Source organism: Helianthus annuus, chromosome 1 (genome assembly GCF_002127325.2).
Source record: "Helianthus annuus cultivar XRQ/B chromosome 1, HanXRQr2.0-SUNRISE, whole genome shotgun sequence".
NCBI classification, from domain to species: Eukaryota; Viridiplantae; Streptophyta; class Magnoliopsida; order Asterales; family Asteraceae; genus Helianthus; species Helianthus annuus.
Genome location: NC_035433.2, coordinates 110,377,262 through 110,521,440, shown reverse-complemented (window position 1 = coordinate 110,521,440; position 144,179 = coordinate 110,377,262). Strand labels below are relative to the sequence as shown.

Genomic DNA, 144,179 nt, shown 5'->3' with positions numbered 1-144,179 from the left:
ATTTGAGTGGTTCCTTCAGATAAGGTTATGGAAGCTATTGTGTTTCTCTTTTCTCTTTATTGAACCATCCTTTCTTCTTCGGTGGTATAGGTTCAGTAGATTTAGCTTTAAAAATGAAAGATCCTTCTGCATCCTCTTCATATCCTGATATGGCTCCGGATGGCCCTTCGTTCATCTCTGAATCAGACATTTGTTGGAAAGCATCGGACACACTTTTGTCACTCATAGTGTGGACCTAGAAATTGTTGAAATAATATAAAATATTCCACGCATATATGATTTTTATATTTACAGAATAACACATAAATTATTCTATATTAATTTCCTAACATTAATGTTTAAGTTTAGGTATTAAAGGAACACCTAAATAGCTTAAACATGTGGCTCTGATACCACTTTCTGTCACAACCCCCGACGCCACCTGGGAGCGGGAGCCGTGAACCATTCAGGTGATACCGATGTTTATTAAATTTGCAGCGGAAAAATTTCATCAGGATCGTAGTTAGAAAATAATTTCAGAGTTTGTAAAATACCAAACTTTTAATATTAAACAAATGGGCTAAAACCCATATTCCATTCAAATGTTTTTATAGGGATAAACCCTAATTGATAAAATACAAATTTCTTCTTTTATTCAGGTAATCATAGCCACTTTATCAAGCCATCAGTGCTCCATAGTGGACTTCTATTACATTCACAGTAAGCTACCTGAAACGCGTTTGAAAACATTTTATCAGTGAAAATACTGGTGAGTTCATTCCATAAACTCAACTGCACATTTTATAAAAAGACACATTGTTATATTTTACAGTATCAAGGGCGATTACATTGTTTATTGATGTATTGCAAAATACATACTTTTATCGTGTATAGTTTGTATATTTTATCGTTATTTTTAGTTTAGTTTAGGTTAGAATTGCGTGCTATTGATCTTTATTGCTTTTTCCAGGTCGTGATACATAAAAATGCTGGAATTGGAGCAAAACCGAGCTGAAATGTCGAATGTCAAGTCCTGGAATCAATACACAAAGTGTTAGAATAATTTTCAAGGATTTTGGAGAGTTGAACCAGCTTTTGGAAGCAACATTCTGTGAAAAAGTCCCACTCGCGTAGCGCGAGGGTGAAACATCAGGCAGTAGCGCTACACCACTGCATCCAAGTGATTTTTCGTTGACCTGGGAAGCCTCGCGTAGCGCGAGCGTATATGCCCAACCAGTCGCGCTACGCGACTGGTGTAACTGACGCGTCTTATCTGCTGATTGATTAGGGTTTCGTATAAAAGCTTATTTTATCATCATTAAACAGAAGGAAGACGAACCAAGAACCCTAGGGAGATTTTAAGAGCAGATTTTGAAGGTTTTCGAGGCGTTCGAGCATACAAGAATCATAGGATCGAAGCACGGAGCGTAGGAAAGAAGATAACTCGGGTCTTACCTCCCGTTTTTCACTATTTTCACGTTTTGTCACTTTAATCATGAATTCTTGTTTTGAAACTGATTTGTTTTCGTTAGACATGATGTTTCTTGGCTAGATCTTCGTAACTACCTAGACTAGATGATGGTTTAATTATTGTTTGGATCTTAACGGTTTTTATTGTTTAAGTATGGATTGATTTTGAAAGTAACGTGTTCTAGATATTCTGATTTGGTGCTTATGCATACTTGACAATTGTTTTATAACTGCTTGTTACTTTATATGATCCTTGGTGACGGTCTTTATCACGTAATAGGGTTATATTAGGGTTCTTGATTTAGGTGAGTGTCTATATCACGTTATAGATCATTAATCCTTTAGGGTGAAAACGCGTAAGTAACCTTAGAAGTAATATTTGGTAATTTAACAAAATCAAGTGTTCTGCTTAACTTGTCGCTGAGAGGCTCGAGTTAGTTATTAGGTCGCAGTGTAATATATATCTAAGATAGGTTTTGAGAGAAGTCGATCTTATTTCCCTAATTGCATTTGTGTCTAGTAAACCAAGTCAGAACCTAGAATTGCCTTAGATTATCGCGCTGAGAGGTAGATAGTCATATTAGGGCACTTTTAGAATCGTTAGAGGACTGAGAGGAAATCTAACAGTCGGTAATCATAACAGCCTTGTAGGGTTTCCTAGGTTTCTTCCTGAGAAGGGTCGGGAAGTCTTAGCATTGAAATACCTTAAGGTTTAGTATTCAACGATCCCGGCTCCATACAACAATAAAACCGTTAGAAGTCCATTCATTGTCAAACCGGATTCATGTCTAGGTAGCCCTTAATCTCATCTGAATTAAAACCTTAGTTCTTCGTGCGTGCTTTAGCTAATTTTAATTTAATCACAATTTTAGGATTTTAGCAAAACCCCCCCCCCAAACACAATATTTGTTAGTCGTGTCAGTATTTAGTCTAAATTGAGTAGTTAACGTAATTCGTAGAGTCCTTGTGGGTTCGACATCCGGACTTACTTTTCTGTGCTAGAGTCGACCGGTACACTTGCCGGTGAGTAGTTTAGTCAGGTTTAGGAGTCTAGAATTTTATTACTTGAGTCTTAATTTAGGGTAATTTTAGTTTAATTAGTTGAACTACTTTTTCCACATCAAGTTTTTGGCGCCGTTGCCGGGGATTCTTGGCAATTGCGTTAACTGCTTTGTTTGGATTTCAACTGATATCGTTACGTGCTTTTTGTGTGTTTGTGAGTCGTAGGAGTCCAAGTACTTTTAGTATCTTTTTCGTATTTCTTTGAGTCTTTTATTGGAGTCGTTTTACTTGTTTGTTCTTGGTTTTGCAGTTCATGCCCCACACGCGTTCGCAGGGACCAGTGAAGCCACCAATTGACAAGTCTTCCGTCTCCACACCAATCCCTCAGGTTCGAAAACCCCCAACTTCATCTTCAGCCCTTTCTGACTCTACACTTCCATCTAAACCACCGAACTTCGACTTTACCCCTAAGTCATCACCCCACAATTCCCCACCACCCTCCCGTCACCCTAGTCCACCCCTAGTTCACCAAATGGCCGAAAACCAAACTGTCCACCAGCGTTCCACCGCGGGTTTTACCGCAAACTCACCCATCACCCTCCCTGAAATCACCAATGATAAGTCTTGGCAAATTCCTTCATACATCATGACTGCCATTAACAACTCTTGTCAGTTTCACGGTCGTGATGATGAAGACGCGCCAGCACATATCAACCGTCTCACCCGTCTGTGTAGCACCTTCGGTATCGAAGGTGTGAATCTTGATGCCCGCTATCTCCAAGTCTTCCCCTTTTCGCTTGCTGGCCGCGCAGCCACCTGGCTTGATTCGCAGCCGGCAGGTACTTACACCACTTGGGCTGGACTTAGAGATGCCTTCCTTGCTAAGTATTTCCCACCTGCGAAGGCATCCCGCCTTCGAGATCAGATCCATTCCTTCAGAATGGAGCCTGACGAACCTTATCACTTAGCATGGGAGAGGTTTCAAACATTGCTCTCGCGTTGCTCCCAACATGGACTGTCGGATTGGGCCTTAGTAGAAAAATTTTATAATGGTCTTACCCCTGAGTGCAAGGCCCGATTCGACACATCCGCAGGAGGCCACCTAATGGGAAAGAAAACTGTAGCTGACTGCAACGACCTCTTTGAGAGTTTCGCTCATGCTGATATAGATCATAGTGCTACCGGCAGGAATTCCAATCCTGTGGTTACCTCCTCATCCTCTCGAGGAGTGAATCAAGTCGTTTCAGACTCAAAGGTAATATCTCAGCTTGACTATATCACCAAAGAGTTGCTAGAAATTAAGAAGAAGGTAGATAGATGCGAGGTTTGTAGAGGGGGACATGACACCATAGATTGCCCAACCATCACACTAGAGCAGGTCGAGTATTTAGCAGGTCAAAATAGGGGTCCAACTAACCCGTTCAACAATAGTAACTCTAATTGGCGTGCTAATAATTATCGCTCCTCAGGTAACCCCCCTGGTTTTCCGTCAGGTCAATACCAAAGTAGGGGGCCAGGTTTTTATTCTAGTGGGGGGTCGGGTCAAACAGGTCAATTTGCTAGTTCAGGTTCAGGGGGGCAGTTTAGAGGTGAGGGGTCAAACCAAGAGGTTCAACCTAGGAATGAGGGGTCAAATGGTAGTTTGTCTAGGATAGAGGACCTTCTTTCCCAATTATTGGTTAGAGATCAGGCTACCCAACGTACCTTAGAGGACCATGCTACGCTCTTAAAGAATAATCATTCGAATTTCTTAGACCTTCAAAGGCAAGTTGGGGATATTGCACGCCAGTTGCAAGAACGACCTCCTGGCCAATTTTCGGGCAACACAAAGCCAAACCCATCTGGTAGTGTGAAGGCAATTTCGACCCGTAGTGGTAGGACTTTAGGAGAGGTAGTGAGACCCGAGAGTGTCGAGGAAGAAGATGAGGACCCCGTAGATGAGGAGATTGAAATGGAGACGCCCGGTAAAGTGCAACCTAGGTTAATCCCAGCAAGTACCGCACACACCGGGGGTCCTTCGAGTGAGAAGAGTGTAGGAAAGAAACCCATTCAAGTCGTTCCATCACCCACTGTTAATATTTCCCGTGCTCCGTTTCCTTCCCGCCTTAAAAATCAAACTTATTCCAAAGAGTACGGGAAATTTTTAGAGATCTTTAAGCAGCTTAGGATCAACCTTCCTTTTATAGAAGCTCTTCAATCAATGCCGAAATATGCAAAATTCCTAAAAGACCTTCTGAAGCGTAAGGATAGGTTAGGAGAGGTTTCCAACATCCCCCTTAGTGGAGGATGTTCAGCCGTAGTGTTGAACAAGGTTCCGGAGAAATTGACGGATCCGGGCCTTTTTACCATCCCGTGCTTGTTTGGGAGTGATACCGAGTGTAGGGCCCTAGCCGACCTAGGAGCGAGTATAAACCTAATGCCATATTCTTTGTATGAGAGGTTAGGTCTAGGAGAGTTGTCACCTACACGCATGTCTTTGTCGCTAGCCGATAGGTCCGTTAAGTATCCACGAGGCATTATTGAAAACCTTCTAGTCAAAGTGGATAAATTTGTCTTCCCCGTAGACTTTGTCGTTCTTGATATGGAAGCCGACGAAAAGGTTCCCATCATTTTAGGGCGCCCATTCTTGAACACGGCTAAAGCATTGATAGATGTCTTCTTAGGCACAATTACACTTAGAGCGGGTGAGGAGTCGGTAGTCTTTGACGTGAATACTACGAGAGGGTCGGGTGAGAGAGTTGAGGCGATAGCATCGGTAGAGGAGAGTGAGAAGCAGGAGAGAGGTGAGAATAAGGTGGTAAGTGAGCCGAGCTTAGAAAAGGTGTTAAAACCCAAGTGTGGGGATCCACCTGATAGGAGAATCGAAGAGTTGGAAGAGAGAATGAGTACGTTAGAATTTAAGATAGAGAAACTGAGCAAGGCTCAGTGTGGGGATAGGTATAGAGATGATATGTTTAGATTCACACCGTTTGATGACAAGTTGAAGGAAGTTGAGAGATCTAGGAGAGATACGGGTGATATGGGAGATGGTAGTGCTACGGCCCATACGAGTTGGTTTGGAGGTGAGCTCCACTTAAATGATCCTCCGTAATTTTGTGAACAGTTGTGATTATTTGTAGAGTTTGTATTTTGAGTCGTACTTTGTGTCGTGTCGTTAGTTAGGTTGGTTTAGCGTCGTTTGCGTCTTTTTCGTGTTTTGTGTTTTCGTGTTTAATTGTTTATTGAGTCTTTTATTTTGTACCATGAGTCTAAATTAGTGGTTCTTGAGTCGTTTTTTTTTTAGAGTCGGTATTGCTTTGGTTTGTGCTTGTTTTTGGTTATGCAGATTAGAATATGTACCACCCGTACGCAATCTTCATCCGGGTGAGTTTGGAGCTGCTATTCGAATATAAGGCATTTATCAAGCGTACCAGTGTCAGAGTCAAAGCCGATCGCGACCAAAATGCTATACGATCGTGCAGGATGGGACGAGAGATTTGGAGCATACGCGTTGTTATTAATCAGCTAAGTCATTTCCCGTGTATTTTTGTATTTATTTATTTATTTCGTCTTTCGTTTTTAGTAGTTGTTAGGTAGTGTCGAGTCGTGTTTTTGTTCTTGCATTAGGGACAATGCAATCTCTAAGTGTGGGGATGGGAATACATGTAAATAATCGAGTCTTAATTATAAAAAAAAAAAAAAAAATTAAAAAATTGAAAAAGAAAAAAAAAATCGAAAAATCAGAAAATGTCTTTCGAAATAAAAAGAAGTTTGCAAAATAAAACGGAAAATGATAGAAAAAACAAATGATTGCTCGGGTTTGAATAATAATAATATGAGATCATAATAAATCAAGCTTGCGTCTAGTTTGGGATATGTGGATAGGCCCGGGTTTTGGTTTTAAATCCCTTTGAGTTAATATACCTTAATTGTCGGTCTGCTAGTGGGTTCTCGCCTGGGAAATATGGGAAACTAAAACTGGCAAAAATAGTATAAGGGGTGCCGTTATAAGCTAAGATGGTTAGAGTTTTTTGTCATATCTCGCTGAAAAAAATAAATAAAAGTGAGCTAGAAACTAAATGAAAGTAACACAGGCCTATGTAATCTGTGGTTGGGGATAGCGACTCTACAGCCGGAATGCCTCTGGGATGTGTGAAATCGACTTGCCGAATAAAAGTACCGAAACCTAAGTAATCTGTGATTGGGGATAGCGACTCTACAGTCGGAATACCGCTGGGTTAGGGAAAGCATCGTCTAGTCTCACGAAAATGAACTTGAAAAAAAAAAGAAGCAAGCTAGAATTAGAAAAAAAAAAGAAGAAAAAAATTAGATTTGATGTCAAACTCTCTTTATCTTGGTATAAAACGGTTAGGAATTGGTCAAATGATCGTTCTTTTAGTCCTATAAGCTTGAGTTGGGAGTAGGTGGACTGTTGATTCTAGTGTGAGACCCTAGGTAGACTGACCGCACTTGAACTAAATCTACATGATAAGGGTTTAGGATTAGATTCGGGTTTAGAGTGGATCAATATATCCGCAATCGCAGCTAACGCAAGTTTTGGTTTTAATTAAGTATATCTATGATTTTCGGCCCGAGTGTTTGTTTGTTTATGATTCCGTTGCATAATTCTTTTTCGGGGACGAAAAAAAGAGTAAGTGTGGGGATATTTGATGTATTGCAAAATACATACTTTTATCGTGTATAGTTTGTATATTTTATCGTTATTTTTAGTTTAGTTTAGGTTAGAATTGCGTGCTATTGATCTTTATTGCTTTTTCCAGGTCGTGATACATAAAAATGCTGGAATTGGAGCAAAACCGAGCTGAAATGTCGAATGTCAAGTCCTGGAATCAATACACAAAGTGTTAGAATAATTTTCAAGGATTTTGGAGAGTTGAACCAGCTTTTGGAAGCAACATTCTGTGAAAAAGTCCCACTCGCGTAGCGCGAGGGTGAAACATCAGGCAGTAGCGCTACACCACTGCATCCAAGTGATTTTTCGTTGACCTGGGAAGCCTCGCGTAGCGCGAGCGTATATGCCCAACCAGTCGCGCTACGCGACTGGTGTAACTGACGCGTCTTATCTGCTGATTGATTAGGGTTTCGTATAAAAGCTTATTTTATCATCATTAAACAGAAGGAAGACGAACCAAGAACCCTAGGGCGATTTTAAGAGCAGATTTTGAAGGTTTTCGAGGCGTTCGAGCATACAAGAATCATAGGATCGAAGCACGGAGCGTAGGAAAGAAGATAACTCGGGTCTTACCTCCCGTTTTTCACTATTTTCACGTTTTGTCACTTTAATCATGAATTCTTGTTTTGAAACTGATTTGTTTTCGTTAGACATGATGTTTCTTGGCTAGATCTTCGTAACTACCTAGACTAGATGATGGTTTAATTATTGTTTGGATCTTAACGGTTTTTATTGTTTAAGTATGGATTGAATTTGAAAGTAACGTGTTCTAGATATTCTGATTTGGTGCTTATGCATACTTGACAATTGTTTTATAACTGCTTGTTACTTTATATGATCCTTGGTGACGGTCTTTATCACGTAATAGGGTTATATTAGGGTTCTTGATTTAGGTGAGTGTCTATATCACGTTATAGATCATTAATCCTTTAGGGTGAAAACGCGTAAGTAACCTTAGAAGTAATATTTGGTAATTTAACAAAATCAAGTGTTCTGCTTAACTTGTCGCTGAGAGGCTCGAGTTAGTTATTAGGTCGCAGTGTAATATATATCTAAGATAGGTTTTGAGAGAAGTCGATCTTATTTCCCTAATTGCATTTGTGTCTAGTAAACCAAGTCAGAACCTAGAATTGCCTTAGATTATCGCGCTGAGAGGTAGATAGTCATATTAGGGCACTTTTAGAATCGTTAGAGGACTGAGAGGAAATCTAACAGTCGGTAATCATAACAGCCTTGTAGGGTTTCCTAGGTTTCTTCCTGAGAAGGGTCGGGAAGTCTTAGCATTGAAATACCTTAAGGTTTAGTATTCAACGATCCCGGCTCCATACAACAATAAAACCGTTAGAAGTCCATTCATTGTCAAACCGGATTCATGTCTAGGTAGCCCTTAATCTCATCTGAATTAAAACCTTAGTTCTTCGTGCGTGCTTTAGCTAATTTTAATTTAATCACAATTTTAGGATTTTAGCAAACCCCCCCCCCCCAAACACAATATTTGTTAGTCGTGTCAGTATTTAGTCTAAATTGAGTAGTTAACGTAATTCGTAGAGTCCTTGTGGGTTCGACATCCGGACTTACTTTTCTGTGCTAGAGTCGACCGGTACACTTGCCGGTGAGTAGTTTAGTCAGGTTTAGGAGTTTAGAATTTTATTACTTGAGTCTTAATTTAGGGTAATTTTAGTTTAATTAGTTGAACTACTTTTTCCACATCATTTATATCTACAAAAAAACTCAATCAGTATTTGTCACACGGTGGCAGTTTCGATGTGACGATGGTCATATCACTTATTGTCTAACTTTTGTCCAGTAGTGAAGGTTATCAAGTAATGTATACAAAACCCCACATACCGACAATAATTGCATAATACAAAGACTTAATCATTGTAAGTATAACCGAAAACATTTTAGGGTTTTGCAAAGCATTTTGATAAAAAGAAAGAATGATTCACTTTGTAAACTTTAGGGTTTACTAAAAGCTTCCTGGTAATATTTCCTGGTATTATTTCTGAGTTCCTAATTGATGTGCATAAAATGCAACATATAAATTACATCAATTGTGGCACAAAACTAACCCTTTTTTAGTACTAATGTTGGAAAAAGTGTGCTTTTGTCTTCCTTTTGTATTTTCGGGATTAAATGAGCTCAAATAAACAAAAGAAGCAAAAAGACAGCTAAATCTAACATAAATACAGGAAAAGGAACAAAAGTAGCATGCCCGACCTCCCGACAGCATCTCCCCAAGCAAAACAAAAAAGACAGAAGACTGAACACGCCCCGTGCTCAGCGAGCACGGGGCCGTGCCCAAGTGACAGCAGAAAAGACAAAGTCATAGAAGCTTCTGTTGCCCACCACGGGGCCGTGCCCAGCGGACACGGGGGCGTGGTCAACTTCCTGCAGGCGCATTTATTGCAATTGCGAATTGCAATTAATGAAGAGAGAGACGCGGATGGACACGGGGCCGTGCCCAGCGGACACGGGGCCGTGCCTGAGCTTCTGTTCAGCCTATAAATATGAGTGTTTGGAGCTCTTGCAACTCATCCCTTGGCACACCACCTCTCTCACACTTCACCCACCACCCACCACCACCATAACACCATCATCCACCACCATCATCCATTATCCATCATAGAGTGTGTGAGTCGTCTCGGGATCCAAGATTGATCGTAAGAGTTCTTGACAATCAAAGGCCATGTTTGCCTAAGTCTCTTACATCACTTGGTGAAGACAAGTGCTTAGTGTAATACTTTTTATTTTTAATCTTTTGCACTTTTTAATTGGTTTTGTATTAATGACTTTAATTACTAGTTTCTTATGTTGAAGGTGATTCTTCCTTATCGTTTGTCCGTGGTGTCTTGGCATTATTTTACTGTCTATATAAAATAAAAGATTTTCACCATTCATATCTCCACGGTCTATATGGAGGTATGTTCGCTACCTGGTCGGGGGTTAAGGGAACGGTTTGGTAAGAGTCTTGCCATTCTTCAGTGTATAGATCCTGCAAAGGACCTGGGTCAAATTTAGTAGGACCTCCTTCAATACCCAAAGGTATTGGATGGCGGGGGTCCAAACTCTTTGATCCCCTCATAAGTTAAACTACTATTAAAACTTTAACCCAGCTACTTAGGACTGTATCCCTGCTGACTCAGACTACTTAGCTGAGGGTAACGTCGCCTTCAAAAGAGGGGCCTACCACATTATGCATTAATAACTTAATTAATTATCTTTCAATAATCTGACCCTTTAGGATTGTATCCTTGCTGACTCAAACTACTGGGTTGAGGGTAACGTCGCCTTCAAAAGAGGGGCCTACTACAATAACTAAGATAATCTCTTAAACAAGTGTAAAAGTGCGAAAATAATCAAAGGTTACACTACACGCGAGTCGGATCCAAGTGATTCATCTTGTCTATCTGTTTTTATTTTTATTTTATCTTTCAGCATTTTAGTTAGTTTTATTTTCTTAGTTTAAAAAACCTTTTTCTAACATTTTGATTTTATTAGACGTTGAGGATAAACCGGTACTAAAAGCTCTTGTGTCCTTGGACGACCTCGGTATCTTACCAACACTATACTACGTCCACGATGGGTGCACTTACCCATATGTGTGTTTAGTGTTAGTAAATATCGTGTTTTATAAATTTAAAACTTGGCTAAAAAGTGTAAAAAGGGCTTAAAATATATACCTAAAATATTACACACTTCACGCACATCAAGTTTTTGGAACCGTTGCCGGGGACACAAGGATTTTAAGAAAGTTAGGAATCAACGGCCTAATCATTTTTTTTATTTTCTTTTTATTTTTTTTAGGATTTTCTTAATTTTTCAGCTTCTGCAGAACTCAGCACGGGCCGCGCCCGCTGAACACGCCCCGTGCCCAATCTTTGGAACTGACAATCTTGTTTTAAGTCAGACAGTAAGCTGAACACGGGGCCGTGCCCGCTCAACACGCCCCCGTGCCCAAGATTCAGTTACTGAAAACAGAATCGTACGATCCCGACGGTTGGTAATTTCTGACACAAAAATGAGTGATAATGATCTTTTTTACTTTCGGCACTCTTATGGTACGTGGTGTCAATTATGTGGAGGCAATCATAAAGAATTAGAATGCTACTTTCTAAATTATAAGCCCCACTATATAGACCCATCATTTTCCTGTAGCCTTAAGAGGGGCGAAAGTAAAAATAATCCTTATCTCTCCCTCGAAGGCGCCCAACCAGATATTTTAGGAGAAATGCTTCTTGATGAACTATTTCAACTAGAAGATCTGATTCTTAATTGGTTAGAAGAACTTAAGATGGATTTCTTTAATTCATCTCAAGACGACGACCAAGAAGAAGTGTTGGGGTCGCATTCAAACAACCTCGTTGCTCCCGATAATACCTTCAACTCTAGCAAAGACTTGGACGATAGTCATCCCTGTGCCGATTGTGCCGTGAAGGACTCCCCATCGACTTCGTTCGATGCATACATAGACCCGAGCGATTCGGCATACACCTTCTTTAACGAGAGCCCGAAAAAGGGTTGGACTTGTCCACCTACATTTAGCATAGGAATCACCCTCACCGATAACCTCTTGCGTTCTCGTCTTAATCTAGATCAATTAAGGTATCTTAGGCACTTCGGGGTTGTTCCATCCAGTAAGGAACCGCCCGATCCAGATAAGTTCCTTGAAAATAGACAAACTTCATAAATCAACCTTTCGACATGGGGTCGTGCCCAGCCAACACGCCCACGTGTCCACCAAAAGATTCCTTTCTGACTTTACGTCAGAATACGGACAAACTGTGTCAGGATTCTATCTGCACACGGGGCCGTGTCCAGCCAACACGGGGTCGTGTCCAGCATGCTGTCGTTTTCTATAAATGCAGCCAAGAATCCTGCACATTTGGACCATCCAGGGACATAGATTTGAAGGGATCTTCTCTCCTACCATCCTAGGTATGTTCTAAAAGAAGGTTCCAACAACCATCTTGTCCTTTCCTCTTTTATCCATTTCCTTCTTCTTCATCTTTCTCCAAAAACCTCCATTAAAGCTTGAGATCTCAAGCTTTATGGCAAGGATTATTGAATTTTGTTCAAAGAATCTTGTTAAAAATAAGTTGTATAACATTGTTTTAAGTTACTATTGTTCAAAAAGGCTTCACAAGTTAGAGAAATAACTTAAAACTTCAAGATTCTTTGTTTCAAAATTCTGCAGAAAGATGAACACGGGGCCATGCTCATTGAGCACAGGGCCGTGTCCAAGGTACTGTTTCATTAAAAATGAGATGTTTTCGGTTTATTTTCGTAGAATGTCAAGTGAAAACAGTGGAACATCGTCCGTGCATTCAAGAAACAGTAGAAGAGGAAGGAGGCCTTCCATTGAAGCTACCCTTGTATACTACGTCATGGTGCTACGGGAAGCTCTCGATGAAATGACTTTGGTAGAGGAGGTCCTAATAGACCGTATAAACTATCTTACGGTGGGGCTGGAAAATAGTTTTCAAGAAATTAACCTCTTGCACCAGAGGTTAAATATTCTTGTAACACCTCCCATGGAACCCGTCCTCCCTCAAGAGGATTGGAACCTAGCACTTGGAGTCAACAACCCTACCGGATGGGATGACATTCCAGCGGAGCCTCCCCTTGAAAATTTACAAGAAGTCCCGGTGGAAGTTGTACCTCCTCAAACCGACGCCAACGAGCCCTCCTTCCTCCTCCCAAGGGAGATAGAGGAGTAGCTCGCCGACATATGAGGAGTCCATGCCCAGAGGAAGGAGTTCTATGAGGCTGCATCAAACCAGAAATATTACGTTCTTGGAAATTTTGCTAATTAAAATAACTTGTAGGCTAGAACTCCTTGGTTTAAGCTTCTTGTGCTTACTTATCTAACTTACTAGGATTTTAGGATAATGTAATTCTCTCTATGATGGTTTTTAATGAAATGATGATTTTAAGGTTTGGATGATGTTGTAATGAATAAAACACAATCGTGATGGTGAAGGATAACAAGGGAAATGAGAAACATCGCCCCATGCACAAAAACAGGGCCATCCGACAACAATTTCTTCATTACAGTAAGTTCAGCACGGGCTGTGTCCGCCCAACACGGCCCCGTGCTGCACACTCTGCAGGAAATTGCCCAGTTCAGGTAACTGGACACGGGCCGTGTTCGCTGAACACGCCTCCGTGTCCAGGCTTCTGTTTCTTTTCCTTAATTTTTGTCACTGGCACCTGAACACGGGGCCGTGCCCGGTCACCACGGGGCCGTGTCCAGGATGCCAGTAACATAAAACTTTGCTTTTAACACCATTTTACACATTCAATCAACCTAAAAACTTATTTTTGGGACAAATTGAGGACAATGTGTAATTTAAGTGTGGGTTGGATGCTAAAACCTTGAATCTTGCAAGTCCTAATAACAAGCCTTACACAAAACTCTATTGGAACCGCTAATCACCCCAAATTTTTTCAAAAAATTTTCATTTTTTTAACTTGTCTAAGTTTAAGTTGGGAATTCAAGTTCTAACAACGTTATATTTTTACAAGTTTACAACAGATAGCGTCGTGATAAAAAGAACCAACATAAGAAAATTATGAAAAGGCATGACAAACTTAGTTAAAGTTTGATTATATATACTTGATCACATAAAAAAAATCCTTTCCCACAAAAGTGAGTTTTGAGCCTTTATCGAGCATACAAATACATATCTTTACACTAAATGCTCATTTTTCGTTTCTTGTGTGAATAGCCGCTTGGTTCGTACGACTCTAGAACTTGCCACAACAATACATTCCCGGTCCTTACCAACTTAAACCCGAGTAAGTAAATGATGGAGGCATTAGGACTAACCCTTTTTCTTTCTACACCATTATTTTTCATCTTTTTTACCACCTACCCAAAATCCCCCGAGTTAACCCCTTTGAGCCTAAACCTTTTCATTTCTTAACCCAAAATAATCACCCTTTTTACCCACCTAAACCTTTTCATTTTTACCCTTTTCTTTTAGTAACAACGTTCGGTTTTCTAATGACTCTTTCAAAATATATATATATATATATATATATATATATATATATATATATATATATATATATATATATATATATATATATATATATATATATATATACATATTTTGATGAAACCAAATAAACAAACAAGTTCATCAAAAATAACTTTATTTGAAACAAATGGTTCATCAAAATAAATAAAAATGTGAAAAAAATAAAAAGTCTTTCAAAAACCGGCGTTTGTTACGTTTTTCGCCCTTTTACTAACCACTAACCCAACCACCCACCTTTAGCCCAAGCCTAACCCTTGACCCAAAAGTCCTCTTGATATTTACAAAGGTACATAGTTAAAAAGGAGGAGGATTGATTGCTTGACAAGCTTATGGTAGGAGTAAGTTCCATGCCGCTCTCGAGTGATTCACTAAAGTTACACCTTCGGCCGAGTGTTGAGTGATTCCCCGTGAGGTATGTGAACTTGTATATAAATGGAATTTTAAAAAGGTATGTTATGCCCTAATAAGTAATTTATCTTATAAAACGTTTTTAATAAATCATGACGAATAGGATTGTAAATAAATAAAAATAAAACCTAAAGAATCTTGGAAATCCCGACACTCTATGACAAGCCCAAAATTTCTCTTCTACCCATTCCATTTAGGTGTGTAAGCCACATTATAAAGAGTTTTGCTTGAGGACAAGCAAAGATTCAAGTGTGGGGGTATTTGATGTGCATAAAATGCAACATATAAATTACATCAATTGTGGCACAAAACTAACCCTTTTTAGTACTAATGTTGTAAAAAGTGTGCTTTTGTCTTCCTTTTGTATTTTCAGGATTAAATGAGCTCAAATAAACAAAAGAAGTAAAAAGACAGCTAAATCTAACATAAATACAAGAAAAGGAACAAAAGTGGCATGCCCGACCTCCCGACAGCATCTTCCCAAGCAAAACAAAGAAGACAGAAGACTGAACACGCCCCGTGCTCAGCGAGCACGGGGCCGTGCCCAAGTGACAGCAGAAAAGACAAAGTCATAGAAGCTTCTGTTGCCCACCACGGGGCCGTGCCCAGCGGACATGGGGGCGTGGTCAACTTCCTGCAAGCGCATTTATTGCAATTGCGAATTGTAATTAATGAAGAGAGAGACGCGGATGGACACGGGGCCGTGCCCAGCGAACACGGGGCCGTGCCTGAGCTTCTGTTCAGCCTATAAATAGGAGTGTTTGGAGCTCTTGCAACTCATCCCTTGGCACACCACCTCTCTCACACTTCACCCACCACCCACTACCACCATAACACCATCATCCACCACCATCATCCATTATCCATCATAGAGTGTGTGAGTCGTCTCGGGATCCAAGATTGATCGTAAGAGTTCTTGACAATCAAAGGCCATGTTTGCCTAAGTCTCTTACATCACTTGGTGAAGACAAGTGTTTAGTGTAATACTTTTTATTTTTAATCTTTTGCACTTTTTAATTGGTTTTGTATTAATGACTTTAATTACTAGTTTCTTATGTTGAAGGTGATTCTTCCTTATCATTTGTCCGTGGTGTCTTGGCATTATTTTACTGTCTATATAAAAGAAAAGATTTTCACCATTCATATCTCCACGGTCTATATGGAGGTATGTTCGCTACCTGGTCGGGGGTTAAGGGAACGGTTTGGTAAGAGTCTTGCCATTGTTCAGCGTATAGATCCTGCAAAGGACCTGGGTCAAATTTAGTAGGACCTCCTTCAATACCCAAAGGTATTGGATGGCGGGGGTCCAAACTCTTTGATCCCCTCATAAGTTAAACTACTATTAAAACTTTAACCCAGCTACTTAGGACTGTATCCCTGCTGACTCAGACTACTTAGCTGAGGGTAACGTCGCCTTCAAAAGAGGGGCCTATCACATTATGCATTAATAACTTAATTAATTATCTTTCAATAATCCGACCCTTTATGATTGTATCCTTGCTGACTCAAACTACTGGGTTGAGGGTAACGTCGCCTTCAAAAGAGGGGCCTACTACAATAACTAAGATAATCTCTTAAACAAGTGCAAAAGTGCCAAAATAATCAAAGGTTACACTACACGCGAGTCGGATCTAAGTGATTCATCTTGTCTATCTGTTTTTATTTTTATTTTATCTTTCAACATTTTAGTTTGTTTTATTTTCTTAGTTTAAAAAACTTTTTTCTAACATTTTGATTTTATTAGACGTTGAGGATAAACTGGTACTAAAAGCTCTTGTGTCCTTGGACGACCTCGGTATCTTACCAACACTATACTACGTCCACGATGGGTGCACTTGCCCATATGTGTGTTTAGTGTTAGTAAATATCGTGTTTTATAAATTTAAATCTTGGCTAAAAAGTGTAAAATGGGCTTAAAATATATACCTAAAATATAACACACTTCACGCACATCACTAATAAAATATACAATGCACATGTGTTAATATAATAACCTAATTAAAACTTTATCGATACATCACGAGATCAAAACCCAACGTAGTTAACAAAGTATAGCCTTATTCAGGCAGCACCTTGACATCCGTTACTGGGTTTAGGATCGATCGGACAGGGTATCGAGTTAGTGATTAGGGGTTAAAACACTTACAACGGGCAAAGCTTCGTGAAATTAGGGGTATTGGCTATAATATTTTCGAGCAGAAAATTGAGAGAGAAAGAAAGTTTTGAACAGTTTGAAACTGCAGACTGAAAGCTCTATTTATAGCAATTCTGATACTCCATCGCAGCCCGCAGCAGCCTAGGCTTATCCTATCGCCCCCCGCGATAGCCCCTAGCTAGGGCATATGTGGCATTAGTCACCGGTATAGACTTGACATGTGGACGACACGTGTCCCTAGGCGTGTACGGAAAGTTATTAGGGTTTCGCCACCGCGATAGATCTTTATTAGTCTGTCGCGGCCCGCGACAGACATAGAATTATTATATTTTTCTATTTTTCATACTAGGTTCCATTTTGCAAGTTCGGGGTTTCGATTACGGAATGTTTTGGGACAATTTTGAGGGTTGTTACACGGGGGACCATGATCCGTAACCAGCTTGATCTTGTACGCGGATTGACCATCTTTTTCACCTAATCTTCTCACCTAGTTGTCTTTAAACCACATTTAACACTAAACCTAACCCACCCACTATATAAACAACCTTCCTAACCCACATTTTCACTTTCTAAACACTTCTAAACTATAAAAACACACTCAAAAAAAATTGGAATTTCAAGTTCAAGGCAAAAACTTTCTAGTGCAAAAAGTGAGTTCAAACTTACTTTTCTTCATTTTTTTCTTCACCATTTCTTCCTCTACAAAGCTTGGAACACCTCTAGGATTGTTTCCACAGGTTTACCATGGTAAACCAAGGTGGAACATCACCATTTTGAGGTCTAAACTTTCTGTTTTGGATGAATCAATGGTTAACTTTTCATGAACTCAACTTTTCTTCAAGAATCTTATGCCTAACATCTTCCTAAACCCATCTATGGTTATGGAACTTGTTAGACCTTGATTCCTACAAGTTTAGAGGTGCAAATACCCTCTAAACTTTCTTTTTTGATAGGGTTTAAGACTGCCCACAAGTGTCGAGGTCATACAAGTCTACCATAGTTCATATGGCAAGACTTGTGTTGATGCAAGTGTGAACCTTGGAAGCTTTGGCTATCCTAACTTGTTCCACACCTCACTTGATGTTTTAATCTTGTTACTCCAAGTAGTTTGCTAGTCTTAAAGTAACATAACCCCGTCTAGCCCCCAACACTTAGTTAATTCTTTCCATGTTGGGACGACTCAATCGGGTTAAATATTACTTGGCTACTTGATGATATATTAGTTAGTTGTACATTTCCTTTTCATTCATGACCATCCGAATCATCCTTGTGATGATTTGTGCATTGGTGAATCATACAATGAGGTTAATCCTCCATGCTTGACTTACATGACAATCTATGACACTCTTGAAAGGACTTAGCTTAGGATTGCTATATAACTCTATATATATATATATATACAAACATGGCCGAAAGCATGATTGTTGGTGCATTACGTCTATTGACTTCGTCTTGTATCATGTTATAGGTTAGGATAGGTTAGAATAACCAATGCACGAGGTTCGAGAAACGAGAACTGGTGAATTAGCATTGTGGACCGCTTATATGGACATTGTCCATATAAGCGAACCAGATTAATTCACCTGGACCGCTTTTATGGCAGTCCGTATAAGCGGTTCATGAATCCTATAAATAGGTGCATGGTTGTTTCATTTGGAACGGCTTGGAACTTGTAACGAAGTGCTGCCAAATTGCTTCCAGGTTGTAAACATTATCAGAATCAATAAAGTGAAGCATTATATTTAGTTTGAGCATCTAATTCACTGATTCCGCCTTTGAATTAGAGAAACTACTCTTCTGATCGACTCATTCAGGGTCAACGACGATCCAACAAGTGGTATCAGAGCTCAGGAAGAAGAGTTCAGCTCAAATTTGATCCGTTTTCTGTCTTCTACACCTTCTTTTTCGATTTAGACAAGTTTCCACGGTTAAAATCGGACGAATTTTTCACAGGACGTGTATTATTGGACAATAACAAACCCTAGAAAGTTTTAGATTGAAATTCGGACTAAAAATGGGTAAAACAGGCTAAAAACTTAGGATCGTGTTTTCGGACATTCAGGACCGCTCGAAAGAAATTGTTTGAACCGCTCGAAATTCCTGTTTGGATTACTTGGATCGCTCGAACGTTCATCGCCTGGACCGCTCATTTGTACAGTATAGAGTCTGGACCGCTCCAAAAACTGCCTTGGACCGCTCGAACGAACGATATCTGGACCGCTCATAAGACAATTAGGGGTGTTCAAAAAAATCTGAATCCGAAACCGAATCCGAAATATCCGAAAACCCGTATCCGAAATATCCGAAATTTCGGATATCCGAATTTTCGGATATCCGAAAATCGGATTATCCGAAGTTTCGGATTCGGATTCGGATGCGAGTTTTAAAAATTTTCGGATAATCGGATTATCCGAATCCGAAAACTTAATCTTTTTTATTAATATATATTACACCCATTCATCCATTATGGGCTTATGGAACTACCCATCTACCCATCGGCCCATCAAACCCATTTACCCTAAGTCCTTAATATCATACGCACTTCATTACTTCTTCTCAGACATTCACAATTCAAAAGAAAAAAACTATGGTTTGTGTTTCTTCTAAGCCGTCGCCCCTCTCCCACCTGCATCGCCGGCGACGTTACCCCATTTCGTGTCTTCGGTCAACGATAGCCTATCGCCTATGTGAAAAAACTGTAAGTGCTCTTTAATTTCGTTGTGATCTAACATCCGATTTGTAATCTAACTGTTGATTTGCTCGATTTAGATGTATGTATGTGTATATCTAACTTGTACTCCTAATTGGTTGTAGATACTTGTCTATTCCTGGGTTTTTGAGTTCACGTCTTCATAAGGTAATCACTCAAGTTAGGCTTTTTTATTAGTTTGTTGTTTTTGCTGTGTTAGTTGGTGTTTTAGCAAGAGTTTAGGTTTTAGTAAGGTAATAACATATGGTAACACTATAACAGTTCAGGTTTTTAGTAAAGTGATAACATTTATAAAAGTTTTTTTATTAGCTTGTTGTTTTGGCTTATTTATTAGTTTGTTGTTTTCTTTTTCTACATAATGTAATAGCATATAGAATTTTTTTTATAATGTATTTTACCAAATACACAGGTAGTAGTGGCTATGGAAGCATTTTTCTAGAAGGTTGGTTCTAGCAAAATACTAATATGGTTAGGTTTTAAATATTATAATTTATATATGTGTATTATTGATAAATTGTGTCTCTATATAATATTTTGTAATTCGTGTATTTGCAGAATTGTAGACAAGAGATTGATAATGGATCTTTACAAGTGCTTATGGCTGGATTCGTTTTGAGTTTTTGTGGTTGTTTACAAGAGATGGATTATGGATGTTCATGAACTACTTTTAGATTTATGTCCAGATTTGAATTGTTTTAAATGATTGTGGTTGTTTGAAACTTTGGATTAATTAAGTTTGAATGTTTATTGTTTTTTATGTTAAACACTTGTGTTGATCCAGGTTTGGATTTAAACATTGTTGAATATAGGTTTGGATTTAATTATATGCATGAAGAATATTCTTTTATTTTTTTTTAAATTCGGATATCCGTTTGGATATCCGAATCCGAATCCGAAATTTCGGATATCCGAAAATCGGATATCCGAAATTTCGGATTCGGATTCGGATGTCAATATTCACTATCCGAAAATTTCGGATGTCCGATTTTCGGATATCCGAAAAGCGGATTATCCGATCTTGAACACCCCTAAAGACAATTGTGAACCGCTCGAGTGACATTTTCTGAACCGCTCGTATGACATTTTCTGGTCCGCTAGATTAAACTTGTTTGGACCGCTTATAGATACATAGATTGGTTCGCTTATTCGGTCAACTGTTTTGGTCCGCTCATCCGACTTGATCCGCTTATTTGGTCCAATCCAGTTTGCTCTTTTAGTCAAAGTTGTTGATTCGCTTATCTGTCCAACCAGTTTCGCTTATTTGTCTATATTGGTTTTCGTTCATACGATCAATCTGATTTCATTCAAGTGTCAAGATTATTTCTCGACAACCGAGTGTTAGTATATTTCAAAATTACTTGATAATGTTTGAACTGATTAAGTTTGTTTGTTTGCTTCCAGGTTATTGATTTTCAGGAGATCAAAAATGTCGAACAACGGTGAAGAATTCTACAATACATTCTACAACGCGTTCACTTCCGAATCGTCAGATAGAAGAGCTGAGTTGAAAGAGTATTCAAAAGAGATTTCGGATAATCTAAAATTCGAAAACATGTACGGAAGTCAACAAAAGCCACCAAAATTGATGAAAGTTGAAGATTATAATTGGTGGAAAAACAGGTTTGAAGGATGGGTGAAAGCTTTCGCTCCTGAAAGCTGGTTAAAGTTAGTAACTGAATATCAAGCACCAGAGAAAGCAGAGGGAGAGTTAATCGAGGAGAAAGATTTTACAGAAAAAGATGTAAAGAATGTTGTTGCTGAATACAGAATGATAACTTTGATTAAACAGTCAGTGAGAGAGGATATTATTTCATTGCTTGAACAAGAAGAAACGTCAAAGAAATTGTAGGAAGCATTGGAGAGAAAGTGTGTTGGTAGTAATGAGATTGTCAAGAATAAGAAAAAGTTGTTGCGTAAAGAGTTTGAAGTGTTTAGTTGCATGAAAAATGAATCTGTTTGTAAGATGTTAGAAAGATTTGGACATCTGAAAATGGAGCTGGTTAGATATAAAATAGATTATTCTGAAGAATTGATGGTGGGTAAATTGTTTGATGCATTGCCAAATGATCAAGATTGGCAATATTTTGCTCTTATGCTGAAGAATACAATCAAGCCAGATGATCTAAAGGTTGACTTGCTGATTGAGAGGCTTGAAAGCCATGAATTGGAGTTAAAGAGATCTAAAGTCAACAGTCCAGCGTATCAGCAGAATGTAGAGATTTATTACAGAGGAAATGTACCAAATGCTGGTTCTCCAAAAACAGCATTTTCTGCTGAAAGTTCGAAATCAGTTAACAATGAAAGTCTTCACAGTGGTTTTCACAGTGGTTCTTCTTCAAACACTTCAGATCAAACTGCTTCAAAGAATGTATTTCAGTGTAATATCGCAATCGATTTAAAGAATGGGCAGAACTTCAGTGAAGAATCAGCAAAACAACAGATGGTTTTCTTAGCATCTGTACTGGAATCGTATGAAGGCCTCGTCGCAGGGAAGATTGGAAATACCAACTTGACAAAAGAAGAATATGATCAAATAGACCCCGAAGAGATGGAACTGATGGATATCAGATGGTGCATGGCCAGTGCAGTTCGTCGAGCACAACGGTTCATGGAAATTACAGGGAGGAAGTCAATTGGAGGGCCATCTACCAAACTGGGTTTTGATAAATCCAAAGTGACATGTTTCAAATGCAAGCAAAAAGGTCACTTCAAACGCGAGTGCAGAAATTCATATGTTGCTGAAGATTCTGAAAATCCGTTCAATGAAGACTATTACAAGAAAGCGATTTATCATCAAAATAAGTCTGAACCACCAAGGTTGAAGCAGCAGGAAGAAAAATCAAGGGCTCTTGCAGTCATTTATGAGGACGAAGGTTATGACTGGAGCAAAGAAGTTCTTCCAGAACAAGATGCTGTTGGTTATGCATTCGTGGCAAAAGATGATCATGATACATGGTGGAGAAAAGATAGTGCAAGATGGGAGATTGGCAAGCTGTATGAACCATTTCAAGAAGCACAGAGAGCTAAGAGATGGAATGAAGAGTTGGAGTGTTACTTGGATCCACAGGGGAATCCAGTAGTAGATCCGTCAAAAGTTGATTTTGATGCTGTAACTAATGTGTTTCCAAGTGAGCGTGTTTTCAACACAAAAAGGCTTTTTGATAGCAGCTATCTGCCAGAGTTGATGAACAAGTTGAGAGAAGTCTTTGAAAGGAGTCTACCGAAGGTGGTAGAGATGAAAAAGAGAAAAGAAGAAGAGTTGAAGAAGATGATTGAAGAAGTAAAGACTGTTGCAAAGCTTGCTGGTGATGAGAATCAAAAAGCTGAGGAAGAACAAAAGCCGAAAGAGATGGAAGAAAAAGTTGAGAAGATACAGGAAACAACAGCAGCTGAGCATGCCGAGGTGTCAATCACTGAGGTAATCAAATCTTCTGGATTATCAAATGTTGAATTGGTTGTAGAAAAGGAAAACAAGTGCAGGAATTGCATTGAAAAGTGCAAAGCCTGCAATGAAAAAAAAGAATTAATCAAAACAAAAGATAATGAAATGAACAAACTTGAAAATGCATTAAAACTGAAATGCAAAGAAAGGATTGACACAGAACAAAGCTTAAAATTAAAAGTTGAGAAATTAACACAAAAATGTCATGATTTTGAAAAAGAAAATGAGGTTTTGAAAGGAAAATGTGACACAAAATGTGTTGATTGTATTGAGAAAGAATCTAAGTTTCTAGAGTTACAAAAACAGTATGATTCTTTAAAATGGTCAAGTCAGAAAGTACAAGAAGCTTATGATACTTTGAAGAGCCAAGTCAAAAGTTTTGATCAGAGATTGTCTGAAACTTTAACAACCAAAGAATTGTATGAAAGACAGTTTAAAGAAAAACAAATTGAATTAAACAAGCGTGTTGATGAAATTGCTAATCTTAAACAAGTCTTGGCTGAAAAAGAAAAGATTGTTACAAAACTTCAAAGTTATCATAACTCTTCGTACATTCTCGAACGTATTTTCAATATCACACCAGATGACAAAGATACTAATAATTGTAAAAAGGGTATTGGTTCAGAGTTTAATCAGGTACCACCACCATTGAGGGACAATTATACTTTTTATGATGAGGAAAAGGTGGCAAGGGGTTTGAACATAGTTGACCAATTACCTGAAAGTATCGATGTGACTTACACCAAATCTGATGATGCTGATGATTCAGAGGTGGTATGTAAGGTGGGTAATAGTGTTTTGAAAGGAAAGTCTGAATCACAGGATGAAGATGAAGGAAATCTTTATGATGGATATCTGAAAGACACGAAATCTGAGAAGAATTTGAATGATGATTCAAAAGGATTGGTTTATACCATGATTGGATCGGACAAACTATTCTTGGATGTGGTTTTCCCGATTCAGAATGTGATTTTAGAGAAAAGTGACAAAGTTTTCAAGATGGTTGAAATTGAGAAGTCTGAAATGTCGAAGTTTGCTGGTAAAGGTTTCAAAGGATTTTCTAACAAACCTGGTTCTAAGAAGAAAAACATGAAGTCTGGTTTGGGGTATAAGAAGAAACATAATCGAAACAGAAATGAAAAGTACAATTTTCAGACAAAAATGAATTTTGTTCAAGGAAAAAGTTTCACTGAAGAAGAAAAATTCAAAATTGGAAAACAATCTAATGCAGAGTTTGAGGCTATGAAAAAGAAACAACAACAGGCAAAGGATGTTTCAAAGAAAGTGTGTTTTAAATGTGATCAAATTGGACATGTTGCACGAAAGTGTCCAAATCCAAAGCATGTTGATGTTGAGATACAGAAATCTGAGAGTGTGAAACCGAGGTCAACCAGATTTGATTCGAGACAAACTTAGAGGTATACAACAAACAAGTTTGCCTCAAATCAAAATTGGAAATCAAACCCGAAGTCTTACACACCCAGAATGAGAACATCATGGAGTCGGAAAACATCGGTTGGAGTGACAAAACCTCAAAAGATTTGGAAACCTAAAAATGTTGTTCAAACTCAAAAGGTTCAGAAAGAAACAAATTTTTACAAAAGAGGTACTCTGAAAGGTCAAATGTGGTCTGTTAAGAAAAGTGTTGAGTTGATAAAAGATGAGAAACAGAAACAAATTTGGAAACCAAAAACTGAAACAATAAGTTCAACTTCTGAGGTGAAAACGTCTGAGGTTTCAGATGTGGTTGCCTATGATGCAAATGTTCCTCCGCTTAAGGCTGAAAACTTTAAAATTCAGGTTGCTAGAATCAAAGTTACATCTAAGGCTCCTGAGGCCTGGGTGGACACCATGTTTGATTAAGTGGTTGGAATTGCCGGAGCTTCCTGGATTGCGAAGCATGAATCGGCATCTATCTTTATTAATTAAAAGTTTTATGACAAATTGTTTGTGTGTCTGATAAGGTTTGAATGTGCAGGTGATAAATGCTGATGAAGATTGTGAGAGTGTTGCACGAGAAGAGGTTGACGATCCCTGGTTTTGGTCAGACAGGGAGTTTGTTTGTTGTTTTGTATAAGTTTGTGTTGTGTTTCATGATTGCTGTTTGTTTGTTGGTTGTTTGTTTGTTTGGTTGATGATTGTGATGTTTGATGTTAGTTTTCTTTGAATACGTGGTGATGGACTATGCCGAAACCCTCACGGCGGAACAAGCATGATTACTATTACAGGTTGAAGAACGGTTTTCTAACTGTAAAAATCAATGGGTTGTAAATCATGGGGGTATATTATATTTTCTGCAAAACAGAGCATGAGAAGCAGAAAATGGATGGCGAGACAAAGCTATCAGTATCGGTTTGTCAAATTTCTTTAATGGTTTTGCATTTTAGGGAGAAAAATATTGTTAGAAAATACAAAAACATTAGAAAATTTGAAAAAGCCAAAAACATGATAAAATCAAAAATTTGAGTTTTGCGTAAAAAGAGAAAATGATTGTACATCAGTAGACAGTTACAGTATGCTAAAGAATTGTAATGATTAAATGGCGTTAAACAGTCTCACTGATGATATGTCGATAGGTTTTTATACATTTAGTAAGCTTTTTCGGGATATAAACCTAAATTCAAACTTACTTATTTTGTGGGGAACACTACTTGGATATATAGGTAACCCCTGAAATCTCGTTTGAAAGGTCTCGTATTCTGATATACTAGGTGTTTATACTCTATGATGTCTGGGGTATTATTCCGGGACTTCTGCTGAACGGTAGTTCTGACCTAGTCCTTGGCTAATACTTTATCCTGAAATGCTTGAAATATAGCATAAAGCCCTCAGATGATTAGACAATAAAATTGATAATCATCTGTTGTAGCTAAAAGATCCTCTAAAGGGGACATACTGCAAAGTCGAAGCTGATATCTCTCTGCTGAACGGAAGTTCTGACCTGAGATCCCTCAGTTCTCGCATTTAACCCCTAATTTATGTACAGACATCATTGTAGTATTCTTACCTGTAAGACTGAATATTGGGATTCTGGATACGGGAGTATATTCAAGAGGTGGGACACATGAATGAGTTTAAGTCTTAAAACATCTAAATCGTATCCTGAATCAGTTGAAATTTGTATGAAAATTTAAATGGATCAGTATATCGACAATCTAAGTAAATTGTTTAATTCTGAGTATGATTTAAAGCCTAACGGTACTTGTGACTTGTCATAAACTGATATGATCCTCTGGTGCATTCTCAAAACAAAAAAAAATATTGTTTGTAAATATGATTGTATATATTTCTTTACTGCTTTATATTTTCAGAAAATACAAAAAGATTTTGATTTCTGCTTTATTTTTGATAAACCGATGTCTGAGTTGCTGAGTTTCAAAATCTAAGTATGCTGATTATGTCTCTGAAAACAAAACGAGTTCATTAATTTGAAACTTGAAATTTCTTGAAAAACTTCAAAAACATTTGTGATATCGTTAAGGTCATTAACTTGAACTTGAATGATAATTTGTGAGGGAATTGGATTCTTTATATTGCCATATCTGTTAAGTTTGTTGACAGGGGAAGTATATTAGAGAACATGTTTTTTAAAATGTTGTTACTTATCATTTGTCTGAGTGATTACAGGAAAGAATCAGATTACGATCCCGAAGAGCCGAGTCTAAGGGGGAGTCTGAAGATAAGTTGTAAATGAGGAAGAGCTTGTAGCTGAAAAGCAAGGTGATGATCTCTAAAAGCACGGAAGCTTGATGAGAGGGGGAGCATATGGATGATGAAGTTGGCAAAGATGATCAAGACTGAAGAGGTGGCATATCAGAGAATGTTCACTGAAGTCTTCGTCAATATCCGAGGGGGAGTCTGTTGGTGCATTACGTCTATTGACTTCGTCTTGTTTCATGTAATAGGATAGGATAGGTTAGAATAACCAGTGCACGAGGTTCGAGAAACGAGAAGTGGTAAATTAGCATGTTGGATCGCTTATGTGAACAATGTCCATAAAAGCGACCCACACTATCATGCTGGACCGCTTATATGAACATTGTTCATATAAGCGAACCACATTATATTGTCTGGATCGCTTATTTGGTCGGTCGTATAAGCGGTTCATGAATCCTATAAATAGGTGCATGGTTGTTTCATTTGGAAGGGCTTGGAACTTGTAACGAAGTGCTGCCGAATTGCTTCCAGGTTGTAAACATTATCAGAATCAATAAAGTGAAGCATTATATTTAGTTTGAGCATCTAATTCACTGATTCCGCCTTTGAATTAGAGAAACGACTCTTCTGATCGACTCATTCAGGGTCAACGACGATCCAACAAGTGGTATCATCGTATAAGCGGTTCATGAATCCTATAAATAGGTGCATGGTTGTTTCATTTAGAAGGGCTTGGAACTTGTAACGAAGTGCTGCCGAATTGCTTCCAGGTTGTAAACATTATCAGAATCAATAAAGTGAAGCATTATATTTAGTTTGAGCATCTAATTCACTGATTCCGCCTTTGAATTAGAGAAACGACTCTTCTGATCGACTCATTCAGGGTCAACAACGATCCAACAATGATGATAATCGGTTTATGATTGTTTGTCATGAACTTAGGCTACTTTATCTAATGTTATAAGTCCCTTGTTCTTTATTCTATTGGGCAAACTAGGACCCTTGCAATGACATACAACTTAGTGTCAAAATGAGTAGTTAGACAAGATATACTTTTATGCATATATACTTTTTATACTTTAAATTCCAATCTAAATACTTTGTTATCATTCCGATACTCACACACCTCCGTTTACCCCATGTAGGGTGACCTCGGTGTTTCCAACTTCCAAACTCTCCAACTCTTCATGGGATTACCAAAGGAAGCTTTGAAAACCGTGAGTACACTCGAACGACCTTTTTACACTTTACATTTTTGGGTGCAATATGTTTAACTTATCAACTTACACAATCACACTTATACTTTTATGCAAACACAAACAATCCATTATACATGCTTAAATACATGATACTTGATTTGTATTCTTGAAACATTCTTATGTGATTCGCTTCTCATTAACTTCGTACAAGCCTTCCCTTAACATGTATAGCGCTATAGGAGTAACGCACCGCCCAGAGTCTTGTGGTCATGTTAAGTCTTTATTTTATGCGGTAATCAGAGGATTAACTTGTATAATTGCATGCCATGATACATTAATCTAGTTAACTGTTTTTGCCATGTGGATTTGTTTAAACCGTTTTTACATACTTATGCTATATTAAACTTGTGTACTCGCCAATACCTTGTGTGTTGAACTATACTTTTCAATATGTTGCAGGTTGATGATGTTGACATTGAAGAAATATGGTAGGGAAGGCTTAGAAACATATTTAGAAAATACTAGATTTGGTTATTGTATGGTTGTTGTACTTTTGTTGTATTGTTTCAAACTTGTTGTATTTTGATTTCTTATGTTGTACTTTGACAATCTTTGATATGAAATGAAATCAACTTTTGAATTAAATATGTCACTATAGTTTTATGAAGTCTCGAGCAATCTCGTTCATCTCACTCCTATGTTTCCGCCATCGGTTGGGGTGTGACAATTTTACTGTTGTATAATACAAATATATTATTTGTCAATTTTATGGTAAAAGTTAATTGATATATATTATAATATTAGAAATGAAAGTAAAGGATAAGGATAAAAATATTATAACTAAAATAGAAGTAAATATTGTAAGTTTGAATGAGAGGATGCACCTGACATTAATTGGATTTTTTTTATTGTAAGTTAGATTAGTTAGATTAATATTGACTAAGATAAAATAAGTGATATTTATTTATTAAATTAAAAAATTATTAATAAAAATTGTGAGGTTGAACGAGAGAGTGCCATGTGGCATTATTTGGAATCCTTTATTATAAGATGAGTTAAATGCCAGGATGGTCCCTATGGTTTTGTAAAATAACACCTATAGTCCCTAACTTTTGGAAATTACACCGGTGGTCCATGTGGTTTGACAGTTTGTTACTCGGATAATCCCTGGACTGGATGGGGGTTAGTTTTCTCCGTTAATTCCATCTGAAATTACTTATTTACCCTCTACTTTTATTAAAATATAAAAAATCACTCACACACACACGTATATATAAACACTCACTCTATCTAAAACACACACTCTGACTCCCCTCCCCCCTCTCTCTCACACAAGGGAAAAGCCCCACCGCCACCTACCGTCACCAGCACCACCACCTGCCACCACCCTCACACCACCATCCAACCCCACACCACCACCTGCCACCACCCACCCCCACACCACCACCAACCTGATAACAAAACTCAGCTGCTTACCGGGCATCCAAATCTTGATTCTTGTGGGAGTTTAGCTTTCAGATTACTAGGTTTACCTAAAAGAACACAAAGGATGAAGAATTGAAGAAACCTGAAATTGGGATGATAAAGCAGAAACCTTTGAATGAGATATTGGATCTGTTAATTGGTGTGGGAGTAAGTGATGCTTGAAAATAGACGAAATAAAAGGGAAGAGGTAGTTGATCGTTAGGCGGGTCGTGGGTGGGTCACGTTAATATGATTTGGATTTTGGATCTTGGTATTTTGTTTCTCTGTATCGGCAACCGAATTGAGCCTACCCGCGCATCCCAAACTAGACACAAGCACGATTATTTTATTCTCATATTATTATTATTTGAACCCGAACAAAAAATCCGACTTTTCTATCATTTTCGGCTTTTATTTTGCAAACTTCTTATTTCAAAATACATTTTATATATTTTTTAATATTTTTGGATTTTTTGAAAATTTTTTAATTTTTTTGTATTTTTCGACTTTTTATGACTCGAGACTCACTAAACTAACGACTCAAGACTCAAATGTCCCATCCCCACACTTAATTATTGCATTGTCCCTAATGCAAGGATGAAAACACGACTCCTAAAACCTAAAAACAAAAAGAAATACGAAAAATAAATAAATATACAAAATATACAAGTGGAACGACTTAGCTGAATATATGTGAGACTGTCAGTGTGCCAGTTGATACCACATATGCCCTCCAATCCAAACGCGCTCAGCAAATTGTAAGAACTCGGACACACGAACAGAAGCGGCTCACACAATGACCTAATCAATCAAATCATACAAACAAGCATAATATATACTATCATAATATCAGTTCACAATCATCCATGTATCAACCAACCCCCAAACCCTGCCAACCTGTTTAGGATATCAGTACAGACCAAAATACGAGGATAAAAAACAGCATAAACTAAAAATAAAAGATATAAGATCCATAAACGCTGCTGCATCCTCAATCTACTCATTATCCTAACCCTGCTGCCCACCAGCAGGGTCCTCCTGCTGTGGCTGCCATGACGGCGGCGGCTGTACCTGCAAACGATCCATAATAACTCTCATGCCGTCTCGCATCTCCTGCCTCACCTGCTCAACAAAATCATACAACCTATCCACCCTATCCTCCAACGTCAACGGATCTACCCGCGCCGCCCTGATAGGGTACTCACGTGCTGGTAACTGATGCCTCTGAAGCGGCACCTGATAACGCTGAGGAATAGCAGCCTGCATTGCCTCCGCGATAGCTGAATCTGGTGGGGGTGGCTCCTGTAAAACCTCTGACCACACTGGTGGATCATCATATGTAACAATACGTGCCTGCTGGAAACTATTCAGCTCCATAAATGATGGATCTGGTCCTGTGTGCATCCTCTCAGCAGGGTAATCCGTAAACACTCCCAATCTATCTGCCAACACTGTAATGTATGGCCCTCCAAACAACCTAGCATCTTTCCCACCTTTCTTCGGCCTCACAAATGACCATGCCAACACACTCGCCAAATTCGCCAGCCAACTCTCCACCATACACATTAAACAAAACAGATTGTGGCTGTAACACCCCGTGTTTTCGAATGTCAAAGTCAAAGTCAAGTTTGACTTCTTTGACTATAATTAGTCTATTTTAAGCTTTATTATTTGTATTATGTGGAGTAAGTGTTGTTTATCAAAGGAATCAAAGTAATCGAATGTTTAATCGATGCGAAACGCTTTTCGACTGTGAATAGTAGGAAGTAACAATGCGATAAAGTTAATAAATCAATAATCAAGCTAATCGAATCATCAAACGAACTCGAAACTCGAATTATGCGAAATTGGTGTTATATTACATGTGTGTGTGCCTTATGTGTTACCTATGCGTGTTTACTTTATGTTAAGTGTGGTGATCAATCGAATCGAAACTCGAAACTCAATCGAACTCAATCGAAATCGATTATGGAATATAGATGCTTGTATGTAGATATAGTGGTTGGGATTAAAAGTAATTTGAATAAGAAACTCTATCGTACTCGTATCGTCTTCAATCAAAATCGAAATATCAAAAATCGTCGCACCGAACACTCGAAACAGGCTGTGGATCGATCAGGCTCCTAGCCGATCGAACAGCCCAGCCGATCGGACGGACTGTCCGATCGAGCAGGCTGTCCGATCGGGATGCCTGGCCAATCGGCCAGCCCTTTCCCCTTTTGGAAGCCTATAAATAGGCCTGTCATTGTCATTCTTTCCACTTTTGGAAACCCTCTGACCGACCAGCTCGTGCTCCCCTTCTTTTCTCAGATTTCTCTCAATCCGGGTAAGATTTCATCCTAAGTCTTGTACTTTCTTGCTCAATACATGCTCCTACACCTTTCTGTCTTTCAAATCTTGATTTCTAACCGTGAAATCATCAAGATCTAAGCATTCTAGGATGATGTCATCATGGTGTTCTTCAAGAACTTCATGTTTTGGCCTCAATCCATCAAGAATCACTTAGATCTAACCGATTTCCACATAAACAAACTAAGATCTATCACAGATCTGAACATTTACATGGTGTGAAGGATTGAAAGAAGGATTTCCAACTTTCTTTCAACTCTTTTACACTCAATGCCTTCAAACCGGTAGAAACGGAGCTGGAGCCAACCCACGAATCACTTTAATGGTTGTGTGGTTCAAGATTCGGATTCTATCTACGAGGTTCACCGATTCCGGGTTAAATGTTAAACTGCCGTTCCGAACCGTTCACCGACCGGACTTGGGTGATTCCTGTCCGAGCAGGAGAAACAAGTAAGAATGAAGGTTCCATTGTTCAGCTCGTTGTCAAAATACCTCGATATAACATCAAACAATCAGAACAGCCAAGTGTTAGACGAACCGGCCGACCAGGTCAGGTTGCTGACCGATCGAACAAGCTGTTCGAACGAACAGCCCAGCCGATCGGACATGTCAGCCGATCGACCAGGCCAGCCGATCGGCTAGCACATGGCCCCACACTTTGACAATTTAATGGAGTATGGTATTGAACGAAGTAATGTTCGATCGAACGACTGATTACATTACTCTTCGGATCATGAGATACTATGCTTCAACCCTTAATCGATTTTCAACTCGTTCGACGTATTGGAGTGCCGCCCGATCGAACATGCTGGTTGATCGAGTGACATCCAGCTGGGGACTTACTACCGAAGTGTCTAACCGATCGGTTAAGCCGGCCGATCGAACGGCCCGTTCGATCGATCGACCTGAAAGGTAAGAACACTTCAGTGTTCTCAAATATTACAACGAAAACTTCAAAAGGTCAAGCCATCATACACAAACACATCCTACTCAAAGGAAGGAACAATCCACTCGAACAGTCAAACCGATCGAGCCTACCGGCCGATCGAACAGGCTGTCCGAACGGACTGTCTAACCGAACGAACAACCCGTTCGATCGAACCTGCTGTTCGATCGACCAGGCTGTTCGACCCATCAACACTTGTTTCCATTTTACGCGTTACTCATCATTATACTATCAAACTATTCAGGCTAACCCTACTCTCAAGCGCTCCCTTCAATCCATCAATCAATCGCTGTGAGTATACTCAAACCCTTTTTGCTTTAGCACTTTTGGGTGTTACATACGTTACCTATCTAAAAATCACAATCGAACACACTACCTAATTGCTTTATACGCTAACCGTTATGCATGTATTACGTGACTAAATGAATGCTTGTTGTTATGTTTACACGTGGAATGCTGTCTACCTGCCTTAACGACGTAGTACTATAGCTTGGACTCAGCACCCGTTCACACGGGGGTTGTTAAGGACAATTACTTGCATGGATTACGGTGGTAATCATGTATTGCGAACTGTCTCGGACAGTCAACCCGCAGTCATTGGTATCGATAGATCCATGTCGATAATTAACATGCTTCGTTTTCCTCTGTGTACGTGCTGGTTATGCGTAAACTATTTCGAACTCTATATGCTATTATCAAACTTGTATGCTCACCTTTACATTTTATGTATTGACTTTATTTTAACGTATGTCACAGGCAATTAGGATGCTTATCTGCTAGGAAGGCGAGCTAGGAATAAGCGTCTAGAGCATAGTTGTCTGTAGATCTTGCAGATCGAGTCTCTAGAGGCATTTAAACAATATTATATTTTTATTTAAATCTGAGTTGTCGGAACAGTATATTTGACTAGATGCTTATCTGTAATAACTTGTTTTATTATTTGGGATATGGTATGGGACGTATTATTTCAACTAAATAGTAATGATAGTTGTTGTGGAAACTTCTGGACAATCTGTTTCGCTCAGTGCCATACCCCGATGATTCCGCCATCGGTTGGGGTGTGACAGTGGCGGTTCACCTTGTTATCTCCCTCGTGCCTGCCTATCAACGTCGCTGCCAGAATCTTATGCACGAACCTATATAATGGATCTCTAATATCGGACGCCACCATATTATTTGAAAATGGTGATATAGCAATCGTACGCTAAAACCTCGCCAAATCCTCCTTCAATACACAATGATCCTGCTTCTTCTTTACTACCCCTCTCAACAAACCCAGGATCCTCTACCTCCTGCTGATTGTAGAATCCTGTCTGCACTGCAAACTGTGGCAATGTCATATTGAAGATCCTTTTTCCCAAAACAAATGAAACCACATCCGGCTCAGCAAAACCTCCATGATGCCTATACTGGAATGTAGAATGGAACTCCAGTGCCAGCTCATAGTACTGTGGCGCATCACAATCTAACGCCATTCTAAACTTCGGCCCTAGCAACTGCTCTAATCTCTCAACCTGCCCCAGTCGACCAACTAACTCCCAATCTATTCTCCTAAACTCCAGCAACTTCACCTTCTTAATAACATCAAACTTCATATGCTCAGCCGACTCATAATCAAACTGTAATAAAGGGCTATCCCATAATACTGAACTCTGGCCGTACGGGATCCCATCTCCCCTATAAGTAACTACTCTGAGTGGTGTATCAGCTGGCTGAGAATCAGCAGCTCCCTGAGCTCTCGTAGATGCACGCCGCTTACGCTTTGTGCCTGAGGAAGATCCTTCACCTGACATCCTTTGTATCGATGTAAATCAGAGAAACGAGTGCAAGAACAGTGGTGGTAGGTGCTGGTAATCAGTGGTGCACAATGATGGTGGAAAGTGGTGGTATACGGTGGTGTAGTGGTGATGAAGATGGTGGAATGGTGGTCAGCGGCGGAGGTTGTTGGCGGAAACGGTGAAGGAAAGTGGTGGTGATAATAAGGGTGAACTGGGTGATGGTGTACGGTAAAAACGGGAGTGGAGATGGTAGAAATGGGGGTGGTGATGGATGATGAGTGGAAGATGGTGGTGGTCGTGGGGGTTTAAAAGTCGCCGGAGGAGAGGATTTTGATTTTAGGGTTTCAGAAATGAGCAATTTGTGGATTTTCAAAACTGTTGTTGACACAAAGGGCTTCGTGGCCCACAAAAGGTATTGGTTAAGTTGAGGCGGGCTGCGTCGCTCCTAAATTTTTACAAATTCTTTTAAGCCCACACGGGCCGCGTAAAAGTTAGACTGGGGCTTCGCGCCCCGCGTAGACAGCAAACAACAGCAGTATGTTTCACAGCAACAGCAGATATGATGTAAAATTCATTTTTTTAATATTCCCAAAGTGCCCCTGCTGTTTATTTTGTTGTTTTTAAGGTAAAACGTACCTGTGATGCTATTCTCTTGTCGTTCTCAATCGCGTAAAGTGATATATACCTGCAAAAACTTTGACGACACACAAACGGACGCAAAAATACGAAAAGAGACGAAAACGACGCAAAAACACTAAAATACCTAACTAACGACACGACGTGAAAGACGACTCAATGCACAAACTATACACTTGAGTTTTCACTCAAGAAACTACGCGGTGGTGCTAGGCGGGTCCGAAAGAGGAACGGTTTCCTCTTCGGTGGTGTCGATGGGACCCCTAGATAATGCTTCAACCTATGTTCGTTAACCTTCAAAAATTCGAATTATCTTCATTGCGCAACTCCACGGTTCCATACGGAAAAACCTCTTTTACGACGTACGGCTCGGACCACCTCGATTTCAACTTTCCGGTAATTAATTTCAACCTCGAGTTAAATAAAAGCACTTTATCACCCGCTCGAAATTCTTTCAACTTCCTCAACTTCCTATCGTGTAAAGCCTTTGACTTTTCCTTAATACTCCACGATCGGTCATATGCGGCGTCACGAAGCGCCTCCAATTCATGAATTTGGAAAACCTTTTCCTAGCGGCCTCGGTTAAATCTAAATTCACCGTTTTGAGTGCCCAAAGAGCCCGATGCTCTACTTCGACCGGTAAATGGCACGCTTTCCCATAAACGATCATAAACGGCGTAGTACCTAATGGCGTTTTATAGGCGGTGCGGAATGCCCGTAACGCATCGTCCAACTTGTCGGACCAATCTTTTCGACTCTTTCCTACCATTTTCTCCAAGATTCTCTTCACTCCTCGATTTGCGTTCTCCACTTGACCGCTCGTTTGCGGATGATACGCGGTAGACAAGCGGTGCGTAACTCCATATCTCTCCAACGCCTTCTCCATGACGGAATTGCAAAAATGTGTACCGCGATCACTAATAATTGCTTTAGGAGTACCAAATCGCGTAAACAACTTCTTCAAGAATCTCACCACCACTCGTGCATCATTTGTAGGCAAAGCTTGAGCTTCCACCCACTTCAAAATGTAGTCAATCGCAACGAGGATGTACCGATTTCCACTCGAAGATGGAAACGATCCCATGAAATCAATGCCCCAAACGTCGAAAACTTCCAACACTTGAATAGGATTCTGGGGCATCTCATCCCTGGATGAGATGTTGCCGGTTCGTTGGCAACGATCACACTTCCTAACAAACTCGACCGCATCATTCACTACCGTCGGCCAATAGAATCCGCAATCAAACACCTTCTGCGCAGTCACATGCGGACCATGATGCCCTCCTGTCAAGCCCTCATGAACATGCCGAATGATGTCCAAACCATCCTCTCTACTCACACACCTCCTCAAAATCCGATCACCTCCTATCCTGAAGAGGTAAGGCTCGTCCCATATATACTTCCGCGTATCACTCAAGAGCTTCTTCTTTTGCTGACGATTCATACCATCCATCACGTATCCCTTGGCCAAGTAATTGGCTAAATCGCTAAACCACGGTAAACCCTCGGTCTCTGCCTCAACATAATCAATAGACTCGTGGGGGAATCTGTCTCCTATCGCCTCCTCACGAATCTCATCCCTACTCGGATCCTCTAAACGCGACAAGTGGTCTGCCGCCACATTCTCTGCACCTTTCTTGTCCTTGATTTCGATATCAAACTCGGACAGAAGAAGAATCCATCATATAAGGCGCGGCTTAGCGTCCTTCTTCTGAAAAAAGTAACGCAAAGCAGAATGGTCTGTAAACACAACGGTTTTCGACAGAACAAGGTACGAACGGAACTTGTCGAATGCAAACACAACCGCTAACAACTCCATCTCCATAGTGGTAAAATTTTCTTGGGCATCACTCAATGTTTTACTTGCATAGTAAATGGGGTGAAAATGATTCTCCCGTCTCTGCCCTAACACCGCACCGACTGCATAATCACTGGCGTCGCACATAAGCTCGAATGGCAAACTCCAGTCGGGTGATACAAGAATCGGTGCACTCACCAGTTTCTCCTTTAGAAACTCAAATGCTTGAAGGCATTCCCTCTCAAAGACAAACTGAACTTCCTTCTCCAATAATCGAGTCATGGGGCGAGTGATTTTTGAAAAATCTTTAATAAAGCGCCGATAAAATCCCGCATGACCAAGAAAACTACGAATCGACTTAACACTAGTCGGCGGTGGAAGCCGACTGATCATATCTATCTTTGCTCTATCAACCTCAATACCAGCTCTCGAAATCTTGTACCCTAGCACAATACCCTCAGTCACCATGAAGTGACACTTTTCCCAATTCAACATCAGCTTCGTTTCAACACATCTCCTCAACATCCTCTCAAGATTAACTAAGCACTGATCGAAAGAATTACCGTACACAGAGAAATCGTCCATAAACACCTCCATCGAACTCTCTACCATATCCTGAAAAATCGCGATCATACAACGCTGGAATGTAGCTGGAGCATTACATAAACCAAACGACATGCGTCGGTACGCGTATGTGCTGTATGGACATGTAAAGGTGGTCTTTTCCTGATCCTCCGGTGCGATGGGGATCTGAAAATAACCCGAAACCCCGTCGAGAAAGCAATAGAACTGCTGACCCGCGAGGCGCTCAAGCATCTGATCAATAAATGGGAGCGGAAAATGATCCTTACGAGTGGAATCATTTAACTTTCGATAGTCAATGCATACGCGCCAACCCGTAACTGTACGAGACGGAATAAGCTCATTTTTCGCATTAAGAACAACTGTCATCCCCCCTTTCTTCGGGACAACCTGCGTAGGGCTCACCCAAGCTGAATCGGAAATCGGATAGATCAAACCAGACTCTAACAACTTCATAACTTCCTTCCTAACTACCTCCTGCATATTCGGATTCAAACGATGCTGCGGCTGCACTACTGGCTTATAAACATCCTCCATCAGAATGCGATGCGTGCAAAAAGTAGGGCTAATGCCCTTGATATCAGATAGCCTCCAGGCAATCGCATCACTGTGCTTCTTCAACACCTCAATCAACCTCACTTTCTCCTCCTCTGTCAACTTCGAAGATATGATGACAGGCATGTTCGGCTTCTTTCCTAGAAATGCGTACTCAAGATGCGATAGAAGAACCTTAAGTTCTAAAGGCGGTGGACTCTCTTCAGGAGTACTCTCATCACTAATCTCGTTTAGTTCCAACGTCTCAGGAACCCACAACTCATCACTCTCATCCAGCTGCTCCTCCTCAACTTCCTCAACTTCTTCTTCATCAAGCTCGTCGACAACTCCCTCGCCTACTAAATCAACTCCACTGATGTACTCAAGACATGTGTCGACACAGGATATGAAAGAATTTAGAAAGTAAACAGAATGACACAGTCCGCTATCGTCATCTCTACCTCCAGGATGCTGCATCGCTCTATCAATCTCGAATGTGACAATCTCGTCACCCGCACGCAGAGAAATCTTACCGTCAAAGACGTCGATGATCGCCTTTGCGGTTCTAAGGAATGGACGGCCCAGAATGATAGGAACTCTTTCATCGGCCTCCATATCAAGAACGACGAAATCCACAGGAAACACAAACTTATCCACCTTAACCAATAAATTCTCCACTATCCCACGAGGATACTTGACTGATCGGTCAGCCAAGGACAACGACATACGTGTGGGCGTCAACTCTCCTAAACCAAGCTTCTCGTACAACGAAAACGGCATCAGATTGATGCTAGCCCCTAAATCGGCTAGAGCGTGAGCGGGGGTAACGGCTCCCCCAAAGAGACATGGAATAGTGAAAGTGCCAGGATCGGTTAGTTTCTCTGGCAGCTTATTCAAGACTACCGTGGAACAACCGCCTGTCAGCGGAATATTCAAAAGCTCACCAATTCTCTCCTTACGCTTCAAAAGATCTTTGAGAAATTTAGCATACTTAGGCATAGACTGAAGTGCCTCGATAAACGGAAGATTGATTTTCAATTGTTTGAACATCTCAAGGAATTGCCCATATTCCTTAGCATATTTCTGATGCTTAAGGCGGGTGGGAAATGGCATGCGAGAATGATTAATCACTGGTGATGGCCGAACCTTCGTCGGTTGCTTCTCAACTTTCTTCTCTACTAGCGACTCCTCGGCGTGTGCGGTACTTGCTGGGTCTAGCCTCATGTGCACCTTACCTGGAGCCTCCATCTCAATCTCTTCATCGACTTCTTCCTCTTTCTCTTCCTCAACACTCTCTCTCTCACTACTTCTCCCAAACTCTTTCCACTACGGGTCGAATAGCCTTCGCGAAATGATTCGCGGGATTCGTGTAGGTATTTCCCGAGAACTGACCGGGTGGATGCTCCTGCAACTGTTTAGCAATTCCACCTACTATTCTTTGAAGATCTAAAAGTGTGGATTGCTGACTTTTGAGCTGAAGTTCGTGACTTTTATTAATCTGCTCTTGATTTTTAGTGAAATCAGTGAGGGATTTCTGTGTCGCCTGATTTTACGTCATCATCTGGGTGAACATCTCCTCCATCCTACTCAAGCTACCCTCTAAAGCCTTACCACTACCTTGACTCTCTTGATTCGACCCCCCATTAGCAAACTGCCCACTCGAACCTGAACCACTAAACGGACCACTCTGACCCGAACCACTACTCACGTATAGACCCGGCCCCCTATTTTGATACTGACCAGATGGAAAACCAGGAGGATTACCAGAAGAACGAAAACCACTATTATTGCCATTACCGCGCCAGTTGGAGTTATAATTGGAATTATTGAACAGATTCGTGGGACCCCTAGACTGACCAGCTATGTACTCTACCTGCTCAAGAGTAAGGGTAGGACAATCTATCGTATCGTGGCCTCCCCTACAAACCTCACACCTATCAACTTTCTTCTTAATCTTACTCAGCTCTTGTTTCAGCCCCTCTAAAACAGCAGCTACCGACGGATCCAAGCTAACTTGGTTTACCCCTCGACCGGCCGAGGAGGTACGCACAGGAATAGAAGTCCTGCTGGTAGTGCTGTAATCCATATCAGAATGGGCGAAACTCTCAAACAAATCATTACACTCATTCACTGTCTTTTTACCCATAAGCTGACCTCCAGCTGAAGTATCGAAACGAGCTCTGATTTCAGGGGTGAGACCATTGTAAAACTTTTCAACTAACGCCCAATCAGACAAACCATGCTGAGAACAACGGGAGATAAAGGTTTGAAAACGCTCCCAGGCCAAGTGGTAGGGCTCATCAGGCTCCATGCAAAAGGAGTGAATCTGATCATGAAGGCGGGATGCCTTGGCTGGGGGAAAGTACTTGGCTAAGAAAGCATCACGAAGACCTGCCCAAGTGGTGAAAGTGCCCGAAGGCTGAGAATCAAACCAGACAGCTGCGCGACCCGCGAGTGAGAATGGGAAGACCTGAAGGTATCGAGCATCGAGGTTTACCCCCTCGTGCTGCAAAGGCGAGTGATGCGATTGATGTGAGCGAGTGCATCCTCATCGTCACGACCATGAAACTGGCATGAATTGGTGATGGCCGTCATGATGTAAGAAGGAATCTGCCAGGACCTATCATTCGCGATGTTCGGAAGGGTGATGGGTGAAGTAGCGCCGGTGAAACCGGTGGTAGCCTGCTGGTAAACGGTGCAGTTCGCCATTGAATAGCGGGTGGAGGACTAGGTGTACGAGAACGGGAAGGTGGTGGGGAATTGTGGGGTGAAGGCTTCAGTGCAAGATCGAAAGCTGGGGTGAAATGTGAAAACGAAGAAGAGCTAGAAGAACTTACCTCAGACGCAGAAGACGAGAAGGAAGACTTGATCGTAAGCGGAAGCGGCGGCGGTCCCTGCGAACGCGTGTGGGGCATCAACTGCAAAAACCGAATACAAACAAGTAAGAAGACTCTAACAACGACTCGACAAACTAGAAAAGACAATGAAACAAATATTTTTTTGATTTTTATAATTTTAGACCCCTACGACTCAAAGAACAAACAAATAGCACGTAATATGTCAAATAAGTCCAAACAAAGTAATCAACGCAATCGCCAAAGAGTCCCCGGCAACGGCGCCAAAAACTTGATGTGCTAAAAGTGGTTTAATAAAAACAACTAAAATTAACCCTAATCTAGACACTCTAAGCTTTAAATTTATAAACTTAGACTCGATCTAAAACTAAAACCACACAACCGGCAAGTGTACCGATCAATGCAGTATAACTAAAGTAAGTCCGAGTATCGAACCCACGAGACTCTAATGATTACGCTAAGACTCTATTTAGACTATGACCGACACGACTTACTGTTGGTGCATCCGTCTGTCGTCTTCGTCTTGTATCGAGTCTTGTATAAATTGTACTAAATCAGGGCACGAGAATCGAGAAAATGGGTTTAGTGAAGATTCCGCTTGAAATGACATTGAGTCAGTTTCAAGCGAAATCACCCAAAAGTCCTATTCCGCTCGAGAGTTACATGTTGATTCCGCTCGAAATGTTCTGTAATGTTGATTCCGCTTGAAATGCATATGCATGTTCAAGCGGAACCCCGAGCCTATAAATAGGGGTCTTGGAGCGGAATCTCATGAGCAGTTCTTCCAGTTTGCAACGAAGTGCTGCCGAAGTGTCGAGTCGCTGTAAAAGTCATTTAATCAATATATTCGACAGTTTAAAGTGTATTGCTTGCTGAATTGAACTTAGTTTCTTAGTTTCAGCCTCTGAAACTGAGATAAACTCTTCTGATCGACTCATTCAGGTCTGAAAACGATCCTACAAGTGGTATCAGAGCTCAGGGAGAAGAGTTCTATATAATTCAGTTGCGAATTCTGTCTCTACACCATTCTTTTTCAAAATACAAAATTTTTCATGGATAAAATCAGCTAAATTTCACATATGTTGCTCGCAATTGTATTTTAACAAATCCTTAAAAGTTTCAGGCTAAAATTCGAACTAAAACTGATAATTTTCGCTATTCCGCTTGAAAATCAACGTGTGATTGATGACGTCAGCAGCATTTTGTCGTGATTTCGCTTGAGATTGTGATCTGATTTCGCTTGAAAATCAGATTCCGCCTGAAATACTTTGTGATTCCGCTTCAAATTCCAGGTTCCGCTTGAAATATCAGTTGATTTCGCTCGAACTGATATTCCGCTCCAAAGATTTGACTTGATTCCGCTCTAAACCAAGGTTTTGCTTGAACAGGTTTTAACTGATTCCGCTTGAATCAGTGTTTAGTGATTTCGCTTGAACAGTTATTGTTTTAAGTGTGGTTATTTCGCTTGAAAGACTGTTTTGAGAAATTCTTGTTATCGAAACATAGACGAGGATTTTTATAACGCATTCGCTACCCCGGTTACCCCGATCACTATTGCACAGAACACGATGTTGGAAAATGAAACGGGTACTATGCAAAAACCGCCCAAGCTCATGAACATCGAGGAGTATAAGGGTTGGGAAGGTCGTTTTGAAAACTGGGTACAAGCTAACTATTTAGATGCTTGGGAGTGCGTTGAGACAAAGTACATTAGACCGACGAATGATGAAGAAGAAGAGATTGCAATCAAAGACATGAGTGCGGATGACAAAAAGAAATACAAAAATGAGAAAATGATGCTAAGTCTGTTACAACAAGCTGTAAAGGCAGACATCATGGTCTTATTGCAACACAACGGAAGTTCTTACTCAATTTGGAAAGCTCTAAGATCAAAGTTTGTTGGTAGTCAGGAAATGATCAAGAACAAGAAATCACTTTTGAAGAAGGAATTCGATTTGTTTCGTGGGTTGAAGAATGAAAGTACAAAGCAGATCATCGAAAGATATTGCAATCTGTTGGTTAATATGAGAAGGGTGAGCATCAACAAAGACAATGAGGAGTTGATCGAGAAATTGGCTGATGCTTTACCACATGAAACATGGGGTACTTATTTGATGATTCTAAGGAACAAAAAGGGATTTAGCAATCTGAAACTTAGCAAATTCATTGAAAAGTTGGAGGCTCAGGAAATGGAACAGATAAAGATTTCTAGAATGAAAGTGTTTGATGGTGAACAAGACATCGGTTTGTACTACAAGACAGGGTTGAATGAGAAAACCACAAATTTGTCTCCAAAAGTGGAAACTGCATTCAATGCTAAAGGTTCATCAGGAAGTTCATCAACAGGATCAAACAGCAAGACAAGTTTCTCATCATTTGATCCAAACATTTCTGCAACAAAGAATGGAAGAAAACTTCAATGTAACATTGTTTTAAATCTTGAAAATGATCAAGATTATTCAGAGGGAGTTGCTAAGAATCACATGTCTTTGTTGGGAATGGTTTTAGAATCATATAGTAGTTTTGTGGCCGGAAAGATCAAGAATCCAATGCTTACAAAAGAGGATTACGATCAAATAGATGCTGAGGAGATGGAGCTAATGGATATAAAATGGTGTTTGGCTAGTGTGTTGAGGAGAGCTGAGAAATTCAAACAAATCACAGGAAGAAATGATCTTCGTGAGGCTAACATTTCTACTTTAGGTTTTGATAAATCTAAAGTCACTTGTTTTCGTTGCAGGGAGAAAGGACACTTCAAGAGGGAGTGTACCAATCGCGAAGCAAGTGGAGCTCAAAATCCTTTCAACAACAACAATGATTACTACTGAAAGGCCATCTATCATCAAGTTGCTCAACAACCTACTCAACAACAACATCAGACACAAACTGCACATGGAAGGAATGTGATTGAAGATTCTGGAAAGAGAGCTTGTGTGGTTAATCAAGATGAATAAAAATCATCAACTGGATTCAACTGGGATAAATATATTTCAGCTCATGGTAAAGCTTTAGTAATAGATCAAGATGATGAGAAATTACCCGAAGGGTTTAGCTGGGAAAATTTTACTTGGGATGATTATATTCCTGACCAAGTTCCAGCTCACACAGCATTTGTTGCCAAAATTGAAGAAGATAGTGATGATGATGGTACTGAATACTATGCTAAACAAATGAGAGATCATTTGAAGATGTTGGCTGAAAGCGATAGTGAAGATGAGAAAGCCAAGAAGAAAAAGAAAAAGGTAAAGACACCGGTTAGCAGTGACGATGAAACAGTACCGATGGTGAGAAGAAAAGTGAAAGAAGTTCCAAAGTTCGAAATTGATGAAGAAGCTGTTGCAAAGAAGAGTCCAGTAACTTGTGAAAATTGTGAAGCTGTAAAGAAACAAAACAGTTCTTTGATTCACAATATGAACCGATTGAAGGAATCTTATGATGTGCTGAACAAAGCCATGAATATGTACAATGACACTAGTGAAGAGCAGGCTACAGCAATGAAGACACTTCAAGGAGCATTCATGATCAAACAGAAAGTTGTGAACAACTACATCGAGAAGTGTGCTGCTCTGGAACAAAAGCTAGAGTTACAAAGAATAGAAACTGAAAGAGTTAATCGTTTGTTGAAAAGTTACTCATGTACTTCTTATGTCACTGACAGGATTTATCCAACTGTTGAAGGCATGAAGGCATTTGAAGAGGATGAAGTAACTGAAGAAAAGAATGCTGAAAAAGTTTCTGAAGAAAAGAATCCAGAAAAGAAGACTGAGAAGAAAAGTGACACAAAGAAAAAGACTGACAAAAAGAATTCTGGTGAGAAGCAAGGTGACAGTTATAACAAGTGTCCACCCCCGCTGGAAAATGTATATTTGCCCAGAAATCCAAATTATGAAAGAGTCCAAAAAGCAACGAATTTGCAATGGGAGTCGGAGTCCTCAGTCAATTTGCCAGAAAATATTGATGTCACGTTTACATCGTTTGACACTGATCAACAATCTCAATTAATGAAGAAAGTGGTGGATCATGTGTTAGATAACGATGAAACTGAGGAGTTAAAGTCTGAGTCCAGCACTCCGGGTCAAAATGAAAAACAGGGCAAAATAGTTTACGACAAAGAATTCCTGTTATCAAAATCTAATTTGAATGATGAAACATTTAAAGTAGCTTACGGAAGTATCGACCTGAGCTCTCACGGCCCTCGCAATTTAACCCCTTACAGATATCATCTGTGGTATACTCACCTGTAAGACTGAATATTGGGATCTAGATACGGGAGTATATTCAAGTAGTGGGACACTCGAATAAGTTTAAGTTCTTAAGACACTAATTCGTATCTCGAAACAATTGAACTTTGTGTGAAAATTTAAGTGGACCAATATACTGACAATCTAGGTGAATTGTTTAGAACTTAAAATGAAAATCAAGCTTAACGGTGTTGGTGATTCGTCTCGAAACTGATATGATCCTCTTACACAAACTCACAAAAATATTGTTTGTAAATATTTCTTTACTGCATTCCTTATATTCAAAAATCCCAAAAAGATTTTTAGTGTGTTTTAGCATAAATTTTGAAAAATCCAAAAAGATTTTTGACAATTGGTGTTGAAGAGCTTATTTTCAAAATCCCAAGTGCTAAACATGACGAACAGGTTTGGGAAGATTGTGCTTTTAAAGTCTTAACAGTCTATCTTACAAGTGGTCATCAGAAGTTTTGAAAAATGATATTCCTGCAAGTGGTTCATTAGAGACTAAATGTTAGATCATTTTATGATTTCTACAAGTGGTGTCTAAGTGAGTTAAAGGTTTATGTTAGAAAACTTATGTTTGTGGTAGAGATTTATGCAGGTTTGAGTAAGAGTTAGGTTTTCGATCCTAAGCAAAGTTAGAGTCAGGCAATGATTCTGAGCCTGTGAAAGCCAGACTGCGATCCCAGCTGATTGAGAGGGGGAGTCTGAGTTGCTTAAAGCCAGGTTTTTTATCCTGAAATTGTTGTTGCTAACAAGATTAAAGATTCAACATTTGAGATGGAGTGTATGTTGGTGTTGATGAATAGAGAAGATATCAACATCCGAAGGAAAAGTTTGTTAGTGATGAAAGAGAAAAGAAGATGAAGATTGACGATGCTTACAGCGTCAGATACTTCAAGAAAGAGAAGCCCAAAGACTGATAAAGACTGAAGATGCGAAGACTCGACACTGAAGACTCCGTCAACATCCGAGGGGGAGTTTGTTGGTGCATCCGTCTGTCGTCTTCGTCTTGTATCGAGTCTTGTATAAATTGTACTAGATCAGGGCACGAGAATCGAGAAAATGGGTTTAGTGAAGATTCCGCTTGAAATGACATTGAGTTAGTTTCAAGCGAAATCACCCAAAAGTCTTATTCCGCTCGAGAGTTACATGCTGATTCCGCTCGAAATGTCTTGGAGCGGAATCTCGTGAACAGTTCTTCCGGTTTGCAACGAAGTGCTGCCGAAGTGTCGAGTCGCTGTAAAAGTCATTTAATCAATATATTCGAAAGTGTAAAGTGTATTGCTTGCTGAATTGAACTCAGTTTCTTAGTTTCCGCCTCTGAAACTGAGATAAACTCTTCTGATCGACTCATTCGGGTCTGAAAACGATCCTACACTTACTAAATTTGTTTATTTGATGGGGGTTTTCTAAAAATCCTAAGTATTAAACTAAAATAATAATAAAATAACTAGACACGAACTTGGACGAAGACTTGAACCAGTGGCTATTAAGACTACCTAGGCTAGACGCAAGCTTAACTCGGAATGGATTTCTATTCGAAGGTAATGTGATATGGAACCGGGATTTTTGGATACTAAACCTATTAAGATACCAACTAAGCCCCTCAACCCTTCTCGAGGTGATTCTTGTGGCACTACCTAGGCTGTTACGATTACCGATTGTTAGATTTCCTTACAGTCCTCTAACTTCTTGAAAGTGCCTTAATATGACAATCTACCTTACAGCGCGAAAGTCTAAGGCAACTATGGGTTTCAACTTGGTTTAATAGACAAGAGAATGGTTAGGGAACTAGACCGACTTCTTACAAAACCTAAATCTAGCTATATGCCAAACCAAGACCTATTAACAACCTCGAGCCTTACAGCGACAAGATTAGTAGAACACTTGATTTTATTAAATTACCGAATATTACTTCTAAGGTTACTTACTCGATTTTCACCCTAAAGAATTAATGATTTATTACGTGATATAGACACTCACCTAAATCAAGAACCCTAGCACAACCCTATTATGTGATAAAGATCGTCACCAAGGATCATACGAAGCAATAAACAGTAATAAAACAATCTCAAGCATGCATATACACCAAGTTAAAATTCCATAGTCGTTTACAATACAAGAAAACCCATAAACCATATTAAACCCGAATAAAAATCCAATCTTTTATTAAACCATTGTCATGCCTAGGTAGTATGAGAGTTTTAGCCGCTAAACATAATTAGAATATCAATCATAATCATAATATAATATGAATTCATCAAGTTACAAATCAAAATGAACGAAAACGAAAGAAAAGGATGATTAAACCCGTAATCTTCACTCCCGAACGCTCCCAAAGTATACCCGAATGATTCTCAGCTTCCAAGCACTCCCAAGAACTCCAATCAGCCTTCAATGGTCTCCAAGAACCTCCAATTCGTAAGTGTCTCGGCTGCTGATGATGATGATTATATAAGCTTTCAAACCCTACTAGCCATTGCTGAAACAAGTCGGTGCACGATCTTAGAGTTCTCGCGGCCCGCGTAAACATTAAGGATAAGTTTACGCGGCTGGTATGGCTCCTAATTCCAAAAAACATATTTTTTAAGTTCAGGCGGCCCGCGTAAGGGTTTATGTAAGTTGACGCGGCCCGCCTGGAACTCCAAATTTGATTTTTCGCTTTGTTTTCGCTCCCGAGCTCTCATTTTCCGATCCAGCCTTTCGCCTTTCCAGATTTCAACTTGCTGTATAGACCTGGAAAACACAAAATAATCACTAGTATGTACATTCTACGCTAAAACGGAACGAAAACGAATATTTATCGACTAAGACGGACGCGAATAAAGATGTATTTTACAATACATCAAATATTATTATTATTATAATGATTTGCAATCAATTTCGAGTGAAGGCGGTGGTGGGTTCAGGTTGGAGGTAGTGCGGCGGTGGTGGGTTCAGGTTGGAGGTGGTGGGTTCAAGGTGAAGGTGGGTAGCTATGGTGGAGGTGGAAGTGGGTGGCTACGGTGATGGTGGCGAGTTGTTTATAAGGGAGTGGTGAATAAGGTGGGCCCCACAGTTTGAATAGTCTATATTGGTTTTTTTTTATTTTTTGTAGGGAGGGGTAAATAAGTAATTTCAGATGGACTTAACGGAGAAAACTAACCCCCATCCACTCTATGGACTATTCGAGTAACAAACTGTCAAACCACAGGGACCACCGGTGTAATTTTCAAAAGTTGGGGACTATATGTGTTATTTTACAAAACCACAGATCCGGACATTTACTCTTATAAGACAGAATAGATATAGTTTTTAGATAAAAATGTTCGGATAGTCCCTATGGTTTTTTCAGATTTCACTTATAGTCCCTAACTTTCTAAATTACACCTATAATCCCCACCTTTTGCACATACGTTTCTTGAATAGTCCCTAACGTGGATGGGGGTTAGTTTTTGGTATTAAGTATATGCGAAATGACAAAACTGTCATTTGTACTAAAAAACTAACAAATAAAACATTAAAAGATTATAAAAAAAAACATGTGGGACCTACCTTTTTCCCACCTACCCACCCCTCCCATTTTCTCTCTTTCTCACTATTCTCTCTGTAACTACATTCACTATTCCACAACCACCATAACTCCTCCACACCACCATAACACCTAACAACTCCACCCCGCTATCGCTGGAAGCTAGAAAAAGAAACACCATTCCACCACTACCATTCCACTTAACACCTCCACCCCGCCATCATTGGAAGCCACAAAAAGAACCACCACCACCACTACCATTCCACCTCCACCCCGCCATCTCCAGAAGCTAGAAAAGAACCACCAAACCACCACCACCATTCCGCCTAACACCTCCACCCCACCATTGCCAGAAGCCGGAAAAAGAACCACCAAACCACCACCACCATAACACCCAGCAGCTCCACCTAGCCATCGTCTTCTTCGCGTGTATCTGAACCCTACCATCGTCTTCTGATCACTGTAATTTGTTTCAAATCGATTTATCAGTTTCTAGGGTTTCATTTTACTCATTTTCAGATGTTTATATTCCATGAACTGATGTTGTTTATATTTCATTAGCTCGTGGAGTTTTGAGATTTGCAAGAAAAATGTGGATCCAACGGTGGTATCCCAGTCAAAGTCTGAGTTTGGAAGCTGAAACCTTGTTTCTTCATAAGTGGTGTATGAAGAACATGGTGTGGTGTATGAGGTTGATGGTTTGAAAAGGTAACAATTTGTACCGAATGGGATTCACCGCAAATTGTACAATATGGTTCCTCATAATCATCGTCAATATAGTAGGTGTAGTCTTCTGAGTAGTAATCCATTGTTTTGGAAGATACCCAGAAGAATAACGAGCCTTGGGATTAGAAAACAGACGTTAAAATTTAACAGATTGTTGACCACGACCCCGTGGGCAGATCTGTATTTGGGCGTTGAAAAAGTTTTTTAAGAAAATTTTCAGCACGGGGGCGTGTCCTAGTAACACGGCCCCGTGTTAAACCTACTGTAAACAGAAAAAATTTTAAATACGGGCGCGTAGTTTTGAAAAATGTTAGAATTTGATTAGGCCGCTAATTTTAAGCTTTCTCAAAATCCTTGTGTCCCCGGCAACGGCGCCAAAAACTTAACGTGCGCGGGCATAGTTATATTTTTTGATATATTTTAGCTCTTTTTACTCATCGATTCAAGTTTTAAATTTATAAAACACGATATTCTACTACCACTCTACACACACGTTAGGGCAAGTGCACCCATCGCGGACGTAGTATAGTGATGGCAAGATACCGAGGTCGTCCAAGGACATAAGAGCTCTTAATACCGGCTTATCGTTAATGTCTAATCTAACCAAACTTTGATGAAAAGGTTTTTAAAGCTATGAAAAGATAAACTAAAAAAGCAAAAATAAAATATAAGGAAAAACAAATAGACAAGAAGGAATCACTTGGTTCCAACTTTCTTTTATGTATCCTTTTAATAATTTCCGCACTTTGGGCATTTTAAGAGATTATCTTTAAGTTATAGTAGTAGGCCCCCCTCCAGGCAACGTTACCCTCAACCTATTGGTCTGAGTCAGCCGGGACACAGTCCCGCAAGGTCAGATTATTGAAAGATAATTAAGTAAGTTATTAATGCTAAAAGTGGTAGGCCCCCTTCCAGGCAGCGTTACCCTCAACCATTTGGTCTGAGTCAGCAGGGATATAGTCCTCGCGGGTTGGTTAAAGTTTTAGTAGTAGTTTATAGATAAGGGATTCAAGCGGTTCTTACTTCTCCCACGGGGGTTAAGACCGTTCGCTCGTGAAGTACTACTAAGCTTGAACCAGGTTCTCGCAGGATCTATACACTGAACAAGACATAGAATTTACCCAACCACCCTTCTAACCCCCTTCCAGGAAATTAACGCGCTTTATATAGACCGTAAAGACACGAATATGTGAATCAATGACATATGAAGAATGATTAGATAAATTTGCCTTCAATATAAAAAACTAGTTATTAAAATCATTAATACATACCCAATTGAAAAGTAGCCAAAGATTGGAAATCAGAAAGTAATACATAAAAGATTTGTCTTCACCAAGTGATGTAAGAGTTTAGCCAAGCATGGCCTTTGTTTGACAAAGACTCTTACGATCGATCTTGGATCCCGAGACTACTACACACTCTAAATGATGGAAGATGGATGATGGTGGTGGATGATGGTGTTGTAGTGGTGGTAGAGTGGTGGCAAGTGAGAGAGAAGTGGTTTCCCAATGGATGGATTGGAATGAAACCAAGCACCCCTATTTATAGCTAAAAACATAACGTCCAACACGACCCGTGACTGCTTGGCACGGCCCCGTGGCCTTCAGTCTCTCTCCTCTTCATTAACGACAGTGTCAGATCTCGTACTAACACGGCCCCGTGTGTCAATGGCACGGCCCGTGGCCAATGTACTTGTTGTACTATCTCAGATTTTGTAAATCTTAGAGTTAACCACACCCCGTGTTGCCTTAGTACAGCCCCGTATTGCCTTAGCACGACCCCGTGTTGAGTTTTGGATTGTCTTTTTGTTGTTGTCGTTTTCTTCTGCAGAGAATTCTCACTGGGCACGACCCATGCCTGGTGGGCACAACCCCATGCAAAAGCTTCTGATCTTGTTATTTCCTTGGTTTGGATGTGGACGGGGGCTTGGCGAGTTGATTCAATTCTTCTTCATTGTATTTTATGTTTATTTTTGTTGTTATTTTGCCCCTTTCGTGCATTTAAGCTCTTTTGACCCTGTTAATTAAAAAGGAACAAAGAAACAGACTTTTTCCAACATTGGTACTGAAAAAGGGTTGATTTTGCGCCGTATTTGATATAATTTATATGTTGTATTTTAAGCACATCAATGTGAAATTTGAAAAAAGCACAATAACTATCCGAGCATTTTTCTCTAGTTTTTAGGCAGAAAAAAGTGTAATGTGCAATTTGCCACCATGTGGTTTGGTCCATATTGCATAATGAAACCCTACCTTCGAGTTTTTTGCCAAATGAAACCCTAGGGTGGGCATTTCATCCCACTCTGACACCGAGACATTAATGTCTGGTTAAAAAATATGTGAAAAGACAATGGTACACTTTTATACTTTCATTATGACACCCTATGGTTATATCACTATAACGATTTGAAACCACCTCCGTTATCACCATCATTCCCACCACCCACCACCCACCACCATCATCCTCACTAGGCCTGTAAACGAACCGAACAAACATGAACATAGGCATGTTCGTGTTTGTTCATTGAACTTTAACCGAACACGAACATATAATCGAACACAGTTTTTTGTTTGTGTTCGTTCATTAAGAAATCGGGCATGTTCGTGTTCGTTCATTTAAAGCCTAAACAAACAGTTCACGAACATTAACGAACATAAACGAACATAAACAAAAAAAAATTACTGAACATATTTGAATAAACATAAACAAACATAAATTAACATGATTGAACAAACAAGTCTAATATATTATAATATATCCGAAAACACATCTAAATTAGAGTTCATAAATATACTAATTAGTCATATTAATGTAAGTAGTTAGAAAACCTAATATTTATATAAATCTAACTATTTATGTATTTACTAAAATTTAAACGAATGTTCATGAACATAAATGAACGAACATAAACGAACGTTCATGAACATAAATGAACGAACACAAGTTGTGTTCATGTTCGTTCATTTAATTAAACGAACAAATTTTTTTGTTTGTATTCGTTCGTTTATTAGATAAACGAACATAAACGAACTTCCCGCCGAACAAGTTCACGAACAGTTCATGAACGTTCGGTTCGTTTACAGGCCTAATCCTCACACCACCCAACACACACTCTCTCTCTCTCTGAAAGATTACAACCCAAAGCAATAAGAAAATATCCACATTGATTCTTTCTCTATTTCATGAACTTTTTCTTCGAGGATCTAAAAAAGATCCAATTTTTCTCTTTCTATAACAAAACTCACATACCCATTCTCTCTAAACATTCTTGGCTGGAAAAAAAGGTGGTAAATGTGATAAAATGGAGGCCTTGGCCACCATTAATGTCAAAGAAATTTAAGGTGAAATTGGTGGTGAAGAAGATGGAAGGTGGGAGCTATGATTCTGTGTATGCGGGTCAAGAGAAGGAGCACCCTAGGGTTGTGGAGATTAAGTGAAAGGGGCCCAAGATTACTTTGAGTTCTTTTAGGAGGATTGTAAAGAGAAATTTCACAAGAGATGAGAGAGTTGTTGACCCAAACAGTGTCTTTCAGTCGAATGAAGAGTTTCAAACAATTTGTACACTTTCTGGGTTTTAAGAGAATGCTTTTTATCCTTTAGAGATTGGGTTTACTATCATGGGTTTAATCCTATTGTTGCAAAATTTGATATAGGTTTCGGTTGTTTAGTTATTAACCAAAGTGGGTTCGGTTGTTTAGTTATTAACGAAAGTGGGCTCAGTTCAGGTGTGAGAAACGAAAGTATTGTTAGGGCATTGATTTTTAATACTATGGATCATGTATCCTGAGATTTAGCCTTGATCACTGATCCTTAATGGATGGTGCAGGAAGTCTGAGGATCAAGGATCCTTATTATTACTTATATTGACTAACAATTGTTTCCTATATTTTAACTTGTCCTCGTAGGTATTTAACGAAGTGGACTTGGTCAAGCTGGAATATTATAGAATATGCCTTGGAATAAACACGTGCAAAAGAAGAAGTAACTGTTACGAAGGAACGTGGGATGCTTGCATGATTTTCGTATAGTTTGTTGTATATTTCTTTCCAATTTTATAAGGGGATAATGAAGCTCATTTAGGCACAACATATCATACGTACACACACTCTCTCGTAACACTCAAACTGTTAACACTAGATTCTATTGTATCGAGCTCATTGTCTTCCAAAGTTGTATTGAATTACTAGTCATTTGTTCAATATAGTTGGTGATCGGTAGTTTCCATCACCCGAGGTTTTTTATGCCAGAGATCTCATAAGGATCAAGGGCTTTTTCCTCGTACAAATCTCGGTGCTCATTGTCATTTTCACTTTACAACTGATTACATTGTTGTTCATACACATAATCACTCTACCTCACAATCAAAATTTGTTTACATTATCCTTAAACTGATTTTTTGACCAAAACAGGTATGAGCGACGACGATGGGTTCACTTCAGATGAAGAAGTGGAGGATTTTCAGCGGTGGGTGGTGGTGGTAGGTTATATGGGGGTGGTGGTTATTGGTGTTGACCAGTTACACTGTGTGTCTGAGAGATGCAGAAGGTGAAGAGTGGGTAAATTAAGGGTGTCAGAATGGGAGATATGGGAAGGGATGAAGTGTGGTAGGCAAGCTTCGAAGGTAAAATGACACATATAACCCTCAAACTAACAGTCAACTGTGAGTTGACTAACATACAAAAATAAAGGTTCGAAGGGATGAAATGTTCACCTCAGTGTTTTATTTGGCAAAAATTGGAAGGTTGGGTGTCATATACAACCTGGATCAATCCATACAAATTGCACCTTTACTCAAAAAAATAAATAAATAAATGAAAATAAAAAAAGAAAAATAAATAAAAAAAATAAAGGAAAAATGAATCCCTTCCCCGTGGCCCAGTGGTATCCCCACTTGGGTTATGTTGGCCGGCTCCTCCTTTGGGAGGTCACCGGTTCGACTCCCATTGTGGTCTTAAGGGGGGGACGTCCCAATGATGGATCGTATTCTACTGAGGCATGGTGCGGTCTTGAGGGCAACCCGGTTTTACCCAGTTGTTACCTCAGCGAGTCTCTCGTGTGGGGGCAGTATGGTTTCCGGGTAAAAGTCAGCTTGCGCGGCGGCCGGGGCCCGATCGAACATCGCGTCCGAGAGTGCGGGGCTGACGGGGGAATGTTTTCGACATGAACCCGGTGACCAATAGGTCCGGTACATAGAAAGTCACCTTTAAAAAAAAAAAGAAAAGGAAAAATGATTTGTGACAACTTTTGTTTGACTCCAGTCAAGTCATGATTATTCAAAGAATCGTCATTGCTACCGACGCGGAATCCACTCTTCAACTCAACCAAACAAACCCTTATTCTTATTATCATTGTCTCCGCCCGATCTCAACCATTTTCCGGCGAGATCTCCACCACATCCGTCGGAAAACCTTCACTCTCCGATCCAACCGCCGCCGTTTGATCTGATTGTCGCACTGTATTCATATTCACTCTCAAAACAATGGCTCCGGTGTCGGCTTTAGCGAAATACAAGCTCGTGTTCTTAGGAGATCAGTCAGTTGGAAAAACGAGCATCATCACTCGATTCATGTATGATAAGTTCGATAATACTTATCAGGTAACCTAATTTAATCTAGCTATATGTTGTCAAGCTGTTAATCGTAGCATATATACGTGTTTAGGTTTTCGATTTATTGTGTATACAGTATACGTAGAGTGTGTTTTTGTACGATTGATCTGATTTTGAGTTGATTGTATTGTTGATTTTGAAATTTGAATGTAAGTAGGCTTTGAATATTGTTAATCGTAGGGTTATTACTTATTATGGCGATTTAAGAGGTCACAGCGTTATTCTGGTGATTGTAGCTTATAGGAAAAAGATGATCATCTATTATAGTGTTTATAGGAATCAGATTAGTAAAAACTTATTTGAGTTTAATACTAACTCTTATTCAGACCGTGTTTTCTTCTGTTTGTGGCGATACTGTATTGAGTTAGAACTACTTACATATGGCTAGTTGTATTGTAAGGGCTTTTGTTGCATATATGTGACATCTGGTCTTGTTTGAGTTTTTTCTAGAAGAAATTTTTATATGATGAGTGATGACAGTTAGCTGCCTCTCCTATCTGGATTAACTACCCATTCTATTTGGAAACAGTTAAAACGCTTATATTCATGGTTATACATTATGCATACGAGATAGGAATATGATCTAAACACAAAAATAGTGACCCTTATGGGTGTGTATGTTGTTTTTTGGGTTTGGGTTAAAGAATTGCTCAAATGATGAAATATGCAAAAAAGTTCTTACACCAAGGGATGGTACTTTTATTTATTAGCACTTTTATTGCTAGCACGGTTTTGATCACTTTATATAATGACGCATTTTTCTTAAGTCAGATAACCATTGTGTCCCAATTCGAAGAAAATTATTTGTTAAACTTGTGCCTTCTTTTATTACTCAGTATGATGATTATGATGTATTGAATTTGATATTACTATTAATATTGTGCATGATATTACTATTAATACTTTACATGATATTACTATGAATTTTGATATTACTATTAAAATTACTGATATACCACCGCTATAACCTATATATCATATAGCGGACCTTGACCGCTACTTGATTTTGGACCACTATAACTGCATAGCTTGTTATAAACTCGTTAGAAGTCGATTGTTTTGGCCCCATGAAGTAAATCACCATAGGTGGTATTTTCAGTTTAAAAATGAGTAAAACTAGTTATTGGGATGCATTATACTTTTATCTTGGGAAATTAGATGTTAATAAGTTAGAAATCAATCTGTTAAAAGAATAAATGGAAAGCGAAGCCCAAAATTTCTTTGATGGCAGCATACACGATTATGTATTTCAGTTAAATAACTAACGGAAAGGACCTTCTAGGTTTATTGGGATAGGCATTAGGCAAATGCATGTGGCTAATTGTTGTCGGTCATAATAGCTATATAGAAGTGCTCTGATAGTCTGATGGTTGGGTCAAAGTGGACTATGCTTAGGGAAAGTGAAGTAGGCCAAGAAAAGAAAGGAAAGTAGTCTGGCACTCTGGCCCGAATCTCAAGTCACCTAGGATTCTTGTAGTGTTGTGGGCACAATGTGTGACGTGGGCCGATCAATTTAGAGAAGGGGCGTGAGATGCCGGGCTTGGTTTGGACACCTTGCCTACCCGCAGGTAGTGCTGTAAACGAACCGGACGAACTCGAACAAAGCCTTGTTTGTGTTCGTTTGTTAAGGATATAATGTGTTCACGAACGGTTCATGAACATTTACCGAACGAGATTTTCTATCCATGTTCGTTCGTCAAGGAAAGGAACGTGTTCATGAATGGTTCACGAACACAGATAAAATTGACGAAGACGGGGGTGGCTAGAGGTGGATGGTGAGAGGGAGCGGCGCAAGACCTTGAAGCTCTAGTTCTTGAACAAAGGTCGATGGTATTTTTCGGTATGAATAATGACAAGGAAAGTGGAACGGTGCATAAACAAGTTGGAGATAGAGTTTCCTATTTTATTTGTTCGGGCAATGAGATAAATAAGAATGAAAGAATATAAAAAGTTTGGATTAAAGAAATAAATGCTAAAAACTCTTTAATGAACAACATAAACAAATGAACATGAACGAATGTTCATGAACACATTACCGAACGTTCACGAATGCAATTGAACGAACGAGACATCTGTTCGTGTTCGTTCATTTAACTAAGCGAACGGAATTTCTTGTTCATGTTCGTTCATTAATCAAACGAATGAACGTAAACGAACTTCCTGCCGAACTGTTCGTTGAACGTTCGGTTAGTTTACAGCCCTACCCGCAGGTGTCTTCTGACTTCTAAGAATTTAAAAATTTAGTAATTAAGTTTTATCATTGTTCTATTTATTTGAGGCTTCCAGATAATTCAGGAACAGCATCTGGACCATAAAGTATTAGACCCTTGCCCAATATAAATGGTTTTATCTACTTGGGAATTTTATAAAATAACTGGAACGCCTAGTGAGTTTAAAAAGTGAAGTTACTGTTCTAATATAATCATTTTGGGCAATGTACCAAAATGCCCCTACATTTTAGAAATCTTATATTAACTCAATAGAAGTTATTAATTAGCATTTTAATCATGGGATTTGGTCACTGTTATGGTTGGTACCTAGAATCGTGTATAGTATGTTTTCAACATTCTAATGGGCTAATGGCTAATATTTTCCATAAAATTTAGAATTTTACGATGTTTTGGTCCCATATGTTTAAGTAGCGTTTTATTATTGTAGTTATATCCTTGTTATATTTAGTTCCTAGTGACCTACTGAAGTTTTTGTAAATGACGGAATTACCTTTATACTAGTTTATGTTGTGGAAGTTTAAATGTTAAATACAATATGAAGCTTTTAAATGAGCAAAGGACCCTTATAGAGGTTTATATCTTGAAGGCTTAAAGCGAAGGAACTTATGTTAGTATCATGAATTTGTATTTTGATTAGTATTTTTTTGCACTGCTGCAATCTCTAATGAGTATACTCTGAATTCGTATGCCCAATCCAGGCTACTATTGGTATTGATTTTTTATCCAAAACCATGTATCTTGAAGATCGAACCGTTCGCTTGCAGCTTTGGTAAGACTACATATTCCATTAATTTGTGTTTATCAATCAACTGTACAGAGAAATGGTGGTTCCACACTTAATAAACTGGCATTAATTTCGTGTTTCGGAAATGTTTATAGGGACACAGCTGGACAAGAAAGGTTCCGGAGTCTCATTCCTAGTTACATCCGCGACTCCTCTGTCGCTGTCATTGTTTTTGATGTCGCAAGTACGGTTTTACCCTTCTCCTTTTGTATTAATATTCCAACGGTGGAAAATTGGGCAATCGGGTAGCCTTTTAAACGGACCGAAGGTCCGAAACAAGTTGGGCCTACCCCTATTCACTTTATAATCTCTTTTTTGAAATTTATAAATAACTAATGTGTTAATGATCATTACATAACCATATTGGTGTGATCTAAGTTGAACATTTAAATCGAACTAGTGGGTTACGACTCATGCTCCGCAACGGGTTCGAAACGTAGATAAAATTAAGCAAATCGCGAGAGTTAAAGTTCTTTGATGTTTTAGTTAACGGGCTAAACATGTCATTATTAAAGTTGAGGGGTTAAACATGTTATTATTAAAGTTTTGAGGGGCTAAAGTTGTTTATTATTAAAGTTAAGGGGCTAAACATGTCATTATTAAAGTTGAGGGGCTAAAGTTGGTTAATGCCAAAGTTGGTTGTTGTGACAAAATAGCACATAGACGCAGTTTTATTTCTTCGTTTTGCTGATGTATGTGTTTCCAACATCCTGTGTAATGGGTTTAGGCCGACAATCATTTCTGAACACTGCAAAATGGATCGAGGAGGTTCGTACTGAACGGGGTAGTGATGTCATCATCGTCCTTGTCGGAAATAAAACTGACCTTGTAGATAAGAGGTAATATAATAATAATGCATTGTTACTTCTACTTTCAATTTTTAAAATTCCACTTTTTATTTTAATCTGACTTCGTATCTTTTAACAGGCAAGTTTCCATAGAGGAAGGAGAAGCTAAAGCTCGTGAATTTAACGTAATGTTCATCGAAACTAGTGCCAAAGCTGGATTCAATATAAAGGTTAACATCGATACTAGAATAATATTTGGTTTATAACTTTATATATCATTATTGTTGCGTAAAATGTTACTCTCAAAACTTGAATATGATATTTAACCAACAAAGATTCATGATATTAAGTATACTCATTTGTATATTTTTGACGTAAGTACCCTTCTTTGATATAAGGAATTCGGTTGTGAGAGTTTGAAATGTAAATAAAATGAAGAGGGCATAATGTTAGGGCTGTAAACGAACTGAGCAAACATGAACAAGGCCTTGTTCGTGTTCGTTCGTTTAGGAAATAAATGTGTTCACGAACTGTTCATGAACACTTACCGAACGGTATTTTCTTTTTGTGTTTGTTCATTAAGGAAATGAACGTGTTTGTTTTCGTTTTCGTTTGGGTTTGTTCGTTAATTTTAGGTAAGAAACACAACCAAACGCAAACGAAGACAAACACAAGTTCATGAACACAAACAAACACTAATAATCATTATATTAAATATTTTATTGGTGGGAATTTTGAAATATTTAAATAAAATATAAAAAATTAAAAACACTAATGAACCACCAATTTAAACAAACATGTTAATGAAAGTTCACGAACATAAATGAACGAACGAGGCCTCTGTTCATGTTTGTTCGTTTAACTATAAGAATGAAATTTCATGTTTGTGTTTGTTCCTTTAGCAAACGAACAAACACAAACGAACTTCCTGCCAAATGGTTCACGAACTATTCATTGAACGTTCGGTTCGTTTGCCTAGTCATATTGTAAATTATTATATAATAAAATGAGTAAATACGGAATTTTAAGCTTTTTGAATGTGTATATTTGTGCTTTGCAGGCTTTATTTCGGAAAATAGCTTCTGCGCTACCGGGAATGGAAACCTTATCTTCAACAAAGCAGGAGGACATGGTTGATGTAAATCTCAAGTCCAGCAATGCAAGTGGGTCCCAACAGCAACCACAATCGGGCGGGTGTGCATGTTGATTAGTCAGATTCTTAATATACCAAGCTAGTCTCGGATATCTTGGAAGGTTAGTCGCTTATACAGAAAAAGGGTTTTGCTATGCTTGAATTGCTTTTAGCGCGATATGTGTGCCTGTGTTTACAATTTGAAAACGTTCTTTATGTTGGGAGTTTGAATTCTAAAGTTCTTGGAATTTTATTTGAGACTCGAGTTAGTTGGCAGTTTTGATTATCTGAATTTCTCATGTCGCTATGGTTGTTGATTGGTTAATTTTTTCGTTGTGATGCCGGTTAGTTATATTCCAGAGTCTGTTATTGTGTGTATTATTTTTTACTCTTCCAGGTATCATTTTTTTAATTGATGGATCATATTTTTTTTTGTGCATCAAATGTGAAAATATCTCATAGACTTTATTTGTTTTAGTGATTTTAAACATTTTTTAGAAGAGTTAATTGCCATTTTAGTTCCTATGGTTTGGGTCATTTTGCCAGTTTAGTCCAAAGGTTTCATTTTTAACATCTGGATCCAAAAAGGTTTCATCGTTGCCATTTTGGTCCAACTGACTTAACTCCATCCATATCTGTTAAGTCTGCCAAGGGCATTTTTGTCATTTTGTTTTTCTTTTTATTAACCATTTTTTCTTTATTGCTTTTTCTTTTAAATGAAATGACAAATATGCCCTTGGCAGACTTAACAAATATGGATGGAGTTAAGTCAGTTGGACCAAAATGGCAACGATGAAACATTTTTGGATCCAGATGTTAAAAATGAAACCTTTGGACTAAACTGGCAAAATGGCCCAAACCACAGGGACTAAAATGGCAATTAACTCTTTTTAAAACTATAAATAGTCCACAAGTGTGAAGGCTGGCATATTATCTCCTAATATAACAGCCTGGTTATCCTCTTCGCTAGCAGCCTCGAGAAGCTTGAAAGTCCCAGTTTTACAACGATGACTGGGCCCGTGTTCACCACCTCCTGGAACCACCCTTGTTTTTCCATCTTAGAAATACGAATTGCTGGTGGATTCTAACATCAGCTATCAAGTTGTCCTTTAAGGCTTTAACCCGTTCAAGAAAACCTCCAATAAGCAATGATCCGGCCAATTTGATACCCGGGATGATTGTTTTGCAAATTCTTGGCGATATTCTTGTACGCTTCCGGTCTGCTTAATGCTGCACAAATGTTCATCGGGGTTTTCAAACTCGGCTGGTCCATATTTTTTCTACAAACATGATAGGTTGATCAGTATTAGGCAAGAGAACAAATCTACGGCGTTTCCTTCCAAATGCATTGAAGCTACATCTACTTTTTCATCCTCATTTCCTCAGGTATGTTTAGGGATGAGAATGGGTCGGGTTTAGGTAACCCCAACCCCAAACCCGATTAGCTATAAGCTTGTCACAAACCCATCTCAAAACTCGCCGGGTTTCAATCGGGTAATTACCCGTCGGGTATCGTGCGGGTTTCAGGTAAACCCGTTATATAAAAAATTACCCGTTGGGTATACCCAACCAAAACCCGTTGGGCACCTATATGGCAACTACTAATCGGTTAAATTTGACATTATCACTATAAATATATATTCAATAACTACAATGTATATAAATAAAATTCCAAAATGTATGGAAATAGTTAGTATATCATATACACACATACTTTAAAAAAAAATCATATCGGGTATACAATCGGGTAAACGAGTATACTTTATCGGGTATTCGGGTCGGGTAAAGGAGTATATCACCAAATCCCAAATCCGCCCCAAACCCGTAAAAATAAAAACTAATCCAAATCCGGTCCCATACCCGATTACCCGTTAGGTTTGGGGTCGATTGCCATCCTTAGGTATGTTGTAATTCGGAAAATACTTTTCAACGTCAACCCATGAGGATCCCCTGTGCTAAATTTTGGAAACTCGATTTTGTTATAGGGCCTAAAAGATTGTCGATTCCTCCAAGAGCTTTCCCCTTCATCATACCTGCTTCTCTTGGACCTTTCTCCTGCTGTCATTGTCTCAGTTGATTCTAGTTTTGCAACAAAGTTGAGCAGCAATTGGGTTAGGATTTGAACCGCTACCCATTCCGGGTTTGAACCATCTTCGTAATTCCCGGCAATGAAACTAATTGATAGAATTGAAACAAAACTGAATTGCTAAGGCCATGTTTGGCTTAGCTTTTCAAAACAACTTATGACTTTTTGGAAAAAGTTATTAAGTCACAATGGAGTGACTTATTGACTTTTCCCCTCACATAACAATTTCATGCTAAACACCTTTTAACTTTTTAAAAAGTCAATAAGCTAATAAGTCACTAAAATAAGCAATCCCAAACACCCCTTAAATTGTTGAATTAAACGACCCAATTCGAGATGGGTAAATCTCCAAATTACAAACAATTTGCGATAATCAAAATTAACCTGCCAAAAAACCCTAGACATCGATACTTAACCTAAGAAAAGAGCGGGAAAGGTTTTACCCTACACATCCGACTACGTGGGTTCACACCCCACGTCCTAACTAAAACTAATTGGGCCCTCGGTCAAATAATGGGTTTCAAATTTTAAGTGGTGCCGGGTCTGAATTACTGGGTTTCGTATCATTCTCTCTATGTGAACCCTTTGTTTTCCAAGTGCGTCAATTGTGTTTGGTTGGCGGGTTGACAAATTAAGTTATTCAACCCTAACGTGATCGATATACTTATTGGTGTAAAAAATTCAACCAAAATTTACACCCTTAAAATTGTGTAATCGACCCCCTTTATCTAATCGTGCTAAACGTGTTGGCAAGTAGTAACCAAGTTTAATTAAATAGCTTGACTAGTTGGACAGTTTAATTAATGAGTTTAACAAGTTAATCCGAACATATGGTTTTTATTTTTAACTTTTTAGCTAGATTTTAGACGGTAAAGAGGAAATCAATTGTCTATTTAAATAAGTTACTTTTCACATACAATTTAGTTTTTTTTTTTTTTTTTTTTTTCTGTAATGGTGACTATTTTATTAAAAGATAAAAACAAAGTGCCACAAATACAACAAGAACATCAAGTGATCCCATATCAAAACTACACCAAAAACGTCAACAAATGTTATAAAAGTTAGATCTATTGTCACCAATGAATACTCTTATCTTCCACAATTTTGTAGCACGAGGACCTTTTATTGTTAAACATCCTGTCGTTTTTCAAGTTCTTCATATCGTGGTTATGAAAATATTTAATGTGATTAGACAATTCTTAACACAGTAAACAATTTTTTTTTAACAGCAAACTTGGATCACTAGAGTATCATCGTGCCATCAGTGGAACCACCCGATCATATCCTTCTCCACTAGGCATAACGACTATACATCAATTCAGAAGGAAATAATAAATTTGAGAAAACCCCCACCTTATGGAAATCAAACCCAAAACCTAATGGTTACTAAGTCTTATCACACCTCCAAAATATGAGTAGGCTATAATACCATAGACAAACATATTAAACATAACCATACAAAAATAAAATAGTTAAAATGATTAGACAATTACTAGCTTTTATTGTTAAATAAGACTAGAAGACATAAAGTCTAGTTTGACTAGGCAAGAGTCTATGGTCTCTCTACCCTCAAAGTCTTTAACCATTAATTTTCTAGACTTATAAATCAAGCAACCAACCAAAATAATATATTTTTAAATTGTTAACTTCTTTTTAACGACGAACAAGGCCGGACCATAATCACAAAAGATCACCCACGCTCGCTCGTGAATGCAAACAATGCTAATGACCAACTCATCATTATTTCGAAGGAAATCCGTCGTGCAAAGACCCACTATAGTAAACCCCTGACTCAACACAATATAATTTTGCTACACGCAAGACTCGAACTCATGACCTCAACCATGGGTTAAACTTTTTGTTTCTTTTGAACTCACTAAATGACAACTATAACTTTTTAGTTTATATAGAGTAGGAGTTGGGTGGAAAGTGTGGTTTTCCTAGAAAGTCTAGGAAGCAATAAGAACGCGACATGTGGCATTGAAGGATTTTATCTAAAAGGGCATTTATGTACTTTCACAATCTATTTTTATTTTAGGAAATTATCTTCAATAACTAACTATCCATAAATTTCGGAATTTTTTGTTTTCGATTTTTTATCTCACTTAATATCAATCTTTCCTTCGTTTTCTTGCTGGAATATATCAGCATGTTCTTGGTACTGTGTTTTAACATTCAGATTCATACAGTTGTGTTTTAGCATTCAGATTCAAACAGTTGTGTTTTAACAGCAAGCAGATGCATACAGTTGTGTTTTAGCATTCAGATTCATACAGTTTTGTTTTAACAGTAAGCAGATTCATACAGTTGTGTTTTAGCATTCAGATTCATACAGGTGTGTTTTAATAGCAAGCAGATTCATACAAATGTGTTTTATCATTCAGATTCATACAACTGTGTTTTAACAGCAATTCAGATTCATACAGCTGTGTTTTAACAGCAAGCAGATTCATACAAATGTGTTTTATCATTCAGATTCATACAGCTGTGTTTTAACAGCAAGCAGATTCATACAAATGTGTTTTATCATTCAGATTCATACAGCTGTGTTTTAACAGTAAGCAGATTCATACAAATGTGTTTTATCATTCAGATTCATACAGCTGTGTTTTAACAGCAATTCAGATTCATACAGCTGTGTTTTAACAGCAAGCAGATTCATACAAATGTGTTTTCCATCAGCAGATTTCGCCCAAGCAAGCAGAGTCATCCACAACAAACGGAATACCTACAAACATTTGTTATTTTAAACACACACCTAGGGTTCTTCGCGACTTAAACTGTGCTTCCAGCAACTTCAACTTTTCTTCCGGCGACTTCATCTCTGCTTCCATCCATCTTGTTCAAATCCATCTGTTCTTTGAATCTCTTCCCTTCAAACATCAATTACTTCAATGTAGAACACGATTGAACCCTAATCGCCTACTAAAACACAGAACACAATGTTGGGAAGATCTTACGTATATAGAAGTTGGTAAATCTCTTATCTTGATCCATGATTTTAGGTATTTTTGGTATGATTTTAGAGGGTTTTCGTTGTATTTTTGGTATGATTTTAGAGAGAGAAAGAGAGAGAGGGAAAATGGCGTGTATTAAGGAGATGTGATATCTCTGACGGTTATTTTTGATTGATTTAAAACACACATAAGGACGAAATTGCCCCTTCTCATTTAAAACAATCTATTAAATATAGTAAATTATTACAAGATTGCCATTGATTTGATCTCAACCCTTAAACACACCAATCGGATGGACAAGATCGCTTCCTAGACTTTCTAGGAAAAACACAATTTCCGTAGGAACCCTACTCTTATATACTAATGAAAATGATTACGATATTAATAACACTTTGACACTTTAAATACGATATTAATAATACTTTGACACTTTAAATACATATATAGTTAAAGTAGGCAAAATCACTAATTAACTACAAATTTTATTCAGATAATACAACTATTATGGGCTTACTTGTCAACCTCTTTGGCATGGTGGCACTGGCAATGCAAAGTACATCACTTAGAGAGGAATAATTGCAGCTCAATTACAAACAATTAGGTAGTAGGGTTTGGTATAAAGCCCCTAGGGGTTTTATCACGCCATATCAGCGTCACATAAACACCACCTCATATGGGGGGCATTAAAGTCCATTCCTTACAAACCATTAGGCCGTGGGGTGTGGTATATGGCTTTATCACGCCATATCAGGGTCACGTAGACGCCACCTCATACAGGGGCTTTAAAGTCCATTCCTTTAACATCCTTGCAATGGTTTAACGCCCCTTTTAAACAATATAAAAAAGAAAAAGGAAATCTGATTGGTGGAAAAGTAATGGGTCCCACATGCTGCCGCTATTTTGCCTGTTAGTGGGCTGGCGAGAGGACTTTAGCACCCTTTCAATGACGAGCTCGGTGTTGGGTGGGGCGCCAGAGGGCACTATTTTTGATGAGTTGGCGGGGTGGCGCAAGGCCACACCTGACGACAAGAGCAACGGACCCCACCAATCAAGAATTACTAAATAATAGAATAAAAATAAGAATAAGAATGAAAACGAGAATTTACATCGAGATAGCTGGTAAACGGGCAACAAGCTGCGCTGCTACCCCTTTTTGAATAGCAAAACTAATTCTTTTAAAAACTACGTCCATAGATCTCGGGGTCATAACATTACTATGCATGACCCTTTGAACTCGACTAAGTATGTCAACAGCCTCTAGCGTCAGAAAACCAAAAGTATCAAAAAGCAAATGGGATAAACACGTGCTGGTTGTCAAGGCACACTTTCTCGTGTTTGGTCACTTTACCCGAAGCAGCCTGACTCACCGTGAAAACACTACCCCCTAAGCCCACAAGCAGGGAAACCCCTGTTAGATCCACACAGACATGTTTTCCTCCTACCCATTCAAAGACCAAAATGTCGGCTGGTCAAAGGGTAGATCTCCCTTCCAACGGGTCAGTTAAGAAATTAACGGGTGCCTCTTTCTTAGCAGAAATACCAGCACGCCTGAATATGTCAAAAAGGCATCCCTAATAGGATGGAGTTATAAGGGCAAACCCTGCCACGTAGACGTCACGTAAAAGTTGGGGACTTTGCTCTCCACATCATAAAAGGGAAGGAGTGATGAAAGGCAAGGGGACAAGAGCACATAGGCTAAAAAGTAAAGTGGGTCAAGGTGAAGAGGAGCGGGCAACGACCATGGAGATCTCCACACCTAGGATGGGGCAACACCTAAGGGTGGTGTGGATGGCGTGGAGGGCTTGCCCTCCCCTCTCCAGGCTCCCACTCTATAGTCTAAATCATTTTTTGTGGCGTCTTGTTTACTATTAATAAAAGTACACTACATTTGAACGTTATTCAGTTAAAGTAATTATATTACGGATTAACTTTTACAGTGTCTCCTCTCAGGTAACCCATAAACTTCTTGCATGCAAAATAAAAATGATCGTTACGTATGAGGGACAACATAAAACGATGTTTCAGAATATAATCAAACATTTTTAAAAAATAAATCATTCATTATCAAGGACACACTCGATACAAAACCATGTTTAAGCTCGAACCACAATAACAATATAACCATTTGTACAATTGGTTAGATAAAGTCTAAGGGGGGAGGGGGTGGTTATCACTTGCAAAAATTTCATCACTCACAACATCCAATCAAGTTTCACCATATCATCAACCATTATTTCATCACTCATAACCTTTTTAGTGGCAATGGTCATCACTCACAACACACAACACCCAACATACCCATTACTCACAACACTCAATAACACCCAATAATACCATCACTCACAATACATTAACGCGTGAAAAATACCACGCGTGATAAAGTTAACGAGTGATCACTGGTGGTGACGGTGATGTTTTGGATATTATAACGAGTGATAGAATTCTATCACGGGAAAAACAATTACCACCCAGCCAAGAAAGATTAAATGTATATTATCTATGTTAAAAAAGATCATCATTCAATAAAGCAACTAGGCCAAATCTGTAATTTATACACTATACTCAATTCTAATCTTATAATTACAACGACATCCATCGATCATAAAAATCAACGGTTCGGATTAACCCTCCCCAAATCAGCAAGTTTCCGTGATCTATTGGCACAGAATGATTTGGTATAAGACAGGTGAGCCTTCACCGGAGCTCCGCCGTCCGGCAACACCACATCCGGCGGCAATCCTTTCTGGTTCCATTGCAGGTTAGGGCTTGCACGAACCAACGGACTCAAACAAAACGTTAAACCGGATATATTCCTCACGTGTCCGCTGCTGCCACCGCGCCGGACCGCCGGTGTCCGCCGCGGTGTGTTTCTCCACGATTCTGTTGATTCGTAACCGCTTGTTGCGTTCCGTATTTCATCATCTGTTCCGATGATGACGTCAGCATTTCTTACCGGTGACACTCCTCGATCTTCGCCGTGCTTCCGCCGTACCGGACTGGTTGTTGTAGGTTCATCGGTACTAACGGTTTTCTTCCGGCGGTAACGATCGCCGGAGACGATGCTCGAGATCGAGAACCACGACGACGTGGCGTTATTACGAGCGCATGATTTTCCGAAAGTTGAATCCGAAACCCTAGGATCTGTAACCGAATCGATTGGATTTCGATTTCTAGATCTGAATAGATTCGTAAACGAAATCAACCGGATAAAACTCCGTTTCTTCTTCGAATCACCGCCGTTGTGACCGGCGGTAGCATGTTTTTGTTTTACCTCTGGTGTCCGGTGAAACAGTTGATCGGAGTGGCTATGGTGATGACGTGGCACAGCAGGAGAATAAAGACGACGAGCATCATCGGAACGATCGGATTTGCGGCAGTTTTCCGGCGGATTCTTCTCCAAAGTGCCGGCGAAGTTTTGAATATGTTGTTGAGCAGAGATTAGAGACGATAAGCGTTCTCGAAGACAAGAAGGGCATACGCCGATAGCACTACTGAGATCGGTGTAATGGTTGTTACACCTCATGTATAGAGATAAAATTCTGTATGTATCTATCTATGTATGTGTTATATGGATGATTAAACAGTTATTTATGGTGGCTTCAAAGCTCCATTGATGATTACATTACATGACGATGATAACAAAGATTGTGATGGTGAATTTGCGTTTGTCTTCTCTTGGAATCTAGGTTTTGGTTTTAACATAGAGGGAAGAAGAAGAAGAAGACGACAGGATTGTGAGGGGAACAAGCAAAATTGTATTATCTCTTTCTACTTTTTATGATACTAGTTTTTTTTTTATATCGCGCGTTGCGTCGAAACCGAACAAATGATAATGTAAAACAAACGTGATTTGAAAATAAAGCATGTCGTTTAGAAAGTCAAACCATTAAAACGATTTAGTTTATCAAAGTACCGTTTTATGATACCAAATAAATATTTTATTTTGAGTATAATTTCATTTTAACAAAACTTATAACGGAATGTCAGGTAAAGAAATCAAGCATAACTACGTACTTAAGTTTTTAGAAAAAAAAAGTTATAAACGTAATTTATTAAAGAAGTATAAAATTAATCGATAAATTAATATATGTTAAAAAAAGGAAAAAAATAGTTATTAAAAAAAGGTAAAGGAAATAGATGTTTAAAAAAGTTATATTATTAAAAGTAAATATAATAATAGAGTAGGAGTTGGGTGGAAAATCTATTTTTCCTAGAAAGTCTAGGAAGGAATAAGAATTGGACATGTGTCATTGAGGGATTTTAAGTAGAAGGGCTATCATGTAATTTCACATTTTAATTTTATTTTTGGAATGTATCTTCATTAACTAAAATTCCATGATTTTCGGAATTTTTATTATTTTCGAATTCAAATCTGGAAATCAATGTGTTCATTAACTAAAATTCCATGTCACATTACATCGCACATTCCATTGTTCATAAGATTACTGGAATTTATCAGCATGTTCTTGGTGCTGTGTTTTAACAGTTTACAAGGCTAAAGTCAATTTTTTTATAGATCCCACAATATAAAGATGGTAAAACACAGGGTATGAATCTGATTGCTGTTAAAACACAACTGTATGAATCTGAATGCTAAAACACAAGTGTATCAATCTGCTTGCTATTAAAACACAACTGTATGAATCTGTTTGCTGTTAAAACACAACTGTATGAATCTGAATGCTAAAACACAGCTGTATGAATCTGCTTGCTGTTAAAACACATCTGTATGAATCTGGATGTTAAAACACAACTGTATAATATATTAAATAATAAAATAATAAAACTATATATTGTTATAAAAATAAAGTTACTATTCATCCATCGTCCCTCGAAATTAATATATATAATAATAATGGAGTAAACTGCCATTTTGGTCCCTGTGGTTTGGCCAGTTTTGCCACTTTAGTCCAAATCTCAAACTTATTACATCTGGGTCCCTGTGGTTTGCATTTTGTTGCCATTTTAGTCCAAATTTCAAAAACCCCATTTTTTTAACTGTTACAACCTCCTATTTTGTCCTGTAGTGCAGGGGCATTTTGGTCCATGTTAATTTATTATAACATTTCAGTAATTAATAACATCTATCTTCAAGAACATCATCAAACTTCATCATCAAAACCCAGAAAATCAAGAACATCGTCAAACTTCATCATCAAAACCCAGAAAATCAAGAACATCATCTTCAAGAAAATCAAGAACCCAGAACAAAACCAGAAACCATCACAAAAACAAAACCGATTTGTAAAAAGAAACGAGGCTCAGATCTGTATCTTCAAGAACATCATCAAACATCATCATCAAAACCCAGAAAATCCAGAAAATCAAGAACATCATCTTCAAGAAAATCAAAAACCGATTTGTAAAAAGAAACGAGGCTCCAACAACAAATCAAAACCGCCATGGCTGCAAACAGAGGTTGCAAGCGCACTTGCCCTCCTCTGATTCTGCCACGCCAAGCTGCGGAAAATCTCAAATGTTGACCTAATTTTGACTCGGATTAGGTGAAATCATCACAGCCTCGCAGTTTACTCAAAAAAAATCATAACCACCACCAGAATACTCTGATACTCTGATCATCATAGCCTTGAAACAAACTTAATAAATAATAATGCCACTGCCAGAACAACAACAGCAATAAATCATAGCAGATGCAGGGGGTTCAAGTTAATGATTAAAAAGCACAGATTCAAGTAACCACCAGATTCAAGTAACAAAAACCAATCCAACACAGATTCAAGTAACCTTGCATAAATCAACAAACGACACGTCATCACCATCTCACCAAGCACCACCACCTGCCACCACCACCACCCCCCTCTCAACGCCAAGCACCACCACCCTCTCGCACCCCCTGCAACCACCGCACATCTCTCTCTCTCTCTCTTAAATCACAACACCATCTCCTTCAAACAACATTCCACTAGAAAGAGAAAGAGAGAGAAACATGAGAGAGATAGAGAGGAACACAGAGATGACGATGACGATGGTGGATCTGAGTTTCGGTAGGGACGACGCTGGAGATGACGATGACGATGGTGGATCTGAGTTTCGGTAGGGACGACGCTGGAGATGACGATGACGATGACGATGGTGGATCTGGATCTGATCGATTTAGAGAGCATCGTGGATCTGGATCTGATCGATTTAGAGAGAAAAGAGAGAGAGAGTCAGTTATTTGGGGATGATGATGATTATGATTTATTTATTTATTTGGGGATGATGTTAATAAAGAAAATGTAAACCAAAAAGCAAAATGACCAAAATGCCCATGCACTACAGGACAAAATAGGAGGTTGTAACAGTAAAAAAAATGGGGTTTTTGAAATTTGGACTAAAATGGCAACAAAATGCAAACCACAGGAACCCAGATGTAATAAATTTGAGATTTGGACTAAAGTAGCAAAACTGGTCAAACCACAGAGACCAAAATGGAAGTTTACTCATAATAATGGTTATTGTTGTGACAATTTTATCATGATTCTAATGTAGTCCATCAAAATCAGTGAAAAACCGTTTACATGAAAATAATTGACAAACCTATGTAAACTAAATCGGTTAATTTTTATTATCGGCCTTTTTTGGTTTGGTGTTTGTTAAAGTATCTTCAAATTGTCTGGTTAGAATTTTACTTTACTCAAAACTACCACCATTTCTTTTCTTTTTGAACGACGAATTTGGATTATTGACGGATTACTAGAGTATTATTGTGCCATCAGCGGAACCATACGGATCATATTCATCTCCATTAGGCAATAATGCATATACATTAATTCAGGAAAAAACACAATAAATCTGGGAAAACCTCTCTTGTAGGAATCGAACCCATAACCTAATGATCCCTAAGCTTTATCTCACCCCAATATGTCATTAGGCTATAATGCCATAGGCAAACTACCCCCATTTTAAACCCCACTTTTTCATCCAACAATAAACCATTCCAAACCTTCACATCTGTATCCACCTCATCATCTACTTTTTCTTTTATTTAAACTATTTACGATTTATATATTTGATTTATAAATCATATAAAAATAATTGTAATTTTCTTATATTAATAAAATATATTTTTCATTTATAAATTAAATACATATTAATTATTTGTTAAAGTTTAAATATTTGATAATAAAAAAATAATAATTAATTTATTTTTAACTGATTATATTTTCAAACGGTTACCATTCCAACATCTCTTTTCCAATGGCTAGTTTCAAACGACTATTTTTCCAGTCTCTATGAATACATCTTTTCCCACATTTACACATCTCACTTCATAATTCACTACAAATACAAAACTAATTCGAAGTTATGGGTGGCGGTTTTAATCAAAATGTTGCAGTCAGATCGTCGAACCACAGGCGATCACCCCGTTTCAATCCTTATCTCGCAAACCCTCCACTGACGATAGTCTACCCTCCACTAGCACAAAGGCCTAGGCGATCACTCCTTTTAGATCCTCATATCGCAAGCCCTCCACCTATTTCAATCTCCTATCCTCGACATTCAAACCCACCACCTCCGGAAGAATTTGATGATCTAAATCCTCAAACATATTAGGAGTTGAACTGGGTGTATGACTACACCATGGCTCAATTGCAATTTGATTGTCTACGACTTGGGGTTTCAAACAAACTTTAACACAAACCCTACACCTGCAAACTCTCCACCTACAAACCTCCGTCCAACACAAGTCATACCCAACTGGGCTGAAGAGTACGAAACTGACACGGTGAGGAATACTTATCACCGGTGCACTGTCACACTCGCAAAATCAGAGTTGGTGCGATCTGGCTGGTATCTTCATTGCACAGCGGAAGTATAAAATGCTAAGACTTCTAGATAGTTGAACGCCCGCTAAGTTCTCGAATCACAATGGGTTCTCTTATTCCAACCGTGCCATAAATTGAACGTGTAACCTGAGAAAGAACATGCGAAAAATCAACATAAAGTTGGCGAGTTCATAGTTTGTATGAAAAAGTTTTGAAATAAATATTTTTGGTAACCGGTTTAAATAATGTTGAGAAAACGTAATAACCATCTTCCTTGGCATGTTATTTGAAAACTTTTTGTTTGTAAAACTTGTATAACCATCAATGTCTGCGTACGACAAAGACAACATGTGACAACTCGAACTTTCCCTTTCATGTTCCACTTACGTTGTAATCTTGAGAAATTAATAAGATAGAATTGATTATATGAATTATGTATATATGTGTTTGAATATTAGTTTTATCCATTACTCAAGAGGATAAACCTCTTTCATGTTTCATCATTCACCATTCACCATCTCCTCACCTCAGCATCACCTTCTTCATTTAAACTGCAATATCTCTGCGTTGAGTAGGGGTTTTCAATATGGCCACAATTTCAACATCCATTGCATCATCATTCAAACCCATTTCTACAAAATCAAACCCTAATCTTCCTCAAACCTGTTTCAGATTCCACCTTTCAACCACTAGACAACCCACAAGACTTCTTTGTGTTGCCGAAGAAACGTCGGCGACAATTGACCCCACATCGGAAGCCGCCAAGCGACTATATGTCGGTAACATTCCTCGTACCACAACCATTGATGAACTCCAGAAGGTGTTTGAAGAACATGGTGCCATGGAGAAAGCTGAGGTATTTGATTTGGGATTTTATATATTTTAAAACTTCTATAAATTTCAAAAATCTTCCTCCCTAGCGCCGCGATTAACATCATGAGGACTCCATATTTCTCCCCCATAGCGCCCCCTGTTTTGATGTTGGGCGGCGCTATGGGGCGCTATAGCTCAATCCCAGGTGATATACCGCCCCATTACATTTACACATAGTCTAATAGGTCTTAGGAACATGTTTAAGGCTAAACTAATATTACAATTTCGTGTAGGCGTTGACACTAATATCTCTTTGGTACTTGTGCAGTTTTTTTTAGTGTGATGACATGCATCTGAATGGTTGATTTTCTTGGAGGTAACGGGTTGTTTTTTAGGAGATGCAGTTGTGGAATGGTCATGTAGTTTCGGAGTGTGCTGATGATTTGGGGCTGCAGCACATACCCTTTAAATAACAACACACCAACGGCTAGATACATAAAATAAGCGGCTAGAAGAAGGATACTAGAAATCAAGAGGAACATGTTGTTTGTATTTATGTTTGTTTGTATTCATGTACAAGTAATCGAAGCACAAACAAATGTGTTATCAAACAGTGCATTATTCGGTTTTGCGTGCTGCAAGGCACACAGGGAAAAGACCTAGTTTAATTAATACTTAAAATCATTTTTATACTAAATAAAGTTAAAAAAATAAAATTCGTGTGTTTAGTTTTGACTCTGTGGTTTGTTTAGGGTTAATAGTGTAGTTTCTGTAATGTTTTTAATTTTAATAAAATTGTTTTTTTCTACTTTATTTTATTTTTAATTTATATATTTGTTTGTTTTTTAATTTCTCTTATGTTTTATTTTATTTAAATTTAAAATATATAGTTTTTTAGTCAAAAATGTTTTTTTAATTTAAAAGAAAGGACCCCATCATAATCACAATATACCCGTCCGCTCCACCAGACCAGCCTAGTCACCACCTCCAACGGTCTCTTCGTGCACCTATCACCGTCCGATCTCCAGACCACCATTCCGGACCATCGTTGTAGATTCTCTAAGTTAACTATGTATTTGAAAGCATGTAGAGAAAAAAGGGTTAGTTTGGACAAAATTGGAATGTGCTATTTATAAGCACAGTACAAAAAAAAAAAAAAGAAAAAAAAACCCAGATATTTTGGTCCAGCAAACCTATCCACGATTCGACTTGATTTGAAGACTTTTTACACCCAATCAATATGCTTTTATTCCCATACCTCTCATTATCAATATCTGTGTGACCCACCTCCAACCCAACCCGACCTGACCCGACCCGATAGAAAGGGTTGGGAGTGTAAGGACCTCAAATCTTGGCCGACACCACTCCATTGATTGTAGTCAAAACTAGAACCGGTTCCCGAAAATCTTTCACCTTCGAAGACCAGCAGCAACTTTATGGTTTGATCTGACAAAGATTCCGTCCCAAAAATGTCGAATTTCTCTCGCCAGATTCGTCTTTCTTCCTCTTCTATGATGAGATGCTTGCAGTACAGGCTTTCAAGATCTTTCACCACCATTGAAGGCCATCGCCCCACCATTGTTCATAAGCAAGGTCTCGATATTCTTCATGATCCATGGTTTAACAAGGTAAACTTTTACTTACTTTGTCTTACTGTGGATGTGATCTACACCAGATCAAATGCACATTGATTGTTATGTTGTTATGATATATGATTTGCAGAGTTAGTAAGATTAAATGGCATAGTTGTAAAAATCAGCGATTAATCGGATTGGAATTTTATATGTAATTTTTTTAAATTTATATATAGGGTTAGGATCATTAGAAAACGAAAACCGAGAAAACTATTATCATCAAATCAATTATTTTATTTTACTTTTACTTTTCATTTCCTTAATAGAAATAAAAAATATATGTAGATTGACGTGTAGCTTGCGAAGGTATATATATGTAGTTCATGAGTTACATATACGTAGCTCGTCTATCGACATGTATTTATTTAATTTCTTTTTAGTTTCTATGAATAATAGTGACATATAAGAATGAAAAAATAAAAATATAAATTTTTTTGTTTGAAAGTCGCCTTCTCGAAGTTTTCTAGTATCTTTTAAGTTCTCTAATGATCCCTTGCCTATATATGTGTGTGTGTCATCATCGTACTCAGTAAATCACACCAATAACAAAGCTAAGTAGGGTAAGATGTAGACAACCTTACCTCTACCCCGTTGGAATAGAGATGCTGCTTCCTGTGAGACCCTCTGCTCGATAGTAGTTTTGCATCAAGTCTTGGACATAAGACACATAACACTCAGCAATCGGGACAAAGGCCGATTAATGTGTGTACCCTTTTGTCTTTAGGCTATCAACGCCACCACATGATGCATGATTAACCGTCCGCCGCTTTTAACATTTTTTTTCATGAAATTAGTAAAATAACGTTAAAATTAGTGCAATTTCACTTTTGCCCCCCCAAGGGCCCACACATATATACATTATATGCGTGTGTGTAAGTATACAAAATTTTCATAAATTTTATATATATTTTTTCAAACTTATTAATCAGATTGGATTAATACGTATAATTTTTCAAATACATCAAAGATTTTGACCGACTTTGAAGAATTTTTACCGATTTTTGGTCCGACAAGGTGTAATTTAACCGGTGAGCTACCGATTACCGATTAATCCCGATTTTTACAACACTGATGAAGTGGGACATGAGTTTGCTATTAAGTCACAGATACAAGTGTTGTGTACATATTGAATAAGCAAAACAGGAATTTCCAATTGGTTAAACTTTACTGTTTTTGTTAACAGGGAACTGCGTTCTCGATGACCGAGAGAGATCGTCTTGAACTGCGTGGACTTTTGCCCCCGAATGTCATGAGCAATGAACAGCAAATTGAACGGTTTAGTAAGTTACTAAGTTTACATGTGATCGATTAAATTAAACAGTTGTTTTGGTTATATATGTCTAGGTGATGATGTGTCACTCACAAGACATTTAAGTGAATACACAAGATAAGCATAGACTTTTATTATTAGGAACATTGTTACGTCTAATCCAAGTAGTTAATGCGGTAAAAAATCGGATATCAGTCAAGGACCGATATTTGAGATATCAGTAATCACGGTGGGATATCGGTAGCTTTAATATCATGCTGAATATATATATAGCAATTTAACACTAACAATTCAGTATACTCTCCTACCATTAACAAATTAACCTTTTGCAACTTGCAAAACACTAACAATTGTAGCAAGTAGGAACTGATTAAGACTTAAAACACTAACGTTTAACACTAATAATTAACGACTAAGACTTAAAACACTAATAGCAACAATAAGAAGAAATACGAATGCTAGAACTAAGAAGAAAGGTACCGATATCGGGAAAATCGGAGATATATCGGTCCAATATCAGTCATATATTGGTCAATATCGCAGATAGTATCGGTACCGATATTTTGCACTGATATCTCACCAGGGGACCGATAACCGAAATATCGCGATATTAACTACATAGCGTCTAATCTAACTAATATGTAGATGTACACAAAAACACATCACATGAGTATAAATTGCATGAGAAAACGAAAAAGAGCACATTTTATTTACATGTTTTAGATCCTCATAAAGGAACTACAATGATTATTTGTGTAAAATATTATTTAATTTAGAATTAATTTGTTAAATCTACAGTGGCTGACCTGAAGAGACTTGAGGTAAACGCTAGGGATGGACCATCAGATACAAATTCTTTGGCCATGTGGCGAATACTTAACAGGCTACATGACCGAAATGAGACGATGTACTATAAGGTCAGTGGTTTTTGAGGTTTGAGTGTACATACATAATTAAGATCCCCAAGAAAGAACTACAAATGAATGTGGTTTTGGAACGCTATCGCCATGATTTATGTGTGTTTAAATGACACGTGTCAGGTTCTAATTGCGAAAATTGAGGAATATGCCCCTATAGTATACACTCCAACAGTGGGACTTGTTTGCCAGAAATACGGTGGGTTGTTTAGAAGGCCAAGGGGGATGTATTTCAGTGCCGCTGATCGTGGGGAGATGATGTCCATGGTTTATAATTGGCCTGCTGATCAGGTATGTGTTACATCTAGGGCTGCAAACGAACCGAACGAACACAAACAAGACCTTGTTAAGAAACTATATGGGTTAACGAATTGTTCATGAACACGTACTGGACGAGATTTTATGCTCGTGTTCGTTCGTTAAGAAAATGAACGTGTTCGTGTTCGTTTGTTAATTTTAGGCAACGAACGTTCATGAGCACAGAGCACAAATGGAAACAAATCAAGACAAACAAGCGTTCATGAATAATATATATAATACATTGATACTTATTAAATATTTTATTTGTCGAAATTTTGAAGTATTTAAATAAAATATAAGAACTAAAAACACTAATCAACTATCGAACACAAACGGACATAAACGAACACATTACCGAACGTTCACGAATATAAATGAATGAACGTAGCCTCTATTCATTTATGAACTGCTCGTTGAATGGTTTACGAACTGTTTGTGAACATAAATGCCGAACGGTTTACGAACTGTTCGTTGAACGTTCGGTTTTTGCAGCCCTAGTTCATCTGTTTATTTTTTTTTTAATAATAATTTACGGGTTTAATAAGTTTTTATTATGAAAAAGCCCTAACATCAATTTGAATGTGGCTCTTTTTTTTTTGTTTTTATGTAGGTTGATATGATTGTTGTTACTGACGGAAGTAGAATATTAGGTCTTGGTGATCTTGGAGTTCAGGGAATCGGTATTGCAATCGGAAAATTGGATTTATACGTTGCTGCTGCAGGAATAAACCCTCAAAGAGTAATTTTAGCATTTTGTCACTCCTATGTTTTTTCTTCAAGATATTTATACTCCTGTTATTTTCGTTTCTCATCTTCACTTTTATTATTGTCTTACATACCATATTTATTTTTTCTAAGCTTAACGTTTTCTCCGTTCATATGACAGGTGCTCCCTATAATGATTGATGTCGGAACCAACAATGAGGCCCTTCTTAAAGACCCCCTCTGTATGCTTCCCTATACTTGAATATTTATTGATAAAAAAAGTATTAATATTAATATATATATTAAAAATTAAAAAGTGTGGATGTATGAATAGTATCCACACTCTTTAATTCTTTCCTCAACTTTCAGTATTGACACTTACACCCCCTCAACTTTCTAAAAACTTTGTAAATTGTTATTTTGGTCCCCTTGACTTTCTAAAGTTTCAAGTTTACCTCCCCTGGTACTATTATTCTTTAACTTAAAAAATAAAAGCTGTTTTCTCACGTGCTTATTTTTATGTACGTGTAACGTGTCGGTATAAATTCAAGTTGGTTTAGGTTTTGATGTTTTCGGAAACGAATCAGGTCAAATATAATACGTTTCCATGTTTAATATTATTAACGTGCTCGGTTCGTCTACGTCTTTCACGTATATTTTGTTAGAAAATGAACAGGGTCAAATATAATATGTTTTCATTCAACGGTATAAATTCGAGTTACTGTATGTTTGGAGGTCGTTGCAACGTGCGGCGGGAAAAATTACTAGTTAAATAAATAGTTGGAATATGATACACACTAAAATATAATGTATGTCGTTTGATAGACTCAATTCCTTATTTTATATGTTACCGGTTACCGTATTTCGTTTGTATAGATTTGGGATTGCAACAACACCGTCTTGACGGTGAGGAGTATATTGCCGTCATCGATGAGTTTATGGAAGCTGTGTTCACTCGTTGGCCCCACGTCATAGTACAGGTGATCATTTATTCCATGAAATGCATTCGCAGGGGGAAAACCGAAAACGGGCTTTTGTATTTGCCATTTTTCTCATGGATGTTTTATTTCAATATTAGTTTGAAGATTTTCAAAGCAAGTGGGCCTTCAAGTTACTACAACGCTATAGAAATAGCTACAGAATGTTTAATGATGATGTGCAGGTAAACAATTGATACAACTCCCATCATGATATTGTTAGTTAGAAGAAAAAGAGTAAAGAACACGGATAGTCCATGTGGTCATAGTTGTCGATAGCGAATAGCGACAAATAGCGACAAGGCATGGCTAGGCTACGTAGCGAATAGCGACAAATAGCGACGGCTATTTTATAAATAGCGATTACACTAGAAAAAGAATTTTGAAAATTTTTATATGTATATTACATCAAAATACCCTTGTATATATGCTATTTTACATGTATATTTAACAAAAACCTATAAATCTAGCTATTTTATAGCTATAACCCTTTATAACATTAAAAAAATAAAAAAAAATAATAATAACTGTCGCTAAATTCGATAGTCGTCGCTATGAACCAAATAGCGACAGCACGTCGCGTCGCTATAAATCGCGCTATAGCGACCGCTATGGTCGCAATTAACAAACTATGCATGTGGTTTTCCAAAATTTTGGATTTGGTATCTAGCTTTTCGAAAGTACACGGATGGTCCTTGTGGTTTTCACTTTGTAACACATTTAGTCCCCAGCCAACAAATCTAAAGGTTTCAGGAGGTCCAAGTTAGGGACTATATGCGGGACAAAGTGCAAACCACAGGGACCATCCATGTACTTTTTGCAAAAGTTGGGGACTAAATGTGTTACAAAGTGCAAACCACCAGGACCATCCGTGTACTTTTGGAAAGTTAGGGACCAAATCCAAAATTTTAGAAAATCACAGGGACCATCTGTATACTTTACTCGAAGAAAATGTTAAAAAAAGGTACATTTTTGTTACAGGGAACAGCTGGAGTGGCAATTGCGGGTCTTCTTGGAGCCGTGAGAGCACAAGGAAAGCCAATGATCGACTTCCCGAAACAAAAGATTGTTGTGGCCGGTGCCGGAAGGTTTATAATTTATCTCCTTTATTTAAAGTGAATTTTTAATTATGTAATCATAAAAAAATAAAATAATAAATAGGAGAGTGCAAATAATTGCAGTGCAGGAATTGGGGTACTGAATGCTGCTAGGAAGACAATGGCAAGAATGTTGGGAAATAACGAATTGGCATTCGAGGCTGCCGGGAGTCAGTTTTGGGTCGTTGACGCTAACGTACGCATATCATTAGCTAAATGATAATTATTTAATTAACAATTATAAATAGGAAGAGGATCATGAGAACACTCTTTATAAATGAGAAAACTAAAAAGCTGCTGGAAAAACACACTGCGGACCGTAAGGAAATTTGCTTGTGGTCCGCATGGGCATTTTTAGTATTACACATGTGTAACATATGATGTATTACACATATGTAATAGTACGTTCTTTTGTTTTGTTTTCTTTTCCAAAATTTTTATTTTTTGAATATACTGCATATATATATGCATTATACGAAAAAAAAATATATATTTTTTTTTGGAAAAAACGTACTATTACACGTGTTATATATCATGTATTACACTTGTGTAATACATAGTTTCTTGCCTTGCGGACCGCAAGTAATTTTTCTTGCGGTCCGCAGCACGTTTTTTCTGCAGTTTTTTAGTTTTTTCATTAAAATGAGTTTTCTCATGACCCCTCTCCATTATAAATACGCACCACATAAATCCTCAAAATGTTTTTGGGATGATTTAGGGTTTGGTAACCGAGGAGCGTGAAAATATCGATGATGATGCAAAACCGTTTGCAAGAAAGACCAAAGAGATTGGCCGTCATGGGTTGAAGGAAGGAGCCAGTCTTGTAGAAGTGGTGTGTTTAAAATTTAAATACCTTAATAACTCAATTTTTATTTTTTATATTACTATTTATTGATCAAATGTTGGATATTATGGATCAGGTTCGGGAAGTAAAGCCTGATGTACTCCTTGGGTTGTCTGCAGTTGGAGGTTTATTTTCTAAGGAGGTATAGATTAAAATTTATTTTAATAATTTAATACTTATTTTCATCTTTTTATGTTTTTAAATTACGCTCTAAATGAAGGTATTAGAAGCACTTAAAGGGTCAACTTCGACAAGACCCGCGATATTTGCAATGTCAAATCCCACAACCAACGGTATGCTCGTGTCACATAAACAAACAACTTGACATGTACGTACGACTGTATGAAATTCTTGTATTTACTTATATTTGTAATCATGACAGCTGAGTGCACCCCTGAAGAAGCATTTTCAATTGTGGGAGAAAATGTCGTCTTTGCAAGTGGAAGCCCGTTTCCCGATGTAGATCTCGGTACGTCTTCTAATTTTTTTTTTATATTTTACTTTTAGAATTGAAACAATTCGTCAATTCGACTTCAAACAATCTTTTAAGACGTTTTTTTGAACATTTATTATTTTTATTGCTGCAGGAAATGGACATATTGGTCATTGCAATCAGGGAAACAATATGTATCTTTTTCCAGGGTAAGTTCTTATTTTCTGTAAATATTTTTCTAATTATTTTATATATATTTTTTTTCATTTATTATCTTTACTAAATGTTGCAGCATTGGTCTCGGTACTCTACTATCGGGCTCTAGAATAGTATCGGATGGCATGTTACAGGCGGCAGCCGAGTGGTAATTATTTAAATTTACAAAAGCGGAACAATTATGCTAGTCGAGTGTCTTTAACTTTTTTTTTTTTAAATTAAAACAACAGCCTAGCTGGATACATGACCGAAGACGAGGTCCTCAAAGGAATTATATACCCTTCAATATCAAGGTAACAGTTAATACTTTTATATTTGAAAGAAACAATTATAACATTTGTTTTATTTGTCATCTTTGTGCCGCAGTATCCGTGATATAACAAAACAGGTAGCTGCTGCTGTTATTAGTGAAGCGATAGAAGAAGATTTAGCAGAAGGTTATCGTGAAATGGATGCACGTGAGCTACGCAAGCTAAATAAGGTATTCTCATAATTTAAACAATACCCACACAAATATAAATTTTAGAAACCGGTTTCTACAACAAGATGCGTTTTGCAGGATGAGATTATAAGCTATGTGGAGAACAATATGTGGAGTCCCGAATACCCGACACTAATTTACAAGAAGGATTGAAGAACAAAATGAAGAAAAAACAAGTCAGACTATTGAAATTTGACTTTATTTTTTTCGTTGCGTTTGCATCGTTTGAATTAAGATGTTGTGTCGTGCATATAATCCGGACAATCTATCGAGGACTATATAAAATCTCAAATAAATATACGAGTTTTATGACTGATTTGATAATTCAATTTCCGGCTCACCTAAAAACTTTAGAACAGGACACAAGTACCATGATTTTCACATGTTAACCTGAACATAACAATATAAACGTACACAACGCAACTCTGGCTGTGAATAATATGGCATTAAAATCGGAGTTTTTGTTTGAACCAACCAGCCAAAGAAATCAAATGCTACTCGATTCCCTTCCGTCATGTTCCAAATCTCTACGAATGTGAGCTTATCGGGCTTTGTTTTCGCATACTTGCTAAACATATTCTCAAACTGCGTTGGCATGTACCTGTAACAATGTCCTAGCTAGGGTCAGTCGAAAAACACCAACAGATCAACCTACTGAACTTTATTCCAAATGTTTGATAGCGACTAAAATCGCTATCTGAGATAGGGACTTCAACTCTAAAGCCACTATCTTAGATAGCGACTAAATTCATATTTAAGTTCAATAAAAAAACTGCCCCCTTGCCCTCCTATGCTTTCAAAAGAATTCCATATTTAAAAAAAAAAGCTGGTAGATGTAGAGATTTACTTTTTATTGAGGAAGATGAACAACTTACAGGAAGAGTGGGATAACTCATCCCCATATTGATACTAAGAGCAGCTAGCACAGATATGAGGATATTGAACCCAAGTTAACGCATTCCTACACGTACATGTCGATTCAATGTGGTTGTGAGATCGATATCATCATATAAATAATAGTGGTTGATTTTTACCGGTGTAAGTCTCCCAAGGATAAACAATGTAGTTGTTGTCTTGATCAAAGAAGGCTACATGTTGCTGCAGGACGCTCATCCCCCGAGTCATGTGATCTGGTGTACCATCGGGATGTTGTGTGTCAGGTGCAGCCATGGCTCTAGCCATGTCTAGAAAAGAACACTCGTTTAGCCCAACCGTAATTCACCAATCATGACCGAACAAATTAAGACTTACATGGCTTAGGAATGCACGACTCAAGGTCAGTTCGAACATGACGTTGAGCTGTCGCCGGTGCCATCGGTGCCACCGTGGCCATTGCAACGGGCTCATCGCTTATCTCCATCTTTATATGATGAGACAAGACTAGATTAGTATTTATGGAGGAATAAGAGTTGAGTTAGGAGTCATGTAAAGCTTGAGATGCATGTTTGGTTTTTCAACTGTTTTTCAGGATTATATAATCATTTTATACTAAATTCTAGGTGTTTAGCCAAATAAGGTTTGTCTATTTTCAACTTTTTTTTCATACATTTAGTTATATCTATAAATTATTAAATCAAAATCATCTTAGTCCACATGCTTTCTCTTAAGCCATTAATTGCTAAGTGTCATTATTATACTCTTTATTGTTTTGATTTAGGAAGAAACACAAGATTTTGTTGCTTTTCTTTTCTAACAAATTTTAAATTAGACTTTCTTTTTTTTGCAAATCATTTTCTTTAGACCATGTGTACTGGGGCGTTGTTTTTAAAAATTTTTCATTTAAAACGCCCTATAACGCCCCGCCTACCACTACGGTAGGCGTTATAGGGCGTTATTTTTGGATAAATTTGTTGTTCGCGTTTTAATTAAAACGCCGAGTTTGCAATGTGGTCTCTCACATCCATGCCACTTTTGTTGACTTCCATGCCACTTTTGTTGACAATTGCTTTTTCCACCAATGACATCCTTTTAATTTTTCAACCTGACATCCTTTTAATTTTTTTTTCATTAAAAATAATATGGGCGTTATTGGAATAATGCCCCACTACACCACTTTATGCTATAATGCCCAACGCTGACTAGGATGCCACGTGTCGGATAATGCCCCATGGTGGGGGCATTATAACATCTTACCACTACACATGGTCTTAGAATGTGATTGCAATTTGCAAATCACGAATCTTAATAAACCCAATGATTTTTTAAAATATAATCTATAATTGTAACTAATATAAAGAGACTTGTAAAGATTATAATATATATTTTTAACCCAATCAATATAGTTTAAATTGTCTTTTTTGTTTAAATAAATTAATATAATAGTTATTACATTTTGCGTATTGTTATTATTATTTTGTTATTATTATTTTTTTAGTGAAATCTTAATGATAACTAAACATCATTTCCATATTTAAAATGTTTGCATATCTTATAAATAAACAACAATTTGATGTTTAGCAAATGATTATTAATAAAAGTCAAACATAATCACTATCAAAGGTTTGATTGTAGTTAAAAGAATTGGTTTTTGCTCGTTGTCGGTTGTATGTGACACTATCAAAAAATAAAAATAAGACACAAAGTCAAGTTATTAATATTAGACATATGTGAAAAATGTTACAAATAAGACGACAAATTTGGTGTACAAAGATATATTAGAGATTTATAGATTGTTTATGTATTTGTTACTTACCAATAAGGTTGGTGACCCATTGACAAAGACAAAAGTCTTTAGGTACACCTAGATTTAAATGTCTTAGATTCAAGTTCCACATACAACAAAAAAATAATAAAGAATAAAAAGAACTTTTATATTGTAATTTAACTTTTCCCAGATTTAATGCATCGTTTCGTTTTTGTATTTATTTGTTAATGAGAAACAACTTCGTGTTAAAGAGTAGGGGATGTTAAAATATATATGTTAATAAACGTAGCGCGAGAACCAATTGTAAGTATAGTAGCATCTACATTTATTTGTAATTTATCAAATATGTAGATTTATAAAAGGTATTTTGTTTATACAGTCTGTGTAACACACGGGATCTTAAACTAGTCCATAAATAAAATAAGATAGTTTACTATCGCTAAGTTATTAAAGAGTTAAATGCCAAAGTGGTCCCTGAGGTTTGGTCACTTTTACCACTTTAGTCTAAAACTGAAATCTTTTGAATTTAGGTCCCCGTGGTTTCAATTTTGTTGCCATTTTCATCCAAAATCCAAACTAGGTCTGATTTTTTAGTTAACCACATGTCTTTTTGTCGTTTTCCTTCTCTTTAATGAGGGGCAAAATGGTCTTTTATCATATTATTATAACAAATTAAAAAAAGAAAAAAAATAAAAATCACAAAACATAAGAATTCACTGTTTAACACTGTTTTCATTCCCCACCGTTGTGAGGACCGTTTGTCGTCGAATTCCCTTAGGCCAAATCAATGTAAACTAATCATAACGTGCGGAATCCGTTAGACTAGGTGACAAACATAAGAATTCACTGTTTAACATTGTTTTCATTCAACTTGAACATGTACAGAACCAAAAAACAGTTGGACAGAGCTTCGCCGTCCAGAAGTAAAAACTTATGCTCAGCTCTCACCCCACACTCCTATATATAGGCAAACTAATCCGTGTGGATGAGATGCTAAACCTTTCGTACGAATGGACATCCCACCATTCATGCGAATGTAACATGTGTTCCTTCGTATGGATTGGCCCATCCGTGCGAAAGTAACTATACATTACAAATCCAAATTAACTAACATGCAATTCTATTACATTCATGACTCGATACGATGACGTAGGCGGCAAACATTATGCACCAACAAACTCCCCCTTGGATGTTGTCGTAGTCTCAATCGGTCTTTATTCTTCAATAGCTTTACTTTCTTTTTCCGAACCCTTGGACAAATAAATACTTGTATGGCTTATTTCTTCTTTCTTGACTAGGAATCAGAGTCTGGTTTGTAGGAGTAGGCTTGTTCTCGTGAATTGCAATCCTCTGAGAGCAGCTTTCTTCAGGGTAGCCTCAATCCTTTCGCCAAAGAGAATGCTAAGAAAGCTAAGGCAAAGAAACCAGCATCAACTCCAAAGAAGCAAACAAAGAAGAAAGTTCAACGTACATTGCTTCGAGATGAACCTAGTGATGATTCTGATCTAGAAAGAGTTGAACGTGGTAAGAAAAGCACAGCCGATACTCAAGATATTGCTCAAAACGTAGAAGCTGAAGCTTTTGGAACTAGTGGAGGTGTTGAAGTAGAGGATAGTGAAGAGACAAAAAGTGATAGTGATATCAGTCTGACTAAAATGGCACCGACAACGGCAAATCCTCGAGCTCGATTTGAAAAGAAAAACAAACAGAAAAAGAAGGGTAGTGATGATGACGATGAAACATACATTCCTTCTGATCCTGAAGTTCAACAGCTTTCAAAAAGAAAGAAGAGCAGTGCAACTATAACGAAAAAGAAAATGAATCACCATTGGTAAAGAAAGCACGCAAGAGTACAGATACGTATGTTAAAGATAAACTTGCTAGTGCACATGTTGAACCAACCATTGAAGTTGAAATGGAAGCTAAGCCAGTGATTCCTATTCAAACACCACCTACATCACAACAAATGCCTTCTACACCGGTACCACCGACAATGCCACAACAGCAACCACAATCGGTTCCCAGATCTCATCCAACTTCACAACAACAACAAACGGGTCCTTTCTACTAACTATTATGATGACTTTCCAGATTTTGGTGGTTTGATCTTAACTTTCTTGATGAGAAGAAGCTTAAAGTTTGGAAGAAAGGGTTAAACAATTGGAGGCTGGAAATCTTCAATTGGCGACCATAATCACTAGTCTTGTTTCAGAGATCGAAAGGATGAAGAAAATATCAGCTGATCAAGAGGCAAATAGGAAGTTGAAAGACAAGAAGTTTGATGATTTGTATACAATGTTGGAAGAAAGGTTGGGGATTAATCTTGAAGATGAATTCAACCGAATCGAGATTAGGAAGGTTGAAGCTCAAAGAGCTCAAAAAGATAGAAAAGCGGCTGCAGAAGCATCAAGTGCTAGTAAAGATAAAGATAAAGTGGATACTATGCCAGAGATCATACCTGTTGACATTAATCAGTATGTTCTTGTTGGTCAACCAGTTGATGTACTGTATAGTGATGAAGAAAAGAAAAGGTTGGCTGAGATTGAGAAAAGGAAGAACAAGAATAAGGAAGATGATAAAGAAGAAGATGATGATATTGATGCTGATCTTGATGATCCAGTCAATTACGGGGATGATCTAGACGATGATGATAACGATGATAATAATGATTTAGGTGGTACAGGTTTGAGAATAGAAGGAAAGAAACTAGTGTTGATGATTTGAATGATTATCTGAATGAAAATCAGAACGAAGAAGATGAAGCTACCAATAAGGGGGAGTAAAGTTCTGATCATTTACACGATGCAGATACTTCGGAAATCTTCACAGACGTTATCCCACTAACGACTGTTCCCGAAAGTATACTAACTAAAACCATTTATTTGTGTCATGATGTGGAAGAAGGGGAGTTTGTCCACAACTACACACGAGAAGAAATAGCACAAATGATGGGTGTAGATGAAGATTCTTTCAACTTTGATTTCTAAGAAGAACTGAACAACATCGACATTTCTAAGCCTGAAGCGTATGTTTTCAAGAATGTTCCTGAGGTTAATGATTTCAATAAAATTGTCATGGAGGAAGATTCTGATGAAGATGAAAATTTCAAATATTCCGTTGAAGGATCAGAGGACTTCCCAACTCTCCAAGAAATGTTCGCTGATGATATAGAAGAGTTGTTGAAAAGAAAAGTAGAAGAACGAGTGAAAGAAGGTGTTCCTCCAAAGCTTAGTAGAGAAGAATTGTTAGAAGCTCGGAAGCATTGTTCAAACCATCACCTAAGGAACGGAAATTTAGGAGACCACTAGCGTTCTTTACAAGACATCCAGATGCTTCACTGGGTGATATTGTTAGCTGGGGTTGGATACCTGAACTGAACGTTTTTGGCATTAAACGTGAGTTTCGAGTTTAATACTACAGACACCTTACTGATATAAAGACCCTGCCATGGTGGGATGTGCATGAGTTATGCCAAACAAAGTGTATTAATTATTTCATGAAGCCGGGAGAACAAAGATTGTGGCAAATTATCCGATACCAAGAAAGACATAAATTTTTGGATTGGAAGCCACATTATCCGAAGAAAGTGACAAAGACTAACCCGGTGACTAAAGAGAAAGAAGTTACATTTCATATCAAAAGACCGCGAGCGATGAGAAATATGCCACGTACGAAGTTAGAACAAGATTTTTATGAAGAGTTTAAAGGGTGGTACTTTAATCCTAAAACTGCCGCATTGAGAGTTCAGGATCCGGCGAGTTTAGATGGAAGTTTGGATAGAAAAGAACTAATTCGATAGAATATTATTAAGAACGGAGTAGAAGCAGAATGATTCATTCATACCGAAAGAGTATACATCTTTTACAAGCTAGCATTTCAGTGACAACCCGTACTTTCAAGGTTAGCATCGTCAAATACCGTGACCTTTAACTCGTATCATTACTCTTAACATTCCACAATATGTTGTAATCCTGTGTATAATATGTTATTGTGATAAATTTGATTGATTATGGTTGGATGGTTGTGAGTATGTGAATATTGAATGTTAAATGTTTAAAATATATAACAATCCAGCCGCACATTATATCTGGGTTACACACTACTCATGAGTCCGCACACTCTCTTTTGTGGTCGGGCCAGGCTTCCTAGGCCCAATCTGAGCCCACACTCTATTGCTCTACATCTTCCGGTTAGTGTATTTCCGTCTTTGATTTGTTATACATTGTTGCGGTTATATTTGTTTGATGATTACATGAATAACATGATTATAATGATAATCTAGGGTTTGTTAGAAAACATGCCAAACTTTGTTGATAATCGTATGAAAGATGATTGCTTAACTAGGGCTTGGTATGATCATGAGAACCTGGTAAATTCTAAGATAATCGGCTGATTTGAAAACATTCATAATATGGATCGATGAACTAGAGTTTGCATAATGTTAGTGTTTTGATGATTTGTGTGACGTGATGTTCATAAATCTGAATTGATGTTGTTGGTAATGATTAGTTCATGATTAGAACACATGCTATCACCAAGCAATATCAAAGAGATGCAAGAATTAGCCAGTAGGCTCGCCGCGCTTAATCGTTTCTTGTCCAATCACGCTGCCAAATCTTTTCCCTTCATCAGTACCCTGCGCAACTGCATAAAGAAAAATGAGTTCCGTTGGACTCCTGTAGCGGAAGGTGCATTCAAAGAAATAAAAGAGTGTTTTATTCAACTCCCAACCCTCACCACTCATCGCGAGAAAGAGCCACTAGTCCTCTCCCTGTCAGTTTCAGATAGAGCTATAGGCGCAGGGCTCCTCGTAGACAGGGAAGAGATATAAACACCAATTTATTAATTCAGCGCGATGTTAACGGATCCCAATACAAGATATTCAATCATGGAGAAGCTGATCCTGGCACTAGTTCACGCGTCAAGAAGGTTGCGCCGTTACTTTACAGGTGACGTAATCAATGTTCTCACCAACTATCATATTGGCAACATCTTAAGGAAGCCCAAAATCTCAGGGATGCTAGCCAAGTGGGGATAGAGTTAGGAGGTCATAACATCGTTTACAAACCTAGGCCAACAATCAAGGGTAAGATTTTGGCACACTTTGCCACAAAAGTGCCCGTTGACAAGATCAAAGAATGCGAAGCAATACAAACCCCTGCGCTAAGACACACGGAAGAAGTTTGGTCTCTTTACACTGATGGGGCATCGAACAATGATGGCACAGGTGCAGGCTTACGGTTGGTCAACCCTGAAAAGCATGAATTCACATAGACCATTCGCCTCGACTTTAAGAGCATAAACAACGAGGGTGAATATGAGGCATTCTTAGCTAGGTTGTGCCTTGCAATCAAATTGGGCATCAAGAATTTGGAAGCGCATGTTAACTCCCTGTTGGTTGCCGGGCAGATCAACGGCTTATACAACGCTAAGGGTGAAATCATGGCATTACACCTCAAACAAGCCAAAGAATTGATCCAAAGGTTCCAGTCATTTAAGATCGTGCACATCAATAGAAGCAAGAACAAGCCAACACATGCACTCAGCAAGTTGGCTGCTACTAGTTTTCAGCATTTGGCAAAGGACGTACGCATTGAAGTGCTAAAAAACCCTTCTGTTCCTTTACGCCAGGTGAACGTAATCGAAATGGGATCACATCTTGGATGACCCTCATTATTCAGTATCTCCAAATAGGAATCCTTTTAGCTAATAAAGCAGAAGCACGGAAGGCACAGCATAAAGCGCTACATTACCAAACGGATGGAGGGATCCTGTATCGGAAGTCCTACTTAGGACCACTTTTGCGTTGCGTGGACCCACAGGATACAAATTACCTGATTGGGGAGGTTCACGAAGGGATATGTGGGAACCATGCAGGACCGCGCATGATGGTTGTAAAAGTCATGAACGCATGGTATTATTTTATTGGTTATCTTTTATTGTTAACAATGTTATCTCTTCTGCAGTTTCACTTGTGGATTTAATTATATATTATTCTCTTTTTGTTTTTATTTTGAGTCATCATTATTCTTCCTAAGGAAAAATCAAATTTAAAACATAACTATATTCACTTGATGACAAAATTCACGATGAATATCCAATTTAAAACATAACCATATTCACTTGATGAGAAATTAACGATAAATTTGTGGTTCTATTAGGCCATGTACAGTGGTAACACCACATAACTCCCATAAAGGGGATTATGTGACAAATAACAAAAAAAATGAAATGTGAGGGTTATATAACATATGTGTGTAGTGAAGGATTATATAGATATGGAGTTATATGTGTATGGATATGTGTGTGTGTGAGAGGCAAATGTATTCACCTCGTTATAATTTTCACAAGAGAAACGATTTGTAGGGGTATAGCCCCCTCGGGCGGTGTGGGGAGGCGCCATAGGGCGCTATGGTGGCCTCCAACGTTATATCACCTACCACTACAAATTTAATCATAATAGGATTTTATCACACCAAGCCTTTGCCTCTTCAGACAACAACTTTTCCCCATGATTTGATTTGAAAAGGTGAGCTTGAGCTACTCAGCATTGTCTATAATCACCGCCTTTTACTATTGAGTTATCCGCTCCCTTGCCAAATCACCCTTAATAGCGCCCCTCTTCCCATTTCTTGGGCGCCATAGATGGCTTCGCCATGAATTTGACGAGTGTTAAGGGCTGCACATATATGAGCCACAAGCATCTGTGTCTACGTGGCACCGATATGACTTGATAAAACCTAGTGAGTTTATACCAAGTAAACACAAAAAGTAGTAAACAATAAAGTAATCTATACTATATAATAAAAGAAACCAATTTTGGGACACTTGTCATCATATTAGGGCATGTCTTATGGATAATTATTATTTAGTTTAATTAATCTCTTCTAATTAAATATAGATCACCCTCCTATTAAATATTATTTAGTTTAATCTCTTATAGATAATTATTATTTAAAAATACTTTACACAAAAAAAAAAGTTTAACTTTAATTTAATCTGTTCTAGAAAAAAAATTCATAATTATTTACTAACGAAACATATTTTGTTAATAAATTATCTAACCATAAATTTTAAAATTCGTTTGACGAAAAGGGAACACACTCAAATAACTTATTTATTTTAGTTATTGTCTATTAGTTTATTTTAAGAAATTTATACATAGTTAGGTTCAATATTTGTTTTGTCATATTATTATTATTAAATTAAATATATACTTGATTGTTTGTACTTAGGTCCTTAATTTGTTTGTAATATTATTATAACTAAATACATAACTTGATTGTTATTACTAACCACCTATAGTCTTCGTTTATTTTTGAAAAATTAAAGATTAAATTCAAAATTTTGATAATCACAGGGATCATCCATATACTTTACTCAACATATTATTTTCATAATTTATTACTATCTAACTTTAATAATTATGTAAATATTTTTTGGATTTAAATTTTATTTTCGGTAATGTGCGAATTATAATTGTAACTTTTTATTTCTCATTAAATATAATGTAATATGTAAATACAATAATAAGTATTATATTATATAATATAACATAATATATTTATTTTTGGATCATTTTCAAAGATTACATGTTTCTTTGATGAATTTTATAATAGTAACATAAATCATCTTTATATTAACTTATTTATGTCAATTTGGTATATAAACGTCTCCATCTTTGGTTTGCATTCACAAGAAATATTTATTATATAGTTTAGATTGTTTAACCCGTGTAACACACGGGGAACTAACCTAGTAAACGAATAAACTAAACTAGTAAACAACAATGAACGAATAAACTAAACAAACACAAAATATTCCCATACAACAGCAACTACCACATTCCTCCTTCGAGAGACTTCTGTTCTTATCCACCACTTTTGACTTGTTGCAGACACACACTTACTTCCTCTCTTACCAATAGCAATTCTGTGTTTCAGTTATGGCCACTATGGAGAGCTTGATCGGTCTTGTTAACCGTATACAGAGAGCCTGCACCGCTCTCGGCGACTACGGCGGCGGCGACTCCGCCTTGAGTTCACTTTGGGATGCTCTTCCGTCCGTCGTCGTCGTCGGAGGCCAGGTTTCTCCTCATCTATGCACCTCTTCACACTGTAATTAGCTTTATTTTATTCTCGTTTCTGCCAAATTATGAATAATGTTGATGTTCAATTGTGCAAAATTCGTTAGGTTTTCGATGTTGAGGCTGCAAAATTACGATAGTATTGGTGTTCAGTTTTGCAAATTTCGTTTAGGTTTTTGATGCTGTTTGTTGTATCGTATGTCATGTGTTGAGGTTGGTAATTTGACTGAAAAATAGCTAGCTTGAGAGTTTTTTATGTTTAGCTGCAAAATTACGATAGTATTGATGTTCAGTTATGCAAATTTCGTTTAGGTTTTCGATGTTGTTTGTTGTATGTTGAGGCTGGTAATTTGACGGAACAATAGCTTGCCGGAGAGTTATTTGTGTGTTAGCTGCGATGTGTTAGTTGGAAGAATTGGTAGTTAAAGCTCAATTAGGTTATGGTTTAAGTTAGGGTTGCAAATATGACGATGTTTATCCCTGTAGACATGGTGACTTTGGTTTTGTAATAGAAATGCATGAATATGTAAGTGTGTTACTTAGACTATGGGGTATGGGGCGGGCGTTGGGGCGTGGGTTGGGTACCAAACGCCAAGTCACCACCCCGGGTGGGCTTGGGTTTCGGCGTGGCCCCTTGGGCGGGGGTTTCAGCCCGGGCGTTGGGCATGCCTAGCGGTCTTCCGTGGCCGACTCTCATTGGCTGGGTTGGCTAGGTCATAGCGGCTATGTTTAAAATTTAAAAAATAACCGTTTGGCCAAGCCAAACGGTTCACCCAAGTCACTATAAAACCCCCCAACCCCACCGCCTGTCCACATCGCTACCCTAACCCTTCACTCCACCTACCCGAACCCGCTACCCACACACACTTGATAAATGGCCTCTTCGACGCACGAGGAAGAGCTAGCACTTGTCACGAGCGTCGTGGACGCGATGAAGGGCCGCCAACCCGGTGAGACCGTTACTGGCCGGAAGCTTTCGCTAGCTACCGGCACAACGTGGGGAACGACCGGCACAATTTAAACGCGTGCCAACACAAGTGGCGTGAGCTACGACCGAAGCTCGACCGTTTTAAAGCCTACTACGACAGCGTCCCGGGCGGTGATATAGGTCACGAAGACCGGGTGGCGGTGGCCAACATCGAGTTCCGGGGCAAGGAGCGGAAGCCGTTTGACAAGCTTGCCCTGTTCGAAATCTACCTAACGCTTTAGGCTTTTTTTTTTTAATTTTGTAATCTTTTTTTTGTAGAATTTTGTAATTTTTAGGAAATTTTAATAATAATTTTAGCCTTTTTTTTTTTTTTTTTAAAATTTTGTGTGTATTTTTTACTTTTAGGCTTTTTTTTTTTTTTAATTTTTATAAAGCTGGCCAACCCACGCGGGCTAGCCACGCCCCGCCATACCGACCCAACACGTCACTCACCAGCCGGGGGGGGGGGGTCGAAGTCCACGTGTCAACCCATGCCCCAAACCACCGCCCCACCATACCCCACGGTCTTAAATGGTGAAAATAGAGTCGAGAGTTCATTGCGGTTGATTCTTACTATTTCGGGTTTTTGTTTTTGTTTTTGTTTGTGTGAGAGAGGACAAACTAGTATTGATGTTCAGTTATGCAACATTCGTTTACGTTTTCGATGTTGTTTGTTATATATCATCTATTGAGGCCGGAAATTTGACGAAAAAAGAGACTGTTGGAGAATTTTTCATGTTTAACGTACTCTGTGCTAGTTGGAAGAATTGTGAATTGAAGCTCAGTTAGGTTACAGTTTGCATAATCTTGGCTTTGTTTTAACTCTTAAGGGCTTATTGCACCATAACACCATAAAACACGTATTCTTCATTTTTCTTACCACTTAATATAACTCAAGGGTATGAAAATGTAAGTATGCTACATTAAATGGTGAAAATGGAATTAGGGTTCATTCCAGCTGATTCTTTCTGTTTCAGATGTTTGTTTATGGAGGTTTAAATGTTTCACCCACTTGTTTTTGCATTCTGTTAATGCAATTGAGTTGATTATAGAGTTCTGGAAAGTCGTCTGTGTTGGAGAGCATTGTTGGGAGAGATTTTCTTCCCAGAGGATCTGGTTAGTTCCCTACTTCCCTTCCATCTAGTAGTAACCAAGTGTCTTCACTTTTTCAATAAATTCACTCAAAAACTTCTTCCTAAATAAAAAAAAACACACACTCAAGTTTTCATGTTGTTCCATTGTTGTGAAATTCTTTAAAGATTTTAGAAATAAGTGACTTAAATGGAACATGTATGATAACTAGCGTTTAACGCCCACGTTGCGGGCGCGGGGGTTCTAAAACCGTGCTAAGTAGTAAGCAAACGACGACCAAAACAGGGACATATAAAAAAAACAAAGACATGAATTTATGCCGCCATGTGATGTAAAACATAGGCAAAGACAAACACAAACTTATACCGCGAGCCGGCATAAAACGTAGACAAACTCGAATGTACGCCGAGAAAGATTAAACCTAAAGATAAAAAAATAAGACAAAACTTAAAGGGTCAAAAGTTAAACATACAAACTTGAGGGACTGAAAATCTAAATCACCTTCACTACAAAAAAAACCAATAAACCAAAAAAAAAGTTTCACTACAACTCTACAAGAAAGAAACAATAAAAAAGAAACTTCAGGGATCAATATGGACTACCAAACGAAGTTTGGTGGTCGAACCCAAAAGTCATTAAAGTTCCTTGTCTGCAAGAATCTACGGAAAGATATATTATATAATTCCTATTTACTTATTTAGTTATTAGTGTTTAATTTAATTTTGAAGAAAAAAGTCACTAAATAATAACCATGTTTAACAGTTGTCCCATTTAGGTCATTCCATTTGAACAGTTGTAGAAAAACTTCATAGAAATGGAACAGTGTTAAAACTTGAGTGGTTTTTATAACTAGAAAAGGTATCTACGACTTTACTGGAACAAGATTGAAAAATTGGTTACAGTTCAATGATTTTATATCAATTTCTTGATATGACTTTTCTTTTCATCGTCTTTTTTTTAAACATTGGTCTTAGTTTGAGATAATATATAAGTCATTAACATCTATTGTAGGGATTGTCACAAGGAGACCATTGGTGTTGCAGTTGCATAAGACAGATGGGGGAGAAGAATATGCTGAATTTGGACACATGCCACGTAGGCGATTTACTGATTTCTGTATGTAATGTGACTCCCACTGAATTTCTTCTGTATTAGATGGTTATACAAGCTGTCAATTTTTTTATTTTTTTATTTTTTATGAATATGTGAGAAACTAGTGTTTACTTTTTTCCACAGCTTTAGTAAGGCAAGAAATTCAAGATGAAACGGACAGAATCACTGGGAAGTCGAAACAAATATCCCCTATTCCAATTCATCTCAGTATATACTCTCCTAATGGTGGGTTTCTCATATACGTTTTTATCTACATACACACACAAATGTTATGTGCGTGTGTGTACACATATATAATATCTTCCGTTTATATGATACACCGACCTTATTTTGCTCCTTTGTTGATACTTGACGCAGTTGTGAACTTAACCTTAATTGATTTACCTGGATTGACGAAAGTTGCTGTTGGTATATTTCTTCACCTTGTATGCTTGTAATTGCATTCTCTGATTTATCTGAACTTTATCTAACTGAGATAACCTATTCATTTGCAGAGGGACAACCTGAAAGTATTGTAGAAGATATAGAAAAGATGGTTCGAACTTATGTTGATAAGGTAATTTAGTTATATTCATAGTTTCTATTTTAATGAAACATTTGATTAAGTAAAAGGTGTACTTTTTTCTATTTTTCTCATGGGAATTTCTTAAAATTTTGACATATGATGATGATGGCGCGTGTTTCAGCCCAACTCCATCATACTAGCAATATCACCTGCTAACCAAGATATCGCAACATCTGATGCTATGAAACTTGCTAAAGAGGTGGATCCATCAGGTAGGTTTTTCTTATTGTTTTTGAAATGTTCATTTTTCACTGCTTTTGAGTTTTGATATATTCATATTTACATGGGTTGATAAATGTAATGTTATATAATTTAGTAATAAAAAGTTATGTTTTAATAAAACATATGCGTTACACAATTGAATAAACCTGTTTATTGTACTAATAAAATATAATATATTGTAATTTATTAACATACAATCGTCAAGATATGTATTTAATAAAAAATGAATATTGATGTGCCGGCGGATAAATTTTGTTAAGTTAATTTTTGAAAATTGTTTCTTTCAACTGGGTATTAATGTATTATTAACTTTGATTTTTTAATTCCACCTATTTTTTATTACTTAACATATTATATATTTACCATTCTTACCATCCAACCACGTTAAATATTTGATTTTTTTAATAAGTCACTCATAAAAACAATTATCTATCATATTCTTCGTTTTTTTAATATTTTAACCAACATAATTTTGAACTTGGTGAAACTTTTAAGTAAAAAAATAGCTTTATTTAAAAAACTAATAACTAATTTCATATTAAATTCATTTGGTTAATGATATAATAACTATCTTTGATTAAAAAATAAGTATACATAATTAAGTAGAAGAGAGACGGAAAAACCAAAAAATAGATGGCTCAAATGAATGACATGTGTCCCCCATGGTTTTCTTTTATTATATAGTATAGATATAGATATAGATTTATTCAAAATCCTTCGTTTTCGTCTTATGAATTGACCAGGTGAAAGGACCTTTGGTGTGTTGACAAAGCTTGATCTAATGGACAAAGGAACTAATGCGTTAGATGTGAGTTCCGTCTTGTTCTTTTTTCACGTTGCTTGTGTTTGAAACCGATCATATGATATCGAATATTCAATTGACCCTAAGTGAATTTTATTTATCCAATATTGGTGTAAATGTGATCTTTGTAAAGGTTCTTGAAGGCAGAGCGTATCGTCTGCAACATCCCTGGGTGGGAATTGTGAATAGATCCCAAGCGGATATTCTGAAAAACACTGATATGATTTATGCAAGGCGAAGGGAACAGGAGTACTTTTATACGAGTCCTGATTATGGACACTTGGCTAGCAAAATGGGTTCTGTATATCTTGCAAAACTTCTCTCTCAGGTACTTTGTTTTGTGTATATGTCAACCTGAGTTTACATGTTGACTACATTTGGATGATTTCTTGTGCAGCATTTGGAATCAGTAATAAAAGCAAAAATACCTGGTATTATCGCGTTGATAAACAAAGGTATTGATGAGATGGAAGCCGAATTGGACCGTCTTGGGAGGCCAATTGCAGTTGATGAGGGGGTGAGTGAGAAGCTTCTCTTCCTGTGTGTGTAATATGACTTCATCCGTCCGTAGTGTCTTCTTTTCACTTAAATGCTCCTCCTTTTCAGGCTAAATTATACACCATTTTGGAACTTTGCCGTGCTTTTGACAAAATATTTAAGGAGCATCTAGATGGAGGGTAAGCAATACGCAGAAATAATTAGAATCCGAATTTGTTTATTGAGGCATTAAACACTGATTATTGCGACCATGTAATTCGCATTTAATTAATTTTTATTGTCAGACGCCCTGGAGGTGACCGTATTTATGGAGTATTTGATAACCAGCTTCCTGCTGCTTTGAGAAAACTTCCATTCGATAGGCATCTTTCCCTACCAAATGTGAGAAAAATAGTTTCTGAATCAGATGGTTATCAGCCTCACTTAATTGCTCCTGAACAAGGCTATCGACGCCTTATAGAAGGCGCATTAAATTATTTTAGGGGACCCGCTGAAGCTTCTGTAGATGCAGTAAGTAGCTTCTACCCCAATTTATTTTTTTGTTATTTTATTAGTTTACTAACAAACTTAGTAGAGTGTTCATATAATATATGCAACTTACTTAGTAAATCGTTTTTCAGGTGCATTTTGTCTTGAAAGAACTTGTCAGGAAGTCGATTGGAGAAACTGAGGTCAGACTCGAGAAACACACTTGTTAATGATATATAAGTTGGATTCTGTGTTATGGACCTGATAATATTATTAACTGATGATTTATTGGGAAAAAATTACTTTTATCCACATTCTAACGATTTTTCATCCATGGTATGATTTTAACAATGCTAAAATCATTTATAAATGATCTGATCTCTTTTATAGTTATAGAAAATAATATGTTATATTTTCAAATTTACCAACTTATAGTTTAGCACCAAGCTCATTTAATTTAACTAATTTAATCTATAAAAGCTGATGTGGCACATGATTGATGCCATGTCATGCACCACCACATCAGATGCCACACATACATAAAATGTTTATGTGAAAAATGTAAAGGTCATTAGGTGCTGCTACATGTTGTATGGTGTATAAGATGCCACGTCAGCAACGTTTGATAGCCAAAAGCTGACATACCAATTTAACAGTGCATCCAAAATTGTCTTAGAATGTAAAGTGGTTGTAACAGGAATTAAGGCGGTTTCCATCACTTCAATCTACTCTTGCTGCTGCAGCTACTGAAGCATTGGAAAAGTTCCGTGTGGAAAGCAAAAAGACAGTTTCCAGATTGGTGGAAATGGAGTCTTCTTATCTCACAGTCGATTTCTTTAGGCGACTTCCACAAGAAGCAGAGAAAGTTGGGCCTGGGCCTGGGCCTGGGCCTGCTCCCTCACATGCAGACCGCAGAAACCCACCTTCTGCAGACCGTGGAAACCCGAGTGACCCATTAGGGGACCGTTACGGAGATGCCCATTTCAGAAGGATCGGCTCAAACGTATCATCTTATATTAATATGGTGTCTGACACGCTCAGGATCACAATCCCCAAGGCGGTTGTTTATTGTCAAGTCAAAGAAGCGAGGCAAAATCTTCTCCATTACTTCTACACACAAATAGGAAGGAAGGAGGTGGTGAATCTTTTGAAAACTTGTTAATGTTTTATTTATTGTGTTATATGTTTTAAGTTCTAACAAGTAAAACTGTAATATTGTTAGGGTAAACAACTGGGGGAGTTACTGGATGAAGACCCGTCTCTGATGTCAAAGAGACAGGATCTTGCTAAACGACTCGAGTTATATAAAGGAGCAAGAGATGAGATTGATGCTGTTGCATGGGTGCGGTCATAGTGGTATTCTGCGAGTCCTGCTCTCGTTTATTGTTTATTTAACTCTTACTATCGAATATATGCTTTGTTTCTTGTCGAGAAATGGAACTGCATTGTGTACATCTGTAACACTTTCTCGATATGTGTGTGCGCTCTCTCTCGTATGTATATAGGTGTGTATTCTTCTGTTACTATGAATGTTACATGTTCATTTTTGGTAGGATTTCTTCTTGTGTGTGTAAATTTATTAGCTTTCGGATTTTTTGTTGTTGCAGACGTGGGTTATATGCTGACATCAAGATTTGTTTCGTGTTTTTATGTGGAATTGGGTTTTAAGGTGCAACTGGTAACGTTTGGGTTTGTACGGACCTTTGAAATTTTTATTAAAAATTTGGATTTTTTTAATTAAATTAATGTTGTTATAGAAAGTCATTATTATAGAACTCTGGGAAGTCAAAATAAGTAATACGAACAAAAAAATGGGTCTATTTTACTAGTAGAATCAGAGGGTGTAAGTTCAAAAAAAATGCAATTCTTAAAACTATTTCTCTTGACGACACCCATCGCTGTTTGTTGCCCCCACTGTCAACGTTACCCAAGTGTCACCCTGCCGCTGCGTGGCTCCTCGCGACCGTAGCTACCGATCTAGCCAAGACCAAGACATCGTCATCAATGTAGCCACTGCCGTCGTCGCCAATACCACTGTAGTAAACACCACTGTCTCTGTTGGCGCCTCTTTCATTGACGCCACTAAAGCTTGTCACTAATAGCTGTAATAAAGATAAATGTAGCTGGTGAACCTAATTTGATATATATGTATTAAAATAACTCATATTAGCTCAATCGCATTTTCACTAGACTTTGTTTTCATCCGAAATCATTTTCGCTAGAAGCTCTATTGACCGGCATCATACTCAACTTGGCTTGTCCTCTTGCCATAACGTTGAATTCCTTTATGGATTTAGTTTCCGTTACTATTTTTTAATCAAACAGCTTATCTCTCATGGGTTAAGCTAAATGCACCCCCTCTTTTACTTATCTTACCTCCTTTCCTTTTTTAAATCACATTAAAAGTTTCCATATTACCCCTTAAAATTTCATTATTTTAAAATTGGTTTTTTCTTTTAAGTCCGAAACACTTTTAGTATAAAAAATTAAAAAGGTTTATTAGAAAATAAATAAAATAAACAATACTATTGCGCTTCGACAAAAAAAAAAAAATTGTTTACTAGAGAAAAATTATAAATGTTTTAAGAAGACATTATCTGATTATCTACTATTCTAGTTTTTGCAGTTGTCTATATCAGTTAAATTCTTTTGTGTTTTTTTTTCTTATTTTGTTCTCTATCAAATTTGTGTTTTAAGTTAATTTTGCTGTGAAGTTTTGTAATTTAAGATTGTTTCTATCAAATCATAAAAGAACGTTTCCATCACATTTATGTTTTCCTATTAAATTATTGTTTTCTTTCGAGATTTACTTTATTTATATGTAATATAAGTATTAACCAGTGAACATTTTTTTTTATTTTAAGTGCATTAATAATATTTAATTACATCTGTTAATATATAAAACTAAGATAATGATCAAGGCAATTCAAAATCATTAGTTTTGATTCGATAAATTGGTTTCTATTAGTTCTCAATCCTTCAAATTTATTTACACTTATATTCTTTTGTAAATTTTGTTCTATAAGTTATCAAGAGAATATGGTGGCTAAACAAACACTGTCACTTTCTAAAGAAACTTTTAAAACAATTTTTAGAAAGAAAAAAAAGAAGTTTGATAAAAACGTTATTTAAAAGTATTAAAAAACATTGAAAAAAGTTATTTAAAAATTAAAAAAAATTACAAGAAGTTCTTTAAAAAATAAAGATAAAAAACGTCTTCCAAAAAAAAAAAAATTAAAGCTAACAATACGAAAAAAAAAACCTAAAAAGGTTTGAATTGAAATTTCTAGGGGGAAAAATGGAAACTTTTAATGTGATTTTAAAAAGGAAAGGAGGTATAATAAGTAAAAGAGGGGGTGCATTTAGCAACACCCATCTCTCATATGCACACTTCAATTTCAATAAATTTAGCGATATGAAATGTTAAAAGTTAGCACAAAACATCATTTGATAATTATTACTAAAATTGAGAATGCGTAATTTGAGAATCACAAACTTACTTGAGAACTAAAGCACTACTATCAACCAAGGATTTTTTAGGGTAATTTTATACACACCTCTATAATCTTATTTTCACATCCCTAGTGTATACAAAACATGTAGTCACATTTTTCTTTTATTTCGTTTTTTCACGATACCGACACTCACTATAACAATTAAAAAACAAAAAAAAGTTGATGCTAGAAGAAGAAAGGAGTACAGAAATATTGAGGTTCACATGTTTGGGATAACATGATACTAGGAATAGTGATTGTTAACATGATATGAATGAAGATTTGAGGTGTGTATGAATTCTTAGCATTTGGATTTGGATTTCGAAAGATCATAGTAATGTTAATGTGAATTATATAGCATGTAATTGTGTAAGTATGATGATTTAGGCCAAAATTGTTATCTAGCATGATCATGCTTGTGATTCAATCAAGAACAACACTAGGACATTATCTACCTCAAAGAAATTTAGAGTGATTAGTGTGTTTTTCATATAGTTTTCCTTATGTTGTCGAGTTAGGAGTTTAGGTTAAACAAATAACTCTTGTCAAAAGATTAATATCAACTTCACAACCAAGCTTAAAGAATGATTCCTAGGTGATTAGAGTGTTATTTCATTTTAATTTTTTGAAAGAATTATAAAACTAGGAACCTTGACAGGAACTTAGTTAATTCAGAGGTTGTGTCATCACTAGTGCTTCCCATAGTCATCACATGATCAATAGTTGATACTTAGTTTAGACAAATTTCTGTTAGATATTGTTTAAATTCATTAACTTAGTATTTAGATTATTTGCATGCTAAAATTAGGAAACCCACTTGCTATTTGAGAAGGCTTTAAAGTAACAACAATTTGGTACCGAGACACCGCGTCCACGAATTAATATCCGGTTCAAACCTCTGTTGCTTTGTTTCAAACATATGTTTGGCCAAATCAGATGTTTGATCTTCATGATCAGTGCTTTGCTTCATTAGGGCTTTAGCAATTGATCAGTGGTTTCTTCTTCTTCTTCAACAATGGCCCCAAAGCTCTGAACAGATCTTTGAATGTCTTCAACAGATGTTCTGATTAGTGTTCAAGATTCACTATCTTTGTGAGGAGAATGTATCATTGACTATTTATTTCTTGACCGGGAAGTCATGTTTTGGCTTTTGAAATCATCTGTTCTTTTGTAGGTCCAACAATCTCCCCATAGAACATATGATGCTAAAACATATATTTATTTGATCAATCTTTATTCCTCATCAGCTTCTCTCTGATTTGACCTTTGAATTGTAATTCAAAGTTCATAGAGAAGCTATCCTCTAGATCCCTTTTGAGTTAAAGACCCAACAAGTCTTGCAGATCTTCATCTTTGAGCCCAAAGGCACTATTCATTGAGATTTTTTGAATTTCCCCACTAGCCCTGAGCAGAGTTAATACATGACTTTTCTTATCAGACTTTCAATTTAGAATTTTAAGGTTAGGAGGGTTTGTTGGGACCGGAGTTATTACAGATGAGTTTGGGGAAGCTGGCCTTCCCAATATTTTACCAAGTAGATCTTCTGGATTTGCATCTAGATGCCCATATGTTAACTCATTTATGATTTCCTTCTTTCCTAAGCTCATCTTGATACATCTTCATATCTTCTTTTGACATCTCTTTTTGTCTTTTGAGATAGCTTCTTGTAGCTGTTGAGATGTTCTTTGCAGGGCAATTGATAAATATCTTAATGAAATAACCGTTTTAAAACAACAAATGGAAGAAGTTAAAATTGAATATGAGAGGGTCGATAGAAAACTAAAGAGTTATGCATCCGCATCTGATGTTTTAGATCACATTATCCCAAAACCTATGGGTATAGATGAAGAAACTGGGAAAATGTTTATGGTTATGGAAATCGAGGTATCGAGTATAATAGGTGTCCACCTCCGACGTGGATCAATTATACAAAGTCTCCAGAAGATGTTGACAAGGCACTAAATGTTGTTAAAACACCTTATTTGCTGATCCTAAAGACATATTACCTAAAACTATCGATATTTTATTTGAGAAATCAGAAAGTTGTTCTGATAGTTGTGATGAGAGTGTTTGTCATTTGGTGGTTGAAAAGGTTTTTGAGATTGAAAACAATGAGAATTTAGATCGTGAGAAGAAGGTAAACAAGAACAAGCACATTCCACAAGAGAAATATAACTTGTGTGACTCTGAGAACATGATTACAATGTATCAGATGGTCGGGTCAGACAAGATATATTCTGATTTGGAATTTCCGATCAAGAATGTGAATGTTGCTTTGATTACTAGAACGTTTAAGCTTGTTAACGGCATTGCTATGCAAGTTAAAACTCATAAAAAGGTTATTCCACGAAACAAACAAAGGTTTCAAAACAAAAGGAATAATAAAAAAATGTTTTGCTGAAACGAGCTACTACCAATATGAGGTTGCGTTTAAAAAAAAAGATATAATCAGAATTTGAGAAACCAACCGAACAATTACCAAAAGAGTAAATTACAAAACTCGTCCTTTATGTATGTATGTTATTGCAAATCATGTCCTTTATTTTCAATAATTACATTAATCATACCTAATGTTCACAAATCCTAACAAGGTATATCCTTTAACCCAAACCAAGTTAATTTTAGTCAGGTAGGGCCCACGTGAGGGCATTAATGTCCTTTCACCTACCCATCTCTTTCTCCCCCCATTTATAACCCCCCATTTATAACCCCAATCTCCCCTCATTCCAAAACACCCCACACCTGCAAATCCTAAAACTAGGACAGAAGCAACAAGGGTGCAACCCGGAATTCCATAATGAACAAGGGTGCAACCCATAAAAGTTTCATAATGAACAAAAAATAAAACAATCTTGATCGCTATCCCTCTATCCCATTTTCCATTTGTTTAATTTCTTTTGGTTGTCAAGAATCATATCAGCTGACTTAAAGCTTCAATCTTTTTCATTGTATGTGTATCTGTGTCTCTTTTTTTGTGATGAAAGGTTAAATTTGATGTTGGCTAATTATGGGTTGTTTTTATTTTGTTGAAATGATATCTTTTTTGTTGGACCGTTCTATGACCCTAAAAGTCAGTCGAAGTAGTTCATCTTCATGTATGAAGGCGGAATCAACATATACGAAGTTACAACAGCTTATCCTTTCAATTTCTTATCTTTCTATTGCTTTCTGATGAAATTTTGGCAGAGTTTCAGCACCGTAGCACACACATACACTACTTCAAATGAGAACCGCTCCACCCTATTTATAGATATCTTGGATCGCTCATAAGACAGGCCAAATGAGCGATCCAGATCACTTGTCCTAAAAGCGATCCAGGGTTTTGACTAAAAAGCGGCCCACTATGACATATTGACATAAAAGCGATCCTAAGTCTATCTTACACAATATTTACACTTTGACCCCCTATAGACCAATCTTGACTTTAGACTTTTTGTAGACGCAGTCAACAGACATTCCGTGCATCAACAGACTCCCCCTTGGATGTTGACGTAGTCTTTTAGCATCTTCAGATCCGTAGTCTTCAGTCTTTGTCTTTTCACCAACTCTGTCTTCTTCATAAGCATTCTTCACAGGTTCCAGGACTATCTCCTAGCTTTATCTTCAAGCTTCCCATTAGTTGTTGATCCAGACTTCCCCTCTCACTGACTCCCCCTCTCAGTATGCTGGAATCTTGAGATATCTGATTCAAGCTTTTGCAATTTGCCTCCGTTGGGAAATATCGTCCAAACCTATTACTCAACCAATAACATTACAACCTATCTTTTCAAACAATAAACACAAATTCAATCAGCTTTTAAAAATCCACTCAAGTTTTCAAGTTCAAGTTAATGACCCTGAATACTTGATTAATCTACCAAGTTCAATTTAATGACCCTGGTTGATCTTTTGACGGATCACACTGATTTAGTAAAACAATTTTCCAATTTTCTTAAAAATAACAAGTATCAACTTAATGAACTTGTTTGTGACTTTGAAAACAAACAAATTTCCAACAATATAAGCTCTCCTCGATCTTCAGCTCAGAACCTCCTGCATCTGCTTCATCTTTCTAGAATCCGACAATCAACTTTCCACTCTGGTTTGTCTAAAATAAAGCAGAAATAAAATCTTTTTGGATTTTAAGATGATCTAAACTAAGAAATGAAATAACAGAAAACTTAAATAGCAGAAAATAACCTATTTACAGGTTTGTTTTTGGCAAGCGTGTCAGGGAATCATATCAGCTTTTCAGACAGATTACAAGTACCGTTAAGCTACATTACATACTCAGATTTAAACAATTCACCTCGATTGTCGATATACTGATCCATCTTAAATTTTCATACAAACTTCAATTTATTCAGGATACTGTTTAAGTGTTTTAAGAACATAGCTCAATTCATGTGTCCCACCTCTTGAATATACTCCCGTATCCAGAATCCCAATATTCAGTCTTACAGGCAAGAATACTACAATGATGTCTGTACATAAATTAGGGTATGCGAGAACTGAGGGATCTCAGGTCAGAACTTCCGTTCAGCTGAGAGATATCAGTTTCGACTTTGCAGTGTGTTCCCTTTAGAGAATCTTTTAGCTACAACAACTGATTATCAATTTTATTGTCTAATCAGCTGAGGGCTTTATGCTATATTTCAAGCATTTTGGTGAAAGTATTAGCCAGGGACTAGGTCAGAACCACCGTTCAGCAGAAGTCCCGGAATAATACCCCAGACATCATAGAGTACAAACGCCTAGTATATCAGAATACGAGACCTTTCAAACGAGATTTCAGGGGTTACCTATATATCCAAGTAGTGTTCCCCACGAATTTCACCAGTTTGAAATTTTAGGTTTATATCCCAAATAAATTTACTAAATGTACGAAAACCTATCGACACATCGTTAGTGAGACTGTTTAACTCATTTTGTCTTTCCAAATCTTTAGCATACTGTAATTGTCTAGCTGATGTACTATCATTTTCCCTATATACACAAGCTCTTTTTCAATTTTATCATGTTTTTGGATTTTAGCATTTTTTACTGTTTTTGTATTTTTTTGAAAATAGACTATGTACAACTAACTATCTCCCCCTAAATACCAAAACACGTAAAAAACCGACAAACCATCGCAGATTGTTTCTCATCTTCATCCGCAACAGTACTCTCATCAACGCTCACAACCCCATCCGACACTGAAAGCAATTTCATACCATTAAGTTTTAACAAATATTGAAACCGATTTTTATCAAAAGCTTTGGTATGCAAATCAGCTTTTTGTTCGTCAGTGTGGATTTTTTCAATTCGTATCAACTTTTTCTCGAAGCAATCGCGAATAAAGTGATGACGAATCTCTATATGTTTAGTTTTAGCGTGATGTACTGGATTTTTAGTAATATTAATTGCAGCCTCATTATCAACAAACAGAGGTGTGTTAAGAAACTGCAAACCGTAGTCGCGCATCTGTTGCTGTATCCACAGGATCTGAGAGCAGCAACTGCTAGCAGAAACATACTCCGCTTCACATGTAGATAGCGCCACAAATGTTTGTTTCTTACACTGCCAAGTAACCAATCTCGGACCAAAGAACTGGCATCCTGCAGTTGTTGATTTCGCGTTGATTTTGCAGCATCCGAAATCCGAATCGGAAAACCCTTCGAGTGTAAAATCGCCTTTTCGAGGATACCACAACCCCAATGTGGGTGTGCCTTTCAAGTAACGTAAAATCCTCTTCACAATAATCATGTGCGATTCTCTCGGGTTAGATTGAAATCTTGCTGCGAGGCACGTTGGGTACATGATGTCAGGACGTGAAGCAGTTAGGTACATCAAAGAACCTATCATGGATCGATAAAGTGTCTCATCAACCCTGTCTCCAGTGAGATCTGGGTGAATCCCATGATTAGTCGCAAGTGGGGTAGCAGCTGGAGTAGAACTTGACATTCCAAATTTCTCCAGAATATCATGCACGTACTTCGTTTGATGAATGAAAATTCCTTCAGGAAGTTGCTCAACTTGTAATCCCAGAAAGAATTTCATCTCCCCCATTGAAGACATTTCAAATTTCTGCTTCATCACCTGTTCGAAATCTTTGCATAATTTCTCATTTGTCGACCCAAAAATAATATCGTCTACATAAATTTGTACTATCAGAAGATGACCATCAACGACTTTAGTGAAGAGAGTGGCATCCACTTTTCCACGTATGAACTGGTTAGCGAGTAGGTGTTGAGACAAAGTCTCGTACCAGGCTCTCGGCGCCTGATGTAGACCATACAACGCTTTGTCCAGCAGATAAACTTTGTGCTTGTGGATTGGATCAGTAAAGCCCGGCGGCTGACCAACATAAACCTCCTCTTTGACCTTCCCATAAAGAAACGCTGATTTAACATCTAACTGAAATACTTTGAAATTCTTCCAAGACGCAAATGCTAGGAAAATTCTGATAGCCTCTAGTCGTGCGACAGGAGCATAGACTTCGGTAAAATCAATCCCCTCCTGTTGACTAAAGCCCTGAACAACGAGTCGAGCTTTGTTCCTTACAACCACTCCTCTGTCGTCCCTCTTACATTTGAAAACCCATTTTGTATTGATTTTCCTTTGACCATCCGGCAAATCAACTAACTTCCACACACCTAACTTAATTCTTCTTGCATCGCTATGACCCAAGAATCTTCAGTAAGCGCCTCTTTGTAAGTTCTCGGTTCGACCTGCGAGATAAAACAACTTAATGAAAATTCAGTTTGTAAAGGTGCTACTGTAGAATAAAAACAAGTTAAGCCCTGGTCAATTTGACGTCTCGTTCGAACGCCCGATTGCAATTCTCCTATTATCAACTCCTCTGGATGATAAGAAAGAGTTCGCGGCATCACTTCGCTTGGAACTTCTACATTTCCCTCCAGATTAGTAACATTCTGCTCTGCATCTTGTTCACCAACTTGGTTTGTTTGACTTGACAACTGGATCTGCTCCCCCTCAAGATCTGAATCACCATGGTAAAAAACTGGCATATTTTCAGCTTCTTGATCATCATTCACCTCCGACTGATTACCAGGAGCAACTTCATCATCATTTTCACCAGCATTACTAGGACCTGCTTCATAATCATTTGAAGTCTCCCGAGGTCTTCTAGAATACTCTGCTGGAAACCTGAGCGACGATTCATACTCTCGTAAAATATCCAGCTCATCAAAGAAATCTTCCTCTTCCTCTGATTCTTCTCTCATGTCAAACGATTCCCAAAGTTTGTCATAATGATAACGCCATGAATCACCAGGATTCTGTGGCGGCATAGTATAACCCTGACATTCAACATTCGCTGCTTCAATAATACGCTTTTCACGTGGAACAAAGACACGCCGTGTAGGACCTGAATATCCAACAAATATTCCTTCAAAGTTCTTTGAACCAAACTTGCCATTAGGCTCTATCACCGTACAGGGTGACCCAAACGGTTCTAGATACTTCAAATTCGGCTTGCGTTTATTGATGAGCTCAAAACACGTCTTGTTGAACTTCTTCACAGTAAGAACTCTATTGAGAGTATAGCATGCAGCAGAAACAGCTTCAGCCCAGAAATTAATTGGTAACTTGGAATCTGCAAGCATCGTTATGGCTGTCTCGATTAGCGTCCGGTTCTTGCGTTCTGCAACTCCATTTTGCTGAGGAGTGTACGGAGCACTAAACTCATGCAGTATACCTCTTTCATCACAGTATTCCTCCATCTTACTGTTTTTGAACTCAGTACCATTATCACTTCGAATTCTACAAATTGGTCTCTGGTACAGATTCTCGATTTTCTTAAACAATACTATCAAACTATCAAAGGTTTCGTCTTTTGTTTTCAAAAACATGACCCACGAAAATCTGGAGTAGTCATCAGTCACAACCAAACAGTAGGAATCTCCTGTTATACTCTTGACATTCACTGGACCAAATAAATCCATATGAAGTCTTTCCAAAGGTCTTGAAACTGAATTGACTTGTTTTGTAGGGTGTGACTTTTTCTTCTGTTTTCCTCTGACACAACTTATGCACTCCCCTTCCAGATGAAAACCTTTAATATTCACTCCAGTGACCAAGTCGTTATGCACTAAGTGATTCATTTTCCTTAGGTGAATATGCCCCATCTTTCGGTGCCATAACCTTGACTCTTTTTCCGTTGCTCTGGACATAAAACAATGAGCCTGACCCGTGGTTGTAGTAGCAACGCTCATGTCCAACACGTACAGATCGTTGACTCTTGGTGCCCTCATGATGATCCACTCTTCAGGTATCACAAATCCCGGTTTCAAGATCAAACATTCTTTGTCGGTGAAATGAGTAGTATACATCCTGTCACAGATCTGGGAGATACTCAGTAGGTTGTTCTCCAGCTCAGCGATGTAGTTAACTCTCTCAAATGTTATAATGCCATTTGATAATGTTCCTTCACCTATGATCCTTCCTCCCTGATTACCCGCAAAACCCACATAACCACCATTAATGTTATTCACATCATACAGCAATGCGGTCTTCCCTGTCATATGCCTTGACGCTCCACTATCCATTATCCACCTGGATACAAGTTTTGGAAGATCCTGCACATAACAAATCATCATTTAAACAACTTCAAGAAAGATGCCGATTCATGCTTCGCGATCCAGGAAGCTCCGGCAATTCAAACTGTTTAGTCAAACATGGTGTCCACCCAGGCCTCATCAGCCTTAGGTGTAACCGTGACTTTAGCAATTTGAATTTTGAAATTCTTAGACTTAAGAGGTGGAAATTGTGCATCATAATCAACCGTAATTGATTCTTCAGCCTTTTTCACCTCAGAAGTTGAAACTTTCTTCTCAACTTTAGGTTCAATTTTAGGTTTCCACACCTGTTGAGCTACTGCAACCCTCTTATAAAATTTATCATTTTGATTTACCAACTTCTTTACGGGTTCAGTTTTTACTTTCAAGTTGTCAATTTGAACATTTTTCTTCCCAACAACTTTCTTCTCAACATACATCGGTGTTTTACCCTTCACATCAACTTTCTTTTGTTGAACCTTCACAGCCTCAGTCTTAGGCTTCACATATGTACACTTTCGTGCAATATGACCAACCTGTTCACATCTAAAACAAGTACGAGTATCAACTACCCTACTCGTGCCTTCAGACTGAGCCTGTGAAGCTCTCTTCTCAAAAAATTCTTTGTTTGATTTTGTAAAAATTTCCTTTTCTTCATCAGCAAGTGAACTTGAACTGTTCACAAACTCTTTCTTTTCTACAAACCTCTTGTTTGAAACATTTCTTTTCTGATATGGTTTACCCCCCTGATAACCACCCGACCAGTTGTTTCTGTTGTTATTGTAAAAACGTGGTGGATAAACAGTTTTCTTGTTGTAAACTCTCTCTTTCTTTCGACTCAGATTGTTCACTGCTGACAACTCAACTTCGACCAGTTTGAAAACATTTGTCAATTTGTTCAAATTAACATTCTCTAATGGAAACTCAGAATCCGAAAACAACTTATCCGATCCCGACATCTTGTACATGACAAGATCAGATTCATCATGTAAGTTGTTTTTGGACTTTTGCTTCAGAATGTATTTATCTAGAAAACACCCATCCTCCTCAGAAGTGTCATAATCCGGTTTAAGCACTTTGTCTACCACACTTTTCACCACATCATTTTGGACACCCTCTTCATTGGAAGACGTGAACGTGACATCAATGTTCTCAGGAAGTGTAACATCACTTTCTTCCTCAATTTCCACCAAACTAGACTGCTTTTTCGTGTAGTTATCTAAAATTGGCGGTGGAACTTTGTGAAACCCTACACCCGTTCCATCAGAAAACACATCCTCACCAGCTTTGTTTTTCCCTATAGGTTTGGGAACAATATGCTGCAAAACAAAGCTAGCTGAGCTATAGCTGTTTAATTTTAACTGAATTCTTTCATTTTCAATTTCAATTTCTTGAACTTTAAGTTTTAGTTTAGCAATTTCATCCAGTTGTTTGTTAATTGATTCTTCTTTTAATCTCAAAACAGCTCTCAGATGTTCATTTTCTTTATACGTTTTACCATTTCGATCATCACTATCTTTGACAATGCTTTTTAATTTTTCAAACTTTTCAGAAATTTGTCGATTCTCAAGAATTAACTTTTCATTTTCACATTTAATTTTCTCTCGTTCAGTTTTATCATTTTCAATTTGAGTTGTTAATTCTTTGATTCGTTCAGTTGAAGCTTTTACTGTTATGTCACGACTGAGAATCTGATCCTCAACATTTCTAACCTTTGTTGTCAGATTCTTAATTTTCTCACTGTTCAGGTACGTGACAGTGCTACAAAAATTGCATTGTTTAGTGCAATTTTTGCAATCAGCATTTCCATCTATTTTGTTACCTGACACATTCATTGACACATTTTGACTGACCTGATCCTTTGACTCAGTAACAGAAACAGGATCTACCTCAAGTGCTTTTGCAGCTAGCACCTTGTCAGCCATATTTCCCAGGTTCTCAGCTGTCAATTCCTGTGTAGTATCGATCAAACCAGTATCAACCTTCTCTACTTTCTCAATCTCTTCTTTTTCTTTCCTCTCTTTCTCTTCTTTCTCCTTTCTCTCTTTCTCTTTTTCTTCTTCAATCATTTTTGACGTTGGCGTTCCCCACCACTTGTGCTGCCAATACTCATCATCTTCTTTAATCTCCTTGATTATAGCTTCCATATCAAGTGTGCTGTCATCAATCACAATGTTTCCATAACAATAAAGATAACATTCCCTATATGGATCCCATCTATTTGCTCGTCTTGCTTCTAGATAAACACGAGAGATCCTCAAAATTCTGTTTTCAGCAATCATCTTTCGATAACAATACTGTTGCTCTTCTGTTCTATCTTCTTTCCATGGAATTGGTTCATCATCATTTGCCATGAATGCGTAACCAACCGCATCTTCTTCCGGTAACACTTCTTTACTCCAATCATACCCCTCGTCATCATAAATCACTGCCAAAGCCCTTGATTTATCTCTATTATCATCAGACTGCTTCAATCTAGGCGGCTCGGATTTATTCTGATGGTAGATTGCCTTTTTGTAGTAGTCGTCTCTAAATGGATTCTCTGACTCATCAGCATACGCATTTCTACATTCCCGTTTGAAGTGACCCTTCTGCTTACACTTGAAGCATGTCCCCTTTGATTTGTCGAACCCCAACTTTGTGGACGGACCACCAATCGTTTTCTCCCAGTAATTTCCATGAAACGTTGCGCACGTCGAACAGCACTTGCCATTGCCCAACGAATGTCAATAAGCTCCATTTCTTCGGGGTCTATCTGATCGTAGTCTTCTTTTGTCAGATTTGTATTCCCGATCTTTCCAGCCACCAAACCTTCATAGGACTCTAGCACAGATGCCAGAAAAACCATTTGTTGCTTGGCCGACTCTTCATCAAAATTCTGTGCGTTCTTTAGATCTATCGCGATGTTACAAGAAAACTTCGCATCAGAACGATTTGCAGAAGACGTAGATCCACTGTGATAACCACTGTGGCTTCCGCTGCTTGAACTGCTTTGACTTTCTTTGTTTGTTGAAGAAACATTCTCAGCAGAAAATGCCGTTTTCGGAGAAGTAGCTTTCGGGATCAAGCTTTTTGGATAATACAGATCCAGATTCTGCTGATAGGATGAGTGATTAACTTTGTATGTTTTCTTCAACTCTAGCTCATGGCTTTCAAGTCTTTCAATCACCACATCTGGTTTCAAATCTTCAGGAGCAATAGTGTTCTTTAACATCAACGCATAATATCTCCAATCCATCTCGTCTGGTAATGAATCAAACAGTTTATCAACAAGTTCTTCCGGAGAATAAGTGATGTCATGTCGTGCAAGCTCCAGTTTTAGATGACCAAACCGTTCAATCATTTTGCTCACCGATTCATTCTTAAGACAACTAAACATGTCAAACTCTTTTTTAAGCAGTTTCTTCTTATTTTTTATAATCTCATTACTCCCTATACACTTTTTCTTGAGTTTATCCCATAAATATTTAGCATTGGAGTAGTCTATCAATGAAATGATATCTTCCCGCACCGATTGAAACAATAATGCCACACACTTTTGCTCGGCGACAAAACCTTCAATTTCTTCAGCTGATCTCAATGCTTCGCCATTCTTCTTTCCATTAGCATATCCAGTTTTCATACTCTTCCAACTTGGAAAGGCGAATGCCATCAACCAATCTTCAAACTTTGTTGCCCACCTGCTGTAATCTTCTATAGTCATCAGCTTAGGAGGTTTGTTAAACGTTCCAAATGCACTTTCGGACTCCCAAGCTTCTTTCTTTTTCTCTTTTGGTTGATTCTCGTTCGTATTGTTCGATGTCGAATTGTTGTTTCCTGAACTTCCCGTGAATGCGTACATGTCACTAAATGGATTCAAGAACATATCATCCATTGTGAACGTACCTGCAAAATCAGACAACACTTAGAAAAATTTTTGATTTTTAAAAAATAATCAGAACCACAAAAGCGATCCTGATTGTACTGTTTGACAGAAAAGCGGTCCAATATATGTTCGAATACGCGAACCAGAAACTGTCAGAAAAGCGATCCAACTCTTGTTCGTTCGAGCGGACCAGAATGTGTCCGTTCGAGCGGTTCATTAATGTCAAAAGAGCGATCAAGTGTGTCTGTTCGGGCGGTCCGTATAAATCTCTCGAGCGAACCAGAATTGTTCGTTCGAGCGATCCAAGAATGTCTGAAAGAGCGATCCAAAGATTAATTTTCGAGCGAGCTAACAGATTTTGTTCAAATAGGCGATCCTATGTCCGAAAAAGCGATCGACAATTTTTAGCTGATTTTAACCATTTTTAGTCCGTATTTTCACCAGATTCTTTCTAGGGTTTGTTAATAGTGTGTTTTACACGTTATATTCAAATTTCAGACAATTTTGACCGTTGGAACCACTAGAAACTGAAAAAGTATGAGAGAAAGTGAGTAGAAAAGAGAAATTTCTGCAGATCTATGCTGTCGTAGTATGAACTCCTCGTCCTGAGCTCTGATACCACTTGTTGGACCGTTCTATGACCCTAAAAGTCAGTCGAAGTAGTTCATCTTCATGTATGAAGGCGGAATCAACATATACGAAGTTACAACAGCTTATCCTTTCAATTTCTTATCTTTCTATTGCTTTCTGATGAAATTTTGGCAGAGTTTCAGCACCGTAGCACACACATACACTACTTCAAATGAGAACCGCTCCACCCTATTTATAGATATCTTGGATCGCTCATAAGACAGGCCAAATGAGCGATCCAGATCACTTGTCCTAAAAGCGATCCAGGGTTTTGACTAAAAAGCGGCCCACTATGACATATTGACATAAAAGCGATCCTAAGTCTATCTTACACAATATTTACACTTTGACCCCCTATAGACCAATCTTGACTTTAGACTTTTTGTATTTAGTTAATTATGATTTATGTTTCGTGTGGAATTGGGGATTATACATTCCATTAGCTAATGGTGCTCTGTTTTATTGTTTCAGGTGAATAGGTATCTGATCTTGTCTGAGAAAAAGCCTTGCTTTACTCACAGTTGTACTCCAAATTATGAAAATAATAATTAGTATATGAGATCAGAATGCGTATCACCGTTGTTGCTTCTGTCGTAGTTTTAGGATTTGCAGGTGTGGGGTGTTTTGGAATGAGGGGAGACTAGGGTTAGTTGGGGGGGTTTTAAATGGGGGGAGAAACAGACAGTGGCGGATCCAGAGGTGTTTTGGGGGTTCCCGGGAACCCCTTGGGTTTGGAAAAAAAAATGAAAAAAAGTGGGAATTTTGTATGATTTAAAAAAATAGTGAGAATTAGTGAAAATCTACCAAAAGGAATGTAACACCCCGTGTTACAATATCAAAGTCAAAGTCAAAGTCAAGATTGACTCATTTGACCATAGTTAGTCTATTTTATGTTTGCGATTACGTTAGTTGTATTATGTGGAGTAAGTGTTATTAATCAAAGTAATCGAATGTTCAAATCAATGCGAAACGCTAAACGACTGTGAATGATAGGAAGTAACAATGCGATAAAGTCAATTAATCAAAAATCAAGCTAATCTAATCATCATCGAACTCGAAACTCGAATTACGTGAATTCTGGTGTTAGTATACGTGTGTGTGTGCCTTATGTGTTACTTGTGCGTGTTTACTTTATGTTATGGGTGGTAATCAATCGAAACTCGAATCGAAACTCGAAACTCAGTCAAACTCAATCAAAAATCGAATTATGATAATTGGTGGCGAAAAGACAGCGCGAGACATAGGTGATTGTATGTTAGATATAGTGGTTGGGATTAAAAGTAATTTGAATAGGAAACTCTATCGTATTCTCATCAATCGCAATCGAAATCGAAAATATCGAAAATCGTCGCACCGAACGCTCGAATCAGGCAGCTGAACGATCAGGCTCTCAGCCGATCGAACAGCCCAGCCGATCGGACTGCTGTCCGATCGGACAGGCTGTCCGAGCGGGGTGCCTGACCAATCGGCCAGCCCTTTCCTCTTTTGGAAGCCTGTAAATACCCCTGTCATTGTCATGCTTACCACTTTTGGAAAGCTCTGACCGACCAGCTTGTGCTCTCGTCCTTTTTCTCAGATTTCTTCCAATTCCGGTAAGATTTCATCCTAAATCTTGTACTTTCTTGATCTATACACACTCCTACACCTTTCTATCTTTCAAATCTTACTTTTTAACCGTGAAATCATCAAGATTCGAGTGTTCTAGGATGATGTCATCATGGTGTTCTTGAAGAACTTCATGTTTTGGCTTCAATCCACCAAGAATCACTTGGATCTAGCCGAATTCCACATAAACAAACAAAGGTCTTCCATAGATCTAAACATTTACACGGTGTAAAGGATTGAAAGATGGATTTTCCAACTTTCTTTCAACTCTTTTACACTCAATGCCTTCAAACAGGTAGAAACAGAGTTTGTACCAACTTACTAATCATTCTAGCAGTTGTGCGGTTCAAGATTCGGGTTCTATCCACGAGGTTCACCGATTCCGGGTTAAACGTTAAACTCTGTTCCGAATAGTTCACCGGCAGGATTTGGGTGATTCCTGTCCGAGCAGGAGAAACAAGTAAGAATGAGGCTGTCCGACCCTCCTACACTTGTTTTCGTTTTACGCATTGCTTATCGTTGTGCTATCAAACTATTCAGGCTAAACCTACTCTCAAGTGCTCCCTTCAATCCATCAATCACTGTGAGTATACTCGATCCCTTTTTGCTCTTAGCACTTTTGGGTGTTACATACGTTACTTATACGAAATCACATCGAACACACTACTCAATTATTTCAAACACTAACCATTACCGCATGTATTACGTGACTAAATGAATGCGTGTTGTTATGTTTACACGTGGAATGCTGTCTACCTGCCTTAACGACGATAGTACTATAGTTTGGACTCAGCACCCGTTCACACGGGGGTTGTTAAGGACAATTACTTGCATGGATTACGGTGGTAATCATGTATTGCGACCTGCCTTGGGCAGTCAACCCGCAGTCATTGGTATCGATAGATCCATGTCGATAATTAACATGCTTCGTTTTCCTCTGTGTACGTGCTGGTTATGCATAAACCATTTCGAACTCTATTATGCTATTATCAAACTTGTATGCTCACCTTTACATTTTATGTATTGACTTTATTTTAACGTATGTGACAGGCAATTAGGATGCTTATCTGCTAGGAAGGCGAGCTTAGAATAAGCGTCTAGAGCATAGTTGTCTGTAGATCTTGCAGATCGAGTCTCTAGAAGCATTTGAACAATTTTTATATTTAAAAATCTGAGTTGTCGGAACAGAATATTTGACTTGATGTTATCTGTAATAATTTGTTTGCTATTTAAGGTACGGTATGGGACGTATTATATAAATTGAATAGTAATAATAATTGTTATGGAAACTTCTGGACAATCTGTTTCGCTCAGTGCCATGCCCCGATGATTCCGCCATCGATTGGGGTGTGACAGATTGGTATCAGAGCCATAACTATAGGGAATTAGGCTAGACTCGACCTAGTCCGGGTCGATGTCTTAGAGACCTAGACTATAGCTAGGAACCAACAGACCAAGCTTATGTGCTATATATATCCTGCTAATTCTCATCATCACTGCACCCGAATTTTCAGACCACGACAAGTGACTCAGTCGGGATTAGTGTGAGAACCGCAAACTCTCGACTAAGTAGCTGGGTCAATGTTGTTTTGTCGATAATTTCTTCGTCCTTTTCAATAACGAACGCTTGTTAAACGAGGAGAATTATACCAAATCAGGAGCGAAATCCATATTTTGATGAATAATCTCCTCTATTTTACTAAAATCAGGGTAAGGTTGTCAAGCAAGGGGTGAAACCCTAACCTTGATAGCTTGTCCATAAATTTTACCAAAAAAAAAAAAAAACTCTCACCAAAGCCTTGACGGACTCCAACGACCTGAACTCACGAGTATGACCTAGGGAATACGTGCTGAATGCCCAAGAATCGAGGCAGAAACACAATCCCGAAGGTCGAAAAGTGACGACAAGTCTATTGAGAATAGTCGAATCGCTTTGGGTAGTCGATATCTAATAGCCGCAGACAATCTATCTCTCGATTTTATGTGTTTCGATTCCGAGCCCGCAACTGTCGACTCTAACAATTCATCGATTTTATGTGTTTTATGTGTAATTACCTGTTTATGTGTTTAAATTTTTGGAGGATTATTCGAATTTTTGCTATCACTTCGATCAACACACACGACTCGCATTGCTCTTCTACTCAATACGCTAACAAGTCGCTGCAAATCTAGACGTCATTATGATATGATATACGATTATACTATACTACTCGATATGCTATACGCGACCAATATATATACGAACGACACGCGAGCTTTGAATGATAGGTTTCTGTATTCTGACTGCCTCTGTGATTAAATAGGAATGAGCTTCTGTGTATGTGTCTCTGTGCTCTACGTGCCCTACGTGCTTATGTGCTTTTGTGACTACGTGAATATGTGATTATGTGCTTATGTGTATATGCGATACGTGTTTCGACGTGTTCCTAAGCTTTAGTAAATAGTAGACGTGTGAGTTAAGATTCGATTTTGATGTGTCTGAGACCTACGACGATGTCTGTTGCAGACCATATCGTCATTCGGACACCGAACCCCACTTACCCGCAAGAGAAGAGAGACAGACGTCTTGCTGCTATCATCGCCAAGCAAGTAGCAAAAGCTGTGAGCGATGTCTATGAAAACGTTAGCAAATCTTCCGAGGAGTCGAGAACTGAAGCTCCCAAAGACGCTACCAAGACTGTTTTCAGCTTTAAACAGTTCAAGGCATGCGGACCAAAGGAATTCACCGGAGAAGATGGCCCAACAGCTATGTTTCAATGGTTCGATTCTATCGAAGTCACTCTGCGCCAAAGCGACTGTCCAAAAAATCTCCGTAGCCTAAACGCAACCGGCGTCTTCCAGTCCCGAGCTCTAGACCGGTGGACGGCCGAACAAAACAAACACGGGAATGATGCAGCTTATGAGCTGACATGGAAGGAGCTGAAAGCCATCATGATGGACGAATTCTGCCCTCCCCATGAACGCCAAAAGCTGGAGGACGAGTTTTGGAACATTAAGCAGAAGGATGGAGATAACGCTGCCTTGACCGCTCGCTTCAAACAGCTCAGCATCATTTGTCCCGATCAAGTCAAGACGCCAGAGATAGCCATCAAGAAGTACATTCGAGCTTTACCCGATTGTGTTGCCGACTTTGTTCATGCCGCCAAGACATCATCATCAATTGAGGAGACTTACTTGCTTGCCGCCGAGATCAATGACAAGCGGGTAAAAGCTGGTTTTTGGGATAAGCCCTCCAAGTCTCTGCACCAAGCCACCACTGCATCAACCGCCGAAACCACCACTGCTCAACCATCCAAGTCATCAGGCTGCAAGAAGAAGCACAACAACAACTCCAGCAACAAAAACTGTGCTGTCACTACCACTGCTGCTCCTCTACAAGCCGTACCGGCTCAGTAGAAGTCTCATCATCGACCAGCACCAGTTACTCAAGCACCGCCAGCAAAGCGTGCGTACATAGGTCCCCACCCACTCTGCCCGACATGCTCATATCATCACCCGGTGGGTCTTGCCTGTCGTTTCTGCGCTCATTGCAATTTGTACGGCCATTTTACTGCTAATTGTCGCTATGGTCCTCGTCAAGCCCCAGTTCAAGCCACTGCTCATCAAGCTCCACTTCCAGCCCCGCAAGGCCAACACGCAGCTCAAGCACCCGCGATCAATGCTCGAGTCTGCTTTGCATGTGGTGACCCTAACCACTTTGCAAACATGTGCCCGAACATGGTTGTGAAGCAAGAACCCCAGCAGCAGCAGCAGCCTCAGCAGTAGCAACAAGCAGCACGTGCCAGAACCTTCAACATCAATGCTCGTCAAGCCCAGGCTGACAACAACGTGGTTAATGGTACGTTCCTTGTGAATGGTATTTATGCATCGTGTTTGTTTGATATTGGAGCCGATAACTACTTTGTGTCGTTTGAATTCGAGAAGCTCCTTAGTTGTAAGCGTTCTTATCTTCCCTCGTCATTCGAAGTTGAAGTCGCTACTGGAAGAACTGTCGCCGTTAATTCTGTTCTTCGTGATTGTACTCTCGAGCTCAACAATCAGATCTTCCCAATTGACCTTATTCCGATGCAGCTCGGAAGCTTCGACATCATAGTAGGCATGGACTTTCTACGCGAAAACCATGCTGAAGTTGTGTGCTTCGACAAAATGATTCGATTCTCGCTTGCGAATGGTGATTTATTATGTGTGTATGGTGAAACTGCTTCGAAAGGTCTCAAGCTCATGTCATGTGTCCAAGCTAGCAAGTATCTCCGCACGGAGTACAGAGCTTTCTTGGCTAACATCGTAGTAGCAGAGAAGGAAAAGAAAAGGGAGACAGAAAATCAGAGACGTCCTTATGGTCGGTGAATTTCCTCAGGTGTTCCCTGATGATCTTCCTGGATTACCGCCCAGTCGTGATATCGACTTCCGTATCGACCTCATTCCTGGAGCTAACCCCGTAGCCAAAGCCCCTTATCGACTCGCGCCATCCAAAATGCGGGAACTCTCGAACCAACTCCAGGAGTTACTTGAAAAAGGCTTTATTCGCCCGAGCACCTCTCCCTGGGGCGCACCAGTCCTTTCGTCAAAAAGAAGGATGGGTCGTTCAGGATGTGTATCGACTATCGGGAATTGAATAAGTTGATCATCAAGAACCGTTACCCTCTACCTCGCATCAACGATTTGTTTGATCAGCTGCAAGGTGCTACGTGCTTCTCGAAGATCGATCTACGCTCAAGCTATCATCAGTTGCGTATTTAGGAAGAAGATATACCCAAAACTGCCTTTCGCACTCGCTACGGCCACTATGAGTTCGTTGTTATGCCTTTTGGTTTAACCAACGCACCCGCGGTTTTTATGGATCTGATGAATCGCGTGTGTAAGCCGTATCTTGACCGTTTTGTCATCGTATTCATCGACGATGTCTTGATTTATTCCAAATCGAAAGCCGAACACGCACAACATCTACGTTTGGTTCTCGAGTTACTCCAGGGGAACCAACTCTATGCCAAATTCTCCAAGTGTGAATTCTGGTTAGAAGAGGTTCAGTTTCTGGGTCACATCGTGAATAGTCAAGGTATCCATGTCGACCCTGCGTAGATCGAAGCAGTTAAGAGTTGGATTACGCCAAAGAACCTGTCACACCCCCAAAATCCACTCGCGGAGTATCACCGCTTGGAGGCGTGACTGACCAGGATCATGCCACCAATCATATTGAACATAGTATATAATTAAAGGTAGTTTATGAAATCCAACACAATAAAATTGGTGTCCAAACAAAACATAGGTTAAGTAGCGGAAGCATAATATGAAAACCCAACATAAGTATTAAGTTCAAAATAAGTATTAAGTTCAAAATGTCATAATGTTTTTAACATGGCATCCACAGTCCATGTCCCACAACGACCGCGCCTCCCTGTGCAAGCTCCATGAGTACCTAACGACCTGCAAGGCATGTAACAGAGTGTCAACAACAAAGTTGAGCGAGTTCACAGTTGATTTTTCAGTTAATGAGTTCGTTTCAGAAATTGTAAGTTCATTTCATAACCATGTGTTACCCAGTATCTTTGTTTCCAAACCTTTATAATGATAAGTGGGGGCTTCCCATGTTGTATGTACTAGACTAGATGTATCTATAGGTGTCCTTCCTAATCCGAGGATAATGGTAAGTATGAGTTTACGTAGGTTTTACGTAAGTGCCCTTCCCTAACCGAGGACAGTACGTAGCGAGTACGTAGGTTTAGCGCTGGTGTCCTTCCCAAACCGAGGACAATAGTACGTAGGTTTTACGTAGATTCTAACACTGGTGTCCTTCCCAAACCGAGGACAATAGTACGTAGGCTTTACGTAGGTTTTAGCACTGGCGTCCTTCCCAAATCGAGGACGGTGTTAAGTAGTCTAGTAGTGATGAAAGTACGGATAGTCATACAATCCCATTCCCAACCCACCAGGAATCCCATGCCTTGGAAGAGTGTGAACTCACCTTGGTTTGCTCGGTATGCTAAAGTATGTGCTCACAAATAATCAGTCAAGGCCTAAAGTACGCACGTGTACAAAATCAGTTCACATTCACGAAGTTCACGTATAAATACAATCACAGTGGGCATTGAATCAGTGATCACCAAATAACACAAAGCACATATTCAATCTCATGCAAGTCATGCTTAACATTTAACAATAGTTAGCTAACCCAGTTAACCCTTAACAGAACTAAACTAAGTTACTGTGCAGGTTGACAACTCGACGAAACACCCCTTTGTTTCATCGTGCTATCCCTCGACGAAACACACTTGATTCGTCGTGCTAGTTTCGTCGTGAATGGTCTCGGCGAAACACAACCGTTTCGTCGTTACCATTGTTTCGTTAGAATGCATCAGTTACGTCGTTTTATCAGTTACATACAGAAAACCTAATCGTCGATCAACAGTTTACAGCAATCATTCAATCATACATAATTTATCGATACCATTGATCATACCGATTCATCATGGCACATAACATCTAGCATATACCCTAATCCACAAACAACCTCATACTATCCGGATTGTAACCCGTATGCATTTCAATGATAAGATCTATTTAACACAATACAATATCAACAGAATCATGAGCAGTGAATGTAACTAATTACAATCATAAACGACAGAACTATCAAACTTTCATAAAAACCACATCACATACAATCATTGGATTATTGGCACAACGATTCTAGGCTCACAATGTTTTCGAAAACCCTAACCTTACACACAAAATCATCACATAGTTATTACATCGAACCGTAGAGTTTTTACACTAACCGTGATGGACAGAATTAACAACTTGATCAATCTAGAGGTCTTCGAAAACACAAGATTGCCGTCACACAGAAGAGGGGCTCTAGGGTTTCTGATTGCTAAAAGTGTGACGAATGAACAGTGGGACTCGATAAATATCCGTGTAACTTACTGGGCCCTTAATGGGCTTCGGCGAATCATGGGCCGGCGAAACACTCTGTTTCGTCGAGATAGGGATGACGAAACAAGCCCCGTTTCGTCGTGATTGGTTATGGCGAAACACTTTGTTTCGTCGGGCTTGTTCAAGGTTTAAATATTTTAAGTTTTCCAAACAGGTCACATGTTATATCAACAAACATATAATGCAACAATCACAAAACGTCTCAACATATATCAGACACGTGTACAATTACAAGGTGAACAAGTCGTGCAAACAAACAACTTAACAATTATCATGCAATAAATGCGAAAGTGGAATCTTGGAAACTTGAGTTGTCACATTATTCCCAACTTGAAAGAAATTTCGTCCCGAAATTTAGCATGTGGTTACTGAGGAAGCTAGTTGTGTTGTGTACTTTACTGGTTTTCCTGGGGTGTCACATCATCCCCCCGTTGATTTGGAATTTCGTCCCGAAATTCTGTAGTAGCTTCAGCCTCAGTAGTGGTTGCATTGTTCTCGAACAACTGGGGATACTTGAGTTTCATTTGATCTTCTCGTTCCCAGGTGAACTCTGGGCCACGGCGGGAGTTCCAACGAACTCGAACAAGAGGTATTCTGGTGTGCTTGAGGACCTTAACATCCCGGTCCGTGACTACAACTGGTTCCTCGACGAATCGCAATTGATCTTCGATAGTGAGCTCCTTCAAAGGAACTATGAGGGTCTCATCTGACAGACACTTCTTCAGATTTGACACGTGAAAAACGTTGTGAACTCCACCAAGTTCTGCTGGTAGGTTCAGTTTGTAGGCCACCTTGCCTATTTTCTCAATGATTTCGAACGGTCCGACATATCGCGGATTGAGTTTGCCTCGTTTGCCAAAACGAACTACACCTTTCCACGGTGAGACTTTGAGTAGCACTCGATCCCCAACCTGGAACTCGAGTGGTTTCCTGCGCTTATCAGCGTAACTTTTCTGACGGTCGCGAGCTGCCGCCATTCGTTGTCGTATCTGAGCAATTCTTTCCGTTGCGTCTACTACAAGTTCTGGACCCGTGATCTGACTATCACCCACCTCTGCCCAACAAAGAGGTGATCGGCATTTACGCCCGTACAATGCCTCAAATGGAGCGGCTTGAATGCTGGTGTGGTAACTGTTATTATATGAAAACTCCGCCAAAGGGAGATGTTTTTCCCAGCCATTGCCAAAATCGATTACACATGCATGTAGCATGTTTTCTAGAGTTTGAATAGTGCGCTCAGACTGCCCATCCGTCTGAGGGTGATAAGTTGTGCTCATATCTAATCGAGAGCCAAAAGATTTGTCCATTGCTTGCCACAGTTCCGAAGTAAAACGTGCATCACGATCGGAAATAATGGAGGTTGGCACCCCGTGCCTCGAAACCACTTCCTTTAAGTAAATGTCTGCTAAGGTAGAGAACTTGTCTGTTTCCTTGATAGGTGTAGTATCCTTTCGACTGAGGGCGTCGGCCACCGCATTGACTTTGCCCGGATGGTACTTAATTATGCATTCGTAATCATTTAATAGCTCAACCCATCGACATTGACGCATGTTTAATTCCTTTTGTTTGAAGATATGCTCGAGAGTCCTGTGATCGGTGTAAATGGTGCACTTGGTACCGTACAGGTAATGTCTCCATATCTTAAGCGCGAAAACAACAGCTCCCAGCTCCAGATTGTGTGTAGTATAATTCCTTTCGTGAATCTTAAGTTGGCGTGAGGCGTAAGCAATGACTTTATCCCGTTGCATCAACACACAACCAAGACCCTGAATCGATGCGTCGCAGTAAACCACAAAGTCGTCTGTGCCCTCTGGCAATGAAAGAATAGGTGCGCTGCAAAGTCTATCCTTTAAGTGCTGAAATGCAGATTCTTGTGTATTACCCCAACGATAAGTAACGCCCTTCTGCGTTAGTGAGGTGAGAGGTTGCACAATCTTGGAAAAATCGTTGATAAACCTCCTGTAGTAACCCGCCAAACCCAAGAATTGGCGTATTTTCGTTGGTGTGCGAGGTGCAGGCCAGTTCTTAATCGAGTCTACCTTGGATGGATCAACATGAATCCCATCCTTGTTTACCACGTGGCCTAGAATGTGGACTTCACGTGTCGCATTTTGAAAACTTAGCGTACAGCTGTTCTGTTCGAAGGAGTTCCAAAATAAGTCGTAAATGCTGCTCGTGTTCCTCCTGACTCTTAGAGTAGATCAGAATGTCGTCGATGAAGACAATAACAAATTTGTCTAGGTAGGGCTTGCACACACTGTTCATAAGATCCATGAAAACTGCAGGCGCGTTTGTCAGCCCGAATGGCATGACCAGAAACTCGTAGTGGCCATAGCGAGTTCTGAATGCTGTTTTGGAGACGTCCTCGTCCCGGACTCTCAGTTGATGGTAGCCTGACCTCATATCAATCTTTGAGTAGTAGCTTGACCCTTGCAACTGGTCGAATAAGTCATCGATGCGTGGAAGAGGATAGCGATTCTTCACGGTCACCTTGTTGAGTTCGCGGTAATCTATGCACATACAGAAGGTACCGTCTTTCTTCTTCACAAACAACACTGGAGCTCCCCAGGGCGAAGAGCTAGGACGAATAAAACCTTTATCCAACAGTTCTTGCAATTGTTTGGACAGTTCTTCCAGTTCGGTTGGAGCTAAGCGATAAGGTGCTCGAGCTATGGGTGCTGCCCCAGGAGCTAGTTCGATCTAGAATTCGACCTGGCGATGAGGCGGTAGACCAGGTAAATCTTCAGGAAATACTTGTGGAAAGTCGCGTACTACTGGGATATCCTCTAATCTCTTCTCTTTCGTTGATGCGTCAGTAACAAGTGCTAAGATAGCAGTGTGGCCCTTGCGCAAACACTTCTGGGCCTTAAGAAAGGAGATGATGCCCACCACGGCACCACTCTTGTCGCCTTGAACTTCGAGAGGTTCTTTACCAGAACGGGGAATACGAACAATCTTCTCTTTGCATAGGATCTCTGCTTGCTGTTGGGATAAACAATCCATCCCGATGACGATGTCGAAACTACCCAGATCTATAGGAATGAGATCGATAGAGAAGGTCTGACCAGCGAGGACAAGATTACAACCCTGAACTATGTGTGTGGCCTCTAGACTTTTACCATTTGCTAACTCTACAACATGCTTGGTATTCAAAAGTGTTGGTGTGCGCTTGAGCATTTGACTAACTTTTAGAGACACATAACTGGTATCGGCACCTGAATCAAATAAAACAGTAACATAAAAGTCATCGAGAAGAAACTTACCAATCACCACATTAGGATCATTCCTTGCTTCACCCTGACCCAGCACGAACACTCGACCCCTAGCACCGTTGTCATTATTGTTTCCCCCATTGTTATTTCCATTTCCTTGGTTGTTGTTCTGATTCTGATTTTGGTTTAACTGGGGGCAGTGTCTCTTGAAGTGACCTTCAACGCCACACTGAAAACATCCTTTGTTGCTCTGTTGCCGTTGCTGATTCTGCGGTGCTTGCTGTTGCTGCTGACGATTCTGATTTGCAGGCCGTGAGCTCCTGCAATCCTTAGCTTCATGACCCACCTTGAGACACCTCTGACAACGTCCCTTGTTGCACTGACCACTGTGGTGTCTATTGCATCTATTGCACTTTGGGTGATTTCCTCGATATCCACCTTGCCCCTGACTACCATAAGATTGCTAACCAGGACTCTGGTAGTCATCAATTTTTCTCTGCTTTGCCTAGGACTGAACTGTAGTCGAACCCTTGCTGGAATCCCCATCCCATTTTCGCTTGCTGTCACTGGGGATAGCAGAAGTAGTAGTAGCAGTAGCAGCACTGATACGTTTAGGCAGCTTATTCTGTTCCACTGCCTGGTCTGTGAGACGATGAGCAAGACGAGTAACATCCTGGATGGTAGCAAGATTAGCAGAGGTCACATGGCTTTGAATCTATGGTACTAAGCCTTTAAGGTACAACTCAATGCGCTTGATAGGAGGATCCACCATAGTTGGACACAAGATGGCCAGCTCGTTTGACCTTTTCGTATACGCCTCTATCTCTGACCCTGTCATCTTCAGGTTAAAGAACTCCACTTCCAACTTGTGGATGTCATCACGAGTGCAGTATTCCCGCTTGATCAATTCTTTGAAGTCGTTCCATGGGGTGGCATTAGCAGCCGCCAACCCCAGCATCTGAACTTGCGCATTCCCCCAAGTCAGCGCAATGCCTTCGAGAGTACCAGTGGCATACTTCACCCTGCGAGCCTCAGGGCATTCACACATCTCGAAGACCGATTCGAGCTTCTCGAACCAGTGGAGGAGTTCAACGACCCCTTCAGTGCCACTGAAAGTGCTAGGACGACAGTCCATAATAGTCTTGAACGTGCATACAGGTGGCTGAGCGTGCTGACCTGTTGTGTATAAGAACAGGACAAGGTTAAACACAAGAGTTGGTTTAGGAGTGTAGGATCTAAAGATCCTAGAGTGAGTTGCGACTGCAGGGTATACCTCCTGCTTGAGCGGCTGTAAGTGCCGCAGCAACTTGTTCGTTAATCAGAGCCGTCAACTGGGCTTGGGTCATGTTAACACGTCCACTCATGATCTTCATACCAAAAAGGAAACATGAGTGAGAGAGGTCCGTGAAAGTGCGATGACAGAAGAGAGTAAGCACACATGTGTTTCAAACAATAGTTGCTACGTTTATCTAAGCATACCATGAGCAAAGTTCTATGCAACTAACAAGTAGGCAATAAAACATAAACCATATCACCTATAGTGTTGAGTCTTGCACATGGAGCGAAGCGTCGTTGTGGATCGTTAAGCACTGTTCTGGTTATAGTCTGGTTTTATCAAAAAGTTTTCCCCTTTTTAAAACCAAGTTCACTATAACCAATGGCTCTGATACCAATCTGTCACACCCCCAAAATCCACTCGCGGGTATCACCGCTTGGAGGCGTGACTGACCAGGATCATGCCACCAATCATATTGAACATAATATATAATTAAAAGTAGTTTATGAAATCCAACACAATACAATTGGTGTCCAAACAAAACATAGTTTAAGTAGCGGAAGCATAATATGAAAACCCAACATAAGTATTAAGTTCAAAATAAGTATTAAGTTCAAAATGTCATAATGTTTTTAACATGGCATCCATAGTCCATGTCCCACAACGACCGCGCCTCCCTGTGCAAGCTCCATGAGTACCTAACGACCAGCAAGGCATGTAACAGAGTGTCAACAACAAAGTTGAGCGAGTTCACAGTTGATTTTTCAGTTAATGAGTTCGTTTCAGAAATTGTAAGTTCATTTCATAACCATGTGTTACCCAGTATCTTTGTTTCCAAACCTTTATAATGATAAGTGGGGGCTTCCTATGTTGTATGTACTAGACTAGATGTATCTGTAGGTGTCCTTCCTAATCCGAGGACATTGGTAGGTATGAGTTTACGTAGGTTTTACGTAAGTGCCCTTCCCTAACCGAGGACAGTACTTAGCGAGTACGTAGGTTTAGCGCTGGTGTCCTTCCCAAACCGAGGACAATAGTACGTAGGTTTTACGTAGATTCTAACACTGGTGTCCTTCCCAAACCGAGGACAATAGTACGTAGGCTTTACGTAGGTTTTAGCACTGGCGTCCTTCCCAAATTGAGGACGGTGTTAAGTAGTCTAGTAGTGATGAAAGTACGGATAGTCATACAATCCCATTCCCAACCCACTGGGAATCCCATGCCTTGGAAGAGTGTGAACTCACCTTGGTTTGCTCGGTATGCTAAAGTATGTGCTCACAAATAATCAGTCAAGGCCTAAAGTACGCACGTGTACAAAATCAGTTGAAGTTCACGTATAAATACAATCACAGTGGGCATTGAATCAGTGATCACCAAATAACACAAAGCACATATTCAATCTCATGCAAGTCATGCTTAACATTTAACAATAGTTAGCTAACCCAGTTAACCCTTAACAGAACTAAACTAAGTTACTGTGCAGGTTGACAACTCGACGAAACACCCTTTGTTTCGTCGTGCTAGTTTCGTCGTGAATGGTCTCGGCGAAACACAACCGTTTCGTCGTTACCATTGTTTCGTTAGAATGCATCAGTTACGTCGTTTTATCAGTTACATACAGAAAACCTAATCGTCGATCAACAGTTTACAGCAATCATTCAATCATACATAATTTATCGATACCATTGATCATACCGATTCATCATGGCACATAACATCTAGCATATACCCTAATCCACAAACAACCTCATACGATCCGGATTGTAACCCGTATGCATTTCAATGATAAGATCTATTTAACACAATACAATATCAACAGAATCATGAGCAGTGAATGTAACTAATTACAATCATAAACGACAGAACTATCAAACTTTCATAAAAACCACATCACATACAATCATTGGATTATCGGCACAACGATTCTAGGCTCACAATGTTTTCGAAAACCCTAACCTTACACACAAAATCATCACATAGTTATTACATCGAACCGTAGAGTTTTTACACTAACCGTGATGGACAGAATTAACAACTTGATCAATCTAGAGGTCTTCGAAAACACAAAATTGCCGTCACATAGAAGAGGGGCTCTAGGGTTTCTGATTGCTAAAAGTGTGACGAATGAACAGTGGGACTCGATAAATATCCGTGTAACGTACTGGGCCCTTAATGGGCTTCGGCGAATCATTGGCCAGCGAAACACTCTGTTTCGTCGAGATAGGGATGACGAAACAAGCCCCGTTTCGTCGTGATTGGTTATGGCGAAACACTTTGTTTCGTCGGGCTTGTTCAAGGTTTAAATATTTTAAGTTTTCCAAACAGGTCACATGTTATATCAACAAACATATAATGCAACAATCACAAAACGTCTCAACATATATCAGACACGTGTACAATTACAAGGTGAACAAGTCATGCAAACAAACAACTTAACAATTATCATGCAATAAATGCGAAAGTGGAATCTTGGAAACTTGAGTTGTCAAAGAACCCGTCTGAAGTCCGTTCTTTTCTCGGATTAGCGGGCTATTATCGACGATTTATCGAAGGATTCTCTAAGATCGCTGTGCCGCTTACCGCTCTTACGCATAAAGACAGGTATTTTGTTTGGGGAACCGAACAGGAGTCTGCTTTCCAAACCCTCAAGCATAAGTTATGCAATGCTCCTGTTCTCTCATTGCCCGATGGGAACGACGATTTCATTGTCTACTATGATGCTTTCAACCTTGGCCTTGGTTGTGTCCTCATGCAACGAGACAAGGTTATAGCTTACGCTTCTCGACAGCTCAAAATCCACGAGAAGAACTACACAACCCATGATCTCGAGATAGGCGCGGTTGTCTTTGCATTAAAGATATGGCGACACTATCTGTATGGTACCAAGTGTACGATCTTCATCGATCACAGGAGTTTACAACACATCTTTAATCAGAGAGAACTCAATATGCGTCAACGCCGATGGGTAGAACTCCTCAACGATTACGACTGCGAGGTTCGTTATCACCCAGGCAAGGCAAATGTCGTTGCCGACGCGCTCAGCAGGCGGAGTTATTTGCTCAGTATTCGTAATGCCCAAGCCCAACACGATCTCGAAACCCTCATCGGTGAAGCCCAACATGCTTGCTTTATTGAACGCAACTTGAAGAAGGAGAGAATCTATCACGATGGAGCTCAGCTTGTAAGCAAATCAAATGGGATCTTTTATTTTCTGGACCTAATTTGGATCCCTAAGCGGACCGAATTACGAAAGATTTTAATGGATGAAGCCCACAAATCTCGGTATTCTATTCATCTCGGTGCCGATAAAATGTACCAGGATCTTCGCTACAAGTACTGGTGGCCGGGTATGAAAAGAGATATCGCTCTCTATGTCAGAAGATGCCTGATTTGTGTAAGGGTCAAGGCCGAACATCAAAGACCCTCTGGCTTACTCGAACAACCGCCAATTCCTATATGGAAGTGGGAAAGTATAGTTATGGATGAAAGAGCTGATAGAACAGTACAGGGTACTGTTCTATTTATAGTACAAAGCAAACCACTGTGGCATCTTTGCTGATGTCACCATGATAGTGACATCTAACCTCCTAACAAACTCAAACTACTGACCTATTACAAACAACTGATTACAATGTACAAAGCATAAACAAAACAACTGATCCTTCATTCCACTGCTTAGGCTCCAACAGTGCTTTAGTCTTCAGCAGTACTTGAGACATAACAGTTGATTGATCATCAGCATTTAGTCTTCATCAGTCTTTTGGGTCAGCAGCAGTTAGGAAGGACAGTAGTTGAATCCATCAGATGTTAGAGCCACTGTCAAGGGGAAAGATTGAATACAAACATCTGCTTATTCTGAATCCACTGATCTGATCCTGTTTTGGCTTTAATCAACTGTTCCTCTGTAGGGTTCAATCCCAACATAAACTATTCTAAGAAAGGTTTGAAAAATCAGCGATCTGTTGCAAACTTTTTATTAGAATGTTTCTTTATCTTACATTTCTTTTGTTTTTTATACACGTCGTTTAGTAAAATTTAAAAAACTTAATGACTTAAAAAAGTAAGTTGTTTAAAAATGTTTAAAAAACAAATGATTTTTTTTAAATGGTATAAAATGAAGTGATTAAAAAACTTTTAAAGACAATCGACTTTAAAAGGGGCGATTTTAAAAAAACAAATGGTTTAAAAAAACAATTTTAAAAACGATAGATGGTTTAAACAAAATGTAAAAAAAATATATTTTAAAACGACTTTTATAAAAACAAACGGTTAATGAAAATACATATTTCTTTATATATTTAAAACATATTTTGTTAAATAATAATTGTTAAATAACAAAATAAAAAAAACTTGAGTAATTGCATTAATAATCTCTTAAATATTAAAAGAACTTTGTAATTATAAAAAAACAACCCCTAACATATATAATGACCTAATTACCCTTACACTTAACTGTAAAAAGTAACAAAGTTAGTGTCAGGGGTCAAAACGGTTATAAAATGCAAACTCGGGGTCTGATATGTTAAAAATTTTTTGACTGAAATGGTTAAACTGGCTAAATCAGATAGGCCAAAACAGTAATTTACTTTATTAAGTATATATCTATACTTTTCTATAAAAGGAGAAATCCAAGTGACATAAGAAAAGCTGATGTGTCAGCAGGTGAGGGCGTCCAACAAGGCTTTTCTTATCTCATTATTACATCATAAAGCCTAATATTAAAAGACTTTAAAACTCAAAGTTGGCCCACATCAAACCACTGCCTTGTCTATTTTCAAATTTTAAAGGTCTGGCCCACATTCTAAAGGGCAACCACTGCCCATCTACGAGAAAGTAGCAGCTGGTTCCTTTGGCAAATGTATACTTAGCAGCAGCAGATGTTGTTATCTTCCGTAATACTTTTAGATCAGCAGATGTTTAACGCTAATTACCGGGAAATTCAAATTTAAATATGCATGGGAATAAGTAATTAGCAATTAATGCATGTCACTCAGATTCAAACTCCTGTCAATCATCCTTCTTATATAAGGCTTTTCTTCTCATTTCCCTCTTCATATTTCATCACGCTTTCATCTTCTCTGATTTTGAAATTTGAAATTTAATCACAACTCAATTTCCGAATTAAAAGCATGTCAATATCAGTTGACATTAATAATCTTAGTTTTGTTAACGATTTGAATCCTGCTAAGGACATGTGGAACATGAAGGCGAGAATTATACGAAAATGGAATCAGGGTTACAAAATGGAGATCATCTTCATTGATGAGAAGGTAATTTATATCTCTGTTTTTCCATTTTATTTTAGAAAATGTAGTGTTGTATGCTAAGAACATAATTTCTTTAAATGTTCTTCAGGGTGCTAAGATTCAAGGAGGTATTAAGAGTCATCTGATACTTGTTTTTGATGGACAGCTGCAAGAAGATGCTGTTGTGATTCTTTCGAAGTTTGGTGTTGGAGAGAATAAAGATTTATATAAAGTAGTAGTGCAGCCTTATAAAATCAACTGTTACTCGTGTGAGAGATTGGCAAGGTGTTGAGTATGGTTTCAATTTCAGAGCTTATGAAGATATTCTTCAAGGAGAGGCGTTAAACGCTTTGAGTGTTGGTAATGTATATTTTTGTAATCATGTCTTCCTTGTATAATATTAGAGAGTTTTACATATAATCTTGTATAATGTGATCATGTAGATGTTGCTGGATCTGTGATTTCTTGTGGAGATCTTGAAATCTTTGATCGACCTCCAAAGGAGACTAAGAAGATGAATTTCGATATTGAAGTTTTGGAGTAAGTTGTTGTTTATATGTTCAGTCATGTAGTGATCATAAAATGTATTTAATGATGTTAATAAATAAGATGAAGAATGTTTGTATTTAATGTGGGATCATGTAATGGTAATAAATGATGTTTATATTGTTTGTATGTAATGCTGAATAATGGTAATAAATGAGGTCTATAGTTTATTCTTAGACCATAGGTAATGGTTAATGCCCACTTAGGGGCATTTTTCACCACATCATCATCATAATGCCCTTTTAAAAAAGGTGTAATGGTTAATGCCCATTTCATTTATTACTTTCCATTATTTTTCTTCTCTTTGGGCATTATTATAGAAATGCCCCTCACTCTTCATGCCCCTATAATGCCCATGAGTAATGGTGTAAGGGCATTATCAAAATTTTTCATGCCCTTATAAAGCCCCATTACATATGGTCTTAGTGAATATAGTACTGAAATTGAAACCATTTGCTACTTTAATAAATGTTATAGTTTTCTTGATTTATTTTCTGTTTTTATTCATTCAATGTTGTTTTGATATGAATATTCTTTTCATGTAGTGGTAAGGTTTTGCGGTGTACTGTGTGGAATGATTATGCTCTGCAGATTAAGGACTTCATTTCTAAAGTCCCACCTCATGAGCATGTGATGGCTATTAATCTATTATACAGCATGGAAAGTGTAAGGAATGGAAAGGTATTTTTGTTACTTTCTACAAATCATAACTATACTGTTTGTTTCTGGCAATATAAAGACAGGTATACATTAAATATTTATGTACTTTTCCATGTAGGTGAATATAATGTTCAAAGTGATAAGTTTGCAACACGATTTTTTCTGAATGAAGAAATTGATGAAGTTAATGAGCTAAGGAGGAGGTAATTTGTAAATGAAAAGTCAAATACTTGGTTTCATGTCATTTGTATACTAATTCTAATCATTTGTGGTATTCAAAAGGCATATATTGAAGTTTGGACAAGGGAGTAGTTCTACTTCTCAGACGATACTATCGTCTCAGAGTATTTTTCCATTACATAAAGAATTTGTAACTGAAGGTGTGAAGAAACATGTTGATGAGATTAGCGAGATAGAAGAGGTTTCACTTCTTTGTATATAGTTTGGTTATTTGTTTGGTTTGTCACCTGCGTGTTTTTACAGGAAGTGTGTTGTGTTTTTACAGGAAATGTCTTGTGTTGTGGTTGCAACAATTAAGATTGTGCAAGAAGAGTATGGTTGGTTTTATGTTTCCTGTCGTAAGTGTTTCAAGAAGGTGACGGGTAAAAGTGAATACTTGAAGAATGTTGAGAATGTTTTAGATGATATTCTTCGATTGTCTGCGACTTCTTTGGTTTGTATCAGATGTCATACTGAATGTACATCGATCACCACAAAGTAAGCAATGATGATTATTTAGAGTTATATTTATATAAGTAACATTCTAAGACTCATATTTGAATATAGTTTTGCAGTTTACTTAGTTAGTTGTGTATATTCAGGTTCAAGATGCAAGTGCGGGTGCAGGATGAGAGTGGTAGTGTTTCTTTTGTTATGTTTGATAGAGATATTCAGAAGCTTCTTGGATTAGCGGCGAGTGACATAAGAGAGAGAGGCAGGTTAAGGCCAGTGATACTGGATTCCCTCATGAGATATTTCGATTGGTTGATAAGAAGGCTGCTTTTAAGATTGATGTTTCAGAGTTCAATCTTAAAAATGACTATCATGTTTATACTATGCAAAAAACAACCGAGGATCCAGTAATAATTGCTGAGTTGGTTGGTGGAGATGGTAATGGTGATGAAAATACTGATGAGGTAGCATATAAAATTACTCTTTCAATCTATTTATTTTTCTTTTGAGTTTTAAACACTGGATTGTGTACTTTTTTATATGATATCATATATTATGATCCTTTAGGTTACTCAAGAGGTAGCTGACGTTAAAGACGTTAACCTTTCAGACTTTTCTCAGGTGTCTGCTGAACAAACTTCAAGGGTGAGTATTTATTTTTAAAGTATGTTTAGTATGTTTAAAAAGAGTTCATTATTTTATTAAATGAGATCAATAGTTGTTTTGTGATCTGTTGGAAGGATGTTGTCTCTGTTACGGCCGACTCTTCAATCGTTGAAGTTGAAAAGGATTCTGGATCAAGTCCCAATGGAAAGCGGATGGCTCAAGATGCTGATGTTGCCAACGTTGGTGAGCTATCCACTAATGTGAGAAGAACCCGAAAGAAGCTGACTAAGGTTAACAATTAGATTCTTATGAAAAAACAATTGTTATGAGAGATAAGTAGAAACCACTTATTTTTGAAGAATCCTTGTGGTTTTTATTTATGTCTGTTAACTGTTGTTTTAACAAACTGTGGTTAAAAGTTTTGTTTGTAATGGCTATAATGATGAATATGTTATGTAATGTCTATTGGTTGAATATCAAGTAAGGTTAACCTTTATTATACATGTTTGGTGATATTGATGGACTGGATAAGTAGTAGGGTTGTATATTATTGTAAGATTGATGAATGGAAATTTAATGAATTGTTTAGTCGGAAAACTATTGGGGTCTGAAATACATTAACATCTGTTAGAGGCTAAGCACTGTTATATTGTGCTAACATCTGTTAACCCCTAAGCAGTGTTAAAGATCTGTTAAAGGTTAAGCACTGTTATAGGTTGCTTCAATAGACTATATGAGCTGTTGATCATCATCCGTTAAACATCTTATATTATAAATCTTTTGTTCAATTGTGTAATATCTGTTGGTGCATAGCAGAACTTAGGTTCATCATACATTTTGCTTCATCAGCAGAGGTTATAGCGTGCTATAACGTGCTAACATCTGTTAACCCTTAAGCACTGTTAAAGATCTGTTAAAGGCTAAGCACTGTTATAGCGTGCTTCAACAGACCTTATGAGCTATTGAATTGTCTAATATATGTTGGTGCACAACAGAACTTAGGTTCATTATACATTTTGCTTCATCAGCAGAGCTTCTCTTTAGCAGACTTTCGCTTCAGCAGTCTTTGTGTTAACAGACCTTTCGGTTCATCAGCAGAGTTTGTTTGCCTCATGTGCTGAGGTTGTTTCGTTTAAGTAACAGACTTTTCTTTTAACAGTGGTTGTCTTCAACAGATGTTTTGGTTTGCAAAGTTTAGCGAACAGATGTTGAGTTTGTCCCTTTGGTAGGAGCAGTTTTTAAAACACTGTTATTTGTAATTCCAATTTGTATACTATTTTATTAATTTTGAGTGTTATATTTCTTTTTGTTGAGTGACCGGGAAATGTAATGGAAAATAGTAATGTTTAGATGCAAAATATAGTAATTTTTACTTAAAAAATATAGAAAGGTAAAACCACAGTTTTGAAAGTATATACTAAGACTACATAACTTCATTCCTAAGTTAGTTTCCAAACAAGAAATTTGTCCATCAAACATGTCAACTAAAACATAAATTATACAAGGCTGAAAAGGTGTTCAAAGATCATGTCAACAAACTTCAAAGTTTATTTTATCTCCTCTTACACTTTTTTCTTCGACTATCTCAAACCTCAGCTTTTTCCCCACAGATATTCCCGTTTCATCCATGATACGCTGCCAGTCTGTATGCATCACTAGATGGTTGTTGTCATCAGGTGTTCTAGGATCTCTCCTAACAACCAGCTGTATCAAAAACTTCACATGACCAAATGACAGCACAGCTTTACGGTAATCATTTAGCTGGTGTTCTCGAACAAAGTTCCTCGGAATTGCTTGTAAAGGAAAAATTTTTCTTTAGTTATTCATTCAAAATAGCATATACTTTAAGTAATAACAGATAGATCCAAGATTATAAGTAAAATCAACTATATTAAAAGTGGGTATGTAAATACCAAGCTGTGTGTCTGTAAAACATGGTATTCAAACTGTTTTTTATAATGTGGACGCCTTTTGTGGTGTTGGTGATTGGTACGGCTGCAGTGATGTTTTGTCTCTCCGTGAAGTGCAATCCCGTCTTTGTTAAAAAACTTCACAGTAAAGTTAAAGTCGTCTTCAGGAGTACTTCCCATCCATTGAAACAGCAGTTGGCAGCTTTCCTCAATATCATTTTCGAAGCAAAAAGTTGTCCATCCTGGTCCTATAAAACCAGCAGCTAATCCCTTTTTGTTTTTAGGAGAGAAAACATAATGGACATCAACTTTACTACTCAGCTTTGGTCCATGTACTTTGGCAACCAAGTTATCAGTTTTTAATCTCCTTTGCGACAACAGCTTCAACAAATCGTGTGGTAAATGCTATAATTTTAGAAATGTCATATTAGATTTTATATAGGATACAAAATATAAATTAGAAGTTTTAGTAACAGTTCAAAAGATACACTGGCAATATATATAAATAAGTAGGAATTTTTAACCTGCTTGCAGTATGTTTCTTCTTCAGCCTGTATCAAGCATCCATGAACATAATCTCTATTCGATCCATCTTTTCTAATCTCCAATGCCTCATTGTTCAAAACATTTATCTCAAATTTTGCTTGCTTCAATTTTTTTAAACACAGCTTGTCTATGTTGTTATTTCTATAAGTTTCAACGAACCAGGTCCATTCTGGCCCGTTTATCCTCTTACTTTTATGACCGATGCTCTGTACTGCAATCTTATACTTAAAACTCGTATAATCAACCAACTTTATCACTTCACACTTTCTTGGTAATTGGTTAGCCATTATCTTTGGAAGTATCTATGTATATAAAATACACAATATTTAATATATGTTTTATTATATAAATACAGTTTTTAGCATACAATTGTGATTTGAGCTAATTTGTTCTAAGAATATAGCTTACCAATCCCTCATTTAGGTCTGCTAATTGAGAGACGTTGATAATTATCATAAACTCCATCTGAAAGTAAAAAATACAATAACAGTTAAATACTATAATATAAAATCAGTTGTATCTGAAAAGCATTCTATTTAAGGTATAAAAAAATATCCAACACTCTGTAGGACCAAACTTATATGTTGTGTATTTCAATATGGTCCCTACAACCAACAATATGAATCTAACATTGTGTACTTAAATGGAATGAATCAAAATGTAACTAAATAGGTTGATATAAATCTTATTATAAAATAAAGAAAATAAGTTCATGTAAGTTTATCTATTTTAACATCAGTAGATTATGATTTTGATGTTTATATAATTTGAAATGAGAAAACTGAAAGGAACATGTTAAAGCATACCTATAAAATACACAAGAGAACAAAAAAAAAATACCTGATCTAAAACTTCAAACTTCTGATCGTCAAGTCTGAGGAATAAGAAACTGTGGAGTTTTTTCGCCGGAGAAGAAGAGGTGAGATTGTATTGGGATTGTTGAAAATAAGATATTTATCTATTAACTTGTAATTCTTTATTTATTTAACTTATAATAATCTTTAATATCGGGATTTAAAAACTATTTTTAATCATATAAATATAAATAGATTAAATTAATAGATAAGTTTTTCATATTTACCAATATAAATTTATATTCAAACAGTGGTTATTGCTGTCTAAAAATTGTGATGTTTTAATGTAAAAGGGGGTAAAGTATTAATTTTACAAAATTTAATTTCAACCAACCAGTGTAAATGTAACATCTGTATTAACTCCATTTAATACACTTTTCAACTCCATTATTGAATATAAGCTCCAGAAAAGATATTCGGAAGTTTTCTCAAATAACTTTCTTATCAAAATCGATAAGGTTCTATTCCATATTATAGATTACACGCTATAAAATCAAGTATTGTTTTTTTGAATTTATTGTTTGTATTATATATGTTAGATTAATCATTATTTGATGTTATGAGTATGTGTTTGTCACTGACAGCGTTTCATATTCTCTCTTGAAGCAAATAATAGTTTCTGTAATCAGGTGTATTTTTATTGATTAAGTACTGCATTAACTTAAATGAAGTTACTGATAGCATTCTCTGTCCCAATTTGTGCATGCATCTTCGTGATGTTGTCTTCTACACTACGATTGATAAATCAACTATATAATTTTTGGTTAATGCTCATTTGCTTAATTGTTGTGAGAGATGATGATTTTCGTTTTGTGCTTTGTTTTTATAATACCTTAAGTGTGTGAATATACCACTTGATTTTTATAATAACTTGTAAGTTTAAATTGTTTATTTGCAGATATGAATCTATCCAATCAAACACCATCCTTTTTACAATTCCTTAATGAAGATGATATTATATTTTTGGTATGTTTTTTTAACTTTCTTGCTACTATTAGGATTTTACGTTAATTTTTGATGTAAGATGTTTGTTAACTACTGTTGCAGAATATACCACTTGATTTTCAGACTCTGTTGTAGGGCAAGGAGGTCCCGTGTGGGCGACTCGTAGAGTTACTTGATGGTGACAAATCATGGTTGGTACGAGTAAAGAAGAGAGATGATCATTGTATATTTATAGATGGATGGACAAAGTTTGTTAGAGATTGTTGTTTGAAAATGAAAAATGCTGTATTGGTGAAAGCTATTGGACATTTGTTGTTCGTTGTCTCATGTTTTAAAGAAAAAGTGTACGAGAACTCTTACATTTCAGCAAATATTAGCCCTGAAGTTGGAATGACTGTAAGTAACGATATATTATTTCGTTACTTACTCTAAATATTTTATGCTATCTCAACAGCTTGCTAACATCTATTTGCCCTTTTAACGTCTGTTTCCTTATAATCTTAACATCGGTTGACTAACCTTTTTAACTTCTCTTGACTAAGTCTTTTAACCTCGGTTGACTAACATCTGATATTTAAGATCTGTCCACGTTGCAACATCTGCTGGACATAATGGATGACAGTTGTTACGAAACCTTTGTTGGATAGCAACAGAGGTATGTAATAGTTGATAGCCAAACAGTGGTTAGGTTGTGTGTAAATACTGTAACTACTGTTGACTAACCCTGTTGAGTAATTCTCATTTTAACTTTTGTTGACTAATCCGTTGTAACTTCTGTTGCTCAATAGTTCATATCAAATTTGCAAGTCTGCGCTAAATATTCCTTTGCTTATTCTATAGCTAATTGTTGACAAATTTTGGAAACAATTCTATGGTAAAAATTACGAGTATGGGATGGCAACTATCTATGTTGGCAAAAGGTTTTGGAATGTGATGATGAAAGGATGGACTGATGGATGCGGATTTACTGATGGATGGTCAAAGTTGATTGAAGAAGTTCCCATACCAGTTGAATCTTGGTTGGTTTTCACCATGATTGCATCTAAAACATTTGAGCTTTCCGTTTTCATTCCGAGACTTGAACTGAGGTTTCTTTCAAGAAGGCTGATGTAGTTGTTTTGGATGATTCAGTTTATGGAGATGATGGATTTGATTTATTGGCTGCGGTATAAAATTTTGATGATATAATACATTGTTTGATAACATGACGGTGATAAGTGACTTTTATTATATTATGCTAATAACTTTTGAAATCTCATTTTGTAGGCTAAACACAAACACCTTCTGGATTCCGGGGAAGTTGCTTTGGATGATGAGGATGCTGGAGCTTTGGTTGGTAATCCTAAGCAGCTTACGAGTTTTGAGGAAATTTTTAATGTATATATACACATGTAATATTTTTATATTATTATGATTTAAAATATGGTTTCTTATATATGATTCTTCTTATAAATATAGTTTGCTGATGATGGGCTATTTGATTCAAAGATTGCGTGTCTGGTTGATGAGTCAGATGTTAAAAATGTTGTAAATTTATAATTTTCTACGCATATATTTTATTGTATTATAAGTATAAGAAGATTTTTTTTAAATTTTGTTGTAGCCTGAAGATCATTTTGTAAAAATAGCTGATGATGTTAACGATCGTCAACTACAGTCTAAAGATTTTCCTGTTCGTGACATTTCTGCTTCTTCAAGTGTTATATCTAATGTAAGTGTTTATTAGTTTTATACTGTCTATTTTATTATTGTCTCAATATATTGATATTCTTCTGTATGATTGAGTCTTAAACTTCAAAGCTGAGTTGAGAAGATAGTTTGTGTTGATAAAGAAAGTTATAAAATTTCAAGAATTTAGAGTTGTTACATTCTAAATTAATTTACTTAGGTGGAAAAGATGCGCAAACTTCATGGCAAGACAATTGTAGAGGATAATAAAGCTGTTGACAGACCATGTAAAGTTCGAAAGGTTCGTTTAGTATCATCCACTTCAGAATCAGTCTTACACTTCACCACACATGCTGAAGACAGACTTGTAAGCTTTTGCAGTCATTGCTTTGTTTCGTTATTTCAATAACTTCAGTTATATATCAATAGTTATAAAATTCACGGTTCAATTTTATGTTTTTTAGCAACTGCTATCAGATGTATCTTCTGCGTTGGATCTGCATACTGATAATCCTAAGCCTATCAAGATCCAGAATCTTAAATGTGAAGTCCAGGAACTGTTTACAACATCTCAAAAAACCAATACTGGATTCAACTATGCTGTTGTTGGATGGTCTTCTTATCTGAGATCTTGCCATATTGCTTTTGGTGATGAACTTTCGTTAGAGTTTCACAAGTCTACTCAATTGCTGAAGTTAAAAAAAGTTGTGCATATCGTGACAAAGATAAAGTCCTCTTAGTTTCATGTCATGATTGTTTGTGGTTGTACATTTGGTTCGTTGCTGGTACTAATTTTGCTTCTTAGACATGTTCTATATGTAGTTATGTTTATAAACAAGTTTCATTGTCAATGGGTGGGTGCTATTTTTTTTGTGGATAGTACAATGGAAATACTCATATGTATGTTATATATTAACTGATGATGCATGTCTATAGTTGTCTTTTACCTATAATAGATGTCTTTTAGCTATAATAGATAACACGTTTTGGTACAATATCTACACATATGTATATGTTCTATCAATATCTGTTTACTAACTTTTGTAGTTTCTGTTGACTGAGCTTTTTAACATGGCTTGACTAGCATCTGATAGTTACTATCTATCCATCTGGCAAGCTCTGTTGGAGATAATGGATGACAGTTCTTATTAAAGTCTGTTGGAAAGCAACAAAAGTTTTTAAAAGTTAGTAGATAACAGTAGTTTGCTATCAACATAATGGAATTGCTGTTGAATAAATCTATTGACCATTAGTGTATATCAATTTCATAAGTCTACACTAATTATTTTTTTACTCTCTGTTGAATTCTAAATGAGATGTTGACCAAAAGTTTAACAGATGTTTACCAAAAGTCAAACAGTTGTTGACAAAAAATCAAACAGATGTTGACCAACAGATAAACAGATGTTGACCAAAAGTGAAACAGATTTTGAACCACTAAGAATCATAGTTTTGCCAACAGTGGTTTGACTTTGGTCAAACAGAGTTTTTGAAAACAGTGGTTTCACTTTAAGCAATCATCAATGGAATTGGTCAACTTTATTTGCAAAAATTGCTTTTAACTTTATTTGAATTTAACAAGTACCGTATATTTCTCATTCTTATTGCAAGAATTGTCTTCGATCTAAAGTTAATAAAATATATTATCTCAGATGGTTTTGAAAACAATGGTTTCACTTTAAGCTATCCATCTGGTAAGCTCTGTTGGAGAAAATGGATAACATTTTTTAGAAAAGTCTGTTGGAAAGCAACTGAAGTTTTTAACAGTTGATAGACAACAGTAGTTTGCTATCAATATAATGGAATTGTTGTTGAATAAACCTATTGACCATTAGTATATATCAATTTTATAAGTCTGCACTAATTATTTTTTTACTCTCTGTTGAATTCTAAATGAGATGTTGACCAAAAGTTTAACAGATGTTTACCAAAAGTCAAAACAATTGTTGACCAAAAATCAAACAGATGTTGATCAACAGATAAACAGATGTTGACCAAAAGTGAAACAGATTTTGAACCACTAAGAATCATAGTTTTGCCAATAGTGGTTTGACTTTGGTCAAACAGAGTTTTTGAAAACAGTGGTTTCACTTTAAACAATCATCAATGGAATTGCTCAACTTTATTTGCAAAAATTGGTTTTAACTTTATTTGAATTTAAATTACAAGTACCGTATATTTCTCATTCTTATTGCAAGAATTGTCTTCGATCTAAAGTTAATAAAAAATAGTATCTCAGATGGTTTTGAAAACAGTGGTTTCATTTTAAGCTATCCATCTGGTAAGCTCTGTTGAAGATAATGGATAACATT

At 37.9% G+C, this 144,179-nt stretch overlaps 7 protein-coding genes and 1 long non-coding RNA gene across 12 annotated transcripts; 5 read left to right on the top strand and 3 right to left on the bottom strand.

Annotated features, from left to right (window-relative positions):
* The first annotated feature begins 19,270 nt into the window (after nt 1-19,270).
* LOC110938542 lies at nt 19,271-20,206 on the top strand. 3 transcript variants are annotated; one of them, XR_004892988.1, is made up of 4 exons: nt 19,271-19,430; nt 19,547-19,589; nt 19,852-19,884; nt 19,998-20,206. It is a non-coding gene; the product is annotated as an uncharacterized LOC110938542 (long non-coding RNA). The 3 variants fall into 3 exon arrangements; XR_002591473.1 differs by having other exon boundaries at nt 19,852-19,910; XR_004893008.1 differs by lacking the exon at nt 19,852-19,884.
* Nucleotides 20,207-39,376: 19,170 nt separating this feature from the next.
* Nucleotides 39,377-48,884, bottom strand: LOC110928838. Its single transcript, XM_022171885.1, has 3 exons — nt 48,630-48,884; nt 40,665-40,745; nt 39,377-40,333 (listed from the first exon to the last, which is right to left on the bottom strand). The coding sequence occupies exons 1-3, from the start codon at nt 48,882-48,884 to the stop codon at nt 39,377-39,379; spliced, it is 1,293 nt and encodes a 430-aa protein (XP_022027577.1).
* Nucleotides 48,885-54,429: 5,545 nt separating this feature from the next.
* On the top strand, nt 54,430-60,058 carry LOC110873563 (ras-related protein RABH1b). The gene is made up of 6 exons (XM_022122516.2): nt 54,430-54,759; nt 57,701-57,771; nt 57,882-57,970; nt 58,514-58,625; nt 58,714-58,804; nt 59,635-60,058. The coding sequence occupies exons 1-6, from the start codon at nt 54,643-54,645 to the stop codon at nt 59,779-59,781; spliced, it is 627 nt and encodes a 208-aa protein (XP_021978208.1). The 5' UTR covers nt 54,430-54,642; the 3' UTR covers nt 59,782-60,058.
* Nucleotides 60,059-67,357: 7,299 nt separating this feature from the next.
* On the bottom strand, nt 67,358-68,272 carry LOC110928828. The gene has a single exon (XM_022171875.1). The coding sequence runs from the start codon at nt 68,270-68,272 to the stop codon at nt 67,358-67,360; it is 915 nt and encodes a 304-aa protein (XP_022027567.1).
* A 4,712-nt stretch (nt 68,273-72,984) lies between these two features.
* LOC110938519 (30S ribosomal protein 2, chloroplastic) lies at nt 72,985-73,942 on the top strand. Of its 2 annotated transcripts, none has more exons than XM_022180806.2 (2): nt 72,985-73,374; nt 73,660-73,942. In XM_022180806.2, the coding sequence occupies exons 1-2, from the start codon at nt 73,105-73,107 to the stop codon at nt 73,672-73,674; spliced, it is 285 nt and encodes a 94-aa protein (XP_022036498.1). In that variant the 5' UTR covers nt 72,985-73,104; the 3' UTR covers nt 73,675-73,942. The 2 variants fall into 2 exon arrangements, with proteins under 2 accessions (XP_022036498.1, XP_022036494.1); XM_022180802.2 differs by having other exon boundaries at nt 73,008-73,374; nt 73,736-73,942.
* A 623-nt stretch (nt 73,943-74,565) lies between these two features.
* LOC110873556 (NAD-dependent malic enzyme 62 kDa isoform, mitochondrial) lies at nt 74,566-82,534 on the top strand. Its single transcript, XM_022122509.2, has 19 exons — nt 74,566-74,959; nt 76,149-76,245; nt 77,034-77,152; nt 77,276-77,443; nt 78,063-78,191; nt 78,339-78,399; nt 79,034-79,137; nt 79,236-79,319; nt 80,116-80,222; nt 80,316-80,427; nt 80,950-81,063; nt 81,152-81,217; nt 81,296-81,368; nt 81,458-81,544; nt 81,663-81,717; nt 81,801-81,872; nt 81,955-82,017; nt 82,091-82,205; nt 82,284-82,534. The coding sequence occupies exons 1-19, from the start codon at nt 74,801-74,803 to the stop codon at nt 82,356-82,358; spliced, it is 1,860 nt and encodes a 619-aa protein (XP_021978201.1). The 5' UTR covers nt 74,566-74,800; the 3' UTR covers nt 82,359-82,534.
* A 278-nt stretch (nt 82,535-82,812) lies between these two features.
* LOC118491170 (probable peroxygenase 3) lies at nt 82,813-83,565 on the bottom strand. The gene is made up of 3 exons (XM_035988696.1): nt 83,457-83,565; nt 83,240-83,389; nt 82,813-83,166 (listed from the first exon to the last, which is right to left on the bottom strand). Exons 1-3 carry the CDS (start codon nt 83,563-83,565, stop codon nt 83,156-83,158), a joined length of 270 nt encoding a protein of 89 aa, XP_035844589.1. The 3' UTR covers nt 82,813-83,155.
* A 9,036-nt stretch (nt 83,566-92,601) lies between these two features.
* On the top strand, nt 92,602-100,404 carry LOC110873549 (dynamin-related protein 1E). Of its 2 annotated transcripts, XR_002555238.2 has the most exons (16): nt 92,602-92,935; nt 94,955-95,018; nt 96,006-96,110; nt 96,231-96,332; nt 96,465-96,515; nt 96,602-96,663; nt 96,794-96,884; nt 97,638-97,702; nt 97,830-98,024; nt 98,094-98,213; nt 98,303-98,373; nt 98,479-98,704; nt 98,815-98,865; nt 99,360-99,797; nt 99,885-100,167; nt 100,270-100,404. XR_002555238.2 is itself a non-coding variant. In XM_022122492.2 (15 exons), exons 1-15 carry the CDS (start codon nt 92,795-92,797, stop codon nt 100,014-100,016), a joined length of 1,914 nt encoding a protein of 637 aa, XP_021978184.1. In that variant the 5' UTR covers nt 92,602-92,794; the 3' UTR covers nt 100,017-100,255. The 2 variants fall into 2 exon arrangements, 1 of the variants encoding a protein (XP_021978184.1); XM_022122492.2 differs by lacking the exon at nt 100,270-100,404 and having other exon boundaries at nt 99,885-100,255.
* Nucleotides 100,405-144,179: the final 43,775 nt, after the last annotated feature.

Excerpts from the sequence above, each read along its gene's own strand:
- LOC110928838 (XM_022171885.1), bottom strand. The coding sequence starts at position 48,884 with ATGGTAGGGTTCAGATACACGCGAAGAAGACGATGGCTAGGTGGAGCT. Across the intron at positions 40,746-48,629 it reads TGGAGGTGTTAAGTGGAATG|TTGATGCCCCACACGCGTTC; the intron begins GTAGTGGTGGAA and ends CGGTTTTTGCAG. Across the intron at positions 40,334-40,664 it reads TCTCGTCTTCTGCGTCTGAG|CACGAGGGGGTAAACCTCGA; the intron begins GTAAGTTCTTCT and ends TCGCCTTTGCAG.
- LOC110873563 (XM_022122516.2), top strand. The coding sequence starts at position 54,643 with ATGGCTCCGGTGTCGGCTTTAGCGAAATACAAGCTCGTGTTCTTAGGA. Across the intron at positions 54,760-57,700 it reads AGTTCGATAATACTTATCAG|GCTACTATTGGTATTGATTT; the intron begins GTAACCTAATTT and ends TGCCCAATCCAG. Across the intron at positions 57,971-58,513 it reads CATTGTTTTTGATGTCGCAA|GCCGACAATCATTTCTGAAC; the intron begins GTACGGTTTTAC and ends TAATGGGTTTAG.
- LOC110928828 (XM_022171875.1), bottom strand. The coding sequence starts at position 68,272 with ATGAGGTGTAACAACCATTACACCGATCTCAGTAGTGCTATCGGCGTA.
- LOC110938519 (XM_022180802.2), top strand. The coding sequence starts at position 73,105 with ATGGCCACAATTTCAACATCCATTGCATCATCATTCAAACCCATTTCT. Across the intron at positions 73,375-73,735 it reads GTGCCATGGAGAAAGCTGAG|TTGTGGAATGGTCATGTAGT; the intron begins GTATTTGATTTG and ends TAGGAGATGCAG.
- LOC110873556 (XM_022122509.2), top strand. The coding sequence starts at position 74,801 with ATGTCGAATTTCTCTCGCCAGATTCGTCTTTCTTCCTCTTCTATGATG. Across the intron at positions 74,960-76,148 it reads ATGATCCATGGTTTAACAAG|GGAACTGCGTTCTCGATGAC; the intron begins GTAAACTTTTAC and ends TTTTGTTAACAG. Across the intron at positions 76,246-77,033 it reads ACAGCAAATTGAACGGTTTA|TGGCTGACCTGAAGAGACTT; the intron begins GTAAGTTACTAA and ends TTAAATCTACAG.
- LOC118491170 (XM_035988696.1), bottom strand. The coding sequence starts at position 83,565 with ATGGAGATAAGCGATGAGCCCGTTGCAATGGCCACGGTGGCACCGATG. Across the intron at positions 83,390-83,456 it reads GTCGTGCATTCCTAAGCCAT|ACATGGCTAGAGCCATGGCT; the intron begins GTAAGTCTTAAT and ends GTTCTTTTCTAG.
- LOC110873549 (XM_022122492.2), top strand. The coding sequence starts at position 92,795 with ATGGCCACTATGGAGAGCTTGATCGGTCTTGTTAACCGTATACAGAGA. Across the intron at positions 96,333-96,464 it reads CAGTATATACTCTCCTAATG|TTGTGAACTTAACCTTAATT; the intron begins GTGGGTTTCTCA and ends TACTTGACGCAG. Across the intron at positions 98,214-98,302 it reads CAATTGCAGTTGATGAGGGG|GCTAAATTATACACCATTTT; the intron begins GTGAGTGAGAAG and ends CCTCCTTTTCAG.